The sequence below is a fragment of the Numenius arquata genome, chromosome 1 (assembly GCF_964106895.1).
Source record: "Numenius arquata chromosome 1, bNumArq3.hap1.1, whole genome shotgun sequence".
Classification (NCBI taxonomy): domain Eukaryota; kingdom Metazoa; phylum Chordata; class Aves; order Charadriiformes; family Scolopacidae; genus Numenius; species Numenius arquata.
The window spans coordinates 23,006,985-23,151,163 of NC_133576.1; the positions used below are offsets into that span (position 1 = coordinate 23,006,985).

The following is a 144,179-nucleotide window of genomic DNA, read 5'->3' on the forward strand; positions in this document are numbered from 1 at the left end:
GGAAAGATCTTGTTTGCCAAAAGATGGGATTTTTGTTGTTCTCTGTTTGAAATCATAAATGAATAGTTGCATGATAATTTAGGGGGCTAATTCAACATGATGTTTCTCTTCATTTACCTCACAGAGTCTTGTTAATAGCACCTCAGATGTAAAACTTTTGTGTTTTATTAGTCAAAAGTTGCAAAAAAGAAACATAAGGGAAAAAAAAGGCAATTAATTTTTCAAGACAATGATTCACAGTAGCAATAGCTTCCATTTATCTGTCTCTTGTGTTAATGTACAATCTAATTTTCTAACTTTAAATTCATTTTGAATCCTGCCTTTTTCATCTCTGTAAAATTTCTGGTGGTGACCTCTACTTCTTGCATAATTACTGCTAATGAAAAGCTTAAAATGCCTCATTGAGTTGGAAAGCTCTTTAAATACTTGTTATCCAGCCCAAAGTATGAATTCCCCATTGTCTTTGGTGTACTTTTGCTTAGAAGGACAAGTTATAAGTCTTAATACACTGGCTGCACTGGAGAATTGGTCCAGATATCAACTATAGGGGGAGGCTGAACTTCATCCCAAATGTGACCCATGCTCCCTGCATTTGCTAAAGTAATATGTTAGCAAAAGTAGGATTTTATGGAAAAGATTGGGGGGAGGGAATAGCATTTCTCTTCTACCTTCTCTCTCTCTCCCTTTTTCACAATCAACGTCTTTTTATTTATTTCTTTTTTTTTTCTTTTCGTGATTCAGTGTCATTTGGGTGAGGGCTACATCCAAGGAGTGAGAAATAAATAAGATATGAGGGTAACTTTGGTGAAGCTGCCTCAGTTTGAGTGATTTTGTGTAGGGTTGAACAAGTGAAGACTGTGGCCCAGAAGGTTTTCTTTAACTGTCCTCACCTGAAACTGGAGCAAACTGAGCTTCTGTGGAAAATTAAGGCTTCAGTCTTGGATCTATATCTGAAAGCTTTACCTGGTTTTCTTTTTATTAAAAGAGTGCTCAGACATCATCTCCTGGCTCCAAACCTGAAGGAAGGAGGAGTGATTGAGTAGCTGATGCACACAAGAGTGGCCTTGGAGACCCTGATCACCCCACAGATGACCTGTATGACCTTTGGTGTGCTACTCAGTTTCTCTGCACCTCAGTTTCCCACTTACTTTAAAGTTGTGTTTCCCTGCTTCTGGGAAAACTGAGGAAAAAACTGTGAGGAAAACTGTGTGTCTCAGCCTTTTTGAATGGGGCTATTACAGAGAGAGGTGAGAGCTGGTCAGTTGGAAGAGGCTGTTGTGGCATAAAAGAAAAGTCATTGCCTGAACCTTTGCCCCAATGGGAAGCTTTTGACATCCATACAATTCAGGTAGGTTTTCAGTGTGTCTTCTATTATTGGTAAAGCATACTAGTCTTTGTTCTGACCTTCTCCCAGATGAGAAGCTGGAAATAATGGCGTATCAGTGAGCGTTACTCATCCCATGTTTAGCTGGAAAGATGGATGAATGATGAGAGATTGGCTGATGCTGTGAGAATTGATTCCTGTAGCTTCTCCAAGAGGTGGACAGGTGGACAGTCTATCCCTCTTTCCCCACAGATAATAGAAATGAAAAATCAGGAGTGGCTGGAGAAGCAAAGCCTGCTGTTTTTGAAGGTAAAATGCACCACAGGAAGGAGGGGCTGAGGAACTTGTTTTTATTTAACGGGGTGTTCAGACAAGAACAAAGGAAATTGGCTGGGACAAAGGAGAGACAGACAGGCTGTCTGACTGACTCCATGATTCAGAGAAAAATTATAAGCTGAAAAAGAAAGATGGAGAACATCTCTGAGGACTTTGCTCTAAGCCCAAGGATGCTCCACTTGAATGAGGAAACAGAAAAAGGTGCGCCCGTGTTATTGATCTTATATTGACTTATATCTCACATATGTTTAAGACCCTTTTGTTAAAGACCCATTCATAGAGGCAGTTTGTGCCCTTGAATGTTCATTTTGCCCTGGAGGGTTGTTTGTAAGCCCTGGGGTGTGCAGAGGTTCCAGCTCTGGCAGATGGGATGTGTAAGCTTGGGCACGGTGCAGAAGGGGAGAGGGTCATCACGGGGTCTTTGGGGCCCCACATGGTGACTCTGTGCTCCCATTTCCATGAAAAGATACCATGCATCCTCCAGGGAGCTGGGCAGGCCCTGGGAGGATTATGGAAGAGCACATCAATCCCCATCAGCCTGGTGAGATCCCAGATGAGAGGAATTAGGTGTGTTGGAGTAGGTGAGGGTACATGCTGAGGGATTGATGACAGCAGTCCCTGCCTGTGTGGCAGGATGTGGGGACACCTATTATGCATGTGATCTCAGGTCATGCTTACCATGCCACAAATTGGCTCCATTTTAGTTTTGTCTGGCTTTTAAGAAGGATCAGCCCCCACTAACTCTGGCTGGCCACCCACCTCTTGCTCTCGTCTGACTGGAGCCTGTCACCTTGCCCTGCAGAGTCTTCCAGCTTCATGCATTTCACAATATAGACTCCAACTGTTTTTCAGCTGAGAATCTCAGTTTTTATTGGAAAAAGAATACATTTTTGGCCTTTGTGGCTTTAGAGAAAATTCTGAAATACTCAAACTTTACATACTGTGAAAGGGAGTAAGCAAATTAAGAGCTAAGCCCTTATTATTTTTAAGTCTACTTTTTAGCATATCTCAGGAATTTTGAGGCTTGGCTTATAGTTGGAGTTTTTTTAACACTTTGAGGTGATGGTGACATATCTTTGAAACTCTTGACATAACACTGTGGAAAAAGCAAGAGGTGAAGAGGCCAGATCCTGTCCTTTGCACATGTTATGTCTATCTGGATCCATATAATGGAAGTGAAAGGAATTACTTCTGGTAAACAGGAGATATGCTTCTGGCCTCTGGATGTGGGGGTGATTTTCTAATCTCAAATTTCCTTTATGTCATCTCATATATCCATAGTTACCAGGCACTGGTCTTTCTTATCCCAGTCCCCCATCTGACATCTGCACAGAACTCTGAAATCCCAAACATAAACATGTTGGTGTGAATCTGTGTGAGTCCTCTGGTTGTGGGAATTTTTTTTTTTTATTTGGGGGATTTCTTTTTTTTCTGATCAGGTGCACAGCACACGCCTGGTTCCCACAACCGAGAGGAAGCAGTTTCTTGGTGTTCATTCTCCTGGGCAGTAATTACAATTTGTCAGGAATGCAGTTTATTTTGTAATCCAACATTTCCCTATAGCACAATTGTGTAACACCTATACAAATATTTATTCCTGTTAAATGCTTGGAAAAAAAAACATATAGTGGAAGTCAGAATAAGCCTAAGGTACTCACAGGAACATAACCTTTTCTTTCCCTGTCTTTGAACCTAGCCCAACGTATCAGTAATATCATCAGTAAGATTTCCATTGGCTTCTGTAGGAATAATTCCAGATCCTAAATATTTGTAGTTCCTGGCAGATGCTATATCGACGGCCCTAATCTACCTATATATTAAGGTGGCATAGTAGAGGTAAAAGAAGATTGTCATCATTGCCCAAGTGTAAATCTTAAGGGACAGCAGCTGGGCATCAACACGGACCTCGGTTCCTGTGCTCCTACAATCACTGGTTTCTCTGATCACAAGTCTGATAAAGGAACAAAATTATTTTTTTCTGATCAATTTTTTATTGAAGCTTTTTATGGTGTCGGGTTAGTACAATTTGTACCATCTTTTATACTCTGTCAAACAGTCACAAAGAAGAGGTTAACATGATGGAAACAGCAGCGGTGGTTACTACTTTCTGGGCATCTTTAAAGTACCTAAGGATAAGTATTTAGAGCAGAACTGAAGATGTGAAATACGGTATTTGCAATCCAGGATTTCTTGTGAATATTGAATAGTTGTAGTATACACAAAACAACAGCAATGAAGTTAGAAAATGGGAAAGTACAGGAAACAGCTGTGATTTTTTCCTCATTTTCTTTTAAATTTCATTTGGAAGGAAAGAAGGCCACAATAAGATACTTTAGGAAATATTTTTTATTGAATATTCATAGCCTGCTGGTGAAAAATGATGTGGATATTAAAATATCTTCTGTTCTCATATGGAAATAAGGCCATCAGATATCTATCCCCATCAGGAATCAATGCAATTGAAATGATTGTCAAACTATTTACACAGTGATGGCTCTTATTTAAGCTGCCACCCCTAGCAAACTCCTTGCAGCATTACACTCCTCTGCCTGCCTCATGGTCCCCCAATAAAACAGGCAGAAGAGTAGACTCAAAAAACAAAAAAATAGTTCATTAAGACTGTGGGATTTTTGTCCATGTTTTGGATGGACTGTATAAACTATTTGAAACATATTTTGGTGAGTGAAATTTCAATATAATCCATTTAAGTGGAGAAAAATATTCTCACTTTTTTTTGGGGGGGGGGCATTTGAATGAAGCTTTTATTTGTTAAGAGTGTCTCCTTTTTGTTTTCCCCATATAGAAGGGGAAGTCATGCTAGCTTTCCAGATTAAGTGATAAAAGTGTTTTATCTCCTTGTGTCCCACTTATTCTATAGAGCCTCCTAAATCCCTGTAGCAATCTGACCAGCACAGTCTTCACACTTTGAGTCAGGGCACACAGAAAACACAGTCTTAGTATATTCTGTGTCTTTTTTTTTTTTTTTTTTTTTCTTAAGGAACTAATGCTTTTTGCAGACATAATACCTTTTCATGTCAAGCAAGATCCCTGCTGATATGTGACTTTTACTTGACTGAGGGGTCAAAAAAAGACAGACATGTCCAGTGGTGCAGCAAACAACTTTCTTGACGTTAGGACTACCGCTAGAAAATTTTGAAGGAACTGAGATTCAGAAAGCCAAACTTGGGAAGAGCGCTCCAGGAAAGCTTTGTAATGTGGGAAGTATCAGCAGTGCTCTGAAGGAGCCACCTCCCTCTCCAATGGTGGGGATGAAACAATGCACTGAGTAAACGCTCCCCATTAGATTGCTCCATTGTCTTGCTGGGCATGTGGATTACCATAGGGCTGGCACCACCATGACACTGCTGCTGTGGTGTGACTTTGCCTGTGTGCTTGAGCCGCACCTGAATTGTTGGTGAACTACAAGAGGCTCAAGAGCTATGAATTTATGATCCTTCATCTAGTTGATTTCTGTAGCAAAGATTGCCCATTGGGTTCCAAACAAAATAAAATTGAGCTTCACTTTAGCTTTGTAATTTTTACAACACCACAGCTGGAACTTTATTGTTTTGCATTGAAAACAGTCCTAAAGGTAATGATGTTTCAAATTGTTCCTCTGAAGCACTTTGGGTCCATAACAGTTAGATGAAGCTGTGATCCTCTATATGTGTATGCATGCATGGAGCTAACAGCAATGAGAAGAAATTAGATATAGAAAGCTAGGTTTTGGTTACCCTAGACTGGAAAAAAAAGGACATAAAAAAAACAGCATTCTCAAGTTCTCACAACTAAAAAGCTAGTCCCTAAAAGCAAGAAAATCAACCCCAAAATGGAAGTTCTAAATTACATAAAAAGAGCTGTTATCTATTTTGTACTATCCAATACTAAGCTATTAAGCAGTGCATTTCCAAGTTTTTTTTTCAATAACCTTGAGGGTGATATAGCAGATATATTTTTTATTGTGTTTAAATAATAATTGTATTACTGCAAAAGAAATTTCTTCTAGGTTATCTGATGAACTCTGCCCAGGTCCCTGGTGGCAAACCCCTTGCCTTTTTTCTGCATTGGACTTCTGTATCACTGACCATCTTGTTTCTATATAAAAAAGGTGACTGGAATTTGTAGGTATGTTAGTTATTGGTGATTTTTACACTTGCTGCAAAGCCAGACCTTTGACAATTATAAACAGATGCTTCTGTAACACATTTGGTTCTGCTCAAAAAGTGGAAAAGGTGGTTTATCCTCTATTAGAATAATAATAGTAGAACTATAGCTTTACTGTAAATAGGAAAAATGCAGTTTCAGGCAGCAAAAAGTCTTCATGATAAAATTATTCATAGTTTAATTAAATAGCTGTATTTTCTGTTTAACTCCGTTACTTAACTACACTTTATCCAGTGCAAATATTAAGCAGAAGTGAAGCTGGACTGAGGATGTTAAACTTGTGATTATTCATCAAGAATGACCATTACCTGGAGTTGCAGAGCCAAATTAAATTATTTTCAGACAAAGATTGTACTATCTGAGAAATATCATTTGACCTTTTGGGGGGGAGTAGGGGAATTCAGGTATTCCATATAATAATCCTTGATCTACAAAATTTTAAATTCTGAACACTGTTGTTTTGTAGTACTCTAGAAGATAGACACAAGTGAGTTTCCAAATTGAAGCAGTGGCACAGACATAGCTGTGATGCTTCAGTTAACTGTAATCTTAATTTAAGATTGACTATGGGTAGAATAACTAAACCAGAAAAATCTTTAAAAACTAAGTACTAACATCTAATGTTTAAATGTTCTTATAGAGGCTAATAATGCTTTGCGATAATGTGCATGCATGTCTACCTTTTCAATAATAGATAGATTGCATAAATGCTACCCGTAAAAGCTCCCATAACCTGACGAGTCTGTTATAAAATTATCTTTAACACATGTGCAAAATTAATTCCATGAAGAATGTTCATGCTGTAGTTGGTTGAAAAGAACAATGGTAAGATAAAAAGCTTTTTGTCTTTTTTTTTTTTTTTAATCCATAGATGCTTTATTCTATGTGAACTCATCACTAGAAGACATCAAAAATCTTTAAAAATCGAGTTACACAGGTAAGAAGATCAGCATGTGCACAGAAATCTAAGTTTTGATTTATTTAGTTTTAATTAGCGAATGCTTTGTGTAGTGCAGTGAAACAAACCATGTTTGCTAAGTGTTTCTATATTTAATGAACTTTATGAGAAAAGTCCAGGTTTTGAAACATTTAAGTCAATCTAATTGCCTTTGACGTCTGCCGTTTTTCATATTTTTCTCTCCAACATTTATTTCTCTTTTTGTTACCTCTTTCTTCCTCTATCTGTGTTCTCCTTTGTCTTCATATTATGTTTCTTATTGCTTTCAGCTTCCTTTTTTTTTAAATCAATGAACTTTCAATGGACAATATTCTTTGAATCAGAAATTTAACACTACTGCATAATGATGGACCAGACACCATAAAGTTATAGGTATGTCTACTCTACAGTCATACAAGAATAACGTAGATATCCACACTAGCTTTAAACTGTCTCAGATAATAATACAGGTCTAGCCACCATATGAATTGGCATCAGCTAATGTAACCTACTAAGAAAAGCCTGCAAAATAACACTAAATCCTGCAAAACCTTCTTTAATGGGAATTTACACTGTGCGGTAATTTTGAGGATCCTCAGACTCAGAAGATTACTGCTGGGTGAAAAAGTGAAATCTTCTACCATCTCTGGTGCACAAGTATTTATACGTCTTTAGGTATGAGTTTTCTCTCCACTGCGCCTTGATCCTGAAGTGGCTTTCCTTCTCTTCCAGTCAGATGAGGCCATCTCTGCTGGAAGAGCTTCTGGTTATGATCTGGGTTCACACTTCACATGAGTGTGGAGATTAATTAAGTGAGGGACGGATACCCAAGACACTTACAATTAACGCCTTAAGTAAGTTATAAACTAGGGCTCCAAAGATGAAAGCTCTCTGCTTGACTGATTTCCTAAATCACACATCCCCTCTCAACCACTGTTTTAAGGCACAATCTTTGCTAGCTCCACGCCTGTGCTTTGAGAATTATTCACTTCAGAGCTTATTGCATTATCAACATCACAGTATTTTTTTCCCAAGCACTGCAGTGTATGGTCATGTTAAATTCTTTGAACTTGCATCACATCTTAAGATCTGATCAAACCTTTTAGACCTGCGAGTAGATTTTTGCATATTGAAGAACTTAATCTCATACCTAAATCTTTCTGCCTCCTGGGGTTCCCCAGATGAAAGGTATTCTCCATCAGCTTTTCAGATGCTTCTATTTTCATCCTGGGAAACTATGATGACTTTAGGGGGGATCTAAGAGGGAGAAAGTTACTTTGAACCTGATTTTCTTCTACAGGGGGGGCATGCTTTTCAGTTTCAAACAATTTTTTTAAAAAAATAATAATTCTGGCAGCTTTCAAGAAGTTGGGTAATTTTTTCTTTTTCTTTTGACATTTTCAGGAAGAGTGTTTGGAGTCTGGTCCAATACTCCTGAATTTTAAGAGAACTGAGGATGAGAAAGAAGCCAGTATAGCTAAAAACAAACTAAAGAGGTTATTAGAAGTAAAAAAGACAACCTTCAATAAGTTGAAGTCCAAATGAAGAACATAGAAAAGATAATAAAACTTCTGGCAAGCTAAATGTGAAGCCATAATAAAGTTGGCCAAAAAAGATTCTGAGGAGCAAGTGTGCAAAATCTAACAATAAAAACTTTTTTTTTTTTTTTCAAATACATCAGAAGCAGGAAGTTTGCCAGCAAGTTGATGGAACCAATATATTACTGAAATGTAAAGAGACTGCTATGGAAGGACAAGTCTATAGCTGAAAAACTTGAAAGTACTACATTTGTGATGCTCCTTGTGAAGGGGCTCGAGGAATTTCCCGTTTGATCCAATTGTTGGGGACTGTCCTGAGGAACAGCTGATACTGAAGTGGTTTGATAGGAACGGGGATGAGAATAAATCTACACAACAACAGGGGCAAGGGCCACGTTGTAAATGTGCAACTCACGCAAAACATCTAAAGAAACTCAAAGAACAGTCACGTCTTCTTGCATCTTAGCACGCAAGTCAGCCTTTTTCTAGAGATCTGTGACATTCTGTATCTGATGCTGCTTTTCAAAAAGGCTACAGGACAACCAGGAGATTACAAACATGGGTATGACTTCCATGTTTCCAAACAGGTATAAACTTCCCTTAGGATAGTCAAAACCAAAACAACAGCAAAATAAACCCCAAACCCACAGGGCAAACCAGATCAAATTTCCAGCCTCATTTCTATTGTATGGATAATTGTTCCAAACTCTGTCGATAGGTAGTAGTTTTTTAATCATTGCTTGACTTTTGACAGGAGACTACCTTCTATTCTGGCTTGAAGTCTTACCAGTCAAAATCAGATTCATGCACTGCAAGGCTGTGATACGGAGAGGAAGTAATCGGGGATTGTGAGACTTCTGGTGGTTCATATGTCTGGGAGAAAAGCTGGTGTTCCCTCTTCCCTGAAGCATTACCGTGGCTGATTTTGAAAGACTGGCCTCAGCTCTTTTCCCCATCCGTAGTACTCAGGGGAAAAATAAGGATTAAGGCTATTGTAAGTGATATTTTTGGTTAAGACATACAAGGGCCACCTGTTCCCTGCCTGATCACCAGTATAAGTCAGAACAGCCAGTTTATATCCCATTTCCCCTGGTCCCTTTGGAGCTCTGGAAAGCAATGAAAACTAGAGCTGTGCACTTTATCTCCTCTTTTCTTCAGCACTCCCTCTTCTGTTCCTTGGTGCAAAACCTGCCATCTGCATGGGGGACTGAAGCACTGTTGAGGGAAAAAAAAAAAAACCTGTTCTGCCCATCTTGTGCCTTCTGAGAAGCTTCTGCATAGGAAATGGTTTCATGTGATTTTGCATTCTTGTTTTTTAAGGTCAGTGGCATAAACAGACTATATATAAACAATCTTATGACCTGTAAATAGGTAAGACCGATGTTTGTCAATAATAGCACAGTCAAAGCTCTGACTATTGTGCAGTAAAGCTCTTATTCTCTGTGTGGCACAGGGCTATAACTGTAGAGACATTTTGCATGTGAAGATACTAGCCAAAATGCCGGTTGACATAAAGCTGCTGTGCTCATTTCATCCCAGCACGTATGGAGAATGTTGTTGATAATAATATGTGGACTTCCTACTTTCTTTTTGAGTTGGGGTTTAGTTTTACTTCTCATGCAAAGGTCTTGGTGTAGCTTGCAGAAACAGGGTAGTTGTTTCTAGCTGGAAATCTTTGACAGACCTATTTGAACATATAGGAGACCTGTATCAGAAATGGTGGATGGGTATCCAGCTGTACATAACAGGATCTTAAACATTGAATTCTGATCCCTTAACACATTTCCCCCATCTCTCCCCCTCCCCCACCCCACCTCCCCACTTTTGTGATGAATAGCGTATGGAGCTGCATAACTGTAAATACAATTTTAGGTCATCTTTGGGGGGGGGGAGGGGGCGGCAGAGAGAGAAGTGGTTGTTGCCTTTTTTGTAACTTGGGCAACTGCTTTCAGCCTCCTTTACAGTCAGATACGAACCCTTAGTTTGGCTTTTAACTAGAGAGGGGCCCCTGCTTAACTGAGGTTACTGTCAGAGTATACTGCCCATACATGTTTATGAAACATTTTGAGTTAGCTAAAAAAGGAAAGTAAATAGTTTCTGCCTAATATACTTCAAATATTTCTTTTTCATTTAGGAAGACCATAGATATCCAGACTAATGAATTCTTCGCTCTTACCTTTATTTGCAATTTATAGTAGGTTTTTTTTCCTGATTTTGCATATAATATGGAATTGTTAAAACTCTGAGATAGAACCTTCTTAATTCCCTTTAATTCAAAGATAATACTAGCAGTGGAAGGAAGGATGAATTTACCCAGATCACTTCAGGTATGCTGCAAGTTACCATTTCAAATGTTCATCCAAACTAAATGTCTGCTTTTTACAATGGTGTGGAGAAGTCCTGTTTGCAAATGAATAAACGTAAAAAAAAAAAAATGTTCACTGTGAGTTTACAGGACTTTACAAGTCTGAAAACATCAGGACTCTTTTTTTTTTTTTTAATTGTATTATAATTCCTCTAGAAGATGAAACGCAGTTGCTTCCTCTTGGCCGTGTTTCTGTAAAAAGAAGAAATCACCGTTTTGCCCTTGTCTTTTTCTTGCTTAAGGGATTGTAGCCACGCAGGAGGGTGAGGCTGCGGGACAGGAGGAGGAGAAGGAGGAGGAGGAGGAGGAGGAAGGGAGATGGGGGTGGGAAGGAGGGAGGAGGAGGCGGGGGGGCGCCCCGCCCCCCCGGCGCGTGCCGGCTCTCCCGGTGCCGCAGCGCCACCCCGCGGTTGCCGGCGGCAGCGCCCCCCCACCCGCCCCCGGGTTGGTGCCGCTGGGGTTATCAGAAGAATTACTGTATCCCTTCGTGTTCCCAACCCGCGGGAAGGAAGGATATAAAAATGTTTAAAATGCGTAATGAGCCTTTGCAGGGTGTCTGAGCTGGGCTTAATGGGACCGTACATTACTCCCAATCACAGAATGATAGAATGGTTTGGGTTGGAAGGGACCTTAAAGATCATCGAGTTCCAATCCCCTGCCATGGGCGGGGACATCTCCCACTAGACCAGGTTGCTCAAAGCCCCATCCAGCCTGACCTTGAACACTTCCAAGGATGGAAGATGTCCAACTTCTCTGGGCATCCTCTTCCAGTGTCTCACCACCCTCACAGTAAAAAATTTCTTCCTGATATCTAATCAAAATCTAGTCTCTTCCAGTTTGAAGCCATTACCCATCGTCCTCTCACTACAAGGCCTTGTAAAAAGTCCCTCTCCAGAGTTCTTGTACACCTTCTTCAGAAACTGGAAGGCTGCAATAAGGTCTCCCCAGAGCTGTCTCTTTTCCAGGCTGAACAACCCCAACTCGCTGCCCTCTCTTCCTTCTCGCTGGGGTTGACTGGGTATCTTCTGGCTGAACAAATGAACGCCTCCTCTTGTGATTTAATAGGAAACAAACTTACCAAGGCCTCTGAGCCCTTAGATCTCCGTAGCCAGGTGGGCGCACCAGGAAATGTCCTACCTGGGGGAAAGGAGCAGAGAGCAACTCCTGCGCTGCCCACCCAGGGAACCCAGCCCTCCACCTGCAAGAATCATCTTTAAACACAGCATTAATATTTCTTCCATAACTGAATTTCACAAAGTTTCCACTTCTCTGTAATTCTTTCACATTTCTGGATTTCATCTGCAATACAAAAAAAAGAATTTTGGAGGAAAATCAAAGAGGTTTTTCATAGATAGCAATGCATGCACATGCATTTTCTCTATAGCAGCTCTTGCATAACCTTTAGAAAGTGACTTTATTTCTGGAATCTCGATTTATGGAACACCAAATGGATGGATAGCCAACCCCCAGGGAAAAAATGTAAGTCATCACTGAGGAGCATGTGGAAAGACTACCAAATTCCAAGTTGATGTTGCTAGGCTGATATCTGTATTAGCAAATATTTTATAGAAACCTAGCTTGTATATTCCCTGGTAACTATGTTGGTTTTAACAGCTTACATAAACAAAATGGATATCTTATTCTTTAAGATCTGGTGTATCACATTATAATAAAGCATTGAGTGAGAGACTGGCAATAGGTCACACAAAATAGGATCCATAAAGGGGTTTTTGTGAGCTAAGGTAGAAATTCTCGTGAAGGAGATGTTTTGTCCTTAAAATATCTGATTCTCTGGAGATACATGCTCCACTGACAGCATATCAGTAGTTAGCCGTGTGAGAAACACTCATTTCTCATTGGTTTTAGTATCTTAATTACACATATTTTACTGATGAGGCAAAGACAGAGCGGCTGAGTGGACACATCACTGCAGCTGATATATGCAGACAGAAGTGCTCCATGGCAGACATATCTTAATATGGGCCATCACCTCTTGTCATGTTGTAAGCAGAAGCTACTCTGCCCCACAATGCAGGGTGCTTTGTATAAGAAATCTTGTGCTGTCTCAAACCCGTCATGTGTTTGTGTTCCTTTTCAGATGAACTTTAATTCTGACCCTGCTGAGGGTGTATTGCTTGCTTTGGAAATACTTGCAATATCCCTAGAATGTTTATTTTCCACCCCAATATGCTGCTACATTCTTGCAAGCTTTCTCTGGTTGTAATGCAATATTTGGCCAGGAAACAGAGAATACAAATGAAAACCAGTGCCCCAGTCTTAGGGAAATGGAGTTAACCTATGACAGAAAGTGTTCTATTGGAAACAAGACAAAGATTTCCAAAGAAATAATAAACAAACAGCTGGTCAGCATCCTTGTAAGACGATCAACTTCAGATGTGTGTTTCCTGGAAGGATCAGACTATTTTGTTTCACTCTCTTCCTCTGGCCTCAGCAGGTAGGAGAAGCAGAGGGCAGGTCTAGTGATAATGTTCCAAAGCAGATAATTACATATTTAATAAGTGTAGCAACAACATCATTTGTATGACCAGCTAAACATCTACAGACTGTTTCTCTTAATGGGTCCAAACCATTGGCTTTCTGCAGGTATTTGTTGAAGACCAGCACTTAACCAACAGCAGCAGCAAAAACCTTCTCCCCTGCCGTGCTATTCAGGAACCTATCTAACATCAATGTTGACACTAGGGTCCCTTTTGCCAGGGTGGTAGAGTTTTGGAAAGGTCACAAAAAGACCTGTGTTTTCTGAAACAAGGGCTCAACCCCTCAACAAAGAAACAGAAGTTCCAAAACCTGCTGTCAGAGAACCTGAAAGCAGGTCCCAGTGTCCATGAAGTCACAGCAGCTCCCTGTACATGGGCTGGAGGGAAGTGCAGCTATTAAGGTGAGTCCAGGTACAGAGTCAGACCTAAATTCAACAATAGCTGGTTACATCACCCTAGAGGGCTAGACAGGAGCCTGGCTGCACTGTCACTACCCTTAGAGTGCTCAAAACCCAGGTTATCCATGATAGCTACCGCCTCTCCCTTCAAAACTCTATTGCAGAATGATATGGCATCTCAGAGTAACCCTAGGAGCAGAACATCCCCCTCTGATAGACCACAGACTTGTCCAGGGGGACAGCAGGGGATCAAGTTCTCCCACAAGAGCAAGTACAGCTTGCAGAGCTACATTATCTAAGTATTGAGACTAAAATGTTGTTGGATGGCACCAGATGCTTTGAATCCCGCTTTGTGATCAACAACAGAAACAGGGAAATAAGTGTGAAACAAATCAGAAAAGGAGGGTCAGGTAGACATTTCCTCATCTACAAGCATAAGGAGACATGAAGAGACTGGAATTAAAAAAAAAAAAAGAATGAAAGATCTAGAAATGAGGAGTTTTACAAGTGCAGAGAAAGAGGTGAGAGTCCTGCATGGCCAACTCAGTCATAAGAAAACAGATGTCTGAGACTGGAAGAACCCAGCATGACCATTACCCTGCAAGTGAAGCTGCTGCCATGGCAGCTACCACAGCTGTTATTTTATTGCTGAGCTAAACAGGTCAAACGTACTTTCACTGGGACCTCAAAATGCTTCGTTTGTGGTCAGATGAACTTGCATGTGAACACTCAGTGAGTAGCAGCTCATCCACAGATCTGCTCTCACTGCTGTGGATGATGGATGGGAAACCTAGTATGTGAAGGAGGGGGCTAACATAGAATAGAGAATTTGTCTTCAGGACAGTGTTTGGAGAAACATTTTCTTGCTATGAAAGCAAAATAAAAGTGTCAGCGGGCAGGATTGGTTTTTTGCCTTATAAGGCAAGGTAACAAAATTGGCATTATACACCAGTGGAAAGTCAACCTTGTGACCAGCAGCACAAAGCTGAAGCCTTTGAGTGGATGGATCCTTGTAGACAATATGAACACACAGGATTGCTGTAAGTATATTTGCAAATCAACCCATCAATGTTGCAGTGTCTGTGGAGATGACAGACAGGTAGCCAGAATAGCTGCAGTGCTACCTGGGCTTTCTGTCCTCCTTACGAAGCAGAGCAAATGGGCTTGCACCATGCTCCATGATGGTGTCAAACACAGCTTGTTTAGAGCAAAACAGGTTATTGTAAGGTATCATTGCTTCCTGGAGTGTAGATGTATCACCTATAGGCTACATGTCATCTGCATCGTTGTCTAAATCTAGCTGCAATTTGCAAAAGTTATTTGTGTCATTGTAACTTTCTTCATCACTGGGAACTGAAAGTCTGGGTAGAAAGTTTCTAGCAGGAGTTCAAACATGACATTGCTGCATAAACCAAACATGGCTTATGTTCAACACTTATCGTATAGTACAATATACAACAGACATGGGAAGTCATCAGATCTCTGGATTTTCTGGAAAATTACTTTCTCGCTCTCTGTAGACATCATAAGGGACAGGTTAAAATTGGTCTCCCGGTGCAGTACTGCCACAAACTCGTTTTGTTTTTGTTTGAACCTATTGCATTTCTTTTCTGACTGCAAACATAAACCTCTGTATTTGTATCCAGGTAGATCTTCGTTCTGGTAAAGAATGGCACACAATTTAAGTTTTGCCTTTGAGAAATTGTGTAGGTCAGGCTCTTCTGTCTGTGTAACACGACAGATTTTCGGAGGCATTAAGCGTAGTGGAGTGGTTGACTTCCAGTGGTAGGTGGATGCCTAATGTCTCTTTGCGCCCTTGGTCATCATTCTTTCATGTATTGTTTTGCCATCTGCCTACACAAACACTCTGCAAGTTTAGAGATAAATCCAGCATTAGCGGCAGAAAAATCAGTGCACTTAATCAAGAAAAAACAATTGATTCAGGGCAAAGGCACAAAGTGCTTCAAGGGTGTGTTTAATATTCATTGTGCAGATTCCTGAGGAGCAAACGTCGACTTTTAAAGTCTCACTGGTTGGGTTTTTGGGGGAGTGGAGGTTGGTTTTTTATATCAAGACCTACAACAGGCTGTAAGGTAAGACTGATTAAATCAATTTCATCCTTGGTTAGCGACAATATCTTCAGGCTTCTGGCAGTAGCCGGATGTTTGAAATATTGGCAAAGCTTGTTCTTAGTTTCTTATAGAGGAGCTACACTACATTTTCAGTCCTTGAGATCACAGATTATACCTCTGCTTCACCAGCTTCGGCTAATGCCATGCTTGACACCCAAAACAGAGCAAGGAACTGCTAAATGCATCAGCTGCTGATATCATTAGTGGTGGGGAACCTGGGACTCCTGGTATCTTCACCTTTTGATAAAAGTCCAAAGATAGTTCAGAAGAAAGGTTGCTACAGAGTGCAAACAGGTCAGAGAGTGACCATTTCAGCTACCTGCTTTACAATAGCAGTAAAAAAAAACCCAAACATTTTATTTTCTGCAGGAACAAAATATGAGAAGAATATTCACATCATTTAAATCAATGGTCAGGATTTTCAGTGGCTTGTGAAGAACTTGCCAACACATCTTGCCCCAAACTATTGTAATAATATCCTGTTTCCTTGTTTGAAAAAAAAAATTCAGCCTGTATTTCTAGTGGGCTATTTCTTTAAAGTCTTCCCCATGTAAATAAAGTTTGGAAAATAATAATACAAGGCTCAGCTGGCTTTAAAAAGACCTTCAGTAACTGTGCTCATCTTACTTGAAATGTTTGTTCTTATCCATCATTTATTCAAAGAGAAAAATCTTGTTTACGTGGAGCGTGCCTAGAAATATTGTTCATTTATCTCTGTCTAAAAAGCTAAGTGCTTACAAAAAGCAGTCTTCACTTATGAAGACAGGACACCAGTTCCTCTCTTGACTGTTTGACCCAGACTAATCTCATTTCCCATATGGGGTGGAGCACCCCAAGGACTGGGGGTTTTGGCCCACCCCAGCGGATGGAAGGACAGTTTGGGGCTGATCCTAATGTCATCCTGGTTCACATCTGTGGAAGACAGCAAATGCAGAGTAATGACTTCATGATGAGGATTTTGTGAAGCTGCCAATGAACTACTCATGAATCCTCTGAAAGACTGCAAGACACAAACTTCATCTGTGCAGCTTGCTTAATGCCTCTGTTGCCCAGCGTGGTAATGTAAAGCCATGAATTACAAGGTGATAGGGTTTGCCTGTTGCAGGCAAACAGGTTTGTTAAATCTACACGACCTTCTGTTCCAGAAGAAACCCTTTAAGCAAAACGCTGGCTTCTGCCCAGATTTAAAAAAGAAGATTGCTTTTCAATGGGCTGCATTAGCAGGAGTCTGTGACCAGCTGGTGGGAATGATCATGCAGTCTGTGATAGGCTAGAAAAGAGTAAGGCTTGCTCTAATAATACTTTTTTTTTTTTTTTTTAAACAGAGTTTTGGTTGATGGGAATCATACCAGAACTTGAAGAAAGGGAAAAACCTTCTCTGGAAAGGTAAGTTATTGCTGAATGGCAATTAGAAATATTGGCTCTTTTATACACGAACTGTTCTTTCTTGGGGTTTGTTTTAAGCAAAGCCATTTTTATTCTGTATCTTCTGTGCTATGCCAAACTTGCAAAAATTCACATATAACAGCATGTGTCTTAAAGTGGTCTTCTTACATGCTATTAATCAAGATCTTACTTTTAGTAAATTTAATATATTATTTATGGTATCATAAAAGTAAAACCACTAATAAGTTCTAGAAGTATTGTTCTCCAGTTCTGTGGCCCTCCCCACACCTTTGTTTTACTTAAGCCGGGTGCCGGCACTGCTGTTAGCATGTGCTTCCCCACTAGTGCTGTGGTGGGCCTTCAGCAGAGGAAGCTTGGCCAGATCAGAGAAGAATAAGGCTGATTCTGGTCCTCTATCTAGTAGAGCTAACTGTATGGCTCTTTGTAACTGCAGAGTCGTGTTTTGTTGTGTTGGTCTTTATTTGCCTCTTAACTGGGGGATAAGAGGGAAGAGAAACAGAGCTTCTTAATGAGCATAAAGAAACAAAGCAGTACTTTGCACGGAACTGTTAAGGCTTGCAAAAGCAAAGCAAGATTTTTAGAAGTGCTTCAAGGACCTATTTTGGTATGAGGAAAGGTGAGCAAGAGACTCCCATCTATTGCAGGTCTGGCATCACAAATTAGAGCCTTGTACTTTCAGTGTCTTCGGTTCCTCTTCTAAAGACAGAGACTCAAGGGCAACCTGAAGTCCTTGTTTAAGCTCCAGCCTTACATGTAAGCCTGCCTGTCCAAATACTTGCATTTGGAAAGCTGGCCTTGGGCACCGGGGAGATGTAGCCCTGACTTCTGAGCAAACTGTTGCTGTGTTGGATGGTATGAGGTTAAAAAGTGAGCTGCGTGGTTTTTTGTGGTGGTTTTTTTTTTGGTTGGTTTTGTTTTGTTTTGTTTTGTTTGTTTGTTTTTTTTTTTTTTTGTTTTTTTTTTTTTTTGAAAGAGTTGTTTATGTGTTTGGAGGGGTGTAGAGTGGGAAGAGAGAGAAAGAGGTGAAAACACCTACTGGATCAAAATGGCTTCTGTTTTTTGGTGTGTGTTGTTTTGTGGTTTTTGGGAGGATTTGTTGTTGTTGGATTTTTTTTGGTTGTTGGGTTTTTTGGGGTTTTCTTTTTTTTTTTTTTTTTTTTTTTTGCTACCATTGTTTCTGATGGGGTGTTTTGTGTGTGTGTGTCCCTCCAAGTGCTCAGCTAGACTGGACAGAAGCCAGCACACCAAGGTGGACTGGGTTTTTGCCTTTTTGGTGCTGCCAAAATCAAAAGGCAGAAACAAAGCGCCGTGCTACTTTGCAAATCTTCTGGCACAGATTGCTGCGTAGGATGCTTTTATGTTAACGTGTATGAAAATGTTAATTATGCAGACAGTACTCATTAAAGTATCTTTGCATGTCTGACTTTCCCAAAATGTACCTAACTGCTTCAGAGGTGTGGAGGGTGTGGTGTGTGTTTTTTGCTTTAGATATTGTTGCGTATCCTGTGGCCCTCATCCTGAATGATACCGGGGAGTATCTGTGGCTCTGCAAACCTATGTTGCATGATACTGGTTTCTTGTTAGGTCTGGTTTTTTTCACATTCCTAATTTGCTGAGATGCTACAAATCCCTCAAATTAAAAAAAAAAACCTTCAAACTTTTTTAAAAACAAAACAAAACCAACATAATTAAGTCCTGAATCACATACAGCTGTGTCAATTTGCAACCACTTGACTGATTCAAGTGTCTATAAGCAACATACTAGCTCCCTTACTCAGAATAAGCTTATGATTTAGCTGCTTATTCATCTATTCCTATAGAAATGTGACTACCCTTACAGCAAAAGGATATGCCCAGTGTAACAATGGGGGTACAGCCATTTCGTGGATAGGAAGCATTTGTTACAAACACGAACGGTAAGCCTTGTTATGGTTTCATAGGTAGTTGGATGGAGTTTTTTGTAATGTTCTTTTTGATTTCCAATAATAGTAAAACAGTATTTCCATCTTGTTGGCACTTTTGCATCGATGTGCCAGGTAATAAGCTATCTAAAATGACAGGAGCCAAGGTTACTTAGCTCTGAACTGCTGCTGCAGGACTGTGGCCAAGAAAAGAAAGTGGGACAAAACCAGAGTCTGAGTATAAGTTCTCTTTTTTTTTTCACAAAGTGATGTCTGTCTTACCCCTTTGGTATTAGCTTTTATAGCTTTCCTTGTACCTAATTTTTTTGATATGTACTTGTTCTTTTTGGCAGACGAAACATGAGATGCTACCCTGATTTGGGAGCGTATTTTGATATAACAAGGTTGCTGAGGCAGCAAAATATTAAGCACGCACATATGACTAATGACATCAAAGGACCAATATCTGTGCATTGTTCAGTGGTAAGCAGGACAAGAATGACTGAAAATCAGTTTGGCCTCTCTTTCGTTGAAGATGACACCTCTAGAGCTAATCTTGAATATCAATAGTAAAGGCGTTTGTACACAATCTAGCCAGCTATCTCTGCCAGGGCACATGCAGGCATTAAAGCATGTAAGTAAGCTAGATCAGGCATATGAGCAGGAAGCTGTTCTAGTATAAATGAGAACCAATTCCATGACTAAATTTAATTTTCAAGAAAATTGGAACATACTAATTTGTAACACTTGGTGGAGAGGAGCTGAAAAAGCACAGAGCCTGGGTTCAGCTGTTCTGTATAAACACTGAATGGCTCTTGCTGAAATGATTATGCCTAAAATACAATGAAATACATCTGATGCAGGAGAAAAGATAGAATCAGTAACTTTCACTGATCTCCTTCCACATGTAGTTTTAAGCAAAGCTTCATTTCCTCAGGCAATATTAAACAGTTAATAAACTTAAAAATTTACCTAGAGAATATGGATGCTTGTTTGAATAGCGTATTATTTGAGCCGATTCTTTTCTTTGATGCTGAATCTCCTGAGTATGCCACTTGACCACTACGACAAACCTTGCACAGTGAGAATGAACAAAGATATGCAAATACAACTTAAAATGAAAAGAAACTTGCAAATGCTGCTTTATTTAATTCTTACAATAGGGAGGCACTTTTACATTAAAAAGAAAAAAAAAGGAGCAGAGGTTTCATTACAACTACAATACTCTGAAATATTCTTCCATGAAAACAAAAAGAAATGTTGTCTGTGGAGAAACTACGTGATTTTTTTTTCATCTTTAATTTCACCTCTACACCATTTATTACACTTAAACAAACAAAACGTAAAAAAAAAAAAAACCCAAAACACTCCAAAAACCAAACCGTTTTTTTTTTTTTTCTCCTGTTTGCATAGGCTGACATAGGCATTTAGAGTATTGCTGACACTTTACTTTGTGTTCCTCATCTCATCGTTTCTGTATTTGTTATATAAGGCAAAGAGGCTGACCCAAGAGCTTTCCAGAATTCGGTGGCTGCTGAGGAGATACTATAAACGAAGTAATGGTGTGTATTTAATGTCAAAAGTCCCAATTCAGCTCCACCTTGCATAAAAAAACCCTGCTAATTTCAGTCAACTTATTCTTCAACTTAGCCCAAATGAAGAATGAGTGTGCTGGGATGGGAGGAGCGCAGGGAGGGATGCCTTCCTGCAGCTATTTCTCCTCCATGGGAGTCTGGAGAAACTCAAGCTTTTCCTACATGCCATCTTAGAAAAGTGAACTAGAAGTCACTGGCAATTAGCCCCTGGGTGTCAGTTGTATGGTATTCCTGCTGATAAGCAACTACGTATAAACCAGTGCTGGGTAGATTTGCAGAACTGTACTGAGACTGGCTGGTGTGTATTACATTACACAAGTGGGAAGTGAAGTTAATAACCTCAGACAACGCAATAATGTTGAAAGATGGGTTCAGATTCTGCAATACTGATGTACTAATGTTAGTTCTCAACAATGAAAGAAACCTCACTAATGTCACTGGGAATGCCTCTGGAGAAAGGCAATCCTCAAAATGAGTATTGTCACAATCCATCCTTTTGTACATACATTTCCACTTCAGTGTCTCAAGTGAAGAAAGTAAACCTCAGGTCAAGAATCCTGGCAGATAAATGTCTCTCTGGTTGATGGATGAGAGCACATATTCATCGCTTACAGCAATTCTCTTGCTATTTATTTGGTTTGAGGTTAACAAAACCACTAGTTGAGCTGCACGGGGAGACTTCTGGTTGTGTGAAAATGAGTTTGGAAGTGGAAAGAACACTCAAAGGATGTTAAAGAAATATTAGAAATGCTTGAAATGCGCACACCTGAGGAAAACAATACTTTTCTAATTACCTGTTCCCTTAAAGTTGGCTGAACAGAATATGGCTCACATTCTGATGTTACTAGCAAAACTTAGGCCTTCAGGTATGTCGGAAACACAGCTGTAATGGCTCACAAATAAATCTCTTCTGGGGCTTTGTGAATGCAATGTTGACCTAAATAAAGGGGATATGATGGACCATTACAGGGTGCTCGTACTGAAGAGTGCTAGGTTTGTCATGAATGGAAGAAACGTTTGCCACAATTTCTCAGCTTTACCTAGCAAATTCCAGTTTCATGTCCTGTGATGAAGACCAGAGCTCCTTTCTTCATGCCATCTTTTCTGTTTTCCAAAATTGCTCACTTTGAAAGTAAATTACCTGACCTGATCCACAACTCTGTTAGAAGTCTGAAGCTGAGTTCCTAAGATAGAAGAATTAAAGCTGGTACAGTATAAAGAGAGCTATTTTCAAAAGTTGAGCTACTTACAAAAACACTTCAGTTCTGAAGTTGCTATACCAATATTGATACAACTTGTAAACACATTCACAAAGAGCTTGGGCTCTGGATTCCGGAGTATTTTTTCCTTTATCAAAAGCACATATTACAAAACCTGTAGAGATTTCTCTTTGTATGTTATGCTTTAAAAGTTTAATGAGAATGGTTTTGTTTAGATTCAAATACAATACTAAAATTTGCAACTTGTAACTTTATGCTGATATATGAAAAATAAGAAGTAAAATTGGTTCTAAGCAGCACTTCCTGAACTTACTCTTTAAACTAAATATATCAAGGGCCTAGTATGAGCATGGAAGATAAATCTAGCTTTAAGATTTATCACTGATATGAATAAAAGAATATTTTACAAAATTTTCATGTTGATTCTCTCTTTACAGATGAAAAGAGAGGGGATTTTTTTCCTCATTCTATATAAAAGGGAGGAAAAACATGCTGTTGATTATTTTTCTGGCACATCTTGAATAAAATAATACAGGCTTCATTATGACATGAAACTAATTACGCAAATTGTATCTGAAAGAAAAAAGTTAAATTAAAAATTGAATGGTTAATGCATAATCAGTGGGCATGAGTGAGATCTAATGTCATTGTGTTTAGAAATGGCTTCATCCAGATCCAGCTGTCTGTTGTTGACCTTCACCTCCATGCAGCCGTTATAAAAAGCAGTTACTAACGTAGCACCCAGAGGAACATCTGCACAGAAACACATTCAACACGTTTATTAGGCCAAGGCATGCAAATTCTTATGTATTTTTCAGATTAGGGAAAACATGGGGAACACTCTACTCCCCAGCTATTAGTCATCCATGGGAGGAAAGAGCAAATTGGCAGGAAACACTTAAGTTGTTCTCCATTTTCTTTAAGATTGAGATAAAGTCAGCAAAGCTTAGAAAGGTCAGTAAAATTTGAAATATGCATTAGAAGTCTTCTCCCATCCAGAAACCTAACTATGTGAATGTTTTCCATAGTAGCATTAACAACAGTGAACCAACAGTTTGTTTCCTGGAGTGCGCTGTTCTTGTCCTGACCTACAGATGTCTATGGGTTTCGAGATCACAGAAAGAACCATCTTGCTTTTGCCAGAAAGCTACTCTGGATTCAAATCTGCAAGTTCTCAGATAGGGAACGTCTGGGAACTCCACACGTTTTACTGCTTCCTTACTGCTGCTTCCAAGAGAATTTTCTGTAAAAGACTCACTTTATCTGTTCCTTATTTAGGTATTGTTTGGGTTACAGCAACATAAGATCATGGATATGCTTCCAGGAGGCAATATGCTAAGCACAAAATCAAGCAGGCGTTGCTCCGAGGTCCTAGGGTACCACTAGATTCTTACGCAGTAGACAGAAGGTGATCCAAGTACTTTCAGTAACTAGAACAAGGATGCCTAGAATCTGATCTCAAGAGCATCATCTTTTTTTTTTTTTTTCAGATACTAATCATCCTGCCCCTTCTAGAAGAGAGACTTGATGGTCTGGGGAACAAGAAATGTTGCTTCCTTGTCATTTTAATTTGCTGTAAGCTGAGGTACAGCATAAACAGTCCTGTAGATTTGTGCCCTTTGGCCTTTTTTGCTCCAGTGATAACACTGCTGTCATAGAACTGAGCAAGTCTCATTTAGCCTGCACCGATTGCACTGAATTAATTAACAAAGAGGCATACTCCCAACGCTGTTACTAGTTTGAAGAAATATGTATTTAAAATGGAGACTTCTGGTCTTCGTGAAATGTCTATTTTTGTTGGGTGCCTTTAATAATACAGTTCTCAGCACTGTAGCTCAGTGGGGGGATCCTTACCTACCTTTTTATACTGCTCAGTAATCCCAGAAGCTTTTTCAGGGGTGTGTCAGAAGGAGTAAATGAATTGGTGTAACCAAACTGGCAGTACATGGGGACCTAAAGTAGTTTTCCCGTATTACTTTTTCTCTCTTTGATTACAGAAGCTGTTGTGGAAGAGAGTCATTTGGATAACATGGGGTTTTTTTGTTGCTTTTTTGAGACCTCTAAGTAAAAGTTGTTTACACATACAGAGGGTTTTTTGTTAATTTGCAAGTTGAAGACACCTTTTGAAACTGAGAGATTATACTTACTTTTAAGGAGCAGCAAGTAACTAATAATTGCTTCTTAGCTATTTGGGATGCATGACTGAAGCCAAGGTCTTAGCTCTTAAAACGCCAATTACTCCATGGCTGGCAATGTACTAGAAACAATCATTTAAATATCACAAAGATGAAGAGGTCTAAGAAATGACTGGAATCTTACTTAAGTTATTATGGCTCAGTTGACCTACTGACTCACCTCTACTAAGTAAATTCTGGCTTCATCTCTCCTTTTAAAAGTGAGAAGGTATTACAAAAATACTGATGCTTACCTATTGTGGCATGTGACGGTACTGTACCATTAGTGCATTCTTCTCATTCTACATTCGAGTTGAACTCACCTGGTTATCTGGTTTCTGAGATATTACATAACCATTCAAAATTAGAGGAGAAATTGTCATATTTGGTGCCTAAATCTTGTTACATCCTTGATTACCAGTGTATGAAGACTTGTAGAGAACAAATAAATTCCAACATACGGACCTGGATGCTGAGGCAACCACCACTTCAGACAGAGACTGTGGTAGCTGCAGTGCTGTCCCAAATCCTTTGCTTCTATTCTGACAAACAAGCCTAGAGGGTGGAACTGTAATTCCAACTTGCTCTGCGTATGCTTCCTTGGAAGAAATGCCTAAAGGTATCATCTCTGATGGATACAAAGTTCCTCCCCTCTTTCTACTCCTGTGACCCTTGTCTCCTGCAGATAAAGACCAGCGATATCTGGGGCAGTGCTACGCCACTGTAGCATACGTATAAAGTGGATGCCAATTCAAGACTGTTGGTAGAACTTTTAGGCTTTCCTTAGGAATTGTGACTTACTCTCTCTAAAATACCTGTAATAGAGGATACAGAAAAGCCCTGACAGTATAATATTGTAACCGCGGTGTCTTTCCCCTACTGATTTTCAAGTTTGAGGGTCTTATGCTTTGAAAGATCTTCATCTGTGGCAGTGCTATTTTTCTTCATGATTCATCCTGAAATCACACTATTTTATAGATAAGCATGTGTACACTTCCTGCATAAATAGTGCTCGTACATGTCTTAAGACTGGGGATACACTTGTAGCTTGCATTAAACAAAGTATTTGCTGTTCCAACACACTTTCTGTCTCATAAAGATTGCCAGTCATCTATTTCCCAGAGTTTAATTGCTGAAACTATATTCCTGACTACTCCTTCTGCGTTTCTCCAACTTAATTTACTTACAAATGCCTGGTTTTCTTACATACTTGAAGCAGTTCCTAAATTGTGCCAGCTGGTGGCATTTCAGAGACATGCAATGCTCACTCCTACCCAGGTCAAAAATCAAGACATTGTCCAAATTCACACCTCTAGAGAGACTCGTGCCTTTTAATGGGCCTAATAATATTAGGCTACTGTTGAAAACCAGGCTCGCTCAAAAGCTGAATAGACTGGATGGACCAAGAAGCACTTGGGGGCAAAAAGAAAAAACCTGTTTCTTTTCATACAGTTGTAGGCTTTTTCTTGCTTGGGTAAGGCTGAATATAATCAGGCTTGTACAAACAATCAATTAATGAAAAGAAATACAATTCACCTGGCAGGCCGCCCAAGTAGGTAACAACATTTGCCATCATTGCTTGGTGCAGGATAGACAGTTGCTCTGGATTGCTTCGGTCTGTGTGTGAATCAACAGATAGTTCAAGTTGCTGTCTGGTTACTAGAAGTCCAACCAGCACTTTCCTGGGTGTACATAACTTCTTTGATTCCAGCTGTGCGACAGTGATGTTTCCAATGGTCACAATAATTTTCTAAATGGAAGAATGGTAGGTCACAAAAGATGTCACATATAACTTCCACACACAATTATACTTAGTTCTGATGCATTCTAAATTTGGAAGTAGAAGAAAAGGAAATGATAGAGCCACATTTTAAAAACCGGAACCTTAAGTTGGAAAAGTTACCAAAGTTGATGTATAACTTTCACTATAAAAAATCTTTGGCTGTGGTTCAGAGGTGAAATCCTGTTTCTCTTAAAGGCAAAAGGAGTACTCCTGCAGCTTCAAAGGTAACCAAGTGTTCACTACAGGTTCTTATTTGGGCAAAAGCATGGATTAGCCATGGTGTATAATCATATTCTATCTTGGGATACTTGATGTAAACAGATGTAAATTGAAACTTAAGGACAAAAAAGATTGAAACTAATACGATGCCGTTACCATAATATCATCATTCTACTTCTGTGATATTCCCCTTTCCGCTTTGTGCATTTGTAAGGAAAGGTTAAAGAAAACATGATGTAACGGATGGACAGTACCTGACATAAGAGCGCTTAGTGCTTAGTCACTGCTGTAGCAATTCTTAATAGTAATATATTCTCTGCATATCATTATATAAGTGCTCTTCAAAATATTAATTCAGCCTACCAGCTCTGCTGCAAGTAAGTGTGAGTAGCTTTTTTTTTTAGTTTTATTTTTCGCAAATGGAATAGTAAATTATGTGAGACAAAAATAAAAGCTGTGACTTATATGCGTGTCAGCGGCTACAATAACTGTAAGATCACCTGTGAGTCAGAGGAGTTAGAGTCCACTATGGACAAAGCAAGAGGCACTGTTTCGTTAGAAACCAAGGCAAACATAACACCAGTGTCTGTGGATGGGCGAATAGTCATAGTCACATTTATTAGCCAATCTTCAGCACTGTCAAGATTATCTGTTTTAAAAAGAATAATTGAAATTAATTAATCCATCTTCTAATGAAAATTAATGTTGTTAAAAATTAGTATTTAATCTGCTCCCACGGCAGAAAAATTAGTACTAATCTCCAGAAAAAGCAGTGAACTTTGGAACTTTTAGAAAGAATTGCAAGTCTGAAAAAAAAAAAAAAAGGCAATCCAGAAAACCCCCAACCCCCCATAATCTTTAATCCTGCATCTTCCCTAATCTTCTGTGTTTATTGGACTTTTTTTGCTACCTTCTCCATTTATAATGCGGAACAAGTGCCACATTCATTAGAGGTCAGTTCAAAATTAAACCTACCACCCACCCCACCCCCAAAATTTACTCATAAATTGCTGCCACTAAGTAGAAGATTAGCAGTTTTCATACACTAATACATTTCAAAGCAGTTCCACTATTAAAATGGGAATATGCAGGTGCCTAAAGTGACTATGCAGATAGTGCAAATATAATTTCATATGATGCATTCATAGTAAAGCTAATATAAAAATTACTATTTAAAAAGGTATTAGTCATCTTTTCCATCTTTTCTTCCAGTGTCTCTTCCCCATCCCATGTTCCTAAAACATGAGGTGAGGTCATATTCCTACACAAAGCCAAATGGGCAGGGAGACAGTGGGCTACAATAGCTCATAGAAGGGCAGCAGTAGGTGTGGGTAGCCTCTCGGGTTTAGGGGTGTGGGGGGGGGGAGGTGAGAACAGAAAGGAGAGGGTGTGAAGTCATGGCAGCAGCCCCAAACACAAAGGTCAGGAGGAGTCATGGCAGCATGGTGTTAGTGAATGAATGGGAGTAACGTTGAGGAAACTTGAGTGGCATCGGAAACTCTGATATAAGTTGGTTGAAAGCATAGAATATAAAAAGCTGGAGAAATCTTTTGTTCAAAGAGTGGGTGAGGGACTTCAAAGAAAAGGTTTGGGAGAGAATAACAAGTCCTGGGATGAAAAGGATTTGGGATCAGTGCAGGGTTGAAGGGTAGCATAGCATTTGGGATGGGGAAGAGTATAATCACAATAGGATTTGGGATGATGCTCAAGAGATGTCTCATTTTGGGCCCTCAGTTGTGCACAAGGAGATCCTGGATTGGAAATTTTGAAATTAGGGCCAGATGTCAGGCAAGAAAGTTCCGGGTTTGGGAAGGAGCAGGAGATGCACCTAAAACCTTGACAGGATGTTCATTTAGAAGCAGAATTGCGTACGCAAAACTATTGGTGATCTCTTTCTCCACCCCCAGTCTTCTTTTTCAGTAATAGGATAGCTTTCCCCATTGATGAACAGGGGACAGAATTAGACCTTTGGAAAGTGAATGTGTTCAACAGTGCCACCCTTTGCAAACAAAGAATACACTTCCTAACTTAACGCACTTCAAAAATTAAACGTCTGACACCAACGGGATCAGAATTCCTATTCAAGTAAATTTCTAACAAGTTATGGGAATCACTGCTGGATGCAGTGGTGTGTTTAGTTTGTGTGTGTCTCCTTTCTTTTTTTTTTTTTTTTTTTCCTTTAACAATTCATCAGTTCCACTACCAGTCCAGCAAAAAATATAGAAATAGACAGAAAAATACTCACTATAGTCTATCTGAAATTTTGCCATTCCAGTGCCAGGATAGAAGGATCCTCTCTCCACTGCTACTAAACAGTGTTTGCTTTGTTTTTCTTGAATAACTTCTTTTACACCTGAATGTCCCTGATTCATCAGGTTCCAGGCACGAATGCATCCATCTAGGCGAGGGTTAATCTGTAGAAGAATTACAGCATTAGATATTTGCATTCAAAGTTGTTTTAAAAATGTTAATAATAAGCCATTACTTTACATATCAACTTATTTTTGCTAGCCATATAGGTTAGCTGGGATGATGCTGGGAGAAAACAAATGGCATGCATTTAGTACCTCAGCCTTCAAAAGGTATTTTTGATTTAATAGCATTTCCCATTTTGATGCTAGTGATCTGTACAAAATGGATTGCTTCAATTTTTAAAGCTCATGCTGTCCTTTTGTTTAGGTCAGAACAGCTTTCCTGTAGCTGAAAGACAATGATCACTAGCACTGTTCCTTGTTCGAGGTTTCATCTTCTCCTTGTACCAAAACACAAAGAAATTTTTGGAATTACTTTCTATTGAGTAAGGGGATGTTGTTGTATTGCTTCATATTTTTTCTCTCTGCTTCACTTCTGAGCAAAAATAGATTTAAAAAAGGAAAAGGTGCAGCCTCTTCTGTACAACTACTTTTTGCCTCTGTTTAGACTGACAATTAGTCTGAGGGCTCCTGGACTGAGAAGCAGACGGTTGCAACAACTTGACTGTACTAATCCCCAGCATAAGACACAGCTGTCGAGGACAGAAGACTAAAAGAATCATGGGCCTTGTCTATCCTGGGCTGTTATAAAAACTATTAAAAATGAAAGTTCATTGTGCTGCCCACACAGTGAATTCCATACCTATTCAGAGCCTAGCAAAAGCCAGCACCAAAAATATGAATCAATCTGAAATGCTCTCGCAGCAGAAGTGGTGGTGATTTAGGGAATCTTAAAGCTATGTGAGGAAACAGGCTACAGAATCCTGAAAGATTAGACTGTAAATGCTGTGGTTTTGTAACTGAAACCTAACTGAAGACAGGTTACAAAGCTTCATGCATGTCGATTTTTAAAACAGTGGTTTAATAATCTGATTTTCATTTTCCATGCCACTCTTCCTTTCTCTGACTACTAAATAAACAATAAAACCCCAAACAAATAACAGACCAGTATTAATCAACATTACTTTTTTTATTTTAGTTACCTGTTTAACAAGAGTGTTGCCCACTTTGCGAGGTAATCCTGCAATGTATACCTTAGTTTCCAAGAAACCCTGTGATTGTTTAAAAAGAGTTCCTGGGCTGTTAATACTCATCACTGCTTCTTTAGCTATTTTTACACTGATGCTGTGTTCTAGTTCTTCAACCGATATCTAGAAATAAATACAAAAAATTACACATATATACACACAAACATGTAGAATATTTTGAATACTAGTTACATATGCCTGTATGAAACATTACTAATGTTTCTCTAAACTTCTAACCTGTAAAATAGTTTTAACACAGTCAACATTTACAGCATATTTAAACTTGAATCGTAACAACCGTCCATATCCATGGATGCTCACAGGAGGATGATCTTCCATTCCACCCCCATCCTACCCTTGGGAAAACCCATGCAGCTGATTAGTTTGCTTTATGTGCTACAGAGTTTGCAAGAAGCTGATTTCTGCAATTGCTCTATATCCAATCCACATTTGGCATACAGTTCTCCATATCACTGCAAACTTGCTGCAGAAGATTGAATCTTCAGATGGGACGTAGATACAATAGGTTCAATGCTTGCTTCTGCTATTATTAGGCATCAAAGCACATTTTTAACCTTTAGGAAGTTGTACTGAACTGAAACAGGAGGTCTATGTAGAATCCTAGCTTGTCTTGCTCCCCTTTAAAAACTAACAAACACAACCTAACTGATGTTAATAATTTGGTGATTTATAGATAGTGTAAGTGAGCAAGGTCTTTCACCTTAGGTATGCAAGCTTGAAGAACAAGGTGGATTTCTGGTCTAGCAAATGTAAAACTTGCTCTCCAGATGAAGTATCTAATAACTATGCATTTGACCATCCAATCACGCTTTTTAATATTCTGCTGCTTTCTTCTTCATGACTACAAGGAATAATTCCTATGTTGCTAGCTAGTGGCAATTACCTCTTTCTTGATCGTAAACAGGTGCCATGATTTCCCAGGTGTAAGGCATTCTTGTGCATTTCTTGGCTGATTTTTTTAAATCAGGGATTGAGGGCACCATTTTAAGCCTTTTTAACAGTTGCTTAGTTTCTCCCTATTTTACTTATCAAGACAGAATGTTCCCATAGTGGGTTAAAGGAAGGAAAGGAGAGAGGAAAGCCCAGCTTACTATATGCCACAGTCCATCATTAATGGCTTTGCCTCCACTGGTGACTTTTGTTCCAAATTCATTCTTGAATTGAATTTCAATCTTCCCATCACGTAGAGCAAGCAAGATCCATGCTGTATTGTCAAGGGATTCTGCATATAGTATAACTCCCTCTGCATCATATGTCCGAAAATCAAATTCTGCTGTAAATCTGAGTTGTGAAGAAGGAATCTTAATAAGAAGACAGGAAACATGAAATACCGTATAGCCTAGGTTAACTCACTAATAGGGTAAAAAAAGTTCATACAGAATTACCAAAAGGTTAATATCTATCTGAGCAGTTGTGATATCTGCACACAATTAGTCAAAAGCAGAATCTAATGTAAGCCTTGTTCATGTGAATCCAGTGAACTGGATTGAGATTAATGCTGTGAGCTGGGATTTGAAAGAGCCTTGGTTCAGTTTCCAAATCTGCTACGAGCTTTACGTGTGAAGGGTATCACACCCCCTTGAGTAAGAAATAGATGTAATATTCCTATTGCATTTTGTGGAGATCCGATGCAGAAAAAATACACGATCTATGATGTGCTTCAGTACAACGTGTTTGCCAAGTGTTGTCCTGCAACAATTATAACATAGCAATTTGCTTTCATTTGCTTTTCATTATTGCTGCCTTTTATACGTCATTCTCTGATTCGAGGATTTGGTGTCTAGATCTTGGCGGGTGGTTGAAGATATACGTGTAGCAAAATCATGATTTATATTATAGTACCTGTACAGTGGAAGACAGAGTATAAGTATTGCGAAAAACGGTCTTTGTCCCCTAGAACTTTTGGGCTAGATTAACTATGAAAGGAGAAAACAAAGCATTTGGAAGTTAGAATTTGCTGAAGACAACAAAAGAAACAAGTAAGGGAGCTGTAATTAAGAACTGTTACTTTGCTTTCACTCTCAGTCTTGTTCTTTGTCCACTAGATGTCATTGTCTCTCATGCAGACCCAAAGAAAAATCATTCTCTATTTACACAGAGACTATTAAGATAGCTTCAAACATTTATCATCTTAGAAAGGTCTTCCAGGAGAGCATTAATGCCTGGTCAACTTGGAATAGCAGTAGAGGAAAAAGTTCTCAGTATTTATGTCCTTCTGTAAGGTTCTGAGGCTCTGGGGATCACCAGCTCAACAGCTGCTGCTGCTGTTACCCTCAAATTGTTCGGTCAGTAAGTCAAGGAAAACTGCAATTTCAGCTGCTGCAGTGAAGAAGTCCAAGAGTAATAAAGGGGTCACTACCATTAGCAACTGTTCTGACAGCTGTAAAGGAAATCATACAGACGGTGCTCTAGACAAGGTACTGGGCTCTGTCGGTGTCCTTGGAACACCCTGTGAAAGGAAGCAAGGGGGTGGGGGGGAAGCATTGTCCTGGTTTTGTTTCTCAGCAGTATGTGTGTGGCATGCCATAGCTTCTACCCAGAGCAGAAGTGAATCATCAGCAACATCCAAATGAAAGCCATTCCCATATATAACTGGAAGCTGTACAGTAATTATTTTTCTATAACATCTGAATTCTATGTTGAGAATTCTAAATGCCTTCCTGTATCTGTATTGCTGCCTCCCACCTTCCCCAGGCCCTGCTCTTTCCTTCAGGGGAAGAGTAAGCTTCTCTCAGGAGAAAGCACCAATATTTTTGCTCTCTTGTCCACAAACCAATGGGACCTAGTACCTGTTAAAATTACTGCCCTCAACCCTCTCCCTTTTTTGCTCATTCAAGTCTGCATCTCTTTGAGCTCCTTCTCCCAGTCCATACACCTCTCCCTCCAACAGCAGTGGTAACCAAGGATTATAATGGCTGGCAGACTCCCACTCCGTTATTCATAGACACGATCACATCTGAATGTCAGTGGCGCATGTCTTGCCCTAGCTGTGCACTGTTTCCTGGCTGGGACACAGCTGCTACTGCCTGGTACCTGCTTCTGAGGTATCTGGAAGATACTTGCTGACCTTTTAGTGTTGCCATGTAAGAGAGCTGCTGTCTGTACGGATGAGGTGGCTCAAGGACTGTCCCGGTTTGAAGTAAAACTGAACCAATTTTCTGTTCTGTAACTTTACATCCTAGCTAGGCCTCCTCTAACTCTCTGAAATTAACGGCATATTGTGGAGAAAACTGCTCGTTCTCAGAATGATAAGACCAATGTCTGTGCTCCGTGCCAAGGAATGGTATGCAGGGAGGCCCTTGCTTATACTTATTGCTATAACCACCAAGGTCAGCCGTTTCGTTATTTGCCCCTTAGGGGGTCAGAAACAGAAAAAACGTAGAGGGGTCACATCGGTGGGGAGGAGTGGACAGGACAGGTGACCCAAACCTGACCAACTGAGGTATTCCATCCCATCTGCCCCATGCTCAGTATAAAGGCTGAGGGATTAAAGAGTCAGCCCCCTTCCTGCGATGGCCGACGTCCAGAGAGGACTCTGTCTGTTCACCTGCCTTTGATCCCGATCCGTGTGTTCCTGACTCCAGAGCTGGGATCCAGTTCCGATCCGTCTCTGAGTCCAGTCTGGGACTTCCCCAGTGCCTGCTGGTGACGTGACTGTCATCCTGGGAGCTTGATACGGTTTTGTATATATTGTATCTATTTAATTATTTTCATCTTTATTTTTATTTTAATATTAATTCTTCATTAAAGTAGATTAGTTCATTCTAAACTTCTGAATCTCCTTTATCTCTTTCTCCTCCTCTCTCCTCTTTTGGGGGGGAGAAGGGGGAGGAAGGGCCATCTGTCGGTCTGGTTTTGGTAAATTCGGCCAAAACCCCAACAAGGACACAGTACAATAAGAGAAGTTGTAAACTGACTCCAGACACATTATTCCTGCCTGTCTCCTTTCAAATGATTCCAGCTTCCTCTAAGTGCTAGTATATGTAGGAGCATGAGTTAATTTATTCTCCTTATAAAGGTGTTTTAACCAATGGGGAGATGGTGATATAATTTATGCATGCAATGCACTCTTTCTAAACCCTCAGAAAATTAATAGAAACAAGTGTCTGTAATTTCAATGCATACTTTTATCAATAGCAAATGCTTACCTTGTGACATTTGGCAATTTAAACTTTAAGTACAGAACAGGAATTCCTATAAATTGCTCTGCCAGGTAAAGCAGTTCATAATTCTTTTCAAGGTTCAGTGGGATACACGCAGTAACAGACTGAAAATGGTAGAGAATAAAACAAGCTGTTAATGCACTGTGATAGTTCATGAAGCAACTCCTGTTATTGGCTGTTAGCCTGTCACTTTTTCTAAAGCAAGGGCTTACCTCTGTTTTTTCTTTTCTAAAACTTGAATACCTATATACAAATGAAGGGCTGTGTTTTTCTTTTTGCTTGAAATGTCCACTTATTTAAGTTGTTGGAGGATAATCCAGGTTGAAACACAGTTCTAGTGGACTGCTACTAATATTTAAATATTTAGTATTTGAATCAAGAATTCAAATCTTCCATCAGGCACTTTCCTTTTACCAGGGACTTGTGACACCCACCTACTAGGGTCCTGCCAGGCACCATTATTAACGTTGTCTGGAATCTAAACCTGATCAGATGTTAGAAGTGAATGGTGCCAGAGCTGTGTCTTGAGAAGATTTAATAAAAAATTTTAAAAAATAATTAAAAATAACTTTTTTTAAAAATAACTTTTATTCTTTTGGCAGTATCGACCCACAACTACTCATAGCTGAACAATCTCTAGTATTACTAGAATCATTTATCTGGAATATTAAGTAAGAATTCACAAGTGGATTAAGTAATATTTTAATAGAAAATGTTTCCATCTGGCTGTTCCTTGAATGTACTTGTCCTATTTGAGATTTGGAAAGGAATGTTGATGAAATCAACATCACAATTCCTGCTGGAGTAGCACTGAATTAATATTTCTGAGAACTGTTAGTGGGGATATGAAGCTCTTAAGACTACATTCTCGGGAAAACTGTAAAAGAACTTCTAAGTATTTGCAGCAACTGAAAGGCCTACAACAGTGTAAAACTGGGATTAAGCCTAGTTCTCTAGCCAAAGTCAATGTGAGTAATCACAGTCAGCCGAATGCAGTTGCAATGATGGGGGGGAAAAATGGTGCTTATTCTTTCAGGTATTTATCTACCTGAAGTTTTAAACATAGACGTTTGTATCCAGGAATAATGTCTATTTTATGTGTAAGTAAAATGTTCAGTAAACAAATGTCAGGTATCCATTCTAAGGCATTGTTGACTTCTTTGTCTTCTGAAACTGTGATGTTATAGCTAAAGTAATACCTACAGTTTTGTTTTAAAAGTAAAGCACTTGGATTTCCTTTAGGTACAGGGAACTAGGCTCTGCATGTAGAGAGAGGTGGGAAGACTCTTCTAGAACGTGGTTTAAAGCACCTGCCTCATTGACTAGTAGGAGCCTAAAAGTCTCTGATCTAGAGTTGCACCCTGTGTATATTATGCACCCTGTGCATATTTTCTATATGATGGCAGTTGAGTAGTCCTACAGAAGAGAACAATCCAGAAGAGGTGCGAGGGGCTTTTCTGTTTCCAAGATATGTTGTACTTTGGTAAAGTCAGTAACGCAGTTCTCAAACTCTGACTTCTGTATTCACAATGTAGCAGTTTCATTAAATGTACAGGTGTTCATCCTCAATTCTATGGCTACTTCATTTTGTCTGCTAGTGTCGCTAGCCTTTGGACTACATATATTTTCAGCTGTTTTTGGTTTTTTGGTTTTTTTTGTTTTGTTTTTTTTTTTTCCAATTAAAAGGCCTGAATCTAACTTCCAGGTAGAGTTAATCACTTTAGAACAACAGTATTGAAAATAACATGCAATAAGGCTAGAAGATGCTCTTCCTATTTCATAAATAAGCAAAATGGAATGTGACTGCAAGTGCTGTTCACGTATTTCAGAAAGTACAAACAAGATTTAATATGTACATGCTAGAACTTGCATCAGACCTTGTTCCTACAGTTCAAGCCCAATTTTGTTATACTGTGTTAGTGGTAGTTTTTTTGCTGGCAGTTATCCAAGTTCACCACACATAACAAGTCTCAGCCTGCCTGAACCTTTCAAAGTACACAGAGAACCACTCCCAAGAAAATCCTTGAACTGGGTATCTCCAGAGTTTCAAACTTTCTTCTACTAAGAAGTGTAAATTTTAAAACTGAGCAAGAAGATCTGATTTTGGCTTCAAGATGTTCTTCAATTGGCAAGTATTACCAGGTGGTTTTTCTCACACTATAGCAGATGAAAACTGTGGAAAACAATCCAGTTTTTTTAACTTTAACAGGCAAAGCACAGAATAATTCTGAAAGAGTGAAAACTTTTGAGCAGTCTAAGGAAAACCCGGGAACATATGGACAAATGGAGTATTCTGGCTCTGAGTAAGCAGAACAGAAATTATTTGTTTGATAGGAGAAAGCTAGGGATTATTCTGGAAGCAGCAGGGAATGAAGATGACTGGCTAAGGCAAGCTTCTTGAGGCGGGATTCATGTAAATGAGCATGGATGAACTGAATGGTATACAAATCCCTATTGGGTCGTTTTTGTGAGCCAAACCACAGCTCAGAGTCCCAGGCAGTCTCTCAGCAATTTTAGAATCAGTTCTCAAATAGCTTCCTATTTTCCTTAGTCTAACTTATCCTGTCATCAAGAAATATCCAACTTTGTGATTTTCCATGTGGAATTTTACATAGTGCAGTTTTACCTCACAATTCTTCATGTCCTTAGAGAGCTTGAACCCTTTCTTGCCATCACAATAGCAGCTATAACTTCCTGGAGAGTTTACACAGAGTTGAGCACAAACATTTTCAGCACATTCATCAATATCTAGGAGAAAGGGAAGCATACAGAAAGATTTATTCAGATTATTCGTGGCACAGACTGAAAACTAACACAATAAATTAATGGAATAATGGACTAGATGGGTTCTCTGGCATAACATGAATCCAGCAGGTGACTGCTGCTAAGCTACACTAATGCTAATGGATGTCTCCTATGTAAAATTTACAATCCAGAATTACCTGCTGGGTGTATGAGACCAGTAAGCTGACAGAGGTCTTGTGTGCAGAGCTGGGGAAAACTTGGTCTGATTTGTGATGCAGTAAGAAGCTCAGCTGTAAGGTGGTTGAATTAGTGAAAGAGATCTCTATAAATCGCTACCATTTATGGCAGAAATGCCATTCTGGGTCAGTCTCTTCCTTTTCCTATAGATGTCATAAGAACTTAATACTCTTAAGAGTATGGCAACTATGTGGAGAAAGGATGTGCTTTATTCACATAAAAGCAAAATAATCTTAGGGCAAAATACCTTTTAAAATAACATACAATAATATCATAAATAACTAAGTTTCAGAAAGCCTCTATTTGTGGAGACCAATTTGATTTCAGCTGCGAATAAGCTAAACCAACTAAAGGAACTTCATTTTCTATTTAGTAGGCTGTACACAATAAATAATTTAGAAATGAAAGGCTGTGTAAAAGGCCAATGTAACTGTTACATTTCTAATATAAAAACAAACAAAATCTCTCCTGGATAAGAGACTCTAATGAGGGTAGTTTTGGGGCTTCAAATTAAAGAAACTGCAATACTTGTTTTCTAAAAAATGGCACTTCTAGTGGGAATAAACGATTTTGTACTAATGTGTGCATTTAAAAAAATCTGTCTTATACTATGCTAGGTTTTTTTTAAGATTAAAATACTTTTTTTTTTCTTTTGCTTAGGGGAGGAGAGAGGAAAAGAAAAAAAAAGGGGGGGGGGGGGGCGAGAAACACAAATCAAAAACAAGGAAAGAAAAACTCAAAACCTTATTGGAGAAACTGTTACTTTGTACTGAGCATGCATGGTCTCCTTCCAAAACAGGATACTATGTTTAACAGTTTGTGGATGCTATTGAGTTCTACCTCTGCTGCCGTTAAGGATCAAGGGAAAGCTGTTTTATTGCCAAGTGCTAGCAGTTCCTACTTTTTTTTAAATGGCCAACAATTTATTAATAAATTGAGGAAACTGGTGTCACATTTGGCTGAAGCATTCCCTATTACTAAAATATCTCCCCTTCATCACCTTTGCTGTAAATTATCAGTGCAAGGGGTCTGTGCTCAGACTTACACTCCCTCGTACATGATCTTATCAGAAGAAAAGTCTGTACTGTTCTGCACTGCAGCTAATACAGCCAGAACTAAACTTCTGCACAAGATGCAGCCTCATGGTGTGTCAGTTTTCCTGCTGATATGGCAATCTGATGTGTGGCTGTGTCAGCTACAGGATTCAAATATAGTCTTTTGCTGGTGTTTACTTGATTTATAATTCCTTCCGCTCACCTCCCATTCTACCCTCTGATCTTCAGAAGCTGGATGGACCTTTATATAGGCTGGTCTATTTGATACCAACTTTCATGTTCACTCTTTGCATGATCTACTGAGGACTCTTCCAAGTCATTTCTATTAGCTCCAGAATGTCTGCTTACCTCTGCTGTCAAGCTGAGAACCATCTCCTCCACTACAGTGAGGTTTTCCTCCTCCTCCTTTTTGGAAAGAGTTTCAATGCCAATTTGAGCTAGCTTAGCAAACTTAAGAATGATTGCACTGCACGCTAGAAGCCTATCAAGCATCTTGGGCATTCTACTGAAAGGCATAGGATGCAATATAGAAGCCTGTACATCTGAGCTGTGCCAACGTGGCATTAACACTCTACAGCCAGCTCCACCACCTCCTTGCTTCCATTTAACTAGAAGAGCTCTCTCTCCTTCCAGGGCATGAGGGATAGGAAAGGAAATAAGATTGAAGTTCTCTGCGTTAAGATCACGGTACTTCTACAAACAGTGAGCTCAAATCAACTGCTCTGTACGCAGTTCCACTGCCTGCCCAGGGAGGGTTCTCTGAGGATACACTGGGTCATAAAGACATGTGGAAGACCTTTGACCAGCAAGTGTTGCCAGAATGTTTTCCTGTTTTGGGGAATGGTTTGATACATATTGGAAGACAGGTCCTAAAATCTAACTGAAGAGTTGATGACTGGCTTTTTGGATTGTTCAAGTTCTTAACTGGTGTTAGGTATGTAGCTGCAGAAAAGGTTACATAGGAAATTCTGCTTCTCTCTGCTCCTTCAAGTGCTTCATCCATCCAAAATGTCAGCTAAATGAGTAAAAGGAATTATTAATATAGAAATACAGTACTGAATGTTTGTTCAAGTTGATCTGACATTTTGCAAAAGTTTTGTGTTGCATCCTCATAAACTTGAATTAGTTTTAAATAATGAGCATATAAGCTAAATCGTGACTGTCACAATTATAGTCTCTTCAGAGGCGAATGTTTGTGTTTAGAGTTTTATCTTTGCTCAGACCTGAGAAAGCTGTCCTATTAAAAATGTTACTCTGCACGTATATATATATGCACACATGTACAGACGCCTGCAACTGTAAATTACCAACCCTCTGCTCGTAGTTTAATTCCTATTTCATTCATTTTCATCTCTGTCATCTGCAGCCCTACTTAGGGGAGTAAGATACAAGGTTGGGTTGCAATATCTAAGTGCATATTTTGGAGTCTTACTCAAGCTTCTTTCCATATGCTTTGTAGATAATGCTTGCACGTTAGTCCCGTGGCAGTATTTGGGCAGCTGTTAAGAAATACTTTGCTGATGCATACGTGCAACTGATTGACCCCTCCATTTCTTCCAGCTACAATAGAGTACCTCTTACTCTTTCATTTGGTATGCATACTCCTTTCCATTTCGAAATCATTAAAATGTTTATGGTCTTGATAGGCGTTGACTAACCCAGTAGATTGCAAGCTCAACTTGGTGAAAGGGATTCTGCTGTGAAAGTCACTTCCTAATAATTGGTGACTGGCAATCTGATGTCTATTTAAACTAAGACTACAAGATTATGTGTTACAGTGTGAAGCTGCTTTTGTCACTCCTGTTTTTGCATCGTAGCAAACATGCAAACGGGGCAATGACAAAATGCAAAACATAGCCTAGATATACTATGCAATGTGTGAGAAAAACACTTTCTATGTCCTTTCCTACCCTGCCTGTTCTGGGAAAAAAAAAAAATAATTTTGGTTATGATCATTTTGGGATCTGAAAAGACTAAGAAATCCATCTAGGCCTAATCACACAGACAGAAGGAAAAAAACGCATAGAAAAACAACCCTATAGCAATCTTCACTGTGGAGATGTAAAAGGAATTAAAATTTTTAACACCTCCCATGAGTAATTGGAGTCGAGAGACTCCGAAAAGCACTTCTCTTCCCACGCCCTTCCCAGAGGACCATGATTCAGTGCAGATGCTTTAAAAGACATTGTTGTCTGTGAAAGATCCTGTACCCCTTCTAGTACTTGAACACCTAGCAGGACAAAAGTAAAACTACAAGCTCTGGTTAACCAGTAGCACTAGAGTAAGTCTGAGTGCTGAATTCTCTGAAAGCAGCAGTTAATTTTGAGCATGTTCCTCAGGCCCAGGGCCTGCCGACAAACAGAGACTTATGAAGTTATTATGAAAGCTTATCACACAGTTTGATAGATGAATTTCTATCACTAAATCAATTACTCGGAGACTTGCACCAGTCTTGCGGGGGTGTAAATTTCCATTACCCAAAATGAACCTTCTGCTCAAGGGTAAGATCTCCCACCAGACTGTACTATAGAGCAGAAGGACAGGCAAGCTTCTTGGATAGGTATGAAGTTTCCTTCCCCAGCAGATGTTCTGGAATCCCTCATCAGTCCTAATGGCAGCATCTCCCCGTGCGGAGCTAATTGTCCTGCTACTAAAATGCTCACGTGCACAGGCCGGAGGGGACCAAGGTGGTTTTTTTAGGTTTGTTTTAATCATTTATGCAATAATTATCCTGCCTTTTTTTTTTTTTGTCTTCCAAGTTGTAATCAGCATCTTTGCATGTCTGAGCTATTTCAAAAGCTTCCTGCAGATCTGTCCAAATGTCAGTCCCACATCATAAAACAGTCAGTAGAAGCTATTCACAAAAACACATGAATCTGAGCAGCATCCTAGGTTCATACAGCTGTTTCAGTGGAATGCTAAAATAGCTTGCTTTGGATAAGCTGCTAAGATACGATAAAATCAGCCACAAAGGAGCTGCATATCATGCCCTAGAAGGGAGCTACTCTATATAATCCTAGGGAAAAATAGTTATTTTCCCAGAGCACAAATGTGGCAGCAGTGTTTTGTTTGTGTTAAGCAATTCATAAGGGAAGGGGAAACCCTAGTACTTTGTCTCAAAGTTTCAGACTAGTGCTAGGGAAGAACTAATATCTGAAATACAGACATACTTGGTGCTGTTTAACTGGTTCAGTCACTTCTTTAAGAGATGCTCCCCCTTCAGAGAAGGAATAAGAATATGAGGAAAGACTTGCCACAACTTAGGTCATTCTTTAAAATGTGGGTTCAGCTTGGTTTGCCTCCTTGATATTGACTGCGACAGACCCCTCTAACACTATAGGCATACTTACTCATTCCCACTACCCCTTTTTTTTTTGGCAAGGTGTTTGAAATTGCAAAGGTGGTGAGAAGAATATACTCATATTTTGTATCTAAAATTGTATGTCTTCTATGAAACAAAGACTGGACTGTACAGATATCTTCCACTGATAGTGTCTCCCAAAAGGTGGGGATGAAGAACTGTAGCAACATTCTCCCAGGAAAGGGTGAAGAAAAACCCCAAAGCCTCTTCTATTCTACAGTAATTGTATCTGTCATCAAAGAGATAGTTGTGGATAAATGTATGTAAACCTGATTTTTCTAATAAGCATAATTGAATTTGGCCACCTACTTGCAATATGACAATGAAAAGCTAATGTCATTTAGTATTTCTGTAAGGCTACATTCCTGTCAGTCTGCACAATCCTGTCCTTAGACAGGATTTGGTGACTCATTTAATGTGGTTACAACAAGGTCTGAAAGCTTAGCAGTATAATCCTCCTTCTAGGAGGTAAGGCTTTGCTCGCTTTAATGTCCTCATCTTGCAACCTTCTGGAATCCATGTTTCAGAAGAAAAATAATACTTAAATTCAATTTAATGCAACCATGTATATGCAGAAAGTACTAAGAGGAGAGAGAATTAGATTAATTACTGTGAGGTTTTTCTCATTTAAGTGCACACGGGGACACAAAATTGCCAGTAACATTTTAATCCCATAGTAACTGGACAAAGCAGACATATGAATATGTAATCATTACCACTCTGCAAAGCTTTGTCACAAGAAAGCTGCATGAAAAGCCATGGAGCAAAAGATTCATAGCCAGCAAGAAGCTACTTCTGTGTCCTTTTGAGCAATAACATAAAGGCAGCATTTAAAATAAAAATCAGTCAGTGACGTATTTTTCTTAAACTGGCAATGTAGAAAATTTCCCTTCATGGTAAAACTCTAAGAGCTTATATACCTCTTCTAGAACTGAAATTTAATTTCTGATGTGTGTAGTAAATAGAAATAAAATATATTCTAGTACAATAATGTAAATACTTTCAATACTCGAGAAAGTTATTTTATGATAGTCTGTGTATGAATGGCTTCTTGTTGCTTTACTGCTAACTATCGGTACTTTTCAACTTTGTTATAATAGTTACCGAACTTTGTCTTGAAGTTCTTTCTTCCAGATTTTCATTTCAGAAAAGAATACTCCTGAGGAAAGATTCTTTTGGTGCAGTTTCTTTTTTCATAGCTCCATTTCTGGATATTTAGGAATGTTTTTTATTTTAAATGTGGGGTCTTTATACAAAATCTTTTATACAACTGTTATGCTGTCATTTCCAGCCTAGAATGGAGATTGGTTCACTCCAATGCTGTTATTTTCAGCATAAGTAGTTACCCCAAGGAAGGATTAGACACTTGAATATTATTTTAAATGGAATTCAATGACCTCAGTGAAAAGCTATTTTCAGTATCCAAGATCTAAGGACGTATAAAGGACAGAGACAGAGTCCCTGGCCATGAGGGCTAAATAAGCACCTAAACAGCCTTTCAGATGGATGAAGACAAGCTTTATAGTTTTTTGAGGCAACTTGATTAAGGACAGCTTTCACTTCTGATGATTGTCTCTTTATAAATCTTTTTAACTGTCTTGCCCATTTTGGAATTGCCAAATAAGTATTTTTAATTGCTTTTGCTACAACTTGTTTTGAGTTAGGGGTATATATTAAACTGATTGACATAAATATTCCATTCTTATAACTGTAATGATGCTAAAAACAAGGTAACATCTGGATCCTCAACACATTGCTCCAAGTTATCTGAAAGAAACATGCTAGCTGGTTAGAGAGCTTGGACAGAAAGTCCTCTCTGCAGCGGGGCAGGAGAGCTCCCGTGAACTGAGGAAGCTATATGGCATACAGTAGGACAGAGGAGCGTACTGTAAAACCTTCCAATAGCTGGGAGTAAGTCATTGTAATTATATACACTACATGTAATATAGCCTGACTGAGCCTCTGAAAGTTTGGTATAGCAGTGGATTAAAAACAACAACAAAAAAAAAAAAAAAGGAAAAAAAAAGAGAAAAGGCAGGGGCAGGGGGAAGACCTACCTTCACAGTTCTTGGAAGTTGAATTATATGTGTAGCCTTCAGCACATTCACATTCATATTTCCCCAGGGTGTTCTTACAGATGGCTGTCCCACAGATATTTGGATGTAATGCACATTCATTTATATCTAGAAATACAAACAAGCTATTGAAAAGAAGTCATTCTCTCACATACCATTTTTCTTAACTCTTCACAAAGCTGTGTAAACTGAGACTATAGCTATAGCCATAAAGATTTCCAGAGGTCTCTAAAAAGCACTTCTGCCATGTCCTCAGTGAAAAACGAATTCTTTGCCTGTCTGCCTTTGTCACTCTCTCATGTGTTCTATGGATAACATGAAAAGGGATGCATGTCCAGGAAGGCAGAGAGAGAAACAGTCTGCAGGTTTCCTAAACTAGACTGCATGATAAAATCCTATCTCAGAAAAAAACATCCAGAAAGACAAGAGATAATCCCATCAGAGTTTCTTACATGCTGCGATCAATTCATTGTCTTCTAATTGGCTATGCTGACAGGTGTTCAAGTCCCCCACTGTGTCTCCATCCCCCAAACCATTTTAGTGTCTATCTTCTGCATTGTTTCCAATTTTTCAATGTCATTTTCAAAATGCAGATGTGACAACTGGATGCGGCATATAGTATCAATCTTACTAAATGTCTTGTAGACAGAAAAATATCAGATCCCTGGTAGTACTTCAATTCCCACTTGTATGTGCAGGCATCATTCTAGTTTTCTCTGTGGTTTGTAGTAGTTGTGGAAATGGTGCTGCACAGAGAGAACAGATTCTGCCACTGGCTTGCTAGGATTCCCAAAACATTTTCCAAGTCAAAGCTGTCCTGAATTCATCCTGCTTTTCTACAGTTACCCTGTGTACTCCAAAATCCTAGGTGTATAACTTTGTAGTTGGATGTAATGAAACATTTAAATCCAGTTTATCAAATGACCAAACTAGTATTCTAGGTACTAAGGTACATTGGTGTATTTTTATCTTTGATTATTTTTTTAATCAACTTTTCCAGTGTCTTTCTAAGAATTACAGAGATTCTATCCAATGTATCGTCTTGCTCTTTTTGACAAAACAGCAATCTTCTGTTCTTCTGGAATTTCTCTGGAAATCATTCATTCACCCAAAAAACCCAAACAACCCCAAACAAAAAAACAAAATAAGTCCCCAAAAAAACCCTAAAAGAAATGACAGCAGGTGGCAGCCCTCAAGTCTGGCCTCTTATAGAATTTAACATTATCCAAAACTGTTGGCATAGTTCAGCAATAAAATATATGACACTAAAATGGAATGAGGTTCTATTTTTTTCTAACTATGCAGTAAGAATTGCTAATTATGTTAATACATAGTCTTTATCTGGAATGGAATGAGAGACATAGGTCATGGTCAATAATAACAGACACAAGAGTGTACAGAAAAAAAAATTGTGCTGGGCGCGTAAAAGGCAAATCTTTCTCTCCATTAAGAGCATTTTCAGATTCATTAATAGTTTCTTCTCCAATGAACTTCAAACTCCCAAAAGAGCAGCATCACTAATTAGGAGTGATTCAGCCTAAACCAGTGTTTACCAGACAAGATTTCTATGGTAACACTGTTAGCTGGTCACACCACTCTAGATTCTTGTTTCAGTATGCTTAAAGGGTATGTGAAATTGGTTAGTGACCAAAACAATCTTTACAGAGCTCTAGTAAGGAAGCAGAATCTAATATATAGTCTCTTTTGTTCTTTTTCTTTTTTTTTTTTCTTTTTTCCTGAATCGGTTTTAAGTTACCTCAGTTCCTTGATCTGTTTCACTATACAGTTGCACAAATGTTTGCAGTGCTGTAAGGCTGTAGGTGGAATGAGTAGCCAGGTTGAAGCAGGACTGCATCTTTCAGAGGCAATGCAAGCTTCTGCTGACTTAGAGCATTTATGGAACTACTGAACTAAAATCTTTCCTCTCTAGTAAACAGGCAGTGTATTGTCATGTAATGATGTCTTCCTTAAGTCTCACTTCCTACCTCCGCAATCCCGTTTATTTGAATGCATGAAGTAGCCATCTTCACATAAACAACGGTAGCTTCCAGGTAAATTAGAACAGCGTTGGCTACAACCTCCATTTAAGTCTTCACATTCATTTATATCTGGAGAAAAACAAAATAAAAATCTCTGCTCAGGGGAAGACATTCACGGACCAACTGTGTGGGTATACTTAAAGATCTGTTACTATTCAATAATAGTAGAACTATAATTGTGTCTCTGAGAATTAACATCATGATGAGATTACAGACTATACCTTCTTCACATTTCTCTCCTTGCCATCCTGGTTTACAGACACATGTATATTTGGCTTGTCCATCTATGCAATCCTTATATCCATCTTTATGGCACGGCAGAGGGCTACACTGGTTTGAAATTTCTGTGGGATGGAAACATTGGAAATACTTGTTATTTGGGGTTATTTTTCCTTAAGGATCAGTTTAGTCTTCCTTCTTCTCTTCCCTTTCATGAAATAGGAAAAGGCTTGACGTGTAACATCGAGTACCCTACAGCCATCTTGCTGCTAATTCTGTCAGCAAGAATTTGCAAGTAAGAAAAAACAAAGCCACCAGTACTTTTTCTTTGTCAGAAAGAAAACAACTAGAAAACAAATGACTCACTAAGCCATGTTAATCCCTGCAAGATGTGACCAAACACAGACTTGATACTATTTTCATTACATTTTAAGGACGTATTTCACCTTTTAAAGAACAGTTCTCTGTCCCATCACACTACCACAAATTTCACTAGCAATACTGAAGTTTCAACAATACCAAGAATTCAGGATTACAGAGATCAGTTTCTCTGTTCAAGGAGGGTCACATTTTCAGAGAAACTAACACCTCAGGTTGCCTTGGCTGTCCAGGTCCTGTAGGTAGACTGGATACATCAGTGTCTAACACAGTCACCTTTTAACTTCAATGACAAATTTGGATCATAAAGAGCAACTGAAGACTCTTTATACATGCTGGCAAGACCTTAGAAATCAAGGCTCAAACTACATAGACTGGTGCTGAGAACACAGAATTCACTGTCTATTTAGCTCTAACCAAAATACATAAAGCTCTCTTAACTCTTCCCACCATTTTCATAATTTTACATCCATGTCCCACATGATGCATCATTCTATTTGCGTCTTATGAATATGCTGGTAGCTTTATGGGTTATTTTTCTGCAGGCTTCCAAGCATTACAAATATATTGTTCCTAGTTTAATGTTATGTTCTTGTAAAGCTCCGGAATGTCATTCTGAGGCATGCTTTTGGGGGAAAAAAAAAAAAAAAAAAAGAAAGCAGTGTCCTAAAAGAACAGATAGCGGAATGAAAAGAAGAAAGGATTTTGTGATGTTCAGATTCAAAAAAGTGCAATGAAAGGCAATGTTCCTGAAGACTGAAACTTGATAAGATTCTGCACCTAAGGCCTCACTGGATTTCTTCAACGTTTCTTACAAGTTTAGCTTTCTGTGACTAGGAAAGTTTAACAAAATCTACGTTTAGTATATTTGTCAATTAAACCTGTTTCTAAGAAAGCTCTGATGCAAGTAAATTCAAAAGCCCAGAGGCCAGCCAAGCTCCAAAACTATAGAATAGGTGCATGTCAAGTAATATTCATATTGCAGACCAAAGGACTCCAGTTGCAGATGAAGACTGACAGAAGAAATTGTGCAGAAGAAATAAAAAGAATGGGGTTTATGTATGGATCCTTCACAGCAACTTCAAAATGTAAGTTCTACAGCTCCCTATAGATTTTTTTTTCTTTTTTTTTGATTTTTAACTCTTTTTGTAGGTCCAGGAACAAGTGTGGTATAAGCTTGGTATGAACAAAGTATTTCATAAATGATATATGTGGAGTTACCCTCAGAGCGTGCAACTGGGGAACAAACTTGATTGTAAATGTTTCTTAGCAAAAGGCTGTGATGGCTTGTCACAGTCTGAACTGAGACAAGATTGATTGGGTTGGCAGTGTGAAACACAAGTAGATAGAATAAGGTGAAATAAGGATATAAAGGGCAAGAAAATTGAGGAAACTAATGAATGAAAAAAGAAGAACTGGTAAAATACACTAGAAAAGACAAGGCAGGATGGATAGAACTGGATGGACACAGAGGTTACGTCCACAGATGAATGATTAAGATGTCACTGCAGGAAGAGTAACGTAGCATCTATTTGTTCCAAAAGCGGGCCTGGTGTTCCTCTTTTCACAGTTCAGGGTGCCTTCTGACCTACTACCCAGAAATGCTTTTTGATAAGTATGTGTGACAACAACTAAATGTTGGAAGATATATTCAGCCTGCAATAGAAAGGATAGGTGGCAAGAAATGTATTGTGATACCTGTATCCTCTGCCACTCAGAGGCTCTGGTATCCATGAGATGAATCGTGGTGAGCTGAACAGATGTAAATGCAGGAATTTAAGTGCTTATTTTCAAAAGCAATTAAGAACACAGATTTATGGGATATGGATGTTTAGAGACTTAAAAATGCAACTTAGATAACTGCTTGGATTAGAAAAGTATGAAAAAGGGTCTTCTATTCCTGTGAAAATTTTCCTTTCCCTTCTGCGATGGGGATTAAAAAGTCAATATATTCACAAATTTTTGTGATTGTTTATCCAAAAATGTGTGTCCTTAAATGTGCATTCATTTGTGTTCTGAAATAAGTCATTTGGACAAATATGAAAAAAATTATTTTTTCAATTCTGTTTGCGTTGTTATTTTGCTGAACATTTAAGTCTTAGAAACACTTGAAAGAACACTTCTCCTTTATCCTGGTGACTGTCCAATAGTAACAATTTACTTAATTTGATTTTATAATATGAACCCAGATGGAGAAATACAATGGCTATCAAGTAAACTAATTGTTTTCATTGGGTAATATAGAAACACTGCACATTCATACAACTCTGCTAAATCCTTTCCTCCCAGGACCTCTAATGAGAGTGAGAAAGAGTGATATGAATGGGAGTACATTTTAGCTTGTGACAGCAGTCACGTTGGCCAAGTGATCTGGAAAATATGTTCATCCATGACCATATGCAGTGTAATTACTAAGGATTTTTTTGCCTTCCGTTGCTTTCAATGACAAAAATAGTGTCAGATGGTTAACGATAAGTATCTCTGTTCAAACTAACTGTGATGTAACCTGGCTGTAAAGATTTAAGAAGTTTAGAGAGATGTTTCAACTGCGACAAGTAGGGAATATGGTACAGATTGCTTCCTGTGAATTTACTAAAGAAAACACAATTAATGTTGGACTTATAAGTGTATAGGCATAAAAAATAAAATATTTGAGCAACATCACAAGTTTCACGCTTTGTGACCTTCTTATGTCTGGAGTCAATGACTATGTCTTGCAGCTAATATTTGAATTTTTCAGCTGGTAACGTTGCTCACTTCATGAAGGGCTACAGCATAACTATGGGCCAAAGAGAAGAACAAAGGAGAATTAACAAGATGGTCTCTTCCTTTAACTGACAGAACAGGACTTCTGAGATGCAAAGAGTCAGGTATAACTATTAAAGAAATGGTGAGTACAGAGGACATACTAGGGAACATCAATGGGTTGGTGTAGGACACGCTCCCATGTTTCTGGGAGAATTCTGCCTTCCATTTTGCACCTAATTATCTTTTCCAGCATGCTTTATAAAGTTAAAAACACTCACACAACTTATCCTGAAAATGCTTGGTACCACCTAATATTTGTTTTTGTCAATTTCTGTTCCAGATTATTGAGTTTGCCTGAATTAAATGGAGGTTTGTCTCTCTTTCTGGCTATGTGAACTGCTTTTGAGCCATGTACGTGTGTGTTCTTGGATCTGAGTGCATTAGGTAAAGTATCTAACAGCAGCACTTACCATTGACACAAGCCCTCAGGTCAGCTGGAGAATCTGGAGTAACTGCAGTAACCCTGAAAATCCCTGCTCGATGGGAGGCAAGGCAGCCTGCAAATGCAAACCCACACAATCTGCTTATGATACAAACACTTTTTTAGAGTGAAATTACAACAGCTTACGCACGGCACCTTCAAAGAGTCTGTTCTCACAGCTTGAATCAGAAAACTTGTCTGGGCATATTAAGGACAGCTGATCATATACCAGCCTTCTGAGTGCCTCTGCTAGGATCTAAGCACACAGAACTGCCTAGGAGCTACTATGCATTACAACCAGCATGGAAATCATTCAAGCACTATGGGCAGAATAACTAACCTAGTATTATCCAAATAAGACAACCAGCAAATGATATAATAGAGTTGTCCATGACTTTTGTACTTACTTAAATATTTAGGATAAAAATACTCCTGCAGAAAGAAAAGAAAAATAAAGAGTAAGAAAAAATTGAGGTAGATACATTTTGCTATACTTCTATCACTGAATACATTCTAAATATATTGGTATTATAACTACAAAAGAAGCAAAAATAGAAAAAGTCACTCTGACTCATAGATTATAGTCCAAGTTTTCTATATCATTATTGTTTAGGCTAAGACACCACACTAAGAAACACAAGACTCAGTGAAGAGATTAAGGTACTGCACTGAACTGGACACTTTCAAAGTGAAAGGAATGAAAATGAATAGAGTGTCAAAATTACTTTGAAAATTGTCTCTTTAAATGGGAGAATCTTGCCCAATGTTGCTATTGAATGCAGAACACCCTCCTTTATTTCCCTTTTTCAACCTAAAATAAACAAACCCCCCGGAACACGTTGAACATCTCACATGCAATTCATACCAAACAAAGTGAAAATTGTTACTAAAACAGAAATTGTTAAGAATAACCGATTCTTGATTACTAAAACTATTTTATCTTGCTATCAGTATATCCAAATACATGCAATGTTATCAAAGACAGAACATAGACTTGATGTAGTTTGTAAAACAAGAATTCATTTTGACCACATATATTTTGTAATAACCCCTTTTATAGTACAAAACTGAATAAAATATACCTAATACTAAATAGTGTGCAGTGGGAATGAACTGAGGAACAGAGCTCTCCCCACTAGGGAAAAAAGCTCGCAGTGATATGTCCAATCTCTTCATTAAAAGGGCTTCACTACCATGCATCCTCTGTGTAAAATTTTAATTGAAGCCAACAGAGTTTTCCCACATGGAATGCTTGCAGACAACAGTGGTCTAAAACTGGTGATCCGTACCAGAAATTAAAATAATATCTACTCAACTATTCTCTTTGCTTATACAGTCTTCATTATTAATTGTGCAGGTTCTATACACAAAAGAATTTCAAACCAGTTCGTGGCCTGCATGGTGGTTTGTTTTGGTTTTTTTAGCTTTGCAGTGTGAATTCTATGTACTTCTAGCTTTCCCTCTGAAAAAAACTACTATCAATCTCATAGATATTAATCAGATACTTACAGTTTCAGGATTATTTTCAAAGATTTCCCTGGCTTCTTCCTTATTGCATAATTCTTCAATGCACTCTCTTTCTAAATTTCCCTTCTTACTTTCTTCCATAAAAGAATTTGCTCGACGTTTCCTCATCAGGAACTGAGAGGCATACTGCTGAGATAAAACTTTGTAGAAACAAAGGAGCTCTGTTGTTATTTATTTATTTTTTAACAGTTGAAGAACACTGTAAGCACTGAAAAAATATGAGAATCTCACACAAAAATTTGAATTAAATGGTTAGTCAGGAGTTGCTGTTTGCAATCATTTTGGAAAATGTGGAAAGAAATTCTAGGATTCTCTTTTCTGTATGTGGGTAGCTATTTCTGACCAAAAAAATCCCAAGTCACCAAAAAAACCTTTGTGCGGTGCTATGCCTGAAGCATAATTTAAATGTCCTATTCAGGATAAGATTTTTTTATCTGTAGATATTCTAAAGTGAGATATGTGATGAGTAAGTGGGAAAATGCTGTGAAGCCTTTTATATTCTGATTCTACTTACCTTCTGAGACACCACAAATGTGTCTTATAAAATCAGGCTACCTGTTATATGTAATTAATATAAATGTCACTTTATTTTTCAGAACTGTAAAGAACAAGACAAAGTAAAAGGTGAGAATGATATCCCGAGAAATATCAAGGCAGACAACCTGCACACACATTCACAATTTACTAAGGTTGGTACAGTCCTAGCTAACTTTTGTATTTCAGATCTGTCGTGTTATCATAGAATTATAGATTTGTCTAGGTTGGAAGGGACCTTTCAGATCATCTAGTCCAACCATCAAGCTAACACTGACAAAAAACATCACTAAACCATATCACTAAGCACTATGTCTACCCATCCTTTAAATACCTACAGGGATGGTGACTCAACAACTTTCCGGGGCAGCCTGTTCCAATGCTTGATAACCTTTTCAGTGTAAAATTTTTTCCTAATAGTTAATCTAAACCTCCCCTGGTTCAACTTGAGGCCATTTCCTCTTGTCCTATCGCGTTATGTGTCATTACTTGATTTTAATGTATCTTGTTATTGTCATTTAATTGACATTTACATAAATGGTAAACAAATGAGTGGGTTGAGAAATTATATTAAAAATGAAAGATGTCTGTTTGCTTCTACGTTCTTTGTAGAGTACACAACACTACAGGAACAGCAACTAAATTAGACTGCTTCATTAGTTTAATTTTTGGACGTACCTTGTGATTAAGAGAAAAAATGGATGAGCATAATTGGAAAAAGTCCAGCTCATAGGGTTAAAGAGCATGGCTGACATATGTTAACTAGACAGCACCACACTTCTACACCTGCCCTTCTTTCATCAGCCTTTGCACAACTTAACCTCTCGGACTAGCACAACTGTGTGAGAGTCATGACACCTGCAGTACAAACCATATACGGTGTACATACATATTCATCACTAGCCTACCAAGAAGATCAATTCAAGCAGACACAGTCAATTTAGCACTGTTTATGAGCACAAAATACCTCAAACCCAGAGTGCCTTTATGAGGCATGCCAGCAGGCAAGTGTCAGAGAAGAGCTTCCCGATATCTGTGTGCTAACAGGAAAGAAAAAATTTAAAAGGCTTATTAGAGAGAGCGGTTAATGAGGCCCAGAACTTGAAGCAAGAATAGCTTTCAAATGACAGATATAACTTAGACCATACTATCCTAAAGACTTTACTAAAGGTCTCTATCAAGTGATGGGGAACACAACTGAAGCACTCTGAAGCACTGCAACATTGGATAACGATCTGAAGAAACCCTTCTGTTACAGCATCCTAAATGTATTTGATGTAGGATAAGCTTGTCACTTGAAATTGATCTACTTGCTTTAATTCTGCCAAGACTTATCCTTCTGTTAAAGCAATAGGTAAGATTTCCTGAGTATAAGGTGGACCCTGCTACAGCATATCTCTGAAGTTTTGAAGCACGCCTTTATCTCAGAGAGCAACTAGCAGTCGCTTGGAAATGCAAGGAGGAGAAGTCGGCTTGTGCCCTTCCTCACTATGAAATACATGAGCAGGCGACAGTCCGGTATTTGAGGATTCAGTTCTTCTTATATGCATGCTGATCTTACTGAAGAACGGAAAGAACCCTATAAGGTGAAGGCTGATCCTCAAGAAAACTTTCAGAGAAAGAAACGTCCTACTTTCTGGGCCCCTGCTTCCAGAATTCTTGGCACAAAAGAAATGATTCAAGCCTGCTTTCACCTTCTACCTTCTCCCACTTCCACAAATCTTAAGGTATGCCATAAGTACATCTCAAGGGCTCTTAACAACGCATCTTAAGAGCTGGATTTGGATTCTCTGGTTGTTACGTATCCTTCATACAGCAGTTATGAGAACTAAATTGGAGACTGCTGCAGCCATGGATCTCCTAGACCTTTCTTCTCAATCCACAAGCCCTATCTGCCGGGAGACTGGCAAAAGCACAGCAAGCCACAGGACAAGAAGGGCCTCATGAGAGCTCTTCTGAGCCCTCACCACACTGAAAAACATTTTGATAATGTATTTAGCACCAACTGTTTCTACCAGTGTCATTTTAATTAATTTGGTTAAATGGCTGTATTTGTCATCACATAAAACCAGGCTAATATGAAGGATGCAGAAAGTCCATCTGTCCTGAGACAAACGGAGTGACAAAAAAATAGTAAAATTGTGCATTGCACCTGCTGATTTTGTTTAAGTTGGAGATTTCTACCAGCACAGCACGCTGACATAGCTTTGGGGCAGAGGCTCTATGGTGTAGATGAGGCCTAATTCACAGCTAACTTAAAACAAACTTGTTTTGACCTTTAGCTACATCATTCTCATTTTGACACAGTTTTTCAGTAAACACAGGACAAGAAAATTCCAAGTGCATGCAATGTTCTTAAGGACATTACAGCAGATATAACACTGCTATGCCGTGTTTTCAGTACAGTAGAGTAATGGAAACAGCTACATGACAGCAGTTCAGTCTTCTCCTCAGCTGATTTCCTATGACTTCTGAGTTTAAATAAAACATGTAACTCAATGTAAATTCAGTATTTTTATTGCAAATATTTCAATTCCCATGCACAGAATCAGCAGTGTATTTATTCAACTGTTTTTTCCCTACAAAGATTATCATAGGACCTCTATTAAAAAAAATAAAACCTTGACTGCTTCTCCTGCCAGTTTGATTACAGGAAACTCCAGCCCACTTCTGGTCCTGCCAAACCAATAGTTAACCTTTAATGAACTTAATGAATGTATTTCATTTGGTTATCTCTAAAGCCTTAGGGAATTAAATAGCCTTATGATTTCAGTAAGTGTTGTACTGATGCTGTGTAGTGATTACTTATCAAGCATCTGCTTAGAAGTAATGCTACTGAAAAAGAAAAAATGGGGGGAAAGGCTGAGATTCAATGGTTTCTACAGCTGTTTTGTAGTGCAGATGCAACTGTAAACCTGCCTTAAGTGGGCTAGTTAAATGTAGCTTAGAGTTGCTTACCTAATGCCCCAGTTGTGGAAAGCAGTTGTAGCCTACTAGTGCTCTCTCCTAGAATCTCAGAATACCCCATAAACTGAATAAAAAGGACTTGTGAATGCCACTGTAGAAAGTGACATCATCTTGTTTGTACAGCTGTTGTATTGCAATCAGCTCCATAATTCCAGTGACTAGAGTCTCCCAAAATGCTCATCAGTGACATGAGCTAACAAAATAAAGCCAACCAACCGCTAATGTTAGCCAGTTCCTTCTCCATCTTATCTAAAATGTGTTGGACCACTGGATGTTGGACCAAATGCAGCTGCACCAAGACCAACAGAAAGGCAACTTTCCTTTATGATTATTAAATGGTACAAGCTGCATTATTAAGATCTTTCTGGTTCCCCCCCCCCCCATTCCAGAAATCCCTGGAATTGTTCAGAGCCAGGGATAAGAAACCAGACAACATGGACAAGAGACATTTTGCATGAGTAGAACAACTTCTAATTTCCCACTGTTCATAGAAGACTGACAAGGTATGCAGTGGGGAAGATAAATGAAACAGAAAGTGTGATGAAAACAGAAGAAACAAAGATTACGAAATATTTATTAGAAAATTTATTTTTAGGACCTGTTCAAAAATGTTATAAAATGAACTTTCATCTTTCCATACAGTTCCTTCCAGTCAGAATCCCTAGCATTCAAACAGAAGTCAGAATAGTAAACATTAGTTTTTTCTTCTACCTGTTTAATCATTAGTAAAAGACGTCAGAAACTGGCTTAGAGCTGCAGTTCTGCTTGTTCCAGATACACATTGTCTTCTTTTAGTACTATGCTCATAAACTGTAGTGTGGAAGACCTAAGCTTTGATTTTTGTATTTATTTGTGACAGCAAGTAGTTCTTACCTAGGCTGATAGGTCTGAACTTATCGAGAGAATCTGGGCTGCTTGCCTGGACTCCACCATAATGCCACTCTCCCGAGACCACGATCTATCGAGTATTTTTCTTCTAAGTGAATCACAGAATAGTTGGGGTTGGAAGGGACCTTAAAGATCACCAAGTTCCAACCCCCCTGCCACCTCTCACTAAACCTGGTTGCTCAAAGCCCCATCCAGTCAGGTCTTGAATACTTTCAGGGATGGGGCATCCACAACTTCTCTGGACAATCTGTTCCAGTGTCTCACCACCCACATAGTAAATAATTTCTTCTGAATATCTGATCCAAATATACCCTCTTCCAGTTTGAAGCCATTACCCCTTCTCTTATCACTACACGCTTTTGTAAAATGTCCCTCTCCAGATTTCTTGTACTTTGTACTTTGTACAGCTTTCTTGTACAACCTTCAGATACTAGAAAGTCTGCTATAAGGTCACCCTGGAGCCTTCTCTTCTCCAGGCTGAACCCAAACTCTCTCAGCCTGTCTTCACAGGAGAGGTGCTCCAGCCCTCTGATAACGAATCAAGCACTATTCCAAGGCACACTTTCCCCTGAGCTGCCAGAGCTGCGTTTTCGGCCGCAAACTCCTTCCGACCCGCGACCAGACCCCAGACTCCGCTGCCCCAACAGTAAGGGCTGGCTTCGAGAAAGCAGCCAAACCCGAGGGATCTAGCCGCGCCGCCACCGCGCCGGCTGGCTGGCACCTACCCGGGAAGGGAAGAGGCGATGCACCGGGCCGGCGGGGAGGGCCGCCCCTCGCCTCGCTGTTGAGGCGTCCCCCTGCGGCACCCCTGTCCCCACCCCCGCTCGGCACCTCGCCCCCGGCCCCAAGGTGTCCCCCGGCGCCGAGCGACGGGTGGTTGGCAGAGTGAGGGGCGCTAACGCACACCGCCCCGCGCACCCCGGCCCTGCTTGCCCCCCTCCCCTCCTCGCCTCACTCACAGGTCGCGGCCTCCGCGAGGGCGATGGCCACCGCCAGGCCCGCCAGCAGCGGGAGGCATCGCCTGCCCCGCGGCCTCATCGCTACCGGGGCGGGGGCGGCCGGGACCGGGCACGGCGCCGTGACTGTGCTGCGCCTCCTCTGTGCGGCGGGGCCGGGCGAGTTCTCTGGGGGCGGGAGGGAGGGGCAGCGGGGCGGGGGGAGGCTGGGCCCTGTCCGGACACAGTTGCCCTGCGGGAGCGTCAACAGGGCGCCGAGGGCAGTGCTGCAGGCGGTTCGAGCCGGGCCGGGGGGCACCCCCGGGGACGGCGGCGGCAGGCAGGAACGCGAGGGTCCGCGGGCATCCTCCCCCGGAGCGACTCCCGCCGCGCACTGCCAGCGGGGGGCCACCAACCACGGAGGGCCCCGCACCAGCGGGAGAGAGGCCGAGCGGGACCCCCAGCGCCCATCCAGCAACGAGAGTTACTGTAGGGTCGCGCCGTTGTTTACTCTAGGGCGGGGGTTCCAGGGGTGCGGGAGCGTTGCTGCCTCGCCCCCTTACAGCTGATTGGCTGATCCTCCGCGGGCACCGGGGAAGCCGCCCGCTCCTATTGGTTAGCCGTGGGCCTGCCGTCCCCCGCCTCTCCGCCCGTGTGTCGGTGTTGCCTGTATTCGTGCGCTGCTGGTGCCGGCAATTTTGTCCCTTCCCGGCGCCCGTTGGCGGTAACCAGTGGTTACCGGCTTGGTTACGCGTCCCTACTGCCTCGGAGATCGCAGCTTCGACCAATGGGCGGTTTCGCGTGAGCGGGGCGCCGGCCACGTGACTCCGGAGCGGCCGCGTCGGGCCCGGCGCGGCGGAGCCGAGCGGAGAACCGCGGCAGCTCCCCACCTTCGGTCGCGGCCTCCCGCCGCCCGGGGTCAGCGCCAGGTCCCGCTGGCCGCCGTCGTGGCGGGGACAGGCTCCGTGTCGCGGAGCCGTTAGTGCGACCGGTGAGTGCCGCGGGTGCTAGTGTGGGGCGGCTGGTTGTGCGGCCCGGTCTGCCGCGGCCCGGTCTGCCCCGTCCCGTCCTGCGTTTCCAGGAGCGGTGTGTGAGGCGGGCTGCCGGCGGTGCCGCGGCAGAGGGGCTGGGGGTCAGGGCAGAAGGCCAGGAGTCCCGCGGTGCGGCGGGGTGGCTTCTTCGGGTGCTTGCGCCTCCCGGAAGGTCCCATAGTAAGTCTGCTCTCGGTGGGGCTGGGGAGTCTCCCGGGTGGGCTGGCGGCTGGGGCCGCCCTGCCGGGGCTCTGGCACAGCGTCCTGCTCGGCTCCCGGCCGGCGGAGACCGGGTCCGGTTTTTGCTAGCCCCGCTCCAGCGTCGCCGCATAAAACACATCGGTGTGTATCCGTAGTGACAGCCTCGGGCTGTTCGGCAGCCAGTTTGAAAGTCTCTGAGCAACTTGGGAGTAGATTTTTCTCTGTAATGTTGATTTAAAAAAAAAAAAAAATCGCTCCCGCAGTGGAAGAGACGAGCAGAGGAAACACGCCTGAACCAAAATCACTGGATTTTAGGGCTACTTCTTTTTGGAAACACAAGGAGGGTAGGAACGTGGCTGGAAAGTGAAAAACTCACATGAACTGTTAGTCTTATAGTAACTTTTCATTACGGAAGAACTCATGGTCCTAGAACTATTTCTCGCAGACATTTGTATGCTTCAGTCTTGAGACATTACAGTTATTGTTTGCACTTCATGTACCTGTTAAGTACACTGCAATTTTGGCATTGAAGTTTTTGCTGAATATGCTTTTTTCACTGCTCAGTCACTTGGTTTACTGTTCAAAATATAATAGTATCATAGAATGATGTGGTTGGAAGGGACCTTAAAGATCGTCAAGTTCCAAGCCCCCTGCCATGGGCAGGGACACCTCCCACTAGAGCAGGTTGCTCAAAGCCCCATCCAGCCTGGTCTTAACACTTCCAGGGATGGGGCATCCACATCTTCTCTGGGCAACCTGTTCCAGTGCCTCACCACCCTTATAAGGAAAAATTTCCTCCTAATTTCTGATGTAAATCTACCCTCTTTCAGTTTAAAACCATTACTCATCATCCTATTGCAACACTCCCTGATAAAGATAATGCAATACAACTAAAATACTGTGTTCTTATAATGAAAATTCAAACAAGGAACATCACAGTAGGAAGTTAAATAATTGAACTTTGTAAGGAGAATCAGCTTTAAATGGTTTGTTTAATTACATTTAAGGAAAGTGAGAGCTTGTTATGACTGAAAAAAGTTCTCTACCATAAAAGCTTCTACCAAAGGCAGAACATTTAATGTAAACACTGATATTGAAATGTGTAAAAACTGTTTGCTTTATACTTTGATATGGAAATAGATAAACTTTTATTCATGAGATGACTTTGGATGTTGGACTTGCTGGTACCCAGTACTTTGGATCACATAACATACAGGCTGCTAAGTAGCTCTTCATCTGAATCTAGAGTGTAAGGAGTTAATGCAGTTGTCTGTCATGTATTTCTTAGTCTCTGTAGTATACTTTTTCTGTTCTCTTGCCTAAAAATGTGATCTTTGACATTCTTAGTCCTTTACATTTGTGCTGACCTGCTAGTTAAATGGTATACTAGCTTAACTACGCAGTTTTATGTATTTCTGAGATTGTGGACATGTTGCTTTTGCTTCATCTTAACAAGCATAAAGAGTTCAAGATGATGGATATAATATCTGCAGCAACTTCTGAGTGTTGTTGATGCAACATATAAAATACGTGTAGTATGTTCCATGCATATTTCAGAGATCAATTTCCTTGTCTATTGCTAGTTCAAGAAATGCAGTCTTTCCAAAATAGTATAATACAATGTGATTTGCCTCCCTACCACAATTTTCTCAACAGTGTTGAATGCCCTTTCTTTCTATAGTGGCATGTTTTGGACACTTTTTATCTTATTTGTCACCTCCTGCCCACCCTCTTTTGGGTTTTCATATTTAACGAAGATTCCTTTGCTATGACGTAGTCGTCCTCTGCTCTTCACTCTTTAACAAGTTTTTGTCGTCTCATGAATCCCATTTGAATGCTATGGGCCATATTTGTGCTTTAGAGCAATCTTGTGACAATTTGCAAAGCTAGACAATCTATGTAATATGGGATGGGTATTGTTCTTTGATGATGCTCAGGCACCGAAAATGTTACGCTTTTGTCAGTGCGTTGTTCATTGAATTGTTACACTTTGCTTTTCAGCAGAACTGAAATCTGTGTAACTATGTTCTCAAAGTTAGCTTTGTTGGTACATGCTTGGGGGTTGAAGCACCGTATTCCACTGTGTGTGGGGTTTTTTGAGGTTTTTTGGATTCTTCAGAGCCAGATTTTAATACTTGTAATAGTTGTAATCATCTTGCTCTCCTTTTTAGGAACTTCTCTCTTCTTCACACGCTACGCCCTCCTGTGCAGGGGCTATTCTCAGGTGCTTTTTTTTTATAACGGCATATAAATATTTAAAGAGTATCTGTTGCCTCTGTTCTGGAAGAAATCTGACCTGTTTTTGACATTGAATGATGGCAGATCCACACAAAGGCATCCTTGAATACAGTAGCTTCATAAGATCAGGAGTTGTTCTCAGTTCTTACCTGTATAAATTTTCTAAACCATCATAGCTTACTAGGGAAAAATATGTCTGTTAGGGATAGTCCCTCAATTATTATTTTTTTTTCACTTTCATTGGTCTCGATTGGGAAGATGATGACTTTGGAAAGTTATTTTTAATTATTCAATTTTCTGCATCATTTGAAATTCCATAGTTTGAGGTTACGTATAATTTAAATTGTAAAAGGAATTCTATTTCTTTACAGCTTTTTGTTTGTTTGTTTTTTGTTTGTTTGTTTTTGTTTTTTAAAAGGAATTTTGAGAAACAAGTTTAAGGAAACTTGCTGTGGTAATTCAAAATGTCACTACTCTCAGTTAATCTGCTCATGGAGGCAAGGTAACAGCACGAAATGTCTGTCTACATCTCAGCTACTCTGGTATGAATCCAGATGGGGTTTTTTTAGCTTAAGCTGCTGATCAGAATGGGAGCTAAGGTGATATGAGCCTATGAGCTGAGGTGATAGTGCACATTCCTTCTGCAAGAGTTGTGATAATCTCTGGAAGAGAGATTGGTATGTCATTAACCACCATCCCATGACATATGCACGGATATTATTCCCCTGTTCCATAGCCCCCCCCAACTCCCATGCCCCTTCCCCAAATAAGAACAGTTGATGACTTGAAGAGGTCTCTCAGGGCAGGGGAAGTGGTTTGTTGGAGAGTTTAAATCTCCTTGAGATACACACTGGATTTCCTCATCCCTCCACATTAGCCACCATGTGCACCTGGGACCTTGAACAAAGGTAATCCCACAAATGGTTTTGCCTTTTCCCAAGGGAGAAGAGACTCATACTTCCTTTCCTAGCCACTAACAAGTGCTTGACTTTAATATGCAGTAATCAAGCTCAGTGACCAGCACAGGTGCCTGTCAGTTAACAACTATAACATGCTCAGATCAAAGCTGTCATTATCTTGAGCCCCTTGTTGGGCACTGAGAAGGACTGTAGCTGTTGGCCAGGGTCAACACACCAAAGATGTACCCAGTGACTTGCTGGATGGGGAAAAGATAGAAGATGACAACTTGTGGATAGAGGTAATGGCAGTTTAATGGGGAAAGCAAATGCTGCATGCTCTAACAGAGCAAAAAGGAATTCAATCACTACTTCCCATCAGTGGGCAGACGTTCAGCCACTTTCTGGAAAGCAGGGCCTCAATACACTTAATGGCTGCTTGGGAAGACAAACACAATAACCATGAATATTCCCCCTTTCTCCTCTTTTCCCTGAGCTATTTTTTGCTGAGCACGAGATCATGTGGTATGGAATATTCCTCCTGTTAGCTGGGGCCAGCTGTCCTGGCTGTGTCCCCTCCCAAGCTCTTGCCCCCCCCAGCCTGAGGGGAGAGGCGGGTAGGGCAGAGTGGGAAAGAGAGAAAGCCTGTATGCTGTGCAAGCACTGCCCAGCAATAGCCAAAATATTTGCGTGTTATCAGCAGTGTTTTAGCCAAAAATTCAAAATGCACAGCACCACGCAGGGTGATGTGAAAAAAAAAAAAATAGCAGCCAGACTGTATATACGTCATCCTGCTGGGGAGGTTGTGGAATTGAACCTGTGAAGTAAAATTGCCCAAGGCTGGCTGGTGAAAGGGCTTTACCTGGACAACTGCTGTTGTTCACAGGAGGATTATTGTAGCTGGATAACTCGGGGAGTTTTAAAGCTTTTGCATCTTTGTGCATTGACTGCATGGTTTGTGTAAACTTTACTGTTTCATAGCTGAGTGTGCATGCAAAGAAGTAAACACGCACATGATCACACAGTTGTTCTTTGTTTTTTGTTCCACAGAGCAGCATCAGAAAGAGTTTCTCTGTTTCTTTCTCCTGCTTAAAGAGTAGGAAGTGGGATTGTAAAATGATGGAAGTACTTGATACTCCGACTTAATTTAGTGACAATTACTAGATAATAAGCTGCCAGTTCCTCAAAGTATTCAGTAGCAAACCCAGTTTCCTTTTGTGTGAAAGAAATTGACAGTTAAATGAATATACTTAACGGGTAGGACATCCTTTGTTTGCTTTTAACGTTTTATCCTGTTGTGTTCTTACAAGCCTTACTCAGGCTTGAAATTGGTCCTTATTTTCTGTCAATCAGCGGAGCTTTAGGATATGTTAGCGAGGCAAGCACCAGAATTTCATAGCTTGATGTGTCTTACTGCTCTAACTTGCAGGTTTCCTTATATGCAGTGGTATTGCATTATTATTTTGTACGAGTACTGTGTTGTTGCTGCCCAGGTATGTAAAATGGGGGCAAATGAAGTGTGAGAGGATGGAGAAGTGAAAAACATAATGAGATTGTCATGGGGCTGACTGAATATGACACACTCTGAATAAACAGGCTGCTGCTAGGGAAATGACTTGCCTTGGTTATACATAGGGGCTAACTGCATTTCTGATTTTTTTCCCTTGCTAGCAGTGACAAGACAACATCGGGGCCTCTGCAGTTTCTCTCCTCCTCTTCTTGGGTTATTCTGGCCTGTCCACATCACTTCAGTAGCTTTCGTGGCTCTGGATGGCTAGTGAAGAGGGATGTTCAGTCTAATGGCCAATTGCTGCAGCTGGTTAAAACGGTGGCAGGAACCTATCAGGTAAACATGTGAAAGTATTTTACTTTTCTGTGCTGACCTTCCCAAACTGTATTTCATGCCTCTCACCTGTGTTTTACTTTATTTATTATATAACATTGTTTCATATTTTTTAATTCTGAGACAAAATCTCTTTTTTTTTTCTCCAAGAGAGAATCAATACATCTTCTAAACTTAAAAATGAAATGTTAATCATCTCTGATTCAGGTGCTTTGTTTCTGACTTCAGGAAAGTATAAAGTTAAATATATTTTCCTTTGCATACTGTTTCTTCAAGTTGAGCATTATGGGGTGATCCTAGAATGTTTATGTGAAGTTTATTTGTTTTTTGTCTTATTGATTTAGTTTCTGCATTTTGATATTCTGAAGTGTAATGTGTTAAAACACTTTGTTGTCAACAGTAGACTGTAGCCCTAGTGTTTCTTACTATTATTTAAGTATCTTAATACTGCATTTTGGGGGTAGCCTGGCAATCCATTCTTGTTTATGGAATTGTACTGTTCTTGTTTTTCTGTTACTTTTAATTTGACGTCCTGTGTCCTTTCCCCTCCAGTTAGCAGAGATGCACAGATAGTACATAGGTTGTTTCAAACTATTTGCAAACTATGGGGAAGGGAAATAAAGGGTACACCACACTTATTTATACCTCATGGTCGTGCAGAAGGATTTGTTCTTTTATTCAGTGCTACATAGTTTATGTTTTACAAAAGGTGCTACTATTCAAAAAACTAAATTGAATAGCTTTCTGACGCTACAATTATAGATGATTGTGAGTTTATAAATGTTTGTGACTGTTTTGGTTTTAGCTTACTTTTAAAGTATAATTTACTGTGATCCTACTGTTCATTTTTAGGTTCTTTTCTCAGAACTTTTTGGCTCTTCCGAAAGAATTTGCATAAATTTTACTTCATATATGATGCTATTCTAGTTTTAAGACTGGAAATGACAATGTTGTTAGTATTCCTTCACTTAAAGGAACATAAAATTGAGCAAATTCCTTTGATTCCTCTGAGTCTTTGTGAATAGGAAGAACAATTGAGATATACATATAGATATGTTTTTCCTATTGCTTTGCTTAAAATCCTGTCCTAGGATAAATTCTAACGTGTATGCCAATTTGCTAATATGTTGTACATACTCAACACCACTGGTTTGCACATTTGCAGTCTAGATTGCTTCTGCTTGAAACAAAGGTATGATGAGTACCTGTGCCACTTATTTGCAGCATCTGAGGTTGTCTACACAGGTGTTGTGTAAATTTCTAGTATAATAATAATAAATTTCTAGTATAGGCACAACTTTGAGGCAGAGAGACAGTAAAAATACAGGGGAACGGAAATGAAATTACAGAAATTGTTAGAGACCATGACCACATCAAAAAAAGGATAAAATTTACAGTACCATGAAATTAAATTTCAGCAGGCAAATACCAGTTGAAAGCAAAATTATCGTCTCATGAAACTTACAGCACAATATTAGACTTTTCATTTCATACCTTAATCTGATTAGACAGAACCACAGAACGTTTGACATATTGAACGTCAGATACACAGTTGTAACAATGCTACTTGGTATTTTGATACCTGTTCTTTCTACTACTCTGTGGTAGATTTGCTATGCATGTATAAAAAAAAAAAACTTAATAAAATAAGTGATGTCTTGTTAGAGGAAAAAAGATCTGATTTTTTTTTTTTCTCCTTATGGAGGAAGGTGACACTAATAATGGTGGGTCTCGATAACGCTGGTAAAACTGCTACAGTCCGAGGAATTCAAGGAGGTAAGCAATTAACTTGTTTATCATCTAAATGGAACATTGCAAGAGGTAGTATGATTACTAGTTTTCCATCACTTTAACCTAAAAATATTGCTTCATCTCTTAATTTATCTCCCCCTCCCATATTGTTGAAAGAAAATTTTGGTGATTGCCAAAGCGTGGTTGCCAAATGACAATGTCACAAGCCCTATTGTACGAAGACCTGCAGATGAGTGGAAAATTAAGACATCTTACCATTGAAACGTAAAGATCCTGATTTTTGATATCCAGCAAGTCATGCTGGGGTGACTTAAAAAGTAGATGCTCCCAGTCAGGTACTTTATGTTGAGAAGAAGTAGCAGAGCAAGCTTTGTGCTTGCTCATTGGCCACTGCACTTAACATCACGTTGAGCTAAAGTAGACTAAATCAGTGTTAGTTCAACAAAGTTGCTACTGTTCTGCTACACGTTTTTCAAAGGTAGTAGTATGGTATAGAGGTAGATAGTAGATAGTATGGTAGATACTATCTAGGTAGTCTATCTAGATATAGAAGGTAGATAGTATGGAGAGAACTGCCTCTTCAGACATTGCACCATGCAGCATTAGTCCACTGAGACAGAAAAAATTAGTCCATAGAGGTGTTTAATTATCTTGGAAACGCTAAGAGCAAATGTTTGGAATACCCTGGTGCTTATGTTGACCACTGTATTGTTAACTGTGCAAAATGCTAAATTGCAACAAAATCTGTTTGTTTAAAATTCATGAGCATCATAGCATATTTGTGGACTAGAGGAAGGTTTTTTTCAGTTGTTCAATAAATGGCTGAAGGGACGTTGTAAGTACAAGCAAGCTGTCTGTCTCCATCAGTTGCTTTAAGTGAAAGAACGTGTAGGGCAAAAATTCTTGCCGGCTGTAGACCACATTATAATTCATTATTACTTTGAGTTAAGGCAATGATACAAAATATTCTGGTTAATGATGTGTTTCACATCTTGGTATACTTTAGAGAAATCAATGGACTTTTTTTTTTTTTTTTTGGGTGTGTGCACATGCTGAAGTTGCTTTCAGGTGACCATCCAGTAACGTATATATTACTTAAGTTTACTTATTAAGCTTTATATTAAAATCAGGGTTGTAAATGGAGGAGGGAAAGGTTGAAAAGAAGGAAATTGCATGTGTATGTATATAACATAAAGGATGGTTCTAGTGATACGTATTTTATGTAATTATTTATCACTAGAAAAGCACTAGCAATTTTCTAGGCACTTGTGTCAGTAAGAGATCACTTGATTTTGGAGAGTACTTTGCACCATCCAATGACATGTGCAAGCAGGGTATAATTTGAGTTAAAACTTGTGCTTATGAAAATAAAAATTCAATGTGTTTGTTTTTTTGTGTTTCTTTTTCTTTTTCCCCTTGTGGGATTGTCTTTCTAAATAACTTTCATCTTGTGTAATAACAAGAGTATACTCAGTAGCATTTTGGCAGACTTGGAGACTCCACCTTGATTTTTCTATTTACGCATGTTATGTAAGTTCACAGACTTGCTAAGCTGTGAATAAAGTTAATGAATAGTTACTCATTTATATTCTGGAATCTTTGCCTTGAGATCATGGGTGCTTCATTATTTAGCCTTCCGTTCTGTTTCAAAATCAACTTCAATGCCTTTATCGACTAAATGTGACAGATTTCAAAAGGGAAACTCTAGTAAAAGATAGTTCTGACTTTTGTGACTGTTTCCCAGAGCTTGAATAGCGCTTGCCTTAGAGAGCACTTTTTTTCCTTAACAGGGCTTGCAGAGATTATAACCTTCAGTTAGTCTTCAGGGTTGATAAAAGCAGTATTTTTGGCCATGCACCAGTCATACAGCTTACAGGAGGAGACTTCAATTATGATTGCTGGGTTTTAGCTGAAACCAAATATATTTCAGTTCTGAGAACTCTTAAACTTGGGCAAATCAGCATGGTCATCAAAGTCATATTTGCCAAAATGAATCTGCAGCTTATGTCAGACCCTGTTTTACGTTGAAGGTGGTTTATTATTGGAGACCTCACCGTAAAATAGGAGCAGATGTTTCAGCAATATCCCCTTACATTCAGCACCATCAATAACTTTCATTTTTAACCAGCTCTCATGTTCCCATTGGTATGTCTTGCAAGAGCGTATACTTACAGCTCACAGTGAAAAACCATCTTCAAAATAAAGTCTGCTGAGTTTTGAAGCTGTAGTTTTTCATAAATGGTAGTCCCGGACCCTCTTTTGCTGGAGTCTTGGCTTACGCTGTTCTGGCCAAGGGTCTGTTCTGAATCCCCATCTCGGCTGTGTGTAAAGGATTCTCTCAAAAAAAGGAACATGGTAGCAGAAAGCTGGTGGTGATTTAGCTTCTGCACTGTTCTTCAGAGATCATTGCTTTTGACCATGCCTTGATTTCTTTCTCTCAACAAGCTGAATTTCACATCTATTTCTTCTGCCTTGTGCTACCAAGCTACATAAAACAGCTGAAGAGACCCAATGAACTCACCCCTGTAGAGACAGCTTACTGGCGTGAGGCAAGTACAGGCTGTCTTTGCCCTTCAGAAAGGAAGACAGCAAGCAACAGTATTAAATATATATATGTAGTTTTGTGGCATATTGCATGGCAAACTAAAAGATAGAAAATAAAAACAAACAAAGGCCAAAATCTGATATTGAATAAAGGGAATCAAGTAGTTTACATCTCAGAAGAACATGGTTTCAGTCACTTCATCTCAGCCCTTGGTTTGAACTTTCAAAGCTGTTTTGGCAACCGTGAGGGATAAAGAATAAATTTGGCAGAGCAGAAGGCTTCTCAGGTCTTAATACATTAACTGTTTTGTTTGTTTTCCTTCTCAAACTTGGATTAACACCATACAAATGTTGTATAACTGTTCAGATGGGAGAAGTGGTGGTGAGGGGGAAAGTAAAAACTGCAGTACGCTGAACACCACTGCAATTTAACTGTTAAATATTTAAATTTGCATTTTTTACTTTTTTTTTTTCATTCCCACTTGGTGCTCCTATCTGAATTAACGTAAAGTAACTGATTGAGAGACTAGTATGCTAATTTGAAATTACCTGAGGAAAGGGTAATTTGTAGAAAATATGTGGTTAGAAATTTGGTGTCACTTACAACATGGAGTAAACCCTCCCTGTTAATATATGAATTTTGCTTCACAAATCACAATGTAAAATCCTCCTTAAATAACTAAAGACGCTTTTTACTGAAGGCTTTCTTTGAACTCTGACAGAGTCTCCTGAAGATGTGGCTCCAACAGTTGGGTTTTCCAAGATTGACCTTAAACAGGGACGCTTTGAAGTCACCATCTTTGATTTAGGAGGTGGAAAACGAATTCGAAATATCTGGAGAAATTACTATGCTGAGTCCTATGGTGTAATATTTGTTGTGGATTCCAGTGACATTGCAAGAATGGAAGAAACAAAGCAAGCCATGATAGAAGTTTTAAACAGCCCTAAGATATCAGGAAAACCTGTACTAGTGTAAGTAATGTTAATAAATGTTTTCCTAATAATCTGTAATTTTGTAAATTTTGACCTTCAGTATACCTTCTAAAGAAGTACTCATGTATGGTATAAACATAAAGTACGATAATGCTACTATAACTTTAGCACTAAGAAATATTACAATTGCACTATTTCTGTAATTACAATTACAGTATTTCTGAAGTATTTATTTATGCTGATCTTAGTATCATACTAGTGAACAAAGGCTATTCTTTCTTTCTTACTTATTTTCTTTTTTTTTTTAATTCTTTCCTTCTTTCCCTCTTGAGTACATGGTGATATACTGAATCCTTTCACTGCACCTGCGTTTAGTCCTTCTCAGGGATATTTATTTCCCTTCCCTTTCCCTTCCCTTCACCTTTCATTAGCAGTGGAAAAATAATAAGCTGGGTTTTTTCTTTTTACTCTTAAAAATTCTAATGATACTTGAAATGGTATGATAGGTTAAAGGCTTTGCAAGTTTGGCATGGCAACATGGTGTAAAATTATTGTTACTATTTAGACCTATATAAATTACTTACATTGTAAATGGTTCATTATATTCTACAATACCAGTAATCAGCAATAAATATCTTGTTCACTTAACACATGATGGTGCTGCTGATACACGATCAGCAAAATCTCATTAAAGAAGGCTTGCTTTAATAGTTTTTGGCATGTGCTTTTGTTTCAGTGCATGTGTTTTAATGAAAAAAAAAGTTAAACTTTCAAAAAGTCTAGAGACATTCTTTCACAGAACGGATAGACTCACAAACTTTTCATCTTCAAAACTAGGTTTTTTAAAATACTAGAAATAACATATTTTTTTAAATTCAGCTGCACAAGAGATCTTTGAGGACAAATACCCTTTTGAAGTTACAAAATAGACTATGAAAGTTAAAAATGGTTTATCAGGACAATAACCTTGTCTGGTGTGCATAAGACCTCCATAATGCAGTAATTGCACAACATTCCTGTGATATAAAGGATCTGTAAAGCTAAGAGGAGAGGCCTCTTTTAAGAAGTAGTAATGACCTGGTGGTTTGAGGGGGAAACTGGCTAATCTGTTTTGATCAAGTGGAGTGTAGTGCAGCAAACTAATAGTGTATATGTTGAGAAATGGATTTTAACTTCCATTGCTGGCTGAATGTTATTAGTACAGGGAAGGCAATAAAACCAACTTAATGCAGCTAGTTTAACTCAAATCTGTTCTGAAAATGCAACTGTGACAGTTGACAACTGCAGTGTTTCTAAATGAATACAGTTTTAGGGTTTTTCTCCATAGAAATCTCTATGCCCTGATCCCATAATGGAGTTTATTTGGCTGTACCTGCAGAAAGCCCACTCACTTTCCTGGGACTTGATCCTGCTTTTTGATCTGTGTTAGTAGCTAATCAGAAGGTAGAGTGTATTGAGTGAGTCTAATGGTGACTAAACTAAGTTTGTTGATGTTATTGCTGTCTAGTTGATTGAGCCTCAAGCCTTTGAACAGAATTTCCTCTTGCGGTGTCCCAGTTCTGTGGAAGGGCCCAGTAGTTCTGTGTTTTACCCCCCCTCTATGAGCCTGCATCTTGAGTTACAAATTCTTTCCTGTATTGTCTTTGCTTTCTGTTTGGCGTCTCAGTTCATGGCATAGCTATGCTGCTACTGGCATGTTCAAATCACATAAACCCTAAAACTTGTTCCAGTATTTGAAGTATTTCTTATGTTGTGAAGTAGGAGGGGTTGGTCAGTAAGCACTAGTGTTTGTGGTATGGAAATAGAGTGCTTAACAAATGAGATTAAACTGAACTGATCCCATGCACCTTCCTTTCCCTGAAGATGCCTTTGATTGGAGATGCAAACCCCCATCACTCGTACTTGCCAAGCAAGAGTTCCGTGGCATAATTTTTTTTCCCTTAAATCCCTAAAACTGAATAATGAAAATGTATCAAGAGCAAAATAAAGGAAACAGCAGATTTCCAAATTTGTGATGAAAGTTAGCCTTTTTTTAATATTTCCTTCTTCTAAGAATGTTCAGCTTCTGGTGGTTTTTTTTGGTTTTTTTTTAATAATGAGATATTTGGTATCCACATAGCAATAAGTTCTCTAATGTCTTGTGAAGTTTCTAATTAGTACATTTTAGTCTGTGCATGTATGTGTGAGGCCAATATTTATTGAAAACAATCCACTGACCTCTGAGCATTAAATCTAGGAAAGTTGAAGTTTATTTTAAGTAATTCCCTTCTCCCCCATGCTCTTGCAGTGCAGAGCACAATCTATGTCTCTTTTCATAGAATATTGTTATAATTTCATGCCAGAAGAGAGAGACTTCTTCTCTGTGATTTCCATGCTCCACAAATGTGTCTCTGGTCTGGACTACTGCTTTCCTCCAGCACATGAAATAAACAAGGAGAAAAACAGGTGTAATTTGCTTATTCTCTGCTGTCTGTAGGTGCACAGATTTCTCTGCTGTGTTATTTGTATGCTTAAATACAAAACACTAATTCATTAATGTTTTAATAAGTACTAGTTACCATCTAAAAAACTAATAAAAGAGCCTAAACTCTAAAGGAATGAAAAGGAGTGAGCCATAACTTCAAATTGTGCGTGTGCTGAAGAATGATGAAAGAGTTATTGGCGACTTGATCAGAATGAAACAATTAACATGAATATCCAGTATAAACATTTTTCTTTTTAAGCATAGATTGAACCAACGTACCAAAATTTCAATAGTCAGCACTGAATTTTAGTCTAATGTTATTTACCCTAATTTGTGCTATATATGTAGTATCTTGTACAATGCAGTATATGTAAGTATGCTGTAAGATGTAAGTTCATTCTGGATTTTGAAGGCAGCAGCAGAAGTTGCTGTATATGCCGTTTCAGATGTATCACTGTGTGTACCTAGCATCTGCTTGTCTTTGAAATAACCTGCTCATTATGTCTTTTTTTTTTCCTTTTTTCCTTTTTTTTTTTTTAAATTCCTTTGTGTGTGTGTGTGTGTGTGTGTGTGTTTGTGTGTGTGTACTTCTGGTAGTTAATAATCTAAAAGGCAGAATTACCTTTTCATTTATGGGCTATCATTTATCTGGACAAAGCTAATTTTGTTGTTTGGACTGGGGAAAAAGATGGACCTTTGAAATAAACCATTGCTCATCAGACAATTAAATTTGTGTATTTGTAAGGGAACATTCCAGTTAGGTTATCAATTTCATATTTGTTGGCTGTCCTTTGTAATATTTTTGTTATTAGTTAATAAAAGTTGGAAACGAGCAATACTAGAGTGTTAGCAATGGTAAGGAGGCAGGAACATGCATCTGGACAAGAATTCTGATCTGTCAGAGTTCTCTTCTTAATCTGCCTTTATACAATGGAGTACCTCAGCATATATAAAAGAAAAACTTGAAACAGAAATTTTATTGCTTGTTAGGTAAATTAACACTTACTAGAACTTTAATCCTGTTTTACTTGTAGAGTTTCTTGTGTCCAGAACATAAGGGTTTGGATTAAGAAGAGTGCCGTAGTATAATGCTTTTAGAAAATTGTTTGATAATAATTCCAAGAGGAAATAAAATACAATTTGTATAACTGTACTAATGAATAAACACATTCCCTAATATGCTCACCTTTTCTTTCATACTCTGACCTCTCTCACTAGTTCCTAAAGTTTTACTCTCTCTCTCTCCTTCTCTTCCCTTCCTCTGTTCAGCATTTCTTCTCTGGCTGGGTAAACTCACGCTGTGTCTGGTTGTGGCGCAACAAGCGAAGTACTCAGCTGTCTGTTGCCTTTGAGAATAGGTAAAGTGAATAAATTAAAACTAGTTTTGGTCTCTCTTCTACCCATGTGAATTTGATATAGATCAGTGGTACGGTTATTGTAGGGAGCTAATTGTCCTTGCAAAAGTGGTCTAAAAAAAAGTAGTGGGGCGAAAAAACCTTTTTTTACTCAGGTAAGCAAATCTTGTTGTGATGTAATGGGTAAAATATATGCTGAGTCATGAACTTCCTTTATCTAAATATATCTCCTTTTTATCTTTAAAGATGTGAAAAAGAAAATAACATATCCTAATTTAGATAACGGTATGTTTCTTCCTCTGAAAAAATAATGTGTTTGAGTAACATTTAAATAGAAGTATTCTCCAGTTGTTTGCTGTTACGTGATGCTGGCTTGTCCACTGCTCCACTATGCAGTTGGAGTTGAAAAAAACAACCAAAAAAGACCCCAAACTCACAAACACAAAACTCACAAAGAAACACAAAAATCAAAAACCCCACCAAGCACAAAAAAACCTGACGTAAAAAAACCCACCCAAGAATAAGAACAAACTTCAACAGTGATACACTTAATGCTTACCAGGAAAGGCTTGGGAGTCTTTGACGCACAGTGATTAATAAAAGTAGACAAAATTAACAATTTTTTTGTTCCATTTTGAACAGCACTAATTATGTCGTTTGTCTACATTGAGATATTTAGTCATTCACTCCCTCCTCTCTCCCCCCCACCCTATTTTTTTTGTTCCTTGTGTTCTGTCACCACAATGAGCCATACTGTGTGTGTGGTTGCTGGGTCACTTATTTCTTCTTGGAAACAGTTTCATGTCCTCCCTCTTCCTGAGAGGACATGTCTGTGTAACAGTGTAGTTTGGTCAGATAGTTAGAATGTAGACCACACCAGCTTCAGCTCCTGCTGATCCTACTCTAACGCTGCATCAACAGGTCTTACACACTACGTGCCCTCATGCTATATCCTAAAACTTTAAGCGTATGATATCAGAATGAACAATTCTTTCATGAGATACATTGCACTGATCATGATTTTGGACTTGCTGAATTAAAAATAAAATAATTTTATATATGTAAGTCCTAAGGCCAGAGGGATGTCGCGCGCAGCCCAACAAGAGATTGGGATCAGGTGCTGTAGTGTGGATGTGACCAGTCCTCTCCAGAAGGGGATCTCCAAAAGCTCTTCACTCCAAAGAGTGTATATGGGTGCCAGTCCACACCACTTTATCCAAGGGCCAGAGCTTACTTTCTGGTACTGTCCCCAAAGACAGTGTAGTTATAATTTATCACCCAGGTGAGAACTAGGTTAATGTGTGTATTTGGAAGAAGGTGGGGAGGAGAGGTGGGAGAACAATTTTGGCTATGTTGTCCAGCTAGGACTGTGATGTGTACAGTGTTTTAATCATAGGGTATAAGGATGTGTGCAAATGAGGCCCTCAGTTCTTTCATGAAGTAAAAGGAAAATTATCTCCACAACAAATACTTTAAAATCCTTGCGGTAGAAGAGCAGGTTATTTTTCAAAATGTATGTGTTTTATTCTGGAAAAAGTAACTTTTTTCCTTAAAGTTAAAAATCTGGGTTTTTTTAAATACTGTCTTTTCCCAGTAAATATGCTATTTCCATTATTTCTTTGAATAATAGAACCTTTTCCAGAATATTTTTTCCTATTTTGTTTTATATCTGCCAAAACAAAAAACAGTCCTTTCTGAAAAGCATTGGGAATTAATATCAATTTACGTCACTGCATGTCTTCTTAGATATCTTATGTTTGTAATCAACTTTATACTGTAAGTAGTGCTAGCAAGATAGTGGTGCGAATTATTAGGAGTAGATAGGTCTTATTTCAAAATGGAGAACAAGATCCATTACTAAAGTTTGAGGTGCAGTCTTCGTTACGGAGCAAAGTAGAGTTGGAGTCACTTGTCCACTCTTCCTTTTGGCATCTTTCCTTCCATCCCAATCTATTGTATTATGGTATACCCTAATTCCATAGTATGCCTATGGATGTGGCAACTGCTTTTTGCTGGGGGTAAGAAGGGACACTGATGAGAGAAGAAAAGTAAAGGGGAAGACAACTCTTGCTCCTTATCCTCCCTGATAAAGGAATGGATAGCGAGCCTTAGCACTATTTAGGGAGAAGTGGAGGCCAAATAACCTGGAAAGAGAACAGGCTGAATTGTTCAATGTGGGCATAGGATTAGTACAAGATGCTATATTACAGTAGTATGGGGATATAAGAGTTCTGATACTGTTCAGCTTGACACTTGTTTCAAATTGAAGTGGCATCTTACCTATCACTGCCCATGGAGGTATCACCATATCATTTTAAGACAGTTTTCCTAAAGTGCTGATGCTATTGGCTATTATTGACTTTTAGTACAAATCACTTGAAGACGTTAAACTTTATATTTGGCATTTTTTTTTATTGTTCTACTTAATTCTACTTAATTATGTACTTAAATTCTACTTAATTTATGTATGCTTTGCTCATGTAGGCCTTGTTTAACATTCAAGAGCTTAAGTAGTTAATCAGTTTGTTATGTTTGGGGAAACTGAGCTGTAGAAAGTAAGAGTTCTTGCAGTTTTAACGTTCATGGGTCAATTCTATGCAAGTTTAAATTCCCTTCTAATTTTTTTTTTTTTCCTTCCTTTTATCAAGCAGGAACAGTTAGATTTCATATTATGTAGCCAAGTACTGTTTTTGTTTGGTGTTATTTTGGAATTTTTGGGAGTTTTTTGTTTGTTTGTTTGTTTTTTACTTTGACATGAAACACATACAAGAGGAAATACAAGTCTGTGTGCTATGGCTTATATTTTTATACCAGAGAGATTGCTGGGCAGGTATTTATATATATTGTTTAGTAGAAAGCTACTTTCTGCCTTTATTTTGGTGATGAGGGATTATAGCTAATATTATTTCATATTTGTTATTAGAACACTAGCAGTTCTGCTTTAATTTGTTTGCTCTTCTGCATAACTATGTAACTTAAAACACTGGAAAGTTATTTTAATGATTGCCACAAAATTTCTATGTTAATCATTTTGAATGTTCAATATCATATTCTCACGATGTCAAAGTAACTTGTAGTTAATACTAATTACTTTCATTTAATAGCACCTCATATTAAGAAAAAGCTTTCCACAAGTCTTTCTGGTTTTCTCTCCTCAGTTCTTCTGCAGCATGTTATTTATGTTTCTGCTATGCCCTTTTCTAGCCAATATACAGTTGAAAACTATCTGAATTATTTACTTGTGTATGGCTAGGCAGTTGTCTTCCTGAGCATTAGTGAAACTCGAGTTTTCTTCCAGGGTTTAAAGTACAGCTGCTGTTTAACGAGACCATGTTAACTTCAAAGAAACATATATGTTGTGCGAAAAGGAAGGGCTAGCGGGGGAACACATTTCTCTCTCAGATAAGGATGCTTGTGTGAACACTCCTGCATGGGGGATGCTTTGTAAACAGCTGGTGTTTGTTGTGTTTTTGTTTTGTCTTCTGTCAATGCTGGCTGCAATAATCCTTCACAGACTGAATACCTTTTGTTTTAAGGGCCCAGAAGAGGAGGAAAGGTCTATCTGTTATTTACCTTTGTTTTTTTCCTAAAAGTAAGAACAGGAACAGAAGATAGGGTGGTGTTTCTGTGTTGTGCATATTTCTGTGTGTATTATACTTTTATATACATACACACACAAACACACACACACACACACATATATATATATATGAAAGAGCATGTTGGCCATAGCAACTTTTTTCTCTGTATTGCTTGTTGGCTAGTTTCTACTCTGCCCTTAGAATGTAAAAGTAGCTTCCATATATGTAACAGTTAAGGGAGATTACTTAATAGAATATTATCAGTGGTGTTGTTATCTAATTTCATTTTTTGTTGCTGCTGTGTATACAATCTTTTTCACTTTAAGGTTCAGACCTCTGATTGTACTCTGATAACAGTTAATTTCAGTAGCAATTTTAAGCTTGGATGAAAGGTATCCAACTATTTATAAATAACACAATGTGAAAGTAATTTGGTAGTCCGTTTCGATAGTAGACTAATTGCATCTAGTGGAAAAAAAATCAAAGATATCTAGCTCACTTAATGTCTTGCAGAATTGCAGTGCAATTTGCTCCGACTTCTCTGACTGTATCCAGATATAGTGGTATTGATTGTGTCTTTCCACAGCATAAAGTAGTTCAGAAATCTGAAGTGTTTAGTTTTGGGTTTTTTTCTTTTCCTTTGGAAATAACTTTCTAATCTTAGTTGCATTTTTATTTTCTGTTAAGTTCCATTAGAGCACTATTTCTCATTCAGTTCCAAAAGGGGTTCGGTACAGGGCAGAAACCAACCATTGGGGCTATGGCAAGCAAAAGCACCCTGCGTCTGCAACCTTCTCTTCACTGCAGAAATAATTGCTGCTGCAAAATAAAGTGGTGTTATACTTCCTGTTGTGCTAATTCAGCTGTTTCATGAAGAATGTCTAAGTTATCTTCAGGGACAGATTGAGTCAATGGCTAGCTGCTCTGCTTTAGGTACTCAGGGGAAGTATTCATATTTACTACTTCAGGCATCTTCCTTGCAAACCTACGTGAGCATCCTAGGCTTCTACAATTAGCAGAATTTAATGGAGCCATTTAGAGTTCTGGAAACCCTCAACTAGTTCTTCTGGCCGCTCCTGTAGAGGTATAAATAAATGCATGTCCTATACCGTGTCCGGTTCTGGACTTCCCACTACAAGAAGACTGTGAAGACAAATGTTGATTATACGGTAGTGAGTCCATGCTGCTCCAGTATTGGAGTGTGTAACGTATGAGGAGAGTCAGAGAGTTGCGTTTATTTGGATTTAAGATGAAGAAACTACAAAGAGATCTTCCTGCTGCCTACTAGTAAGGTGTGAGGATAACAGAAAAAGGCTCCTCTCAGAGGCGTGGTGGTAGGATGAGAAGGGGTGGACAAGATCTGCAACCAGGGAATTTCCTGTATTGATTTGAGCAAGAGGTTGGTCTGGTCCCAGAAGTTCCTTCCAACCTAAACCATTCTCTGGTTCTAGATTATGTTTATAAGCATGGAGTTCTTTTTTTTTTGTTATATTTTTTTCCTTCATTTTTGTACTAGTGAAGGTGAGACTGCAGAGAGAGCTGCATATTTAGATAGGCTAGGCAGCAGTAAGAACCTGTCTTACCACTGTGTAATAAAGTATCATATTCCCCTATCCTTACCTGGTAGGGGTCTGCCTAAGTAGTTGAATAATGTAAATATCTCTATGTCAGTTTATTAATGCTTGGCTTCTCAGCAGGCTGCTGACACATGTCTCTGTAGGTATGGCGATGTGGTCTTCTGCTATTAGCAATATTTAATGTCTTCAGAAAATATCAGCTCAACGCCTATCTGTAAGAAATACAGTGTGGTGTTATTAAAATAAATAATCCAATGTCTGTTTTGGATTCCATAAGACAGTGCACGCTGCCCTAATATAACATGAGCATTATTTCATGGTGTTAAGTCAGTAAGCAAGCTTGTAAATAACTTTTCCTATAGAGGTAGTATTGAAACACTCCTGAGAACTGTTTTCTGACTTCTTGTTTGGTTTAGGCATCACATTCTGGAACTAATGGTGTCTGCTTTATGTGTAGATTCTTCTTGTAGAATTTCAGATTCCTGGGAAAAAAAACCTTGGAATTTGAACCAAGTAAATATGAGTGCTAAAAACCACAAGGCAATTAAAAATACTAATTATTATTTTATAAAAGGTAACTAAACCATTCTTATGAATCTTGTCTTTGAGATGAACAATATTTTCAGTGCGTCCCAAAACCGCAGATAGTTTGTTGGCACATTGTGTTAGAGTCGAAGTACAAAAAAGTGTCACTTGTGTCCTTTGATCCTTTCCACTAGTTCATGTGTTTCTGTGAAAACTATAAAATTCTTTTGCATTCTTCTGTTTGGAAAAACAGATGCAGTTTTTCCTGAGAGCTCTGTAGAAGGGGAAATGGGAAGAAAAATGAGGCAATTGACGGCTCCTGACACTGCTCTACAGGATCAGTTTGATAACTAGGAACCATTGGTATTTCAAATAGTTTATTTCTGTTGTCATTTGCAGCATGAACAACACCAACAGCATATTGCTTTGCAAGGGTTTCTTTTTCGATACTTGACTGCAAGCCCAAATTTTTCTTTGGATACTTGAGTGTATTCTTGAGTGTTGTTCATACAGATTTCAATGTTGTTGATCATCTCCCCTTGCTCCTCCACCAGAACTGATATCTGGATAAAAAGTTCCTGTAAATCTTTGATCTGGTTCTCCAGATTGACTAGTTCTTTGTGTCTCTGTTCAATCTCCGAAAGCTGAGCTTTGGTAATTTTGACTTCAGTGAGTAGATTTTCATTGAAAATCTCCCATTTCCCTTGTTGGAGCATGTCATTGACTTCTTCCTCAGATACCTCTTTACCAGCTACTTCAAGCTGACGGACAATAAATCTTCTGCATTTCTCCTGCTTAGCATTTATAGCGTCGTTGTATGAGAGCATAGCATTTAGGTAACGGTAGGATAAGAAGGCATGCTGGGAAGCTAGAATTCTTACTGTGGCACATGATGGCCCATGTTCATTTTCAGCTTTTTTCACGGTTTTTGACAGTTCATCCAAACATTTTCTTACGTGCTCTGCTTGGATTTTTATTTCTCTTGCTATGTTAGATTCCTTTTTCAGAACGCTGAATCTTCTCATTGAAGATAGTAGGCTTTTTTGTTGTTGACTGAATTTATGAACTTCCTCCACCAAATTATTAATTTCATTCTGAAGCTTCTGGATTTCATGCAAGTGCCTTTCAGTTATGGGCTCTTTTTCATAAATAATGGCCTGCTGTTCAAACTCCTCCTGCTCCTCCTCTTGTACAGTTGCACCATTGTTTTCTCCAGCTATCTGTACTTCCTTAGCTCTCAGTTTAAGCTCTTGGAGGCGGTCTCTCATGGTTTTTATGTTCAGGGTCTTTTTTTCAGGGTTTTTTTTCCCCCCTTTTGCAACACAGGTAACTCCAATATCTTGTCTCACTGTAATCAAAGTGTAACAACAATCAATGTTAGCAGTTATATGTATACATGAAAAGTTGTTTTGGAAATCAGAGCTACTTCCCTCTGTACAGAAGTAAAGGTAGCAATGAATTGGAAGTGGTAGGTATTCTGAACAAATGTACAAGATAGGTGGTGTGTCAGTGCACTCCACCATTTAATCCAGTTTATGTAAGACTTAATCTTAACCTTAAGTTTTTAATTTATCTTTAGATGGGTACAGTTAACCGTCTTCCCTCAGCTTCTTCACTATAGCGTTTCTTTCCACATACAGTGATTTGTAGCCCAAGCCCATTTTTGTGGTAGATTTGTGGTGTACAGTCCAGAACTTAGAACAATGAGGAATATGGCATGTGGAGAGCACTCTTGGGGAGGAAGAAAGGAGTTACTTAAATTCTTATTTTATGGTAATTCCTTATTTGATGCAAACTAATCAACTTTTAAATCTTTTTGGAAATAGAAGTGAACCTCCTGTTCCATTTCTGGATTCTTAGTAGGAAACACACACTTCAGCTTTTGAGAATGAGACAGACTATCTCATGAATCAGAGTTCTGGCATGAATAAGTTACTTTAGGCTTTTACTTTAGCCACACTGAAAAACCTTTCTTCATTTTCCTTGCTTTCCATTGCCCTGGGGAGTTAAACTGATAGTAACTGAAGCAGTTAACTCTACAGTAAAACAAAACAACAGAACTCTAATAATTTAGCATGAAAAAACATATTTATTTTTTTTTAATGTCTGAGTTTTCATAGTGGTGGATCCATATCATTAATATTGCAGCTTGAAGATTTTCTAAGACTTTTTTGGATTACTGTATTATTACATTGTCATTTGCAGTCTTCATAAAATTTGTGCAAATGTCCTTTGCGAACCATAGTGTGATACGATTCAGTACTGTTTCTTATTTAATAGAAAGCGGATTTAGTTCTGTTTTCTACCCTAGCTGTTGTGCAAGTTTTACTGGGGATATAATGTAGAGAAAGTTTCTATTCTGTATGTTTTAGAAAATATCTAAGTTCAACTATTTTTAATTATAGGGAAGAAAGTATTATCCTTAAACTCTAAATGAATGTTTTCCTTGAACTATGATCAAGAATGGAAAATGTCAGTAAAAAGCAGAATTTTCAGGACTGGAAGATTATGGGATTTTTACTTCGGGTTTTCTAGTTAAGTCAAACGTGTGTCTTTCAAAGAGCTGTTCAAGCATAAATGTTAAACAGTACAGTAGTATCTTTTGGCTGTTTTCAGAGGTTTCAGGGCAGTCTTCTGAAATAGTAGTGTTTTAGAGGTGCATTTCTTCTTAAACCCCAATTCTAAAGATTTAATTTTTTTTTTTTTTTTTTTTTTTTGGAAGTTAGCACAGTATTTATCTATAGTATCCAAAAGGATGCATTGGTAACAACTGCAAAGGATCAATCCAGTAACCTGTCAATATGCAGAAGATTTTGTTACATTTGAACAGCTTCAAATGATACTACTTTGCTATCTCTGCTCCCTATGCATATTTAAAGTCCCTAAATAGATTTTTTGCATAATGTAAGTCATGGAGTTGAACTGTGTAAACATGTCTTCCACAGATTTAAATCTATCGGTCTGCAGGAGGATTAGCTGAACAACGAAACCTGAAATGCTACAGAGATCAGTCGTGAGAAAGAATGTTGATATTCTACCCTACTGTGGATTTCCCTTAGCGCTTTTTATTTTTCCCCTTAATGCCTTAATATCTGAATTTAGTGTTTGTTGATTCACATCAAGAGAATCCAAAAAGCCTGTCAGTCATTAGAAGTTACAGTAACGTACTGAGACTTGTGATCAGGCAAGTTTGCAAGTAATTTGTTGGAAAACGTTACTTTGGCATGGGGAAAATGCAACATGTATTAATTTTGTTACAGTAATTCCTCTTCATTGCCTAACTTGCTGTGTATCTCCCCACAGCAGAAGTCAGGCGATTTCTTCAAGATAACATTCTTTAGGAACGTTTCAGAGCTGCTTGGCACCACTGACACTGCTGCAGGGAAAGTTCAGTCTGGGGCATGTGAACGGAACCAGGAGTGCTAAACAGGGCTTCAGAGAAGTGACCTGAAAATCTGTCTTAGTATAGCCTAACACATCTGTTGACCCATGTTAATTTAGCGTGGCTTGACAAGCCTGTGATTAAAAGCAAGTTCTAAGAGCACCATTAATGCTCATGATGTGAGGTGGCAAGACTTTCTTGTATCTAAGAGAATGCAAGTAATTACTGAAAAGCTCTAAAACATGCATGCAGTAATCCAGTTATTCCTTCAGAACACAGTGCAATTTCTCAAAAGGGCAGTTATGAATTCTTCATATGATTAATCTCCTGTGGTTTGAAAGTAAGTTAAACACAGGAGCATAAGAACTGTACTGGGCTTTATCTTCAATTTGTGTATCCATTAACGATTGACATCTACTTTTCAATGTTTTGTGTGCATTGGTCTTGAAATAGCTGTATTCCTTGGGTGAGGGGAGGGGGTTTGCAATAGAATTGCAAATCTGAAAATATTCTCAAATATCAAACTTGCAAAGAAGTAAGCAGAAAATGCTTTAGATGGTTGTTAACAGAATATTTATTTCCTTGTTTAAAGATCAGTCTCGCTAAAGAGTGGAATGTAAGCAAATGAACCCCAGTTTTCTATCTTGTATCCTATTAGGCTTGCTTTTAAAACTTGCCACTGAAAGTGTTTGCCAATAAATGTGGTCGATTATACTGGCAACAGAAGTGCATGCTGGTTTCAAATAAATAAGGAAGCCTTCATGACAAAGATAACCTTGGAAATTGTTGGCTTGGCTTCTTGAGTGTTCCACAAGAAGCTTAGTTCATATACCGAGTCCTTGTTGTCCTACGTGTTTGTGTACGTGTACAGGGGCAAGTCCTGTTGTTCTTTTGATTGAGATGAAAGATCTATTTCCTTGAAGTTTTTGTCAATAGAGGGATAATATGCCTATTCTTTTAGAGTTCAGTAAAGGGAATATGTGGACTGAGAGCATGCCAGTGACTTAGTGTGTCCCCTAGTTTCAAAAAAAGATGTTAAAAGATGATAGTGAAGCAATAAAGTAGCACAGCCTAGCACATCCTCATCAGACTTTTTCTTCATCAAAGGTTGGAAAATTTGGGTTAAAACAGTTAAGAGACTAACTGCAGTAAAGGCGAAGTAAATCAGTAGATGGGAAAGCATTAGCCTGTTAAAATGTAGCTTCAAATTATTGACTATTTTTAGAAATGGTCCTAAATGCTTTTACACATATAGATCTGAAGAGCATCGGTAAGGTTTGCCCATGTTTCTGGCCATTCCTTGGTCATAAATGCTGCTGTATCTTTTATCTAAATTGTTACTGATGTTGAAACCATATGTTTGGAGTCAGATTCACAAGCTGCTAGCTGGTCTTTAATAAAAAATAGACTGTAGAAATGGAGTTGCTCTAATAATATGTCTAATAATGTCTCTAATAATATGCAATAACTTAGTCAGACTGATGTGGCACTGTGCCTTCTCTGTTCACACTTTGAAGCGATGTAAGATTGAAAATACAGCCAAAGAACAGACAGGGCTATAGGATGGATTTGAGGAGGAGGTGGCAGGGGTAAGGAAGGGAAAGGAGAAAGAATCAGGCCCAGTTTTGCCCCGTACCTAAGTTGTGCTTGGAGTTTAAGGATTAATGATGTCCTTTCATACCCATATTTGGGGAAAAAAAGTAGGAATGCCCATGCAGCATTTCAGTTTGGTCACTCTGGCATACCTTATATTCTAGAAAGGCTTCCCTCCCCGCCCCTGGCGGTGTTTTAGTCATGCAGATCCACTGGTGATTCTGGTTGGCATCTTTATACATAGTTATATATAGTAGACAGCTTCAGAAACACAATTTTCACATCCTTGCCATATACATTTTAAGGGTAATGCAAGAGTCTTTGCCTGCTGATAACTTTATTGTGTTGCTTATCGGGGTCATGAATCTCTCCAGTCAAACTGATGACATGTGGCTGGGAAAGTCTTTACAATGACAATGACATCAGCACACTGACTAGGGGAATAGTAGATCCTGATGACTGGACCACCATTATTAATGTGTCATGATGATAATATAAGTCCTAAATTCAAAGATAATTAATTTGATGGAAATGAAAATTTTTATATTGTCTTCTCCATTTTTTAAGGGGAAAAAAAAAAAAGGCAAGTTGAAAGGTCCCTCTGCTTAATTGCAAGGCAGCCATATAGAATATTCTTCCACTTGTCTAATTTATCAGTAGACCCAGTAAACAGGGAGCCTCCATCCAAAAAATGAGATTTGGGCTGCATTAAGTTAAAAGGCATAAATGGGTATGTGAAGCAGGTAAGTTGATCATACAGAACTCTCGTTACTGGTTGTAATTACATTTAATGGCTTCTTTTTTGGCTTTGATGAATTGTTATATTTCCTCCCCATGCCCCGACTTACCAAAACCTCCTGTTTATTTAAATTTCCGTAGTTTTGTTCACTGTTTCTTGGTTATTTAGGACCTTCATTAAAATGCCTGACACAAAAGGCTGTTTTTACTTGATCTTTGATGCAATTTGCATGCCTTCTTACATTCATTTTAACATACTGTGGTCCACCAGGAGAAGAGGACTTGCAGACAAGCAAGGGACAGAATTCAGTCTTTAAGAGCTATTTGAGATGTACGACCTGTGTTCTGCATCATACTCCTTTCTTCACCTCTGCTGAAATAGCTACTGTTTACTTTTTCTTTATGATTGCAACAAAAATAAGGGTCAGTTTGTTTTCCTGTTCCTGAGTTATGAGTCAATTAAGGGCACTGGGTAGAGGATACTTTCAGGCAACAAGTCCCAAAGGAATTTCAAGTTACAAGTAATCTTATAGTTTTTTATTATTGTTTTTGTAATCCATTTCCAGGCTGCAGTGAAGTTGCATTATATCTCTGTTGTATGGTGCCAACAAACCTGTATAACTGTTATTTTTGAGCACAATGGCTCTGAGTAGTGTTAGGAATCATACTCTGGTTTGGAATTTGATTACTGCTTTAAGTGTCTGAAATTTAGCCACAACAAATTAGTGAGACGTACAATTTAAGTGCCTACAGTTTAAGATACTTGTAGTAGTCTGTGGGGAAAACTAGGCGTTTGAGTTGAAATTTCAGTTTTCTCCAAAGGCTGTGCTCTCTCATATTCTTACAAGAAAAGAAGGAACTTGTTTAATGGTGTTTTGGAATCTTGCCCTATTACCCAAAGATATGTCTTAAGTAACTAAAGTAAGGAATCTTGCTACAGGTTACGTTTATTTTCTCCTTTGTTTAAGAAGTTTCCTTTAACTTAAATACCTTGTAAACAAACACGCTTAAACCAAGGATTATCACACAGCAAGGTGGTTGGATGAAAATATCCTCTTAAAGCATCTCTGTCTTAAGATGATAAGTCCTTGGAAAAACATATTTATAAATAGTTCTAAGTTCAAGTTTCTGTTTGTGGGAAGTATGGGAGTGGTTGAACAGGAAACTACCAAAGGCAGAGAACTTGCCCTGGTTCTGAGACTAAAAATAGATGCCATTATATGTAGAAGGTAGCTAAATTGTATCAGAGTATATACGATATGATAGTGCAAAATCAGTAGCATTTTCGGCACAGGGAACCTAAGTGCTAACAGGTATCTTAATATTAAAAAAATACTATCATGCAAAGCCTATTTGTATTTGTCAGCCTGTGTCTCTGGGAAATAATCTGTAGCACATTGTTGGTAGGCAATGCCAGAATCGTTGAGGAGATATAAACTGGTTGCTTGTCCCCTTGAGACAACGTTACCCACCCTAACTGCCATTATGGCTACCCAGTGAAACCAGAATGACCAATCTGCAGGAGCATAGAAATGGTGCTTTTGAAGCAAGGTGGCTTGGGAGTCGCTCTCATTAGCGTGAAATAGATCCTGGGAGGTGGAGAAATGTTGATACTGAGTAAAAACATGAGATTCAAATGGAATAAAACTGGTCTTGAGTATTCAAGGAGTTCATAAGATGGGTAAGACAGAGTCCAAAGTTGCTGGAAAAGTGTAACCAAATGGTGCTGCTGGAGTATGCCCTCCAAGGGAGATGTAGAGAGGGAAAATAGTCTATAGTTAACTTAAAATAATTCAGATATGCTTGGGTGTTTGGCCAGAAATCTGTAACACAATCATGTTGTAGGTAGGTGTGGCCGTCTTCTGTTGATTGTGTGGTGTTGCATGATACAGGAAAGAATCCTGAGAAAGAAGAGAAGAGAATAATACAAGGTATAGACTTTAGCGTTAGTGGAGTGGGAGAATACAGCAGTTTGTGAATCATCCATACTACAAGCTTTTATGCTTTTGAAATCTTTGCAACTGTCAGTACTTCCCTTACGTTCCAATTAGAAAAACATGGAGTTTTTTGCTATTTTATGAAGTACTTGGTTCAAGGATGCACAGTGAATCAGTAGCAAATTTGAGATTGTTCCTTGGAGCTTTAGGACCTTTGTTATGACTGTGTGGCTGCTTGAAGAAAAGAATCTATTTCCACGTCTACAGACAACAATTCTCATTTCCCTACCGATACTTTGGGTAATGGAATGTGGTGAGTTCATGCTTTTGCACCCACATAAGTCACAGTTACAGTGACGCATACTGCACCTACCTACAACTCCTGACCGACAAAACAATGATCTCACTCTGCAAATCAGTTAGTCTGTAGATTATTCTCTGTAATTAGTAAGGGAACGGAGTATCCCTTGATTAAAAGCAAAACTGAAGAACTTATTTAATATTTTCATGGTGGTTTTTTTCACCTATTAAAGCAGACGTTTACAGTCAGTAGTGCTCTTTAAGAGACCTCAGAAATGAGCAGTACAGAGAAGTAAATGTAGGTACCTGAGTTTATTTTTTTTATTTCCAGCAAGAATAATACTGGAAATCAGCACCTTCACTTAATTAGCTGGTGCGAATATGAAATTCAGAAAGAAAATCATAGTCTCCTCTGCCAAAAGATAACATAATTAAGGTCCAGGTATTGACGTATTTTTAAAGCAGTATTTGACAATAAATTAGGAGCAAGAGAAAAGGCTGCAACAGGATAGAGAACAGGTGAAATTCTTTCCATTTAAAAGAATACATAGTTAGAAGACCTAGTTAATGACTTTGTATTGCTATAAATCAGTTTCAAGATTTTTGTCTTCCTGACAGTAGAATTGCAGGCTCAAATTTGTACTGTAATATTCAACCTACTTTACATTCCCGTTTCATCTGTGTCAGACCATATAGCTACGTATCGCAGCCTTGGAACCCACCTGTAATAAATGTGACGATTTCCAGGCCGTTTTTTTAAAAACGTCTCTTACAGGCAACTTCGACTAAATAACTTCGTGTTTGCCTAGGTATTCATATATCAAGGTGAAATAGAGTATAAGAAAAGAATTCATATTTACAATTTTTTAAAATCTCGTACAAAAATATATGGCAATAACATTTATTGCCGCTGCTTTTGGAATTACACATCTGGAAGCTGAACATAATATTCTTGATGTGAGCTCAGACATCTCTCTGGATACAGCCTATTTGATCAATAGGTATGATTAAGCTGATAGCAGAGCAGCGTGCCAGAGAAATATGCTTTCGGTAAACAGGAACATGATTCAGACCTGAGGTAAGAATGAGGCCACTTAACCAAAATGAAACAAATTATAATTGTTGATGTTCTTGTGACCACTTCAAAAGGTAATATGAGAATGAAGTTGCTCTAGAGTTGCCTAGAGATATTATAAACAGGATGAGTTTAGAATCTTATTTCTTATTATTCTCTTATTTAAGTGTGACCTGGAGGAACTGTTTAGGGAAAAGACTGAGTTAGAGAAATGTCTTGCCTAGCTCCCTGCAACTGCATGAAAGAAAACTCTTAATTGATGCTTGCAGACAGATAATCTTGTAGCAATTTATCGTTATAGCTTACCCTAGTAGTCAAAGGATTGTTTTACATAAGAATTGAAGCCATGAAAAGCAAACTAAAGAAATTAAATAAGCCAAGTAGAGAAAGAGCCTAGTGTCAATCAGTAAAAAGTTACTGATTGGTTTGTAATTGTCAACAATGTAGGAGGAGCAGGGGTTTAGAGTGCTAAAGAAGAATGTCATTTAAGATCTGTTAACACTCACCATTTGGATTATTTCAGTGTAGTTAAAAGCTTTTAAAGCAATCCGTGAAAAGTCTGTGGAAAGAAGGGGCTCAGAGCTAAATCTTAAGAATGCCTTATGGTCTCCATGGGAGGCCTGAAACAGTTGGCTAGTTCTCCTGTCTCCTTGTTTGTTAAAAATAGCAAGAATTTTGTTTTCTGTGACTTCCTCGAAAAGCCAATGAGCTGCCAGTAACTGAAGAGGAAAGAACAAACAAAACAATCTGACAAACTGACGTCTTTCTGCCTGTTTGTAGATCAGGAGTTTCTTTCATGTATGTTAACATAAGCACAGCATAAAGAGACTAACAAACCTTTTCTTGCTATATCTGCTGAGGCCTCGCTTTTCTAGGATAAAACATCCTCCTGATTGCTGTCCGCAGGATTGCCCAAGAAAAAAAGTTAATAGATGAGAGGTGAAATTTCTGAGGGGAAAAAAAGGTAGAACAGCATTTTTAAATAGAAGATGGCTGTAGACTGAAGAATATGGCATTGTTCTTTCACTTGTGTTAGACTGCTGTTAAATTCAAAAGTTCTCTCTTCTTTGTTTTCCCCGAAATGCTGATTCAGTCACTCAAAGTTATGGCTTCTTGAAGTAGCTTAAAGACTAATATTCTTGATCTTAGATAAACCATTCTCATAAATATACACTTTCCTTAAGTTGCTTTTAATCATGTTGATAGTTCTGATACTATAATATTTTGACTCCAGGGATGCTCTGCTCTTTGTTAATTTTGGTGGCCACCATGCAGGTTTCACCCAAAATTATGGGTTTGTGTAACTGACTCTGATTAAACTCAACTCCAAAAGCAGCATCTCTGAGACACTTTTACAGGTTACTCCCCTCCTCTCCTCCCCACTGTGTACCCTCTGCAGTATTTAGTTTTCAGTGTTATGTTACTGTATGAGAATTTCACACAAGTGTCAAGAAATGTGTAAGTTGAAAAGTAACAGTGATTTAAAAAAACCCCTCCAACTCTGCAAAACAAGAAAACAAAAACACGTGCGCGCACACACCCTCACACAAAATACCCTCTTCTCAAATAAGCCCTTTCTATAACACCTCTTGGATTTTTGATGAAAGCTGAAATACAAATGTGTCCTTTTCATTCTGGATTTTTTTTCACCAAATCTTTTGGATTGTGAAGTAAACTTTAATACTGATTTTTTATTATTATTCCTCTTTGATCAGTAATTTACATTTTAAAAACAGGTCAAGGAACACACATAGTTTGCATTCAGACTTTGTTTTTCTCTGGCATGTCTTCTGGCTTCTAAGAGAAATATTGTTACTGAACTGTAGATGTCAGTTGTGCCAATGCACACATACACTCCCTTTCCACATTGTTTCCCATGACTCTTAAAATAAAGTTCAAAAGCTCTCTAGTTGCTTAAAAAAATCCGGCTTGATATAAAAGCAGTTGGTGCCTACCTTTTCTTTATTTCTTGGATAAAGTAAGTTTGTTACACTAAGAAGGTTCCAAATATGCTTTATGTGAAATTGAAATAAGCCAAGCATGATTTTATATATGAAAGCTTCTCACTCAGCAAACTTAATGTGATAAACCAACAGACACTCTTCTGTGCTTTCAAGTATGTTTTGATATATAACTCCTACAGTTCTTTAAACATGAAAAATTGCTATATATGAAGTTCTACTGACTTGGAAAATTAAAATCAAGGTCTATCCTTTAAGATAACTCTGATGCATTCCCTAAAACAGAAAGTTTTATGCATAAAACTTGCCTCAAAACCTAGTATTCCTGTGTATGAGTGGCAGAGCTCTGAGACTATATTTACCCAGAAAAATATCCAATTCTTTGGAGGGTAGACATCCATTATTTGTATGCCTTGACACTTAGGCACATTTCCATTCTAAAACACACTACACAGGCTTTTTCAGATATTTGCAACTTTATAAACATTAAGTAAAAGAAAAGCCTTTACCTTTTAATCTTGTGCTGGTGGCTTTCTGGTTTATCCTTCACAGAGGAACTGCTGAGGGTAAGCTTCTGTATAATCTGAAAAGCATTGTTTCAAGTATTTGCCTAAGTAATGTGTCTTGAGCGGCATTCCGTTCGGTATTTTCTGCATGCCTTCTGCTTCTGGTTCTTAAATAATTGTCCAAGGGTTCATCTTCAGGAGCGGTGGTGTGAGAGAGAAACTGACTTCTGCAACTGCGGTAGACAGGCAAATTGATTACTTTCTACGTGGGGAATCTGGTTCTGCCTGTTTGAAACCCAGCCTTGCTGAGAGGCGGATCACTGCTGGAGCTGCCCAGGAGCAGGAAGTGTCTAGGAGCAGCTCCCTGGATAGAGAGAGGCCTTGTAAGCTGCAGGTGGAGCACTGCCTGCCCATGAAGCCCAAGTGGAAGTGCAGGGATTGCTTTCTTCTACACTGAAGCACGAAGGAAAAAGAAAGCAAGGCTAAGTAATTCATACGTTTACTCGAAAGGGGAGAAAAAAAATCCAGCATACCAATACCCTATGTCACTGTCAGTACCTTCAAAATATTTGAACTCCATGTATAAGTTTGACCTAAAGGCTGAAGCCTTTAGGGTATACAGGGCGCAGGGGTGTACAGCAGGAAATGTATGACCTGTGCTATACCACTTCAGATCTTGGGGAGCATAAGGTGGAGGCAGCTGTTTGGATATGCTACTTTTCCAGATACAGCCACTAAGATGTATTTTTTTGAATAGAGTCAATATTGCAACAGGAGTGCTGTGGAGAAAATGGTAGCTAATTCACCAAAACGACAAGTCTTACACCTTTCAAGATATTAGAGGTTAAAAGTCAGCAGCTACTGCGAGTTATAGAACATTAGTGTCACGCTCACACTGAGCTATGCGGTTTACCGACATTTCATTCTGCTTCAGCTGTGCTTTGTAAAATGTGCAGTCCAATAACATAGTAAATATTGCAGTTATTTAATCCTGAGGTGAGAAAGGAATAGGCTGTGGCAACAAAGTGTGTGTTTGGAAATATTTTCTTCAGTTAGATCTAGATAGGAATTGACAGCACTGCCAAGGACTGCTTTTTGAGATTAAGGGGCAGTGCAGTAGGATTTTTAGATTGTGACAAAGATAGGTTAAATGAAAAAAAAAAAGTGGAGATAATTGTTTCCAGTCTTCTCATTATTTTCTACAGCTTTCTTGAATTTCAGTTCAGTTTTTTGCTGATTTAGGTTTGGCCCTGTTTCATAGCCAAATACTGAGGGGACATTACTTGTCCTAGCTGGTTGGTGGGAAGGAGTAGTGCTGGAGTATCATAAGCATATGGAAAATGTCATAGCTTTTGTATATGCATTGAACACGAACCAGTTAGGGAATTTCTGCCCTAAATCATATAAAGTACTGTAGAGTTACTCTTTTTGTTGAGAAATGGGAATGGATTATCAAAGCAGGGGCTGGGTGGGAAAAGCCTTTTGCCTCCTTATAGCTCTGCAGGCAAGTCAGCGAAGTTGATCATCAGTAGGATGTAGGGGTTTTTATCCCCAAGCTGATAATAAGTATGTGAACCTTCTGGACCACAAATCATTCTTAAGACTGCTTAAGAATGAGTGAGAATGGATATCTGAGAAGCTGTCTCCTTGGTTTCCTTCGTGAACTCTACTTGAAAGGAAAGACTAGATAATGAATCTGGTGTGTGAGGTTAATGGTGACAAGGAATGGTTTTTTGAGCTGTAGATGCAACACGGCTTTTTCTTTTAATGTCTCTTTGATGTTAAAAACTCTCTTGGGAATAAAATAATTAAGAACTGAGGTGTAATACTGTGATTCTGGGAAATGAGAAGGAATAAGGTCTTAGGTTGAATGAGGTGCTGACAAGTTCTGCTAAATATGGAGTGAATTCCTTCCATTGTTCCCTCCCTGTGAGGAGTATGATAAATCCAAAGTACAAGCCTTGGCCTAACATTCCTTAAAAGCCATTTGACCATGACTTGAGATTTCAGAAGAAAGGCTATGTCGTCTGGTTCCAAAACCATCTGCCATTGCGTTAATGGAAGCCAAATATTTGTGATTTTATTCATAGAGTTGAATCAAAGTTCTCTGGCAATGGAAGGGTTGATCATGAAGCAGTATTATGTGGGGAAAAGCACATGGATTGGGAAGTTGCAGAGTTCTGAACGTTGATTCAATAGACTCCATCAGGTTGTGCTGTGTAGCTTTAGATGTAGATCAGTACAGTCTTTTACATCCATCTTCTTAGCTGTAAAATGTAAGTGCTTTTTTTCTGTGGGTGCTTAGTAATTATTTAATACTAGCATCTGCTGAATATAGTGCATGGACTAAATTGTTTATTAAGTAGAAAGAACAATTAAGAATTAAAGCTGAAACCAGGTATTTTCTTTTTACTTTCTCCTTCCTCTTCTTCCAACTTTTGTCCAAAACTTAGCTTTTGGAGGTGTGAGAATCTCTCTCATCAGGGTGCATGCTAAGTATTTCCTTTGATCTCTTCTTTAGGCTGGCAAATAAGCAGGACAGAGAAGGAGCTCTGTCAGAAGCAGATGTAATTGAATCCTTATCTCTGGAAAAGCTTGTCAATGAACACAAGTGTCTATGTCAAATTGTAAGTATATTTTAAAATGCTTCATTTTCTCATATATATATGTAACTGGTTGCAATAAAGTGAGGGATTGTGCCACATGGTGTAAAACTGAAACTAGAACCTTGCAACCTTAGCGAAGATACTGTACATATGTCTGTTTTGCAAGCAACTCTACGGTTCACCTTGACGTTCTGCTTATGGATCTGTTGAAGAAATCTTTACAACAAGGTTCTCGAAGTGTACCTGCTAGTCTACTCTGAAACCATTTAAGAAAAATTAATTACTGATGTGGTTTAAATCTTGTTTAGTTGGAACGCAAGTTTAGTATTCCAGCTTTTTAAAAAAGAAGCAGAAAATAGAATTTGTTGACATTCAGGAAGGATCAGTGTTCACATGTGATGTTTGTCTCATTTCTGTTCATAGCTAAAACCATCATTTAGAGTGAGCTACCATCTGGCAAACAGTAAGAACTTAATCTAATTCCCAGTGCATCTAATTCCCAGCGCAGTAGTCATCAAAGAGCGCTATTAGCGCTAGTTAATATCTGTCCTAAAATAACTACATTTCAGTTGTAGTATTCACAGTCACGTTAAAATAAAAAAAAAAAAAAAAAATTAAAAAGGGGGAGGGGGGGGAGGAGCCAAACCCAGAAACCTATATGAAGGCTACTTAATATTGGTCAATATTTCAGGTAATTTCTCCAAACCACTAGTCCTTGAAGCTTACTTTAAGCCTTTGTTTTAATCAACCAGTTTGTTGGTTAACTATTTGTGGGCTTTACTTCTATAATCTTTTTCTAATTGCAATAAGAAACATTTTAAAAGATAATGAGAGTTATGCTGTTATTAACAAAAATTAGAAGGTAATTTTGCAAAACCATTCCATCTGATATTTGGATTTTAAAATTTAAAAAAGACTTTTAATTCCCTAAGGAGAGTTGCAAAAGTCATAGGGTAGTACACATTACTGTTGTTTTCTCTAGATAGCTAGGTAATAGTAGGGCATAGCTATGGTCATGATTCTTTGAGGGCTTTTCAGTTGGTGGATTTTGCACTATGGATATAGCAACAATAAAAATTGCTAGTTCACAGCTTTTTTTCTGAGGGACTGCTGTGGCAAAATAGAAAAGACCAGAAAGATTCTAGTGTATTTTTCCAATACTTTAGAATTACTTAATTTATGACAAGTTCCAGTAAAATGCTGTTCTTGTACTCCATTTATATCCTGGGTGTAATCAACAAAGAAACTAGATCACATACTCGGAGTCATTTTAGCTGAAAGCACAGGAGACTCTCATGTACTCAAATGGGCAGCTTCTTTACTAGGCTCATTGAAGATCCCAACGTGTTTCAGTATGATGACTCGTGGGGAGAATTTAAACAGGGGTATTATGAAACAAGATTTAGATAAAATTAGACAAGGACCAAAAAAACTTTTGTTTGTTCTTATTATTTTAATTAGTTTTCTTCTGGATCTTTAAATTTTCCCACAAAATATTAAAGCAAGTGGAAAGAAGTCATTTGTCTAGAGAACATTGTAGCATTCCATAGCAAACAACACTCAAATTTGAACCTTAATTTAGACATGGTAGCAGTATATAAAAATGCTAACTAGGTTTGGCACTATGGGGGGAAATAACAGGTCAGAATTACTTTTTCTGTTGTAAGTAGTAGATACCGTATCAGAATATAGTGCTATTTAAATGCTTCTCAAATGAAGAGATAATGCAGAGAATTTTTAGGTTTTGATGTTGGGGAGTTAGGTTTTTTTAATCTTTCTTCATTCATGAACACAAATCCTGAACACAATCAGTGTGAAATATAATCTCACAGAATCACAGAATTGTAGGGGTTGGAAGAGACCTTCGGAGATCATCTAGTCCAACCCCCCTGCCAAAGCAAGTCCAGCTAGAGCAGGCTGGACAGGATCACATCCAGGTGGGTTTTGAATAGCTCTAGAGGAGACTCCACAACCTCTCTGGGCAGCCTGTTCCAGTGCTCTGTCACCCTCAAAGTAAAGAAGTTTTTCTGCACGTTCAGACAGAACTTCCTGTGTTCCAGCTTGTGTCTGTTGCCCCTTGTCCTGTCTAACCAGGCACCACTGAGAAGAGCCTGACCCCATCTTCTTGACACCCACCCTTTAGATATTTGTAAGCATTTATAAGATCCCCTCTCAGTCTTCTCTTCTCCAGGCTCAACAGACCCAGGTCATTCAGGCTTTCCTCATAGAAGAGGTGCTTCATTCCCTTGATCATCTTTGTAGCCCTCCGCTGGACTCTTTCCAGCGGTTCCCTGTCTTTCTTGAACTGGGGGGCCCAGAACTGGACACAGTACTCCAGATGCAGCCTCACCAGGGCAGAGTAGAGGGGGAAGATGACCTCCCTCGACCTGCTGGCCATGCTCTTTTTAATGCACCTCAGGAGACCACTGGCCTTCCTGGTCACAAGGGCACATTGCTAGTTTGTGGGTAATTTGTTATCCACCAGGACTCCAAGGTCTCACTCTACAGAGCTGCTTCTCAGCAGGTCAGCCCCTGACCTGTACCAGTGTGTGGGATTATGTCTCTAATTTCTTCATGTCAAATACATAGCTGGATCTCTTAAACTGTTATTCAGATAACAGTTTAAGACAGCATACAGTGCTCCAAAGCATTCTGGAAAATAGTTCTGAAAAGATCTTGTGAGGTCATCTCATCCTTTTCCATGTTCTAAGCTAAAATCAAGCCATATCTTTTTCATTCCAATTAACAGCTGATTGTACTTGTCCTCCTGACTATGAATATGAAGAGAAATTATTCTTTTCCTATTTGCAGATATGCCTCATGTTTTTGAATGCTATTATCATATCTCCTTGAAGCTTTCTCATCTCAATACAGGAACCGCTCCTGTTCCTTCAATGTTTTCTTAGCAGCTGTGTGTTCATAACACATTTTGTCTGATTTTTCTCACTGTGCTCCTTTTGATTCTTTCCCGTCAATCCACTTCCTTGAAGTGTTGCATCCAAGGTTGATAAATTATTCCAAACTAATAACAATGGCTTTTGTACCCATCTTCCCCTAGATTTGCATTAATCACGTTTCTCTTGCTTGGTGATGATAATACCGTGATAAAAGTTTTACTCCAATCAAGGATTCCTATCCACAATACCTGTTCTGATCTAAAAAATTTAATTGGTTTGACAGTTTTTCTGATAAAGTCATGCTGGATTTTATTTATCCTGTAGGTGTTTATGAGTGTCTAACATTTCTTTCATGAACTGAAGTTAAGCTGATTCTCTTGCTTCTCGTCTATTCCATTTTACTAGATAAATATAACACAGGCTATTATAAAGCAGCAGCAGAACAGAACATACATATTTGAGGTTGATAAATTATATTTCTATATAGATGCATAGATATGGATGTGTATAGAAACAGGTGTATAAATATATATACACATAGCAGGTGTATATGTAACAGGTGTGTGTATACATAATGTGTATATATATGCCTATTTAGAGGTAAACACGCAAATATCTTTTTCTGTGCAGTATTCTAGTATTTTTGGAAAAGGACTGGAAATAGTGGAATTTGGTACAACTAATATCATATTTATCATGGCAAAAAAAGCATCTAAATTTATAGAATACCTAAATGCAAATTTATTTCCTATACTTCTCAATGTTTTGCAAGCTTCAGAGTAAACAGTAGTTGTTTGGCTGATTTCTTGTTTTCAGTCAAGGAACATGATCTGAACTGCAAATAATTTTCTCCTCCTTCTCCTTATATTTACAGGAACCTTGCTCAGCTGTCATGGGCTGTGGGAAAAAAATTGATAAATCAATAAAAAAGGGTTTATATTGGCTTCTACATATCATAGCAAAAGATTTTGATGCCTTAAATGAGCGCATCCAAAGAGACACTACAGAACAAAAAGCATATGAAGAACAAAAGAAACTAGAACGAGCTGAGCGAGTGAGAAGGATACGAGAAGAAAGGTATTCTCTCTGTAATTTCTCCTACCTCCCTTTCCTCCCTTTCTCTGAGACACTTGATTCATTCCTGTACAGGGACCTTATGGGAACTAAACTGTCAAAGATTTAAAGCTTACAATCCAAGAGCCTCCGTATTAAAAGTAAGGACCTGAATGCTAAAAGGCTTCCTTTAAAACCTACAAGATTTTACCTGGTTCACCCCCTTTATTTTATTCACTTTATGCTGGAGAATGAGAATTGCAAGGTAGTTGTGGAATAAATTTGGCCTTGCTAACGTAACTTCCCAAGAGGCTAACCTACAAAATAAATCCTGTCATTTAATCTTAAATTACCTTCAAGAGTGTTCTAAAAGAAACTTTTATTAACTTGAGTTAGACTTTGTAACCTGTATGTGAAAATCAAAGACTAGATGTGAAACTTTATTCAACACTGCACTTTATTAAGTTCAGGATATCCAGCAGGTGGGGCATGGAGGAATTTAAGATGATGCATCGAAGGGAGATGGGGCAAGTGGTCAGTGGCCCACCATGATTCCTATTAGAGACTGATGTGAATCATTTTACTGGGGCATTCTTATAAAATTCACTGAGCAGCCCAGTCCCCCGTCTGCCTTATATATGCAGAGATTTGCACGTCTCAGTTACTGTTAGAAGTAACTGTGAAGCTACTGTGAAGTGTCTTGGCTTGTACTCTTGCTGATTTGGTTTACTTCAGCAAGTAAATTACTTAAGCACATTTTGAACACCTGGAATTTGACACAGTCCTCATACATACTTCACAAAATTATTTAAAAAATGCATATGCTGTTGGTGTGCCAGATACCTCTTCATAGACAAAACCCTCTGACCATGTTGGATTGTGTTGGATTTATGCCATGTTGAGAGGTGTAGCAAGGAGGACTGACTTTGAAACTTGTCTCAAAGAGATTATCTGAGGATACAGGCATTTTCTGTATATTTTGTTCCCGCTCAGTGATCTTGATTGTATTTATTCACTGGAAGAATTGGTTGGGTTTGATTTGGATTAAAGGCTTAAAGGTTTTGCTAAACTCTCCCTGTGTCTTAGGGGAATGCTAACTGGTAACTTCTGCTGGTTTTACCTGTAGCTGAGGGCTTGTCTCAGCTATAAGAGATGGCATTAACTCTTGTCTTGCTGTTTTGCGTCAAATCAATTTCTTACTGTAAGAAACAGATTATTCTTGATTCAAGTGTAATTCTGTTTCATTATGTGCTTTAATAACTCCCCAGATAGCTTTTTGTTCAGATTTGCTTCCCTGAATGTTTTCTCAAAGTGTATTTCCTCCACAGTATGTTAGTAACGACGATCTTGTTTCAAATGGAAAACCAGAGAGAAGTAGTGCCAATAAGTTTTAACACAGTACTGGCCATTCTTTCAAAGAAGTATGGTTTCATGGGCAGATCAGTGACCTCCTTTACATTCCCATCTGTGCCTCCAAACAATGGGGTTACTGCCTCTCTCAGTACTTGCAGCTGTAAAGTCGGTGTTACAGTGACTTCCTTTGCACAAGTTCCATCAGATCGATCAATGAAAAGTGTTTGATGAGAATATAATTTATTAATGATATAGTAATTTAATATTTCTTACATAGAAATCTGGTACATAAAAAATAAGTAGTGCTGGTGCAACAACAATGTACTGAGGATTATGTGTCTTTCCAAACTTTTTTGTTGAAGCAAATATGATTCCCTGTTACTACATAAACTGAGCAGTCTGACACCAGTTCTCCTTTATGTATATTAAGAAGAATCTAGAATTATGAGAAATGCAGGTGTATTAAAAATAGGAGAGGAGGTTTTAGATAGTCTGGTTTCCCACCACATAGATTTTTTTATTTTTTTTTTTTTAAATGATTGAATACCTTGAAACTACAGTTATAAAAGATTACTAGTGTTAAAATGTCAGCATATTGTTGAACAATCAAAACCCTTCTGTTACAGATGTATTCTGTCATGTATCCTGTCCTCAGAAACTGCTTCCACTTCTTGAAGTGCTGATTGAACATTCTGGCACATTGCAGCATGTGTTTCTACCTCTGCCATAAAATATACTTGTGCTTTATTGATGTTAGTCTATCATTCTGATTTCTGTAGAATGTTTTTCAAAATACAGAAGCATGTTGTAAAAATCAGGTGGCATAAATTGGAGGATGAGTTAGATGACCTAATAAGTGTTCTCTGTTATATAAAATGTATGGCTTGGCTTCTTCATATTTCTTTGTTCATCTCCCCTCTTCCCTCCCCTCCCTCTCTCCCCCCTGCTCCTCTCAAAAAAACCTAATCCCCAAACTGCTAAAACAACAACAACATAAACCCAACAACAACAACAAAGGGAAAGAGAAGAAGGAAGAAGTGTACCTGATGAGGAAGACCCTGAGCCTGGGAACTCTGAAAATCCCTTCCAGCCTATATCTGCTGTAATCTCTGAGGTATGAGAATATGTGGAAACTTGGATTATTTTAGACCTACTGCTAACAAATGTCTGAGAGGTAATGAGGAAAATGGTTCATTTAAAACAATTGTTCTAAGTCTGTTAGCACAGCATTATTTTAATTATCTTTTTTAATCTTGGCAGTTTTGTTTTGTGTGCATTGAATCAATGCTTTCACGTTAAGAAAATCCCCTATTACTGATTCGGTGACAAAAAGTTCTGTAGCCACAGTAAAATAAGGGTATTGTAAGCAGATGACTGAACACACTTCCTAATTAAACTATTGGATATTCAGGACTGAAAAATATTCAAGGTCTATTAGTTTCTTGTAAAATGTTTCAGTGATGTAGTGAGTTATAAAATATCACTGACTACTTCAACTATTTAGATTTTTGAGCATAACCTGTTTTCTGTTGAAAACTGAGACAATTGAGAAGTTTGCTTAGCTTTGAAATATGAAAAAAATTAATATATAAAGTTTCCTTAACCTGTGTTTCTGCGTTCAGGTAGTTCTTATTTATCGTACCATTTTTTTTTTATTCAGTTGACTTGAGATAATGTAGTCTCAAGAAACACATAAACTCTGAGACTTTTCCAGTAAGTAATTCAAACATTTGCTTCTCTCTATGACAAAAGTGCCCATATCCATATATCTTGCAAAGTCAGCTACATGCATGATAATACACTTTATAATACATGCAGAGTAAGATGAGAAGGGTATAGCTGTGATTTTTGCAGAGATGGTGATTTAGTGATATAAAGCCTGTGAAACAGCCTATCTTTGAGTCTGTATGATGCAATCAATATTTGTCCAAATCATGGTAGCGCTCTCTAGATACTTAAACTCTGTACATATGTATTTATTTTTAACTAAAACATTAAAAAAAAAAAAAGTGAAGAAGAAGAAATTAGGAGTTTTTTAACCCTTCACTGTTGATGGAGCACCTCCCCTATGAAGACAGGCTGAGAGAGCTGGGATTGTTCAGCCTGGAGAAGAGAAGGCTCTGGGGAGACCTCATAGCAGCCTTCCAATATCTGAAGGGAGCCTACAGGAGAGCCGGAGAGGGACTCTTTGTCAGGAGGTGTAGTGACAGGACAAGGGGTAATGGTTTTAAATTGGAAGAGGGGAGATTTAGATTAGATATTAGGAGGAAATTCTTTACTGTAAGGGTAGTGAAGCACTGGAACAGGTTGCCCAGGGAAGTTGTGGATGCCCCATCCCTGGAAGTGTTTAAGGCCAGGCTGGATGGGGCTTTGAGCAACCTGGTCTAGTGGGAGGTGTCCCTGCCCATGGCAGGGGGGTTGGAACCAGATGATCTTTAAGGTCCCTTCCAACTCTAACCATTCTATGATTCTATGTTGTTTATATAGCTAGCGTTTCTTTTTGCCATATGATCAAAAAGAAAGCAAGAAAACAGGCTATAAACCTAAAGATCATTTCTTTTGCTGTTAATCTTTTTTTTTTGTTTTCCCCTTTCCTCTGGGCAGGATATTGGAAATAAAATTTCTTCACCTATTTGAAAATATTTTCTATGCTAGCTGTGGGACATCAAAATATTCCTAAAATACTTTTATTTTTAAAATAACCTTCTAGTCCAATTAATCAGTTTACAACATTATAAGTTGTTAAAAAAAATCTTATACTTTTTGTTAGAATGAAAAGCAAATTGAAAAGGAAAAGAAGCGGCAAAGGTTGGAGACTGAAAAAGCTACGATTGTCTTGAAATCACAAACAGAGCAAGAGCAAGTAGACGCCCGGCACTTCTCAAGTAGCAGTAGCCAAAATACAAATGATAGTAGACTAGAAACATGCAATTCTACAACTACACAGCTTTTGCTGCATGAGGAACTGAATGAGCAGCAAACCTCAGAATGCCTTGACTCAGGTAAAACTGCTTCCTTTTAATGTGTCATTTCATGTTATTTTTCACATAGTTCTTCCCTCTCTCTGTATTACTTTTCATGATACCACATGTCAGTTTATTGAAAACATAAAAATGCACCATTAGGTTATTGTATTGGAAAATCTGTTTCCAAAAAGTGCGTGTTTGTTGATGTGACTGATACCATAGCTGAAACTTGGTTCATTTTTATCATAATCAAACATGTGGTCCAAGTTCTGACAGTATCAAGCTAAGTTGAATTTCTTTATTAAAACATAGTTTATTTTCTATAGCAAAATGTTGTGTAAAATTTACATTTCACATGCTTTTGTGTTTAAGTTTGGACTGAAAATGCTGATGCATCTCACCCCAACAATTGTATTAAAAGATGATGCAACATATTCTCTGAATATAACTGTACGATTTGTAACACTTTATTTCTGTTTAATATAGATAACAGTAAGAAAAAAAATAAAAAACCAAAATTAAAAAGGGGCCACAGAGTAGAACCTGTTAATGCAGAAGATGCTGTTCCCAAAAATCCTACGCCACCACCAGCTCTTCCACCAGGTAAGTGTGCTAACAAACAATAATTGATGTCTCAATTGGTGGTTATTAAGCCTTTAAAATATTCATTTGTAAATGGTGAAATTGGAATGGTTTTCATACAGAGATATGCTTCTAAGCCTCACTCTCCAGGAAATCCTTGATGCAGTGTGGTCTGAACTTTCAGCAGTATTGATTTGATGCATTCCAGGCAGGGGAAGATGATGTTGTTTTCACAAAAAAGAGTCAGAGACTTAACTACTCACTGATGAAAAGTCATTAAAAATATCAATATTTTTAAGGGTAAATCAGTTTATTTTTAAAGTGTTTCATCATTATTCACCATATATACAATATATTACATGCTTCTGACATTTCTAAATGCTTTGATTTCTCCCAGATAACTGGCTTCCCTACATTTCATCAGAATCAGGTGCAGTCTTGGTGTGTTTTGACTGTCTTTGTTTTTCTTTAGTTGGCTGGGGAACTCCCAAACTTAATAGACTTCGAAAACTTGAGCCTCTTGGTGAAACACATCATGCTGGTAATTGAAAATATTTTGGGGTTTGTACTTTAAAAGCATTCTCAATTGTTCATTCATTTCATTCTTCATCTTTTTTTAATTTCTTCATGCTAATTTTTATTGACCAAAAGCTAACTCTTTTGCTTAGTAGAAAGCATCTTTTTGATTTTTCAAGTCTTATTTATTTTTTTACCAAAAAGCGTAAGTTGTCTCAGATTCCCCTATAAAGTTGGCAGGGCATATCAGAAGCTATTAATCATCTGAAGTTATTTTCACAGCAGCATGCATCTACATATTATAATGTGCCATATAACAAAGAGTAACAGGACTGGTTACTTTAAGAGGTCAAACACATATTGCATGTAGACAGTTCATCATTATCTGGTGCAATGGGGACAGAAGTTGGGTTACCTGGATACTGAAAGAAGTCTGAGGTACTCAGCAGAGAGGATACTGCAGAAACACCTAAGCAGGACTGCAGAGATACAGCAGGGTTTATTAATTTGGTGTCCATAGTGGCTTTCCACGTCCAGGCTGATTCTGCACTAAGCTGCCTGTTTCTTTCCACACTGATCTTACGATCTAAACTGGAAGTGCTAATTGCTTCACAATACTGAACCCAAATGGGCCCCATGTGTTTCTGGGGTTCTGTGAACCATAGCCCATGTCAGATGAATTTGCTGTGTGTAAGCTGACTCTTTGTGTTGCCTCTTGAGATAGTTTAAAACCTCTTCTGCCCACTGCTGCTGTTTCCATATAGTTTTAAAAGCATAGTCTGTAAGATTTTTGTCATTGATTGTGGTGGGCTTTATTGTGAGAAGGAAAGCTAAAGAGGTGGGCACCTCGAATTAAGTGCATTATGTTACCAACTCCACATGAGATACTGCAATCCCAGCTATGATGAAAAGCTCAGCATAAAATTGCTTGCAGAAGTAGTGAGACTTCCAACTGAAAACTAGGTTATTGGTCTGCAAGGAGAGGTTTCAGTGATAAAGCTTGGGATCTGCTGCTTTACCTGGAGAGCCAGTGTCCCTGAAAGTTCACAAACTGATAGTCTAAATGAATTTAATAACTGGAAATGTCTTGGGGTTGTAGGCAGATTCTTGATTTCTCTCTTCAGTAATGACTATTTTCAGAAGACCATGGAAGATTGCTTTTCATGTGCTCATACTGCATCTTTTTTTTCAGTTTTAACTTATGTCTGAATTTTTCTTATGTTTTTATTTTTCAATTTTTGAAAAGCCAAATGAATATGGAGGCACCTGGAGTAATATGAGATGAGAAAAACCAAAGTAAAGCAAAGGGAACACTTAATCAAATTGAACAAAGAGAATATTAATTGAGAAACTTATAGAGAAAGGAGCTGAGTGTGGCTGTAGTGATCCTTGAGCTTAACCCTGACTTGAACTGATTGTCCTACTATGATGTAGAACAGCACCATGCGGACATACCTGCTGAAGTTCCGAAGCAACAGAACATGGAGCTTCTCTGCCAAAGAATCAAAAGATGCCTAAAGAGGAATTAAGTTCTCTAGAGACTAGATATTTATTTTTCACAGGAGCATAATTCATGTGCATAAAATGTAATTTGTGGTTTTAATCATAAAACCATCTTGCTCTTTTTTTTAAAGGCATATAGACAGAAGGCGGCAAGAAAGAAAAGCCTGATGAAGAGGTAGGGAGGGGAGGAAAGGGAAGGGGTGTTACTCAATTTTTGTATGTGCCTCAGGGTGGTGTTGCATTTTGTAGCAAGAACATGGGTGGGACTCATTTAGGGACTAACCCTACCCCGAACCCTAACCCCAACCCCAACCAGCGAACCCTAACCCTGTCCCTAACCCTAACGGGGCACCGAACCCCCGATTCCTGAACCTGAACCCCCACCCCGAACTCCCGAACCCCAATGCCGACCCCCACCCCCTAACCTGAACCCTAACCCGAAACCGAATGCCCAACCCCACCCCCGAACCCTAACCCCCACCCCCAACCCCCTAACCGGAACCTAATCTCTAACCTGAACCCAAACACCAACCCCCACCCCTGAACCTGAACCCCCTAACCCCAACCCCAAGCGGCTACACCGAACCCCAATGCCCACCCCCGAACCTGAACACCTTAACCCCCTCCCTCACGCCCACGCCCCCAATCGCCACCCCCAACCCTAACCCTGACCCTAACCCCCCACCCTCTGAACCCGAACCCTAACCCGAACCTTCCACTCCCTGAACCCAAACCCCCTAACCCTAATCCCTAACCCCAACCTCCCAACCCCCCAACCTCCGAACCCTAACCCACCACCCCCCTAACCCATACCCGTACCCCCACTCACCCAAACCCCGAACTCCAAGCCCCAACCCTAACCCCCACCCCCAACCCCCTACCCCAAACCCGAACCCCAACCCTCTACACCGAACTCCAACCCCCACCCCTGAACCTGAACCCCCTAACCCTAACCCCAACCCCCAAACCCTAACCCCAACCACCACCCCCAACCCCTGAACCCTAACCCGAAGCCCAACCCCCGAACCCGAACCCCTACCCCCAAACCCTAACCCAAGCCCCAACCCCCTACTTCGAACCCCCACCCCTGAACCTGAAGGCCCTAACTCCCTCCCCTAACCCCCCAATCCCTAACCCCAACCCGAACCCCTCACCCCCTCACCCCCCGAACCCTAACCCTACCCCTAACCCGAACCCCCACTCCCCCAACCCCCGAACCCTACCCTGAACCCGAACCCCCTACCCCGAACCCCAACCCGAACGCAAACCCCCTACACCGAACCCCAACCCCCACCCCCAAACGTGAACCCCCTAACCCAAACCCCCTCCCCCACCCCCACCTCCCCAATCACTATCCCCAACCCCACCCCCCGAACCATAACCCCAACCACCACCGCCAACCCTCCACCCCCCCAACCCCCGAACTATAACCCGAAGCCCAACCCCCGAACTATAACCCGAAGCCCAACCCCAGCCACCGAACCCCAACCCCCCTGAACCTGAACCTCGTAACCCCCTCCCTCACCCCCCCAATCCTCACCCTAACCCCAACCCCCGAACCCTAACCTGAATCAAAACCCAAACCCCCCGCTCCCCCTCCCCCGAACCCCCTAACCCCTCCCCCACCCCCCAGTCACCCGAACCCAAACCCCAACCCCTGAACCCTAGCCCCTATCCCCAGCCCCGAACCCTAGCCCCAGCCCCAACCCTAGCCCCGAAACCTAGCCCCAGCCCTAGCTCTAACCCCAGCCCATCCTGATCCCTAACCCTAACCCAGCCCTAGCCCTAGCCGCCAACCCTAGCCCCTAGCCCTAAACCCAGCCCCAACCCTAACCCTAAGCCTAGCCCCTGGCCCTAGCCCTAAGCTTAACCCTAGCCCTAAGCCCTAGCCCCTAAACCTGACCTCTAGCCCCTAACCCCAAACCCGAACCCCTAACCCTAACCCCCACCCCCAACCCCCTACTCCAAACCCGAACCCCAACCCAAACCCCAGTCCTCTACACTGAACTCCAACCCCCACCCTGAACCTGAACCCCCTAACCCAAACCCCCTCCCCAATCACTATCCCCAACCCCACCCCACCCCACCCCCCGAACCATAACCCCAACCACCACCGCCAACCCCCCACCCCCCCAACCCCCGAACTCTAACCCGAAGCCCAACCCCAGCCCCCAAATCCCTACCCCCGAACCCCAACCCCCTACACCGAAGCCCAACCCCCCCAAACCTGAACCCCCTAATCCCCTCCCCATCCCCCCAGTCCTCACCCTAACCCCAACCCCCGAACCCTAACCTGAACCCAAACCAGAACCCCCCGCTCCCCCTACCCCGAACACCAACCACCACCCCCAAACCTGAACCTCCTAACCTCCTCCCCCAACCCATCCCCCCAATCCCCACCCCCACTCTAACCCCAACCCCCGAACCCTAACCCCAACCACCACCCCTAATCCACGAACCTCCCAACCCCCGAACCCTAACTCGAACCCCCTAACCTCCTCCCCCAACCCCCTAACCTGAACCCGAACCCTAACCCTCCACCCCCCCACCCCCCAAACCCTATCCCTTACCCGAACCCTAACTCTAACCCTAACCCTAACCCACACTCCCCAAACCCCCGAACTCCAACCCCCACTCCCAACCCCGAACCCACTCCCGAACCCTAACCCCCCCACGCCCTGAACCCTAACCCTAGCCCTAACCCTAACCCTACCGCTAACCCTAGCCCTAGCCCTAACCCTAACCCTAACCTGGACCCTAGCCCTAACCCTAGCCCGAGCCCCACCCCCCCACCGCCTGAACCCCACCCCTAACCTGAACCCTCACTCCCCCAACCCCTAACCCTAACCCCAACCCCCTAACCCAAAGCCGAACCCCTACCCCGAAGCCTAACCCCAACCCCCTACACCAAACCCCACCCCCACCCTAATCCCCTAACCCCCTCCCCCACCCCCCTAATCCCCATCCCCACCCCCAACCCTAACCCCCATTCCCCCAACCCCCGTACAACAACCACTAACCCAAACCTGAACCCACACTCCCCCAACCCCCGAACTCCAACCTCTAACCCTAACCCCAACCCCCCGAACCCAAACACCAACCCCAAAACCCAAACCTGAATCCCCTACACTGAACCCCGAACCTGAACCTCCTATCCCTAACCCCCTAACCCCAACCCCTGAACCTGAACTCTAACCCTAACCCCATCCCCCCACCCCCGGAACCCTAACCCTAGCCCGAACCCTAACCCCCAACCCCTAACACTCAACCCCCACCCCCTACCCCTAACCTTCAACCCCTAACCCCAACCCTAGCCCCAGCCCTAGCCCTAACCCCGACCCCAACCCAACCCCCACCCCCAACCCCCACCCTCTAACCCTAGCCCCAGCCCTAACCCGCAACCCCTAACCCTAACCCCAACCCCCAACCTAACCCTAATCCCCACCCCTAACCCCAACCCTAACTCTAACCCCTACCCCCAACCCCTAGCCCCTAACCCTAATCCCCACCCCTAACCCCTACCCCCAACCCCCACGTTAACCCCAACCCTAACTCCCAGCCCCTAGCCCTAGCCCGAACCCTAACCCTAACGCAACCCCCGAACCCAAACCCCAACCCCTGAACCCTAACCAGAACCCTGAACACTAATGCTAACCCAACTCCAACCCCCAACCCCCAAACCTGAACCCTAACCGTAACCCTAACCCGAACCCCAACCCGAACCTCCAACCCCCACCCCTCAACCCCCAACCCCTAATCCAAACCCGAACCCTGAACCCTAACCCCTTATCCATAACCCTAATTCATTTTCCTCCTTCCATGGGAGGAAAAAAATTGCTTAAATTGTTCCTTACTCACAGGTGTATAAGTTAGTAACCCGAGATCTGTATTTAGTCCATTTGTAACGTAAGGGTAATAATTAAAGTATTCTGCAATCTAATGATGGAAAAGATGTTGGTAGGGGAATGATGTCTTGACCAAAGGTGTAACCACTGACATCAGAGGACACTTGGAGCGCTCAGAACTTTGCAGCTGAGTTTAAGACTTTGACTGCTCTTTGCCGAGATGTTTTTTTTCAGGAATTTTGAGACACTCGCAAGATTCACACAGATACAGAAAATCCTGAGAAAGCAAGAAAACATTTATTAGGAAGGCACTAGTTATAAATGAAAAAGGCTGTCCAAACTCATGGTGCAGCATTGTCAAACCTTTAGTTAGGTCCTGATATTCAAGAACATAAATTACATATTTTGTTTAAAGCAGCTGTTTTTTAACAGACCATTGGAGAGAATCATAGAATCATTTAGGTTGGAAAGGACCCTTAAGATCGAGTTCAACCATTAACCTAACACTACCGAGTGCGCTTGTGTGCACTTGCACTTATTTTAGCTTGACATCTGTCCTTGCCCCTTTTCTGTCACACAACAGTATTTTTCAATTATTTTTTATGTATTTTGCAGGGAGATAACCTGCTCCTGCTTGGAAACTCATCTGAGTTTTCCTAAGACCAGTGGAGCCTACCTTTGATCCATTTTTTAGAATATTCCATGAATTGTATCTTTCTGAAAACCAACTTCTTTTTGTCTGTCCCTTCAGCAAAGAAATAAATCAGTTTTGATATTGAGAGGGGAGTGAGGGGTGGGTGTCCAGCTTTGCCCAAAATGTTTTGCGCACCTGTAAAGGTGGTTTTAAAAGTTTTTCAGGCATTCAAGCTTTGTGAAATAAAAAGGCCTGCTTTCCGTGTTGGTTTCATGATTAATTGATATAAACGTCTTGAAGACACAATTTGCAGTGAAAGCTTAAAGTATTTATTTTTTTTATTTCCTTTAGCAAGGCTTTCTTTTCTGTGAGATTTTTGGATTCTCTGAAGTGCAGTTTTCTATAGCAATTCTCTTGAAGAATTCTTTTTGAGAAACTGTTACTGGCCAAGTGGCTGAAAAGTCTTTGTATATGGTGCAAATAAGCACCTACCTTCATGTAGACCAGTCTGTAAAACCTCAGTTCCGGTAGGATGCCCAGTAGATGCTGTTGTCAGGACTCCAGGTAAAATTGTTAGTGTCTGTAAGAGCAAAGAAAGAAAAAAGTATTTAATAATCTGCTTTTAAAAGTTTAAGGAGGCTTGGTTATGCATAGAGATTATTTTCAGGAGTACTTTCAAAGTCTTTGTCCAAGAGTGTAACAATGAAATGTTTGATAGTTTCCTCAATGTAAGTTAAGAAACCCCCTTAAGCTTCAAAACAGGTATGACTTTTTGTAGTGTTGATTTCTACTAGTCCATGGAAAAACACAGGAACAGATGTTTCTCAGTATTACCATGCATTCTAGTACAGGTCTTTGTTAGTTAGGATAGCAGTTATTCCTTTTTTGGGGTCTTAAAAAGTGATTTTTTGAAGTGTCAGAGATACGTGGTAGACCTTGCTACTGAAATATATAGAACTAGTGTAGTGTGAGGTTGAAACACACTACACTAGATGTAGGGCTGGTTTTTAATGCCATGTGACCTCAGAGACATGAATCTGTCTTAATCATTTGATGTTCAAACTGAAAAATTTAAGTGTTGATGAACAGGCTATTTAGTATATATATTGAGTCATTTCTGTGTCATTCTTAGCAGAGAACACTATGTTGGATGTTTAGGCAGAGTTAACAGGCAGTAGAGTCAATTATACAAATCTTTAATTATACACTTATTTTCACTAAAGACTGCCATTTTTCCAGTCATGCTAATGATTCTAGCACAACACTAGGTATAAGCGTATATTTATTGTCACTGGAGGATACATTTGCAAGAATGATAAACCTCTCTCATTATGGTAGGTAAAATTGCCTGGCAGTCCTAAAATTGTTTGCCAGACCTCAAGAAAATGGCTAATAAATACATCCATTGTACAGGTTTTCATTTACCCTGTAATCATTTGTTGCAGTTCTGTTGCCTTTCATATGCTGCTGTAATACTGAATTAGCTCCATTAAAATCAAAGGATTTACGACAGTAATAGAAAATTGTTATTACTTTACTGATTAAATGCAAGGATAACTAAAACCTTGATCCCATAGACATGTACACGTACTGTTAGAGTAATGTAATCCAACTTGTTTGCTTTTGTTAATTTTAGCTCAGGAATGCCATTTTAACAAGTTATTGCATATTTAGAACAATTGGAATACATTTTTCCTGGAAAATTATGACTTATTAAAGCTGAGTTTTGTGTTGGCAGGCCACCAAGGCTTTGTTGAGGAGGAGATTGTCTGTATAAACAAAATTGAGATTTGAATGCTTCAAAAAGCTGCTTTTATTTTTTTCTTGATTTCTACCTGTTTCATCTTACCATCTTTCATGATGTTATTTTGCTTGTGAAATGCTTTGCATGTACCAGTCTGCATGTTTTTTTTTCTTTTATATCAGTTACAAATGTTTGAGAATACTTGTTGTTCTCCTCTGGTATACTTAATAACTTTGTCTTGGACAATTTTATTACTTTAAATTACTTAATTGACAAAAGGAAATGTTGTATTTTTATGTCAAAATTCTTAATATAGTTCTTTTAGAAAATGAATATGGCTTTCAAGATTGATGCCATGCATAAACGGTCCCAAAATTTTGGATGCTGCATAGCATTACTGTCACTTAAAACTTTATAGCTATGCATACTTGTCTACAGTAACATTCAAATTTTGATACTTTATTTTTTCAATTGTTACTTATACACTTTGGATGTCTCACTTCATATTTTTAGGGATGTTTATGGCTTACCTTTGGGCTTGATCTTGCAAATACTGATGCATGTATAACAAAATGTAATTAAATCCTGTTTTGGCCAATACCCCTCCAGACAATTAGCACTATGTCTGAAAGTTGCATGTAGGAATTAGCTCTAAACTTGTAGGCTACCTAGCTTCCATTAAGGAAGCAAGAATTTACCTTATTTAAACAGCCTTTAAGGAAGGGAGATGGTAAATAACAGAATAATATGTTTTTCTTCTCTGGCATTTCTTATGCAGATTTCTATGGAAAGCCTCTGCCTCCGCTGACTATACGCCAGAGACCCAACAGTGATACCCATGATGTCATTGCTTAACTGGATCACAAATAGCATTTGAAAAAGATCTTAAAAAATATATATGTATATCAGAAACACTTTTTGCCCTTGAAGGAAAACTTTAAAAATGGCAGTCTATCAGCTTGTTGCAAAATAACTTGGTGGCAATTAAACATGGAGTTCATTTTATCATACTTAGTTGATCAGACTTTGTCATTTACTTTTTACACCACCAGCTCTTCTTCAGGATTTAGCATGAAATCAAGAAAGGTCTATGTGCGAATGGATGCTCACGTGAATATAGTATTGAATATCGGGTTTACTTGTGAAAATTCATAGCTGTAAACCTGAAGAAAAATACCTTCAAGATCACATAATACTGGATTGTATGTCCTCACCAAGACCTTTCTCCAGGTGCTGCACAGTGGTTGGTATTTTTGCAGCTAATAAATGGTTCTAAAGCATTTTATAAGATTCATGTATGATAGAGTGAATATAGGAAGGTTATACAACAAATATTAAGTATATTTTTCTAACTTTTTATAAAATTATTTGAAAGTTTGAGTGGACACGCATACCTATTACCAATAAAATGATACCTAAAAAGCATTAGAAAGGTGATAGTCAAACGCATATAAGTAGAGTATGTTTGACTCTTACGTTTCTCTTACAGTAGTAATACTTTGTATTAGGGATTACATTGTCAGATGCATATTTCATATTTCTGGCAATCTGAAGGGGGACGAAGGTAGAAAGGGAAGTTTAAGATAAATACATTTTATACAAAATTATGCTACTTGAATTGTCTGAAAGTTTTCTTATGTGTTGTTTTCTTTGTTTTGTTAACTGAGTTTGGCATAGGTAAAAAATGCAATTGGCAAAATAGAGCTGAATATTGTATTGTCTGCTACATCATACAAGAAAATTGCACATAGTTTTGCACTAATTCAGTCATCAATTCTGATGGAAAACTGAATCAACCAGTATGCATATAAGCTCCAGCACTTTTTAATCTTGATAATACTAAAATGCCATCTTGAAAACAAAAGAAACTTCAGATTATTAAGGATTTACATAATATTTCCATGTCACTTGTTAATTTTACGTTAAAAAAATCACATACAAGTGATAAATAAACAACTAAGGTTACAATTGCATATATTTCTGTTTAAATGTTCTGTATATGCTATTCTTCCTCATAGATTAGAGACAACAATTGGTATATTTTTTACAGGTATATTGTTATGCCATTTAGTTACAGCAAGTATGAAGCCCCCATTCAAAGAGTTTTTGAAGAAGCATCACTTGATTTTCTATTACGCTGTCAGTCTTCCATAACATGTCATTACCAAAAGATTTTAGTACATGTTAAAACAATGCAATGTATATATTCAGTGTTTTTGACATTAGAAATCTTTACCATATACCCTTTACAGCAATGAGTTACACAAAGAAATATCTACCATATTAATCAAAATGAAAGTATTAGCTAAGATTTTTTAAAGAGTATATTTGAGTGGAGGAAAAAGTCAGTCTTAAGAATATTAAGTTTGGAATGGATGGAAAGGAATATTCCAAGTTTGCTAGGTTAGTGTAAGGATGAAACAATTTGTGTGTAACACTCAGCATAAGAATACTTTTGTTGTATTCTAGTAGTGTAACATGGTTCAGTTTGATTGTTGTCAGGATTTAGTAATTTTCACTTCAAACACAGACAATATTGAGTGGAGAGGGGGGCTACGTAAAATTTACTTGTGCAATCTCACTTACTGTTTTCAGCTATGTTACCACACATTTTTTTGGCTTAAAGGCTCTAAATTTGCAAGCTAATTTTTTTACAGCTTCAGTTTCTAGAAGTGTATTACCCTTTTATTTTGACACTAATCTAAAATAAATTAATGGAATTCTTTATTAAAAATAAAGCTTAATACTGCTGTGGAAACAAAATTTGAGAAATGGAAGGTGTTGATACTTATATGTGAAATGTGTGTTATGCGTGTTGTGTATGTGGACACATGTACCAGTTTTGTTTCTGCTTTTAAAATAAATTTTACCAATATATGACCAAAGTACTAAAAAATGTTTCATACAGTTTTGTTTATTAATATGTTCTGTAATTATTTACTACAGTATTTTTTTTCAGTAATTTATACTACCTTGACTTTTTATTTGCTCAAGATGACATTTATGTATAGAATAAAATTAATGCAGAGCATCAACATGTTTCCCATATAAATAAATGTCCACTTTTTTGGAAGCAAGTGTAGTCATAAATGCTTAATGGCTGCTAGTCTCATTTACATTGCTAAAATGTACAAAATAGAGATGTTCTAGATGGAATCTTTGCATATTTTTACAACTGCAATGTGATCAAATCTAGAATATATTGATAGATTGGCACTAAGTTATGTATGTATGTATACATTTAAAGTGCTTTGATAGTGCACTTAATATCTAAGAGGTAGTAAGTCGCACAGTTGTAAGTTGAGAGGTAATAATTATGACACAATTCAGAAGATTTTGTCAGGTTCTGATGCTTTTCAGTGCCAATAACATCACTTTCAAAATGTATCAGTACATTCAGCTAAGAGTATTTGTACTTAAATACGAGTGGTAGGTACACAGAAATATGCTACACAAGCAGAACATTTTGCATTATCTATGTGCAACAATTTAAATACATTTTAGACAGAATTTTTTAAAGGTAAGTTAAATATATTTTCTAAGATAAGGAATAATAATTTTCAATGGCTGAATTAGTGTAAAAGGTAATCACTGCTTCAAAATAAGTCATTCTTACTGTTTTCTTCCTTTTTAGCCAAAACCTAGAATCCACAGAGGGACCTTATTCAGAGGTTTAAAGGTTTTAAATAGAAAATACTAACTATAATTGTCTTATTAAAGGTAGGTATATTTGCTATCCGTTAGGTTTAGTTTCACTTCTGTGACGTGGTGTCTCCATGTAAATAATGCACAGTAAGCGAGGGACGCTCATAATGAGGTGAGACAAAAGCACTGCGATTTTCCAGGAAGCTATTTGATAATCTTGTGAGATTTCCATTTCAATTCCACAGTCCCGATGGAGAATTAGAAAGCTTTAAAAGATTTACCTCCAATAGAGAGCAGATGCTGGCTTTTTCATGGCCCTCTCCTGAGCCCTGGTTACGAGGATCAAGATGGAAGCAGCAAGGCACCCGCGGAGGGGCCCAAGAGGCAAGTGTAATGGCAATCCTCGAGCACACCAGTCACCCCACTGGCTATCAGTGGGGCTGCGGAAGCCCCTGTGCAACAGGGTTTAAGCCCATGTTATTTCTCACCTTCTGGGCTGTGAATTCTGTACGAGATTTATAAAGGCTGCGGTGATTATCCTTTCCTTGAAACCCAAAGAACCATAACTCTGTCCTCTGGAGGCCTATCTGTCTCTTAAAAATGGGTTTCTCAGTTTTTGCTATTTTAGATGACTTTTAAAATAAGGTTGCCAGGAGTGGTCTCGTGACGATTTTCTTCTCCATAGAACCCAGTATATTTCCTGAGAACAGTTATTTTTGCATATAATGATGACACATTAGAAAACATGGATGGACAGTGACAAAGCAAGCAGCATAGGCTTTTTTTTTTTTAAAATAACATTCAAACAGTATTTTTTCCACTAAGATATTCTAGTATTTTAGTTGAAAGCTTAGTACTGTAACGTCAGGATGCTACCCACTAACTTTTCCGTAGTGTCTCTTAGCTTCCTAGCTTTTGGAATTCATTCAACTTAGAGTATTTCAGTATTTTGAACAGAACATACCCCATAGTATTTCAATAGATGCATCTGTATATGGAATGAGGAACTACATTTTAAAAGTAAGTGTAATTTGAGACAAGTTTGACTTAGAACAGAAAAATCTTTTTCTTGTTTGGTTGGCTTTGCGAGGGGTTTTGGAGTTTTGTTGGTTTTTTTTTTCTATTTCCCCCCCCCCCCCCCCCGTTCACATAAGCTGTATTTTCTTACTTGGGATTGCTCCGGCAACTGCTCTATGGTAACAAAATCTGTGCTTTCCAGAAGATTTTAGTAAAGTGGACCGTGGAATGTTTAGCAATCTATGTATATTCCCCAGTGAATATGAATTTAAGATCACTTCAGATTCTCTTCCTGCTGGGCTAGTGAAAAAGAGAGGGAAAAGTTGAGTGAGGATGAGTAACAAGAAATGAAGTCCTTGCATCAAGCCAAGTATGTGGGTTAATCTTGTGAAGACCAGCAAAGCCAGGTGATTTTGAGTAAGGTAGCCGTGCTACTGAAATAACGATTCCCTGATAAGCAACTAGATAATATACTGAAAGACTGAGGAAGAATAGGAGACCCAGGATTGTAAAGTGTTCATATACATTTAAAAATTTTCTTTGGAAGGTAGTGGATTATGCAGACCTCAAACTGATGCTTGTCAGTCTTCCCACCATGTTTGCATTTGCTACTGCAAAAAGCAGCATCCTAAAATTTATCTTGCAGAAAAATACACGCTTAAAAAAGTTTCCCAGAGAGTACTATATCCCAATAGCATTAATTTACATGATCTACTATTCTACATATTTTTTTTTATCCCAAGAGTCAAGCTATCCAAAACTTTGATCTCCGTAAACTCTAGCAAGCTTTTTCTAAGTCTGCTCTAATGTAACAAACAAGGAAAATTGTGTTTGCTTTTGTATTTCTAAATTACTGTATAACAGTAGTGAAGACTCAGAATTTGTGCTTGCTCCGGGAAGCTGAAACTGAACAGTGAAAGTCACAGTAAGAGCCCGTCTTTTCTGTTCGCTAGGCTTGGAGGATGTTGATGTTGGTGGCGATACTTCTGCATAATGACTCCCGAAGTTTAAGACGTTTCAGCCATCCTCCACTCTCTGAAAGTATCAGGGCACCATTTGGCACCCACTGTGTCCTCTTCTTTTCTTTCCTGAATGCAAAGACACGCTTAGAAAATCCAAGCTTGAAATAAAGTAACGCATTTAAAGGAAATGTGTTAACTTAAGAGAGTTGTGGACTGAGGTTATAGTGGAATTGTGAAGATACAACGGATTTTGCGGAAATGAGATACAATTTGTGGTTGAACAGGGCATCCAGGCATGCACGTGGTCACTTAGCGTGGCAAGTGTACTTGCTTAGGTGATAGAAATCACTTAGTTTTCGATTGCTTTTTATTAAAAGGATGTTTTTCCTGTACAGTTCCTAGTGAACAAACTGTTAACTAAAGTCCTTTCTTTGCTTCTGATGTGTTGCAAATCTTACCGATTTCACATTAGGTAAAACTGACAGCACAATCTACAAGTGGAATATAGCCCTAGATTTAGGGGAATGTGACTTTAGGGTGCTTTTTTGTTTAATTGGTACAGTAAAATTCAATTATTGTATGTATTTTCTTAGATGTTACTGGTCTTGGCAGAATTACAACCGCAAAGAACTGTACATTTTACACCAATTTTGTTCTCTATCTGTTGGTACAACTCATTCATCAAAAAGCTTTTCTGGTTTCCTTTCACATTTGATAGGCAGGAGGTCTCCATTTTGCCTACTGGCTCTTCATCAGGATCCTGATTGAAACATTTTAAATAAGTTTTCAAGTTTGATGGTAATTTGCATGAGGTTTGCATAAATGTTTAGTCTTCATTAGTCAGTGCCTGAAACTCAAATATTTATCTACATGACAGCACTCCTGCCTTTATCTTTGAACGCCTTTCCAGCCTGGATTTCAGAGGCCGGTTTCGGGGCGCAGAGGCTGCACGGGCAGCCATTAATCGAAACTATCATTAAACAAACTTGCTGTTTCCAGAGGGGTTGCTCTTACTGAACGAGTTGGCAAATGCTGGTGGACAAGTGAGCTTTTGAGAGAGAGAACGAGGGTATGGGGTGCCTTTGTTTTGCTAGGCCATGACGACTCCAGCAAGAGAGGGAGAAGAGAGCACGATGGCCTTTCTCACAGGAGGAGTTTGCGGGTCTCCAGGCAAAGCGCTCAGTAGAGGAGCTGCACCAGCATTTCGGCAGCCTCACGTTTTAGTGCTGCTAAACCAGTTGCAGTTGATGAGCTGGGGTCTGGTTGTTCTCCTGACTGCTGTTCCCAGAGAATGGGCTATCAGAAAACCCAAATACCTGGTGTGTAAGACATTTGTGTGAATAATTCCCAAGTTTCTCACTTCTTTTTTTTTCTTTGCAGTGGCAGCAGGTGAAGGCCGAGCTGATCTCCGGCGTGGTTCAGAGGAGGCCGTTGAGCAGCCGAATGGCAGTTGCAAAGTCTGCGTAAGCCTGGACCAGCCAGGAGTTAAGGTCTGGTGAAAAGCCATGAGCAGAGGTCTGATGGCGATGGGGCGGATGGCAGCAGGACCTGGAGCAGGCTCTGGGCTGAGAACTAGTTTTCTAAGTTGATTAATATAGGTTCCAGTCAGTGCCCAATCTTGGTTCACCTCCTGGAGAGGCAGAGGGGGATGGAGGGCGGAGCAGCCTCCCACCGTAAAGAAAAATACAAAAAAGAAACCCCCAAACCAACCGAACAAACAAAAAATCCCTCAAACCCACCCCACGGGGCGATGGGGCTCAAGGCGGGCGGCGGGGCCGGGCGGCTGAGCTGCCCCCTCCGCCGCCAGGGGCGCCCCACTCCCGCCATCCCTCCTCGCCCGCCTCCGGCCATGCGGCTGCCGCGCGCGGCGGCCCGGCTGCTGCCGTTCCCCTGCCGGGCCGGGGCCCCTCCGGTGCCGCGGCGAGCGGCCGCGCGGGCTGCGGGGCAGGTGAGGCGGCCGTGCGTGAGCGGGGCGGGGCGGGTCGGGCTCGGCAGCCGGAAGCGGGGCGGGAGGGGCGCTCAGCCCCTTCCTGCGCTTCCTTCGGTGGGCTGGGGCCCGTACGGCGGTAGGGGAGTACTTCCCACGGCCGGGCCCTGCCAACGCCTGCGGGGGCGCAGCGCGGAGGGGCAGCTCTGTTCGCTTCCGAGTTTGAAACGGCGGTGTTGGGGGGTTCGGGGTGTGTTAGCGCTCCTGGGGGCGTTTGTAGCTACAGGAGGAGACGCGATGCCCCTTGGTCACCGCCGCCGGCGTCCCGCTCCGCAGGGGCTGGACCCCGTTTGTAACCCCCGTGTCCCTTGTGGAAAAAAGCGCGAGCATCTCCGGGTTTTGTCCTCTCTACAGAAAGCTGCTCGTACCCGCTTTTGCCGGCGCGTCCGCGGGGGGCTCTGGTACCGCGGTGTGTGTGCCCCCCCCCCCCCCCGCGCCTTGAGGAGGCAGTGCGGCCCTCCGACACGGGGATCGCTTCCCGTTAAAGATACAGAAATGCGAGCCGCAAATGCGCTGTGGGGGTTTAATTAAGAAATTAAGAGGTGACAGAAGTAACTCGGAGTTTAGCAGGTCCTTGCGGTTCTGCCTTCGGCCGGCTGCTTCCGTGCGGCGGGGAGCCGTGTTGGGCCGGAGGGAGGAGAAGGGGTCGGTGGCTGGAGGGGAGGGACATCCAGCAGCACCTAGTGTTTCCCTTCGGGGCTTCCCTCTGAGTAGCACAAAGAAAAAGTTCTTCTCCTCCTCCCCTGCCCCCCCCCTTATAAAATTTTCATAAGTTTAAAAGAAAAAAACAAAAACCACCACACCAAAAGTATACCCGATTTTTTTTTTTTTCTTACTCCTGAAATAAATTAGTTATTGCAGTGCTTTGCGGCTCAACTCCAGCTGACATCCACAGGAATTCCAACTAATTTATTTCTTTTAGTTAAGCACACAGGTGCATCTTGGCAGAGGTGATCAAGGTGCGTGCTCATAATCATGCGTTGCTTATGTTGCGCCTGGTATAGCAGAGTCCCAGGACCCACTGTATTAGTGTAGTGGATACAGAGAAGAAGTAGTATTGACAAGCTTTGAATGACCTCTTCCCAGGTAGGGAAGAAGAGAGTACGCTAGCTTAACTTGTTTGTTCTCCAGAATTTCTGTTACATCTTGATCAGATGTGTGATGTGACCTTGATATTTGGGCATGCTAATATCGGTGATACTAAGTTGATTTAAATCGATAAAATCATAGAATCGTAGAATCATAGAAAGGTTAGAGTTGGAAGGGACCTTAAAGATCATCTGGTTCCAACCCCCCTGCCATGGGCAGGGACACCTCCCACTAGACCAGGTTGCTCAAAGCCCCATCCAGCCTGGCCTTAAACACTTCCAGGGATGGGGCATCCACAACTTCCCTGGGCAACCTGTTCCAGTGCTTCACTACCCTTACAGTAAAGAATTTCCTCCTAATATCTAATCTAAATCTCCTCTCTTCCAATTTAAAACCATTACCCCTTGTCCTGTCACTACACTTCCTGACAAAGAGTCCCTCTCCGGCTCTCCTGTAGGCTCCCTTCAGATATTGGAAGGCTGCTATGAGGTCTCCCCAGAGCCTTCTCTTCTCCAGGCTGAACAATCCCAGCTCTCTCAGCCTGTCTTCATAGGGGAGGTGCTCCATCCCCCTGATCATCTTTGTGGCCCTCCGCTGGACCCGTTCCAACAGGTCCATGTCCTTCCTGTGCTGAGAACTCCAGAGCTGGACACAGTATTCCAGGTGGGGTCTCATGAGCGCAGAGTAGAGGGGTAGAATCACCTCCTGCAACCTGCTGGCCACACTAATTTTTGATGCAGCCCAGGATGCGGTTGGCTTTCTGGGCTGCCAGTGTGCACTGCCAGCTCATGTTGAGCTTCTCATCCACCCCCAAGTCCTTCTCCTCAGGGCTGCTCTCCAGACACTCTCTGCCCAACTTGTATTTGTGCCTGGGATTGCCATGTCCCAGGTGCAGGACCCTGCACTTGGCCTGGTGCCTGGAAATATTCTTCTAATATTGTGCCTGGGCCTGGAAATATTCTTCTAATCATTCCAGTGAGAACTACGGAGGGTTTCATTTGTTTGTTTTTGTGACTTTTCTTTTTTTCCTCCTTTCTCTGAAGCTGGAAAATAAAACAAAACAGAAACTTCAAAAGCAGATTTGTCAAGTTGTTCTGGATCATTTTGAGAAGCAGTACACAACGGAACTGGGAGATACATGGACCAGTGTCAGGTCTGTTGTTTTGGGGAGATGGGAGAGGGAGGAGAGAGTGCTTCATGAAATAAATTTGAAGAGAGTCATGCATTGTAATAACTGTTTCAGTTTATTTTCAGTTTACAACTAGCATAAAAGTGTGAAATAACAGAAGACCAAAACTTGGAATTTTTTAGGTTTTTCCTTGACATGATTGTTTTGGATGTGATGAAGTTTCTGTTGTCCTGTATGCATATACACTGTAAAGAGACTGCTGTCTCCTGTGTTTGTTGACTGTTTTGTAAAAACATGGTCTAAAAATTATTCCTTTATACTTAATGGTTGCTGTTAATGGTTTTTTTCCTACAGTTTTATAGTATCTTGAGAGACTGGGACAAAGATGTTAGGAGAGAATTACATTCTCGATTACTTTTGTTAGAAGAAATTGAATATTAATGACATGTACAGAAAAGACTATCACTTAATTTGGGCCTTGATCACACAACAGCTGAAGAGCTGACTGTGGTATTGAGAGGACACATCTTCCCTTCCAGCCAGCTGGTGGTTGCTGCTCATAGGAGAGCCATCAGAAGAGTCCCTCTGGAGTTCACTGCTTAGCTTATGTACTTTTCGACAGGAATTTGAACAAAAGCAGTTGACTTTCACCTGAAGTGCATGAGGAATGCTCCCATGATCAGTGCCACCTTACTTTGAAGGGAAAGGCATCTTATGTGATCAGAGTCCTAGAAACCATGTGATTCTTCTGAGTGCCCTCTTTGGTTTAGTCTGTTTGGATTAGAAAGTATTTTAAAATAAACTCCTCCCTTGTTAAAAACGAAACCACCACAACAACCATAAATGTATAGCATTAGTTTAAGTGAATCAAATTGAGAACTTTTAGGTTGGATCAATGTGTATTTCTCTTTTAGGCAGTGAGTATTCCCAAGGAGTATTTTTTGAGGCTAAGTGAAAAATACTAAGAGAAATTCAAATAGAAAATGGGGCAAATCCATGTAAGAAAGGTCTGAAAAAGTGAACTGAAATATTAACAAGCATGTTCCTATCATATAAGCACTGCCTTTTGACTGTCCTCCAGGAGTATCCATCAGCTTAAATTTTTCTGGCCCAGTGTTTGCAGAACATAAAAGGAAATTTAGAAAAGAACACTTGAAAAAACTTCACTTTGTAGTGTTGACCAAAATAACCATTGCAAAGCCAATGTGATTCTTTTTGTTGTGATGTTTGCAACTAATATTACAGTTGTTCTTTGTCCTTAGGGAAGTACTTTATAGTCAGAAAGAGCATTATTCTTCATAATTTAAAACTTCTGCAGTAATTTGTTAAAGAATTAGCAAAAATAGAGAACATTTTTTTCAGAAGTTAGTTTTTAAAATGCAATAATTAGAGAAAACGGTGGCTTGGTTTCCTATTAAAATTGTTTTCCTGCATACTTTTCTTAATCGTATGTAATCAAAGTGATTCCTTTTTGATTGTACCAGAATCATCCAATGGTGAGATTGTTACTCTCATGTAAGAAAAGCCTTCCTACGCTATGGAGAGCTCATTTTATTTGCCAAGTTATTAAATAGCTTTTCCTTTTCTCAATCTAGGGATGTACTCACGCACCCGTTGTGCTGGCAGTACGCCGTCCTGCTTAACAAGTTCAGCCAGTCTGCTGAACTGGAGAACATCTTGCATGTGAAGGGATATCATCCTGCCTTCCAAGGATCTTTCCCCTATCTTCCATCATCGTTGAAGTGTTACATCAGGAGAACTCCTGGGAGATTCCCTGCACAAAAACACCAGGCTGGTAAACTGAAAGAGTATTATCTGCTGAATGCTGCTTCGCTGTTGCCAGTGCTGGCCTTAGAAGTGAAAGATGGAGAAGACGTTTTGGATCTCTGTGCTGCACCAGGGGGTAAATCAGTAGCTATCCTGCAGTGTGCCTATCCAGGTAATGTATCGAGGTGCTGTTAAAAGCTGATCCCTGGCACTGTGCCTGGGCTATTTCAGTTGTGCTTGTTTTCTCTACAAGATTTGGATTGGGGGGAAGAAAACAGCAGTTTATATTCCATGTAGTTCTGTGCTGTTTAGTAAGATTTTTTTTTTTGTCTGTTTACTTAAAAGATGATGAAAAATGCAGTAGTTATTTAAATATAGGTTACTGTAAACTGACAGACACAAGTAGAGTAGCTCTATTTTTCTTCCTCCCTTGGCCCCTTTATTGTTACTTCTCAAGAAGTTACTTAAGATCATGTGGATTTGTTGGCAGAGGGAGGTGAGTAATCTGCAATCTTAGAATACTTTTTTTTTTCCTTTGCTACCTCTCTGGCCAGTGTTATGCAAATAGTATAAGTAAATTTAAGTGTACTGATGTAAAACGGAGCATAATAAATTTTGAAAATCTAGGTAGAAGGAGAAACCTTATGATGAGGTATTGGTCTATATCAGTGTTTAATAAGCTCTGTGTCTCAATCCACCTAGGTGTTGCAGAAGGGCGCTAAGATAATCACAGTGTTTAGAAGGCAACAGCAACCAGCAGCTCAGTTCTTCCAGGCCAAGGAGTTAAAGCAAGCTGTGATTTCAGTTTCCAAGTGTATATGTTAGCTGGGGTAGGAATTGTCTCAGAATGTTCACAGCACCTTATGTTCTTACTGATGAGACTGTTACCTGCACTTGTTGATTACAGCTAGTTCTTCCTTCCTCTTCTAGAGGAATGAGGTGATGCCACTGAGGTAAATTAAATGTGGATTGACCTTTCAAAAGGTTGGGAAAAAAAAAAAAGCCACTTCTATTGCACAGCTGCTTCTGAAGATAACCAAATTGTTGCTGGGAACATAAGGTGTAAGGAAGCTGTTTCTTAATATATCTCAGTGAATGCTAAGGTGCACCATATTGTGTGTGGCAAACATGGTGCAGGACAACCTGTGGAGACATGAAAATAGAAATTTTATTAACTTAGAAAACAGGACTAAGAGGAAAAAATATCAGGCTGTGTTTCTGGTCTGGGTACAAGCAACAGTAGTTTTTCTTCTGAAGGGATAATTACTTTGGCTACATTGTTAAAAGTAAGTGCAACCAAAAGGCTTTTGTTAAAACCCTTCACCTTAAATTTCAAGTAAATAAGAGGTTGGACTGCTTGGCTCAGGATACGCAAAACTGATGTTTTGTTTATTTAAAAGGCAATTAATTAATTAATAAGGGGCATGTACTTCATTTAGACAATGGCTCAAGGAGCCTGGAAAGGCACTCACTTAGCACGAGTCTTTGGATATGGATTATGTTTAAAGTTTGTTTTACTGTGGAAGTCTATTGCTACAGTAAGTATTTGCTAGTAAATATGTATGGATTACTCAGTAGGAGCATGTTGAAATTTAATTAGGTTTATAAAAATTCAGCAGTGATATAAAATGTGCAAAAGCACACACGGTGTAAACTATGGCAGTCATGGCAAAACAGTAGAACTTCTGAAATCATTGTAATTCCTTATATTTGTAAAAAAAACCCAAACCAAAACAGAAAAAACATAAAGACTTATTTTAGTGTGTTTACCTCATTTTTTAAATTTTTTAAGGTCAGTTTCACTGTAACGAATATGATGATTTGAGGTCAAGATGGTTGAAACAGACAATAGAATCCTTCATCCCAGATCCTTTGATTAACTTAATAAAGGTCTCTAAACTGGATGGTAGACAGATTGGAGATCTTCAGCCTGAATTATATGACAAGGTAACGTTATTACTTACTAGCAAATAGTATTTCTGCATTATGCTTCTTTTTTTTCCTATGATGCTCTCTTTTTAATTTTCTTTTTTTTCTGTCCCCTGCAAAAAGTTCTGACCTATCAAGAGGAACCAAGATCATGTACAGGATTTGCAGAGCCTCAGGAATATTTTATGGAGCCTACTGTGCATTTGTTCATGTGTTAGATGATGTTACCCCTTTACCCTTGATAGTGAATTCTGAAGACCTTGTAGTTGTGTTCCTTGCATGTTGCGTAATTAGGAAGGGTGGGAAATACAAGTGAGAACTATTCAGGTAGAGAGTACTTTTGGAGTAGTGATTTCTTCTTTTCTTCTCCCTATCCCTCCTCTCCAAACTCCATAAAGACATCTCAATATAATAATTAGATAATTTCTGCCCCTAAAAGGGAAAATGAAAAGGGTGGTTTAAGTGTTTGCAAGTCAGTCAAGTAGATTTTTAGCATACAGTGTTCAGAAAGGGAATATCTTTACTGTGAATTGACTTAGTTGCTCTTATTTGTTGTATAGGTACTGGTTGATGCTCCTTGTTCAAATGACAGAAGTTGGCTATTCTCTTCAGATATTCAGCAAGCTACACTTAGGCTAATAGAAAGGAAAGAGTTATCTTCTCTACAGTTCCAGCTGCTAAGGTGAGAAGTGCAAAGAAAAACTACTAAAGGAGCCTTTTGTAACTAATAAAAATGACATGGGGCAAAATTTTTGCATGTTCAGTAACCAAAATCACATTTCACCATATGAAAATAATGTGAAGAATATTTTGGTGCAACTCCTGTTTAGAACAAAGAGTTAATTTAGTTTAATGTGAATATGTACATTTGTATGGGGTTATATAAATAGTGAGGCCTAGGTCTTCTGCTACCATACTGCTTTACAGTCCTGTTAACTCATTTATTCACATATATCTCCATTTTCACATCTTGTAACAGTCTGATACTCTATCAAATATCAAAATAATATCAAAATATTTTCAATAGTACCATGGTTTAACCCCCAGCCAGCAACTAGGACCATGCAGCCGCTCTCTTGCTTCCCTGATCACCCCCCAGTAGGGTAGGGAGAAGAGGGAGAAAAGGAGGGGAAAATTCATGGGTTAAGATAAAGACAGTTTAATGGAACAATAACGGAAAAGGGAAATAACAATAATAATAATAGTAAAAGAATACACAAATAAAGTGATACAACACAAGTCACTCTCACTACCCCGTGGTTGGTTGCCCAGCTTGTCCTGAGCAGTGATTGCGGATTCCTGGCCCCCAGCCAACCCCCATTTATGTACTGTGTCCCCATAGAGCATGACATCTGTGGTATGGAATATTCTGTTTGCCAGTTTGTCCTATGTATGCTCCCTCTCAGCTTCTATGGGAAGCTGAAAAGGTCCTAGACTAATGTAGAACATCACCTGGCAACAACTAAAACAATATGTATTATCAGCATCATTCTCATACCAAATCTGAAACTCAGCAGCTACTAGAAAGAAAATTAACTCTATCCCAGCTGAAACCAGGACAAGTGGATGCAGCTAACGTGGTTTCAGATACATTCCTCAGCTGAAGCAAAGACACGCATATGATTTTTAATAGTTTTTTTTAACTATCCATGAAAATAGTCTATAAATCTGCCAAGCTGGGCATTCTTTCCCAAACTCTTTTTGCTGCTGCTGCTGTTGTTGTTCCGTCACAGAATTATCCCTTATGGTTCTTTATTACAGTCTTTTTGCTAACTGTCAGGACTGACTGCCAGCCATCACTTAGGTCATTAGTTAATGCTGCTTCAGATTTGCTCCCTGGGCTGTTTATATGAAGGGACTGAGTCTACTATTGCACATTCTTATATGCTGCTTGAATTTAATACCCATTTGACTATTTGTAGCACAGAAAGACTACTGATCGTAACTGATAGGGTGAAGAAGTAAAAGAATGTGCGGTTTGGTGAGGGAGTGAGGATTGTTTATTTTTCAAGAACATCCACCCAATAATCCAAATCAAGATTGTAATGTATTACACTTTTTAATGGTACCAGCCATAGGCTGGCATTTGTGTAGCATTTCAAACTCTACAGTATTTTTGTTGCGGAAGAAAAAAAAGTGACTTCCCAATAATACGTTCTAGACTTGAGCGTTTTTTGCAAAGTAACAGTCATGTCTGAAGTCCATTTGTCAAAGCAAATTGAGGGAAAAATAACATTATAAAAAAGAAAAAGAAAGTTTTTATGGAAAGTTCCCATTGCAGCAGTTCAAGTTAGTTTTGCATGACTTCCAGTTGAAAAAGACCCAGCAGAAGCCTATGATTTATAACAGAAATATGAGTATCTTATTGCAGTAATGCATCATGTCACCGATTTCCTTTGAAGAAATCAATCACATTTAAAACACTGACCTGTTTCAGTTTTCCCTTTTCAATATTTGACATATAAAATCCAATTTGTGAACCCCTACCAAAAGAAAGCATATATCATGGAGAAAAATTTTGAGAATTTGCATAAATCACTCCAGATTGTAATGCTGAAGCGGAGAACTCATGACAGCAGGAACCTCATTTTAAAAAAAAGTAGACGTTCCTGTCAGTCCAAATGAAATTTAATTGAATTATTCCTAAATCAAGAAGAGAACTTTGCTTCTGTTGAAAGTATACTTTGCTATAGCAACAGCAATGAGAATTAGATTTCTTAAGGACAAAACGGTTTTGATACGTAAGTTGTAGTAAAAGGATGGTAATATCAATTTTGTTGCTCAGTTTAGGTCTGAGTACTTCTGTAGATTCTGTAGATTGACCAGTCTACAGAACTGGAATTTTTTGGGGTCTTTTAATAGATTTTGGAGCATATGAAATAAATGGTTAGGTTGCAGATTTAGAGATTACAAATTTTATCGGTTACAATATTTGACACATACTTAGTAAATGGTATAGCTGTCCACTGTATTTTTAGTGTTTCATTTATCTGATCACTATAAAAAGAATTTCCAATACTAATGACATCTCAGATCCTGTGTGAAAGGGATGAAGGAAATGATAAACTGAGACCAGGAAAGGCTAAATAATTCATGCAAGTGCATTAGAAGTTTGGCAAAATTAAAATTATGGAATGCTGCCCTATTCAAGGCTTTGTTTTATGGCTAGGCTGCATAATTATAAGTAAAAAATTGGATTTCAATCCTGTCTCTGATACTTCAGTAATATTCAGGAAGGTTGAACCTATACTAATCCAGCTGTACTGCATTTTATGTGAGTCAGCTCATGTAAAGCTACCTCTGGCTTATCTGTTCTGATTACCCGGTGCTTTATGTTCGTGGGTGTTTCTCGCCTTGGTTCCTTGCATCTGTAAAACAATAACGATTTTGTTGAGAGCAGCATAAGGAAATATTGTGTGACTGAAGATGAAGCTAAAGTATAAGGACCAAGCATTATTTCAGTTTAGCAGTAGTGTTAAGTATAAGGATAAGGGTAAAACACAAATGAGAAGAATGAAAGGCAAAGGGGAGTTCTATATTCATTTCTATCAAGTGACACAGCCCAAAATTTGGGATTTTCTCCTCCTTAATTGAGGAAATGCTTCACTTGTAATATGTTTTTATGCGTTTGGTCATCTTGTGCTTTTTATTTTTTTGGTTGTTTGGTTGGTTGGTTTTTTTCTTTTGTTTTATTGGGTTTTTTAGCAGATCAACTTGGGGGGCAAGCTGGGAACATCAGAGAGGAAGTAAAGGAAGGAAAAGTATTTTTTGCAGTACAGAGTAATTTATTAAGTACATAGAGGCTTCAGAGAATGAAGATCTGAAAGAAGTGTTGAAACTGATGCAACAATCTTCCCACTCCAGTCTGCAGAAAATCTGAAATGTAAATACGTGGCGTAAATGCTGAACAGCAAATTTTATAAGCACTGAGGGCACCACTGATTTGAAGGAAATTGAGATTGTAATGATTGTTAATACCAAAATCAAAGCATCCCTGCTGAGTGCTGTAATCCAAGAACACACTGCAAATCTTGTTATTATTTGGAGTGTTCATGCAGAAAACAAATTGCAAAGTAAGAGGGGAATGTTCATTTCCTGATACTGAACGCTAGTACAAAATGCAATGGTTCCTGTGAGTGAATTTACCAATGTTACCCCTTCTCAGATAGAAATTAAATTTTGGGTTAAGCCCAAGTGCATAATAAGTTAGTGGTGAAACCGTTACGAATGTTGTAATTATTCCTGGTCCAGTTACTGCAGGTGAAAGAAACTGTGTTAGGGTTCAGTTGAAAATAAATCCAACAGGATACAATCTAGAAAATGCAGCAAAGGCATTCAGACTACTCTTAACTCTTCTATACGCAACATCTCTCAGTAATTAAACAGCTCTAATTGGTGTTTAATAGTGTTCTGGTCCACAGAAGCTCCGACTAACTTTAAAATGCACACATAAAGTTAAGAGATTTGGGGGAATTTGGGGTGCATGAGAAGTCTGGAGGACCTTTCTGTGCTTTGATTACTGGTGGCAATGGCACCAAGCTGTGTGGAGCGGTCGACACACTGGAGGGAAGGGCTGCCATCCAGAGGGACCTGGACAGGCTCGAGAGGTGGGCCCATGTGAACCTCATGAAGGTCAACAAGGGCAAGTGCAAGGTCCTGCATCTATCTGGGTCATGGCAATCCCAAGCAGAAATACAGTCTGGGTGGAGAATGGCTAGAGAGCAGCCCTGAGGAGAAGGACTTGGGGGTGTTGGTGGATGAGAAGCTCAACATGAGCTGGCAATGTGTGCTGGCAGCCCAGAAAGCCAACTGCATCCTGGGCTGCATCAAAATTAGTGTGGCCAGCAGGTTGCGGGAGGTAATTCAGCCCCTCTACTCCACTCTCATGAGTCCCCACCTGGAGTCTGTGTCTGGTTCTGGAGCCCCGAACATAAGAAGCGCATGGGCTTGTTGGAGCAAGTCCAGAGGGGGGCCATGAAGAAGATCAGAGGGCTGGATCATCTTCACCTCACCAAGGCAGACAGACTGAGAGAGTTGGGGTTGTTCAGCCTGGAAAAGAGAAGGCTCCAGGGAGACCTTATAGCAGCCTTCCAGTACCTAAAGGGGGCCTATAGGAAAGATGGGGAGGGACTCTTTATCAGGGAGCGTAGCGATAGGATTGAGGGGTAACGGTTTTAAACTGAAAGAAGGTAAATTTAGGTTAGATATTAGGAAGAAATTCTTTGCTGTGAGGGTGGTGAGACAGTGGAACAGGTTGCCCAGAGAAGTTGTGGGTGCTCCATCCCTGGAAGTGTTCAAGACCAGGCTGGATGGGGCTTTGAGCAACCCGCTCTAGTGGAGGTGTCCCTGCCCATGGCAGGGGATTTGGAAGTAGATGATCTTTAAGGTCCCTTCCAACCCAAACCATTCTGTGATTCAATGAAATAAGCCATACAAAATGCTAATTTTCCTAGTTGATCTCTTTCAAGTTGTATGTATTCTCATTTTTCAAAACTCAAGACAAAGCATTAAACTTGCATGGAGAAATACAGGAAACTCTTTATTCTTCCCAGTTAATGAAATGTTTCAATCCCTGTTTTGCTTACAGTTGTAATGACTTTTAAGGAACTCTGTCTGATTCTGTGTAACATACATTTCTCCTCTTACAAACTCTATGCAAGTGGAGTGCGATACTGAGATAAATTTAATGTTTCCTTCTGTACAAAGACCTTTTTTCCTTTGGATATCAATCATAACATGGTATTTGAAATTGCTGATCTTTTTCAAGAAAAGGTTATCAGAAGTTTGGTGTTGGGTTTTTTTTTTTTCTTTCTCATTGAGTAGTTTGGGAGGTGGAACGGTTTTACTTGGAAGGAGAAATGAAAAAACCTCAATCCAAATATTCTGAACGTATTTTTCTGAATGAAAGAATACTTAAACCATTAGTTAATGTAATATGTAAGTAACTGGATGTTGTGTGAGCAGCTTCATAAAGCTTTTGATTTGTGTTTGTCTTGCTGCTTCAGTCCTGGGTTTCATTGGAGCAGAGACTGCTGATCACGCAGCCACTTTGCATGGTGGTTAGCCAATCCGCACACATGGGAAGTAAAGGGAGATTGACATTTTCCCTTAAATCATCAGGTAGAATTGGCAACCTAAATCTCTAAAGGCTAATCTACATGCCACCGGACCCACTTTATTTTCTCCAGCCTGAGCCTTTGAAAATATATCCTACTACTTTGTTAAAAATGTAGGACACAAATGTAACAAACCTTAAGTTACAAGCATCTCTGTTTTCTCTGGTATGTGAAAATTAGTGATGTGGTTTCATAGAATACATATAATCATAGATTTAATTGTTGAAAGATAGTCTTTTTCACATAGTGTGTAGTAAATACTGTGATTTACTGGAAAAATCCTGATATTCCTCCTTCCATGTTCAGCGTCACTTCAATGTAGAGTTTTACACATGTACCTAGAAGAGCAATTGAGTGGTCTTAATTGTGGGGTTTTTTTGTTGCTGTGGAGTGAAGGCAAAAATTGTTTTGTATAAATATACAACCGTATAGTTTGAATACCTGCATATGGTACCACTATAACACTTCTGATTTGTTTAAGACTAGCTTTTATAGCACTGGAGCATATAATGATGGACTGAAAAGGAAAATACTCACAATTAGCTCGTTGACCTGTCCAGGCAAAGTGATGCAGTTTTGTTTGTGATTTGCTACTGATGAAAACAATATCAGGCTTTAATGTTCATTGCAATGGTGAGGAGAACCAGTGTCTTGAGCCTTTAAAAATATTTACCATCATAGAAGTTGCTCAAGTTTTGGTGTCAGGCATTAAAAGGATGGCAAGGCTGAACCTCATGGGAGAAGTAGAAGCACAAGGGAGTCCCTCTAGAAATACGGCAGCTATCTTGTGCCACAGATTTCTGTTCCAGCCTGTGCTGGACTCCTGCACAGGAGCTCCCTGGGTGAAGTTCAGGCGTGTTCTGGAGTGACCGGAGGCACTGGAAGGGGAGAGGTGATCTGAGGAGGGAAGTGAAGTGGATGCCATTTTCTGTGGAGAAGGGAAAGAAGGCACATAGGAAAGTGGAGAAAATTATGTTGAGGATTGCTTCATCACACTGTTCTTCAGTTCTTTCCCTGGGTTTTTTTCCTTTGCTCCTCTGCAGAGGACAATTTAATCCACTCGTTATCCATAACTGTCTAGTCGATTAGCTCCACTGGGAATTTTTCAGAATTTCAACTGTTGGACCGACAAATCTTCTGTGGGTTGTGTCCTTCTTTAACTACTTTCCATCTTGAAAACTAGTTTATATAGACTGCTGGCCCCAGGCTCCAAATTGGCCATGCTGTTCAGGGTGTCTTACTGGGCAAACCGTGTTCCCTCTCTGTGTATCCTTATCCCTCCAGATGAAAACAGTTTGGTAGCTGCTGTCTGGACGGGGAGCCTTTATCTTTTGTTCTGATTTCATGTGCTTAAATGTGGCATGTTTGTGCTGTGCTGTTCCCCAAAACACTAACACTGTTCATTATGTTGCTGGAGGTATGAGTCATTCTATTGAGTTTTTTAGACTCATGGTTGTTTTGAATTTCTTCACAAAGAGTGAGTGCTGTGACCATTGTTGTGGCTCCATTTTATCTTCCAGCAGAGATGTTAAAATAAATAGTTTCTGATTTTAATTACTGCCTGGTTCCATAAGACTTTGGCAGTGCCCTGTGAGTCACTTATGGATCAAGTCCGGTATGATATGTTGCAAAACAAAAGTTTATTGAATTAAATAAATGCATGAATAAACAAATAAGCTACCCAGCAGCTAGGTAGCTGTTTTGAGATCATGGATTTAAATTCAGACACAAATTTTGCTTTAGTTTTACCTTCAGTCCTTTCTATCTATATGTATGGTTCATAAGCTGTAATGAAGAATGCTAACTCTAAAGCTGTGTGGCAAAGTCTGTAGTGGGCTTCAAAGATCTTTAGTTCTCCCTTCTCTATCTGAGAAGGTTCTGCTTGGGCTACATATGTTTTTCTTCTTCGAAATAATACATTTAAGTTGGGAAGAGGGATGGACCTCTGAGAGTGTATGAGGTAAGAAAGTAATTCTAGGATGACTAAAACGACGGAAGGATTGAAGGTTTGTCACAGCAGGAGAAATGGACTACCTCTGGCTGCTGGAGGCCAGCCAGCTAGAAACAGCCTTGCTCTTAGTGACACAGAGTGTGCAGAAACCCAGCGTGTGAGTGTGCAAGGCAGATGCAATGTTGAGAGTGGAAGCAAAGTTCTTGAGCGTTGTGTTGGCATCTGTGGCTCTTAAATCAGAGAATGGGTAATAAACCAGTCTGTTACCATTAGAAGGGCACCGCAGTTCTGGCATTGCGAAGGAAATCTCATAGCCCTTTGTTAACAGGATGAGTATTTCAGAAGTCATTATCCTTTAGAGGAGAAGGCTCGGTAATGTTAAACTGAAGGTTTAGTCTTTGCTGTAGAAGAATTTAAAATTGTTTGCTATAGAAATGTTTATCTGCATTTTCAGGACAAATTTTCATTAAAGCAGAACAGGGTGGGGTTTGTGGGTTTGTGGTGTTTGGGTTTTTGTTGTTGGGTTTGGATTTTTTTTTTTTTTTTGTGGTTGTGTCTACTTTTCTTTATAGTTCAATCTAATGCTGAAAAAAACCAATTCACTTCATGTTTCTGCTATTGCTACTGTGTTATCCTGATCTGCTGTGTCTTTCCACAGTAGCAAACCTTACTTAGAGAGGAGCAGAGGGAGTACATGCTTGGGGTACAGGGAGAATACTTCAACTAGTGTCTCTATCCCCTGTGCACCTCTGTCACCACCCATCACAAAGCATTAAAAAAAATGGTATGTTGACACAGGAGAAATTTCTTTATCATTTTGGCTTGGTTTGGAGGAAATAAAAACAAAACCTTTAACATGCGGTCCATATTACAGCGATTTATCTGGTCTCTTGTGAGAGGAAGAAGGAAATGTGTGATATCTTTAGTCAATAAAAAGAATTGGATTGAGGATAAAAGCAAGTGCATCTTGAGATGCGCTGCTTCTTGAATAGCTTACAAAAGGGTTGGCAGTGCTTATTCTGATCAGACATTATCCTGCATATTGAGCAGAAATACATCCCAGTTGCCAAAAGATGGCACTGTTGAAGTGTCGAATTATTTTAAAATTGACCTAAAATATATGTAATCTTTTTACTTTAATACTGAAAATGGTTGAATGATTAATATGATTAATACTGACCCTTCCAATGGCAAGCAACATAAACCCAAGCACAGGAGGAGTAGGCTGGACATGCGAGTGCTAGGTGTACTATGAAATACATATTTATTGTCTGCCTATTTTTAAAAGAATATTTGAGACACCAAGACTTATAGAATGAACAAAATGTCAGCCTATCATGTTTAATTTTCTATAAGTGTGAAAAATCCTCTTTTTAGATTTTTGCTAATTATGTTGTAGTTGCATGTGAGAGGTTTTTTTTTTTGGTTTTAGAGTTGTTGTGTGGCTCTTGAGTGGTCTTTTTTCCATGAGATTTTAAATAATAAGTCTGCTCAGTTTTCCCCAATATATTGTTAGCATCTTCTCCGTTGTCAGATGTAAAGTAAATCTTGAGAAATAAACTAAATAAAACTGCTTTAAAATAATATATTTCTTTTGAAAATATTATCCAGTATTCCTATTTTACAAGCAGTTCGGATAGATTACTCTAATGCATCTTCTGAATCTCTGACTTCTGTAGTACAATACATGCCAATGAACCTATATCCAAAGGCACACCCTGAAAACATACAAAGTATTGCTAATACTTTTTTTTTTTTTTTTTTTTCTTGTAAGACCTCATTTAGAATGAGGAGGGGAGCAATCTGCATGTGTTAAATTGTTTTAGAATACTTCCTGAATGGACTGGACATCAACCACCCTTTTGTTCGGACTACAGATGTGTCTTGTGTTTATGTGCTGGAAAGATTTAAGTGTGGATTCGGTGGCTATAAAGTGATAATGTCAGTGGTTTATATAAGTGTGGAGAAGCATCAGGCGAGTTTCTACAGAATGATGTTTCAGTGAATCTCACTCTATCTTGCAGTTTTCCAGCTATTGTAATTCCAAGCTACTGATTATTTGAAAATACCATTAAAATTTTGGACTATTTCACTATGTCACTAAATTCTCCTAAATTGTGATTTGCTGATATGTACTAAAGTTGTGTTCAGAACCCCAGAAGAGAGCTGGCTTTTTTTTTCCTTAGTTTAGCATGTATGTTGTCTTGTAACAAATATGCAGTAGTACTTGCAATTCTATAATGTATTTACTTCTTTTGCATGCTGTTTTATATCATCTTCTGGAAGAACTAACCTTGGAGATCTTGTATACAGGCCTTACCTGGTAAATAGGGCATATTAATGGATTGTCATGCACTTCACCAATTTTAGTCTTTTCTGCTATGCCTTGACTGTCTTATGGTGCTAAAACAATAACCTCATACTTCTGCAGTGGTGTAATATGATAACATGCAACATAAAATCTTGAGTTACATCGGCTGCTGACAGTGGTGCTTCTTTAGGGTCTTGATAGCAAGTACTAAGGGATTGTCATGTTACTAAAAGAGAAATGATTGTAGGGAACGGTGAACAACTCATGAGGCTCCAGAAGAAGTTTCTTGTGCTTTTAATGTGTATTCTTATGTTTCTCCATGTGAAGCTTGAAACTTTGCAGTATTAGTGCCTATAACGTGTAAAATTCATTATGATACATGTATATACCTGAATTTAAAATTATGAAGTATAACTGTACTTAATCTATACTTAAATTAAAATTTTTAGTTTTTTAATAAACATGGTCATCTGTACTACTAAGAGAAAAATAATGGCAGATTAATTACCTTTAAGTAATGTATTTCATTTTTAAACAATGTGTTATAACAAGAGGAACGTGAAAAAATATTCTAGTGTCTTCTGCTCTAGCATCCTTTTTAATCATTATAGATTTGGAGCCATTTTTGGAGATTACAAAGCACCTTATAACAGGCACCAAATCTCTTCAGCTAAGAGTCAAGCTGTAAGTAAGGATTTGGGGGATAATCAAGGTGTCTAATGTAAGAGGAAACTTACGTTCTTAGATGGTGGAGTCAGAGTAGCAGTGGTGGGTTCTGCTATGTGTCTGTAAGTTAGGCTCCAGCTCTGTCATATCCCTTGGATAAGCTTGTTCCCTCCATTGATTATAGAGGAAGACTGGTTTCTTAAATTTATTTGAACAGATTCTTTTACGAATGAATTTTCTGTCATGCTGATGATGAGGGAACCAAACTCCCTGAATCTGCTTAGCCTAGTGAAATATCACCATGTGACTTTGAGCCCAGCACTTCTTCACTTTGAATTTTGCAGCTCAGTGCAGGTTTATCAAAAGCCAAGCACGGCTTAATCAGGGATGGCGGTCGGTTGACTTTGAACACAGCCACTGAAACAACTGTTGCTGAACTTGACAAGATGGATAGATACATTGATTAACCTTGCGGCGTAAAGTAATCCTCCTTAGATATTTTAATTCATGACTTAGGTTCAGAATAAAGATAACTGCACTGAGCAGCCTGACCTTTTTGGGTCATGGGCCAGTGAAGATTCCCAATCTAAGGAGGCTTAGAGTTAGGGGGGTTTTGATGTGAGATTTTCAGGATTTTGTTCAGAAGCCTGTGTTGCTTTTTCCTCTGAATCACTGCCCTAGTCACTCAGTTGTAGGAGCACAGTGCCTTTGAAAGTGTTGACTTGAATGGTTGTTACTTGTTATATAGTAAGAAAAGGAGAGTTATCGAGTGTCCAGGGTTTTAACCCTGTAAGCTACTTTTTTGGTATTTACCTTTACCATGTACTTTTTCCACTTTTACATGGTAAAAATATTTTCTCACTTGTTAAAATGTTCATGTAGTATCAGGCTTATAGGTAGGAAAGCAGCTGACATTATCTGCTTCTATAAGTAAAGTTATCAGGTATGCTAAAAGTACACCTTAATTGTCATGCAAAAAGCACTTTCACATTTCCAAGCCAACTAGCTGCCCTCTCATGGTTTGGCATCCCAGTATGCATGGGAGAGGTGTAGCTGAGGGGGCAATTCTACGACAATGAGTAAAGTAGATGGTGACTTATAGTACTGTGAAGATCAGCTCAACTTTGAGAACCCATTTAGACTTCAGCCCCATTCTCTTTGAGTGCTAATGTGAAAGCTTGAAAGCAAGCAACTATTACATGGGGGAAAAATGCTTTTATGTTTTCCAGAACTGGTATGAGGCCAAGGAGGTGGGGGATCAGGGTGCAGTTTCTCTTCCTGGCTTGTTGTTCATGAGAAGGCAAGGTTGTACATTCCTGCTTTCCTTTATGATAGTTACCTTCCATATGTCTGGGTGCACTGTGGTTGCTCAGACAGGCCGGAGAGCAGCAGCATAAGCCCTGCCCTTTTAAATGGACATCTGCAGCCACAACAGGATGGCTGCAAACAGCGAAGGTAGCTGGAGAGGCAGTGGAGACAGCTTAGGACCTTGGATCCCGTACTGGTGCTTTTGTAGCCTGCTAAGGAGTATATGTGTGTTGGAACATGGAGGGGAAAGAAGGATGAATATCTGGAACTGGGCAATTCAAGTGCATGCTGGTAACTGCAGAATTTTAGGTAATAAGATCTAGAAGGGACGTTAGGATGACACCTGCTCTGTTTTACTTTCTCAAGGTGGCATTGTAAATGTCGTCCCATATCAACCTGTGTCTAAGACATTCTTAAAGATTTTTGCAGACTCTAAGAAGCTGCTCAGAGGTGTGAGATAAGCTTGCAGTTTAGTGACAGCTTTAGCTAATTTTGGAAGTATCCTAGAATGAGTCCATTAGGTCCAGTTAAACTGAAAGTATTCAGTTTATACCTGTATAAACCTGTATTCAGTATTCAGTATATACCTAAGTACTCTGTAACCTGTTCTTTACCTATAACAGGCTGAACTTGAACTGCTCACTCACTCACTCAGGCTAAATGTGCTAGCCATCTGCTCACTCTCCCATCTTTTTACCTAAGACTGATACAACAAAGGTATTAAACACTGATTTTTTTTTTGAGCATCATCTGTTGAGAGAGCTCTGTTCTCATATGCTAACTAAAATTGGAGTAGTATAGACTCCAGTAAAATATGTAATTAGCTTGCTAATTAGTGTAACCAAGATTCATAGAAGAAATGATCAAGATAATGCGTACACTCCCCAGAGAAAGAGACTGGGTATAATACGCAGGAGTTTTCACCTGCAAAGGTGAACAAAGTTGTATTATCTCTGTCTGAAACAGTCATTTGTCCTGGTGTTTCCTTATTATTTTGGACAGGACTTTCAGAGTAGCTTTGATCTGTGATCTGCTTTGATCCTGCTTGTGATGAGGCTTTTCTTTATTGATTCTTTTCCTGAAAAGGCCAAATCCTGTTAATAGGACTTGTCTTTTTTCCCTTGTATTTTCCTCTTTCCTTTCTCAACTGTTTGTGTTCAGACATCACCCTTAGCAAGTCCTCAGCTTGTCTCTGGAGGAATTGCTGTTTCATTGGCATTGTGTGTGACTGTCTGGGCTTAGAATCAGGCTTGCTGCACTTGAGGACTGCTCACTTCATGTGGTTTGAGGATATGGGTTGGGGTTTTTTTTCCTTTTTATTTTTTACCTGTAGATTTTTTTTTTTCCTGGGTCAATGCAGTATTGTCAGTAATATCTACCAATCTAAGATTATTCAGTGTCTTTCCATGCAGCGTGATTGCGTGTGTCATTGTGCTCCATCAGTCCATGCTTCCAGTATCTGCCCTGCCCTTGTGCACTTGCTAAATTCCCAGTGACACTTGCAGTCCCCTGAGTGCCTACCTTGTTGTCTCTGTAATATTCACAAACTGAGTAACAGCATTCACCTATTCAAATTCTCTTGTTTTTAAACAAAAAAAAAGGGTTTTTTAGGGAACAATTGTATTTTAATGTGGTATTTGCTTCAGCCCAGTATTATCTATTTTCCAGAAGCAGTGATCTGTTTGAATACTAGTTTTCAACTCAATCTTTGAGCCGTTATGTCCTTGGAGGCTCCAGACCGTATGATTAAAAGCGATTACCTTAAGAGAGCATGAACTTTTTTGCATTTTTTTTTAGCAAATGAACTTTTAGTGTAGCTTGGTCTTTCAGTTATGTGGTGGTACCGGATTTGAAGAATGCTTTTCTGTGATGCAAGATTCGGGGTTTTTCTCCTTACTCTTTTAGTTTGCAATAGGTGCATATCTCAATTCTAGACTCTCATAGGTTATATTTTACCTGTCTGAAAAAGGACTTTGCAGATCTGCTTTAATGGAAAGTAAGCAGTCTGTTTAAACTCTGTTTCGGTGGGGAAGTGAAAAAGAACCTCTGTTCTGTTCATCTACCAGTAGTCATGAAGCTTTCAGGAAACCTGAAATCTTAAGCCACTATTTTGTCTTTGTTTAGTCAAAATTTGTCAACAGGTTAATAGGTGAAGGGCACATAAACAGACAATATGATCCGATAACTCATATTTCCTTTAGGAAATTGGGTTGAAAAGTAGTAGCTCATTGAAACTCCCAAGTCCTCTAACCTGTTAAATAAGTTGCAGAATTTGCAGAAGTGTTTGTAAAATTACAGCCCAGTAATTAGTTCAGGCTTTTACTGCAACTGTACATTCTGATATTTGTTAATGCAAGCAGCTAGCTAAGTAGCTAACTAGCACTTTTGATGTGGTGTAACCCATTTTGTATGCACACTTGCAGCATTTTCACAGTTGTGCTGTGAATACAAATATTTGAAGTATATTCTGCAACTTGGAATGGATGCTGCTTTCTACTTGTTGTTGTATAAAAAAATAGCTTCAATTAACTGAGAATACATAAATAAATGAGAAACTAAAATATGTTGCAGGTAGTTTCCTGAACTGTTAATTATATACTGTTAAGACAGTTTCATTATGTTATTTTTCTCATATATATTTATACCTTTTTAGAAGTCTTACGTGTTCTTCCCCCCTCCCCAGTATGTCACTTCTTATGTTGATTTTTTTTTTTTGCTGTTGTTATTTGCAGGTCTGCTATTAAAGCATTGCGTCCTGGTGGATCTCTGGTCTATTCTACGTGCACTCTCTCAAAAGCAGAAAACAGCGATGTAATAAATCTCATTCTAAACTCCTGCAGTAACGTTATGCCTGTGGACATAAGTGAAATGGCCAAAGCTGTTTCTCAGGAATTCACTTTCCTCAGTGGTACTCAACAGCATGAACTTCTGGTTCTCCCAGAGAAAGGGAGAGCATGGGGTCCAATGTACGTAGCTAAATTAAAGAAAATGTAGTCCATTTGATGCCTGTTAGTTTTTTTATAAAAGATATGTCATAAATTAATATTTATTTCTAATCTAGTATGTCTATATGAAAATGTCCAAGGCAACTGAATTTAGAGTGTTGCAGCTTTGTATCTGCTGCTGCCTAATAAAAAGGGAGCTAGACACTTAAATTACTTTAGCTTAAAATACTGAATGTGTTTTCTAATGTGGACTTGTAATGAAGTCCTTATGAAGTCAAGGGAGCTTTGTATTATTTTCAAGGTGATGTTTTTAAATGGATTTGTATCCTAGAATATAGGCCTAATGTGGTGGGGTTTTGCACTGGTTTTTGTTTTTTTAATTACTCATTTGGTTTTAATACAGTATTTTTTTAAACAAATGGTTTCAATGGTCTGAAGTCATGGAAATCCTGCATTCTGTCTCAAACACATATAGAAATCTGTTTTCCTGTAGGAACTGATTTGTATGCAGAGTTTGTCATCTTAAGCACTGACTGTTCCAAGCACTGGCAAAATGGGTTTCATATTTGCTAAATTGTTTGATGGTTAAAAACTGTCTTTTGTTTACAGTTGCAAAGTTCAGCAGCTATATCAACACCACCTTTTTGGTTTTTAATATTTTTATATTTTTGAGCTTGGAAAAATATAAATTGAAAGAGTAAATTACATTGAAATGTCCTTAAAACAGTAGATGAAGATGTGTTTAGCCAGCAGTGTCTAGAGCACATATTTGAAACAGAAGCAGAATGATTAATAACCACAATAATAGCACAATGTTCAGAAAGCGTTGTTACGTAATTACAGGCATGATGAGCAAAATAGACATTCTGGAGAAGAGGCTTATCTACTGAGTTAAGAAATGTTATGTGAATTCATGATGTCATGTTTGTGGTGTGTAAGGAAAGAGAGTTCCAGTGAGAACATGTACTGATGTTTTTAGGTTCCATCAATTTTGCTGCACGATGCTATGGATAAATATATAGATTTATGTGCACCATGTTCGTGCATATACACGTGCAAACTGTGTCTTCCTGTGGACTGCCTGTGGGTCAGGTGTACAAACTTCTAATTCAGCAGTGCTTGAATTACACCTATGAATGGATCATGTAACGGTGTATACATTAGCTCAAATGCTTTTCTTGAAGTAGAATGGAGCCTTTTCATCCCTCTCCAAGCAAAGAGGAGTCCTTTCCCTGATTGAAGCTTATAATAATTTTTTTTAAGGAATGGTGTTTTAAAGAACAGAGTTTGTTTCTGGTAGATGAGTTGCTTGTGTGGAAATAAGTGTGAGACTGTGTACATTTATATATTTTATATGTTTTGTGTGTACAGCTCTGTGTATAGGTAATTATAAGTTTTTTTGCAATCACAAACATGATTTGTTAATGCAGATTTGATAATTTTTTTTTTCTGAATACAAAAGAATATCAACTTCTAAATACCGGAAAAACTACCAAATTGGTGATTCTGCACCTCGTTAACGAGGCAGGAATAAAGCTGATTGCCTGAGGTCTTCTGTAAGGAGCTCCATGCAACCACGCTGGAAATGCAGTTGCACCATCGATTTCTGAGCTCACAGCAACAGAATCACTGGAGAACCACATGAGATTCTCCAGTGATTCTGTTGCTGTGAGCTCAGAAATACATGTTCCAACTGTAACTGAACTGCTTTTTGTCTCTGACAAGTTCAGTTGGCTTTTCACTGCCTTTCTTCTCTGCTCACCTTGTTACACTGATGAGCCTCGACTCTGCATTCACACCGATTCTCTGTCAGTACACCCATCGTCATAGAGCACTCAACATTTGTCCCAACTCTGAGCATTGTGGCTGCTGGAAGGTCCTGTCCATAGTATCCAGAGCAGTGAGAGGGCAATGTTCAGAAGCACAGCACCTGAACTGAAGGACGTCTTTGTTGCCCAAAGCAGATGCTAATTGTGAGTGGTAGCTTTGGTTTTTCAGGCTTCTATGACTAAGAGGAGGATGGGGTGGGCGGTTTGCCCTCGGAATACTGTCTCGCTGCTCCACCTTTTGCTGGAGGAGATCCATGCATGAGGTACTCTGCCGCTTTGGTGCGTGAGCTTCCGTGGTTGTCCTTTCCCCTGCTTTGTGATGAAAAATGTTTGAGCTGCCCCTGTAGCATTAAATTGTCAGCAGTGTCTCTGAAAACTTAAGAGGATGTAAAGCGTATGCAACTTGAGGCACAGAAGTTACTAATGTATGCAGATGATATTGTGTTCCTATGGAAAGACCTAACAGCATCTGTCTCAGAAACATTAAATGTAATATCCAGATTTGGAGTCATCTCAGGCTACTGGATGAAATAACAATACCCTTGTCAAAATGCTTTCCATCAGTTTTATTTGCCCTGTGGAAATTGAAATGGAAAGCCAAGAATGTAACTTACTCAGGGATGGAATTAAAATTTGTGGTTAAATTGAATGGTTGAGGAGAACGTGGGCTAGGTAATCACAGAAAGAACAAAGGGATCCTTGCAAACTGAACTTTGCTCAATCTCAGCATATGGGCAAGTCCCTGTGAACTGCATTGCATTAGACCTAAATTATGCAGCAAGGCTTCCTGATGTATGTAAAAGCTGTGCTGAGTTCTGTATAACACTTTCCTGATCTCCTGGAGTTTCTTTTCAACTAGTCTAAAAATGCACCAAAAAGGGAGGAAAAAAACCGAGGCTAATTAATAGGTGATATTTATTTTGCTTTGTAGCAGGTAAATGGTAGTTGAGGGTGCTGCAGAGGTCTTTTTGTTCTGTTCTAATCAATTCTGGCTGGTGACAGGGATTTGGTAAGCATGTGTGGAGGGAGAGGGGGTGAGAAGGGAAAAGCAGAAAGGAGGGAAGGCATGCCTGTAGAAGTAGGGGGCAAGGCTTGCACATGCAGGGAAGCAGCTTCCACTCAAGGGTGCTTCTTGAAAAGATTTCATGTCTGTTCAGGTACCTTTTAGATACTTCTGATTTCCGAAGACGTCTTCTGTTCACCTTCAGAACAAGACTGCAACGTCTTCCCTTTTTACACCTTTTTCCCAGGGAATTGTAATTTAATTCCTCTACTACATCCTGCCTCCTCTTTCGCAGACAACACTGATGGAAATCCAAACAAGCAAACAGGTCAGCCTCTCTAAGTTAGAGGGAACTGCAGCCCCAGGAAAAAGGCAGGTGAGCAAGCAGGGCCAGAAAATTACCATTTTTGTTGTATTGTGGAGTAGCCAGAGAAATCTGCATGATTTCTAATGAAGGCAATTAAGACAGTGTTTGTGCAACGACTCACAATCATATTATGCATAGCACACATCAGTGCCAGGGTACCTCAGAGGCAGCAGAGATAACTTGGGCTCAAATACTGTCGTGCTTTTCCGGCATTCCCTTTTCAAACATAAAAAAAGTAATTTCCCTGTTAGTTTCAGGGGGGTTGGCACAGAAATAAATGAAGGCCTTCTATAAAGGCAACTTCAGCGTTTGCCAAATTTTATCCTTTATTCAGGTGACATCTGACACAATTCAATTATGGCTTGTCAAAAGCATTCTCCACTGTGGAATAGAGTGGAAAAACAGATTACATACAAATGGCTGCGGAGTGTTACAGTCAACTAGGGGACTAACGAACTCTTGGCTTTCTTAGTGAGATGTGCAAAGAGAAGGTAAGGACGCTGAAAGAGGGGTGAAATGAAAAGATCAAGACTACAGCAGTAGAAGAAAAATGTGAAATACCAGAGAAGAGATGCCATGGGTTTTAGCATGGAAGAGCAGCAGTGCTGCACCCTGTGCAGGAAAAGGTCTGTGAGTGTCTGGGCAGTGGGGAGAGGAGAGCTCCTTTGGGGGAGAGTCGGGGGAGAGCCACAGTTACCTGTGCTGGGGTGGTAGAATCCCCGTAGTTCATTTGTCTGTCTTAGGAGAAGAATGTGGTTTGAGGACATTAATCATGAAAACTGCGGGGGGCTTGCTTTAAATTTGCAGGGTATTTCGATTAGCTATGAGCGCTTAAATAGAGCATGGCTGCCTGTTTATTGCAAAATGAATGGCTGTATCGGTGCAGTTTTCCTATCAGAAAAATTGATTTGGTGGGAGGAAATGTTGAGAAACTGATCTGGCTTAAATAGTCTGTTCTGTCATAGAAGATGGCCTGCTGGTAAGCTGATTTAACTTTATGCAATATTGACTATAAATGAGACTTTTCCAGGGGAAACTTGAACAGTACATATTGGTGTAGTCTCTTAACTCCCAGGTAAACTCAGGTAAAAGTGAAACTTTTAAGTCTCAGTTTGTCAAACTTTGATCAGAGAGCACAGGGCATACGCAGTCACTAGCCTGAGCTTTTAGATGGTGCTGCTGTGTCCCCACCACATGATTTTTTACTAAAGATAGGTTTTTATAAGACGGTTCATAGCAATCATGAAACATTTGTCAGAAAATGCTTTCATTGGCTGATCTTCCTGGCTGTCTCCTAAGATTTGAGGTCGAGGCCTAGTGGCCTTGGAAGGTTTTATTTTCTTAGTAGTTGTACCTAATTTTCAACAGGGGCAAGCATCACAGGGCTCCCATGGCTCCATTTAAAAAATGCATTTCAGGTGGTTCCAAAATAAAATGCCTCAATCAAAAAGTCACAACTACTCCCAAGAGAAAGGGATGGAACATAAACCTAGGTTTCTTTGTATTTCAGAGAAGAATTTCCACTCCCTACAGCTGTGTTTAAGGTGGTCAATTATATAAATGCCTCCTCGCTGTTTCACTTTGTGAGAGCATATCAGTATGGACATGGCAGTACAGTGGTCGCTTACCAGTGTAATGTAACTCTTCATGGTCACAGAGGAAAAGGAAACGGATCTACTACCCTAAAAGCACAGGTAATAATAAATTCTATAGTAAGAAGTGCTCTAAAATTGTTTGCAGAACTAAATCTTATGTGAAAGAAAAGAGTCTCGGTCACCCGTGCTATTCTGGTGTAATACTTCTATAGCAGCACCTGTGTTGGGGATGAGCCCTGACAGGACTCCTCTGGATTCTCCCTTTGTATCGAGTAACTTTCTTTGCTACTGGGGAGATCTCTAGAGGCACGTGTCTTGTTTCAGTGAGTCTCTGCGAATGAATGGCTTTCAAACCATCTTGTGATGTACTGGAGTATGGCACAGACTAGCAAAGCGAAATGTCCATCTCTGAATAGGTGTTCTTTTAGCATCTTAACCTGCTTGAGGTCCCTTGATTTGAAGGCACATAAAAATGTAGTATATATTTTTAGGTGCACTTTTTCCTTTTTTTTTTAACGTACTCAGTGCTTATTAAACATCCTACGCTAGAAGAGCAAGGAAGCTGGTGCTTGGTGCCCTAACTAAAGCAGGGTAAATCCCAGAAGTGTGATAAGGCAGTAGGGAGTGGATGGGCAAGGAGCAACATGAAAGTAACAGCAGAATGATAGTTGTGTTTTTTAACGATTTCAGCCTGATTGAGAACTTGTAAGAAAAGCATGTATGTATTACTGAGAATTAAATGGTGGCTTATAGACTAAGTAGTTCATTAGATTTTGCCCAGAAATAACTGTAGCCCCAAACTCCTTATTCTATCTAGCTGACAAAATAAGGATTACCTGCATCAAGAGGCTTGGCGCTGTGTGTGCCTTATAAACATATTATTGAAAAGGGTGTCCCGTATTGCCAGGTCCAGTTCCCTGCTTTGGTATGTCTCCAATACGCCTGCCATAAACTGCTAAAACTTTACCTCGAAGATTTCAGATTTCTTATCTCCACTGGAACACAGTTCTGGAATTATGTTGCTTGAAATTCAGAGAACTAAATGATCAGTTCACCTCCCTGCCTGCATCTGGTGTTCACCATCACACCAATAACAAATGTGCAGCTATGGCTCCCTGCGTTTGGATGTGGTGGGCTATGAAAAGCAGGGAAATATGTTAACTGATAGAGTTCTTTAAAAGTATTTTTCTAATTGTCCCAAAGTTAAATAAGAGGATAAGAGGAAATTCAGAGCAATATATCATGATTTTTTGGTAGGTTTTTTTGTTTTGTTGATTTATTTTCTAGGAAAAATCTAGCTCAGCTGAGTGTGTGATTAAGTAGCTGATGGAATAATTCTTTACAGGGAAGAGAACATGCCAGAACGTTTGAGTGGTGTAAAACTAGACTGCACAGAGGATTAGAAAAGGTACAGGGAGGAATAATTTTGTGTTGGCAGGAAGTAGACTTAATAGTACTTTTTTATCTGTAATTTTTATGATTCTATGGCTAACCAGGGAAATGTTTAATGTTCCCAATACAGCAACTGAAGGTATAAGGAGGAAGATTGACATACCCAGCACTGTTATAATTCATTTCATTACTTCACACAGGGCTTTTATATTGTCACGCCCATAAAGCGCCGGTGTGTGTGCTTATAGCCAATTCATCTTTATATACTGCTTCTGATCCTATTGAAGTGAATGGCAAAACTCCCATCAATTTTAATGGCAGTGGGATATGGCCCATTTTGTAGATATACAATGTATATTTCCTGCACACACTATTTTTCGTGTATTACGTGCCTCTCATCTGAGCTTCAGAGAATGTTTTATAAAGCGGCTAAGTCACAACCACTGATGTAGTCTCCAGCTGATGAGATAACGTGATCTGTCTTCAAAACAAGATTTAAAGATTGACATTTATTTATCTATCTATCAATTTACTTGTTTTAGGCATGGTATGCACGTAGAAGGTCTCCATGTGTGAAGTATTGTCTTTGGAAATTTCGCCCAAACACATTGCAGGAGGTAACTATGTTAGAAATAGATGTTACACTTGCAAGGTTAAAATTATGCTTCAGTGTTTGAAAAATAGGAAGCATCAAAGAAAATTGAAGGCAGCACGGATCATTGGCTTAGTACATTACACAGCAGTCTGCAGAACCAGAGGCTAAGAAGGGTCCCTTTTGGAAAGCATCTGTTTGGATAGCAACTTGCTCAATTAGCAAGGTACAAACCAAAAAAAAAAATTAATTATTGATTCTTTGGATATTTTAGCTAGTGAGCTAGTGTTTTTATTGAGAAACATTTTAAACAATGGTAAGGTGTCTGTTTCCTACAGAACCCATCATCCTTGACCCTATTTAAAGAAAATGTACAATATATGAGCCATATTTTAGTAGCTGTGAATCCTGCAGGTTACACATTGAAAGATCTGGATTCTGAGCAGCATTCAGCATGTGCATACTGGAAATGGAATTGCTTGACAGGCTGATGTGTTTGCTCGAGAAGCTTGCTTTCTTCACAATAATGTATGCTGGAGAGCAGTCACATTCCCAGCTTAATGAGAGAACAGGGTTTGTAGAGGA

The 144,179-nt window shown here is 39.4% G+C and overlaps 4 protein-coding genes across 4 annotated transcripts; 2 read left to right on the forward strand and 2 right to left on the reverse strand.

The window, feature by feature from the left end:
* Window positions 1-20,114: 20,114 nt before the first annotated feature.
* PROS1 (protein S) lies at window positions 20,115-56,024 on the reverse strand. The gene is made up of 15 exons (XM_074168445.1): window positions 55,888-56,024; window positions 50,522-50,679; window positions 49,420-49,444; window positions 49,002-49,088; window positions 45,408-45,530; window positions 45,133-45,255; window positions 43,130-43,255; window positions 36,301-36,422; window positions 33,660-33,778; window positions 30,603-30,792; window positions 29,446-29,613; window positions 28,237-28,405; window positions 26,492-26,640; window positions 25,526-25,739; window positions 20,115-22,568 (listed from the first exon to the last, which is right to left on the reverse strand). Exons 1-15 carry the CDS (start codon window positions 55,964-55,966, stop codon window positions 22,423-22,425), a joined length of 1,998 nt encoding a protein of 665 aa, XP_074024546.1. The 5' UTR covers window positions 55,967-56,024; the 3' UTR covers window positions 20,115-22,422.
* A 668-nt stretch (window positions 56,025-56,692) lies between these two features.
* On the forward strand, window positions 56,693-111,065 carry ARL13B (ARF like GTPase 13B). Its single transcript, XM_074144252.1, has 11 exons — window positions 56,693-56,854; window positions 61,901-62,075; window positions 63,778-63,848; window positions 67,091-67,340; window positions 90,817-90,922; window positions 94,673-94,875; window positions 97,222-97,318; window positions 98,975-99,206; window positions 99,657-99,773; window positions 100,225-100,293; window positions 108,773-111,065. Exons 2-11 carry the CDS (start codon window positions 62,017-62,019, stop codon window positions 108,847-108,849), a joined length of 1,281 nt encoding a protein of 426 aa, XP_074000353.1. The 5' UTR covers window positions 56,693-56,854; window positions 61,901-62,016; the 3' UTR covers window positions 108,850-111,065.
* STX19 (syntaxin 19) lies at window positions 77,193-78,071 on the reverse strand. The gene has a single exon (XM_074156666.1). The coding sequence runs from the start codon at window positions 78,069-78,071 to the stop codon at window positions 77,193-77,195; it is 879 nt and encodes a 292-aa protein (XP_074012767.1).
* Window positions 111,066-115,467: 4,402 nt separating the features above from the next.
* On the forward strand, window positions 115,468-138,244 carry NSUN3 (NOP2/Sun RNA methyltransferase 3). Its single transcript, XM_074154786.1, has 6 exons — window positions 115,468-115,566; window positions 117,738-117,847; window positions 119,419-119,762; window positions 121,383-121,537; window positions 122,080-122,201; window positions 136,604-138,244. Exons 1-6 carry the CDS (start codon window positions 115,468-115,470, stop codon window positions 136,863-136,865), a joined length of 1,092 nt encoding a protein of 363 aa, XP_074010887.1. The 3' UTR covers window positions 136,866-138,244.
* Window positions 138,245-144,179: the final 5,935 nt, after the last annotated feature.

Coding starts and splice junctions, on each gene's coding strand:
- STX19 (XM_074156666.1), bottom strand. CDS start 78,071: ATGAGAGACCGCCTCCAAGAGCTTAAACTGAGAGCTAAGGAAGTACAG.
- PROS1 (XM_074168445.1), bottom strand. CDS start 55,966: ATGAGGCCGCGGGGCAGGCGATGCCTCCCGCTGCTGGCGGGCCTGGCG. Junction 43,256..45,132: donor AAATAAACGGGATTGCGGAG/GTAGGAAGTGAG, acceptor TTGTATTTCTAG/ATATAAATGAATGTGCATTA. Junction 29,614..30,602: donor ATGATGGACTGTGGCATATA/GTAAGCTGGGCT, acceptor ATTTATTTCTAG/ATATCGGTTGAAGAACTAGA.
- ARL13B (XM_074144252.1), top strand. CDS start 62,017: ATGTTCAGTCTAATGGCCAATTGCTGCAGCTGGTTAAAACGGTGGCAG. Junction 62,076..63,777: donor CGGTGGCAGGAACCTATCAG/GTAAACATGTGA, acceptor CTCCTTATGGAG/GAAGGTGACACTAATAATGG. Junction 100,294..108,772: donor TGGTGAAACACATCATGCTG/GTAATTGAAAAT, acceptor TTTCTTATGCAG/ATTTCTATGGAAAGCCTCTG.
- NSUN3 (XM_074154786.1), top strand. CDS start 115,468: ATGCGGCTGCCGCGCGCGGCGGCCCGGCTGCTGCCGTTCCCCTGCCGG. Junction 119,763..121,382: donor CCTGCAGTGTGCCTATCCAG/GTAATGTATCGA, acceptor AAATTTTTTAAG/GTCAGTTTCACTGTAACGAA. Junction 121,538..122,079: donor AGCCTGAATTATATGACAAG/GTAACGTTATTA, acceptor TTTGTTGTATAG/GTACTGGTTGATGCTCCTTG.